Source organism: Phragmites australis, chromosome 8 (assembly GCF_958298935.1).
Source record: "Phragmites australis chromosome 8, lpPhrAust1.1, whole genome shotgun sequence".
Classification (NCBI taxonomy): domain Eukaryota; kingdom Viridiplantae; phylum Streptophyta; class Magnoliopsida; order Poales; family Poaceae; genus Phragmites; species Phragmites australis.
In genome coordinates this window covers 11,199,338-11,343,516 of record NC_084928.1, presented here as the reverse complement: position 1 = coordinate 11,343,516, position 144,179 = coordinate 11,199,338, and the positions used below count along the sequence as shown (strand labels likewise).

The 144,179-nt window shown below is 45.5% G+C and overlaps 4 protein-coding genes across 5 annotated transcripts; 3 read left to right on the top strand and 1 right to left on the bottom strand.

Annotated features, from left to right (window-relative positions):
• Positions 1 to 226: 226 nt before the first annotated feature.
• Positions 227 to 637, bottom strand: LOC133927593 (uncharacterized). The gene has a single exon (XM_062374053.1). The coding sequence runs from the start codon at positions 635 to 637 to the stop codon at positions 227 to 229; it is 411 nt and encodes a 136-aa protein (XP_062230037.1).
• A 31,958-nt stretch (positions 638 to 32,595) lies between these two features.
• Positions 32,596 to 35,789, top strand: LOC133926622 (1-aminocyclopropane-1-carboxylate oxidase homolog 4-like). Its single transcript, XM_062372637.1, has 2 exons — positions 32,596 to 33,678; positions 35,421 to 35,789. The coding sequence occupies exons 1-2, from the start codon at positions 32,596 to 32,598 to the stop codon at positions 35,673 to 35,675; spliced, it is 1,338 nt and encodes a 445-aa protein (XP_062228621.1). The 3' UTR covers positions 35,676 to 35,789.
• Positions 35,790 to 82,226: 46,437 nt separating this feature from the next.
• On the top strand, positions 82,227 to 94,405 carry LOC133926621 (probable peroxygenase 4). The gene is made up of 6 exons (XM_062372635.1): positions 82,227 to 82,491; positions 82,646 to 82,777; positions 83,059 to 83,144; positions 91,254 to 91,354; positions 93,881 to 94,006; positions 94,090 to 94,405. The coding sequence occupies exons 1-6, from the start codon at positions 82,467 to 82,469 to the stop codon at positions 94,247 to 94,249; spliced, it is 630 nt and encodes a 209-aa protein (XP_062228619.1). The 5' UTR covers positions 82,227 to 82,466; the 3' UTR covers positions 94,250 to 94,405.
• A 5,803-nt stretch (positions 94,406 to 100,208) lies between these two features.
• On the top strand, positions 100,209 to 122,022 carry LOC133926620 (probable peroxygenase 4). 2 transcript variants are annotated; one of them, XM_062372633.1, is made up of 6 exons: positions 100,209 to 100,495; positions 101,024 to 101,137; positions 101,803 to 101,888; positions 101,998 to 102,092; positions 103,937 to 104,062; positions 121,851 to 122,022. In XM_062372633.1, exons 1-6 carry the CDS (start codon positions 100,411 to 100,413, stop codon positions 122,005 to 122,007), a joined length of 663 nt encoding a protein of 220 aa, XP_062228617.1. In that variant the 5' UTR covers positions 100,209 to 100,410; the 3' UTR covers positions 122,008 to 122,022. The 2 variants fall into 2 exon arrangements, with proteins under 2 accessions (XP_062228617.1, XP_062228618.1); XM_062372634.1 differs by lacking the exon at positions 121,851 to 122,022 and adding an exon at positions 120,759 to 121,217 and having other exon boundaries at positions 100,213 to 100,495.
• The last annotated feature ends 22,157 nt before the right edge of the window (positions 122,023 to 144,179 follow it).

The following is a 144,179-nucleotide window of genomic DNA, read 5'->3' as shown; positions in this document are numbered from 1 at the left end:
TTGGAGCACCAATGCCAACTCCCGAGCCGCACGCCTCACAACCTTGGATCTAGAAAGTCTAACCTTCCGAGGGACGGGGGGACGAGTCGTGGAACCATATCCCTAGGTTGTCGAGTTTGCTTTTCGGATGCTTTGGTCATGGTTACGATGAAAGCTTCTCATTCACCTTGGTCCTTGAGATATTGATCTCCTTATCGGGTTGGTGCTGAACCACCATGTTGAGACTCTACTTGTCGCAGCAGAGGACCACCTTGGGGCAACCCCGGATGGTGATGACTCCCACAGGTCTTGGGATCTTCACATACTGGTAGGCGTAGTGCACGACATCCATGAACTTGGCTAGGATTGGTCGTCCTAAGATGGCATTGTACACAATCTCGGAATTGACCAAATTGAGCAGAATCTTCTTTGTCCAGAAGTTATCATGCCTCGCAAAGGTGATGGGAAGCAATATATGGCCGATAGGCATGGACGAAGATCCGAGCACTATGTCGTAGAAGGTTTGAGTAACCAGCTTGATGGCAGATTGGGAGATCTGCATTGCATCAAGTGCACCTGAGAAGAGGATGTTCAGAGAACTTCCTCCACTAATGAGCACTCGAAAAATCATGCAGTTGTTGATCGTAGGCTTTACCATTATCGAGAAGTGGCCTGGCCGTACGAAGTTCTTTGGCCAGTTGTCTTGGCCGAAAGAGATTTTGAAATTCGACCACTTGACGGGTTGGCTACTCTTGGGGATGACTGGTAAGACTTCCTGGACCACCATCTTGTACTGTCATTTGGACTCAAAGGATATGAAGTTGTCGAACATGTGGGCCGTCGGTCAGGTAAAAGTCGCACCAGGACTTGCCAGAGTGATCTGAGTCAATTTTTTTGTTAAATAACAATCGCTTGACATGTTGGTTAAGCATAACTCAAAAATCAATATTATGGGAAATGACTATCAATATAGTTGTAGCGTATATCATTACAGGTGCAAAGGTTAGATATAATTGCTCGTATGATGATATTTCAGAGGTAATTGCTCGTGTCACTAGGTTTTCTTAGTACCCTAGATATCTTCACACATCCTTTATATGTTATCAAAATCGCAACATCATTTTCTTTGAACTAAAAAATATCAACATCATGAGATAGAGATTTTGGTATCAATTGAGGGTTGTGTTGTAAATGCTTTGATTGTATGCCTTTTGGGGCCACCGCATGCTCCATATGCACACATAATTCATTATGATTATTGTAAAGTTTATTGTTGGAAAACCCAGACACTCCAAACAAATACATCATAGAAAATAAGTTCTTTCATGCACGTGCATTTGTTTGTACAAAAACCAAGTAAGGTGTACCATGTTCTCCTCTCACCCTACTTTCCCCCCTCAAACAAGTCACTTTATCATATTGCACCCTGTCAACTTGCACCATCCACTATTATTATGATCTTCCAAATTACCATCACCATTAGCTAGCAAACATGTTATCTCATTGCTAGTGGTTTCCTCACCACCTCCCATGTTGCCGTGGGTTGTCACCCACAGATGTTCATTCTATTTCCAAGAGCATTGATGAACCTCGCCAATTTGTCTAGAATAATATATTTTTTTATCCTATCCTTGTAAACTTTAATAAAGATGTTTGATGATAACGCAGGGCTGCAGGGATAGGTCCGTAAGGAATAATGAAGGTCATTGCTTGGAACTGTCGGGGGCTGAACAACCGTTCAACAGTTTGGGGGCTTCTGGAGCTCCAGAAATTCGAGAAGGCTGGCATTCTCTTCTTCTCTGAAACAAAGATGGATAAGAGGAGAATGCAGATGTTCAGGTGGAAGTTCGGCCTCACAAACATGGTGGGGTGGGATTGTAATGGAAAAAAGTGGGGGTTGCGGTGTTATGGAGGAGGTGGATTGATGTGTCGCTTTGGAATTATTCCAAGTATCACATTGATATGGATGTAAAGAAACATGATGGTTTCTGTTGACGATTTACTGGATTTTATGGAGAGTCACATAATGATTTGAAATATAAAACATGGCAAATGATGACGATTTGCATGATCAAGAATCATTACCATGGTTGTGTGTCGGAGATTTTAATGAGGTGTTATTTGTGCATGATATGGAAGGAGGGCAATCACGTGCTCAAAGTTGTATGGATTGGTCCAAAGAGGCTCTTGAGTATTGTGATCTTATAATACCAAATATTAAAAAAAAGAGTGTGTTGACTAAGTGGAAAAAATAGTTGACTTTTAAATCTGTTGCTCAAATGAACAATCGGAGACCACAGTTATGGAGATCTCATCGAGACAAATCCATTTTGCTATTTAAACATCTGTTTTGGAGTCCCTGGTACTTGTCGTGAGCCTAATAAACCTAGACCGTTGATTTATTAAAAAATTGAAATGAATGGATAAAGCCGAGGATGGATTAGTCACCACTCCGATCCATCCAAACTCCTCTTGACCGACCGAGTTAGCTCGTCTCGACTCCTCACCACCGCCTCCCTCCCGATCACCGCCGCCCCAAGTCGTATGTCGTAGGCCCGTTGCCACTGATGACCACGCCACCACGCCACGCATCCATATCACGCAACCTCTCCCCACCTCACCATCTCCTCCCCTGCCGCACCGCCGCTGCCACCCAACTACCGCGTTGCCCCTCCCTACTAGCCACCGCCCCTTCCCGTTGTGTTGCCATAGCTAGCTGTGCAAAACCGTTGCCGTTGCTGCGCTGCTGCTACCCTAGTAGCACCTGCCGCTCAGTAGCCGTGCCAGCCATCTGCTGCATTACTGTCGATCATCGTACCACCTCCTCACTGAAGGTCCATCTAACCCCTAAGTGTAGTTTTGGTAATTAATGATAATAACTAAGGTCTAACAATTGTATTAAAAATTATTTGTAGTATGTTCCATAGGTGATGCATGAAAGATTGAGCATGGATTCATTAAGAAATGTCATGTGATCAAAATATATGCATCAACAAAAATGAGCTCTAGGTGATGCTCATGAGATGAAAGAGAAGCTCAAAAAGATTGAGGATAAGCATGAAGGCTAAGTCACTTATGGATATTAAGTGATTAAAGGTATGAGATTGTCAATTGAGCTTTTAGGAGCTAACCAAATTGCTATGTGCTTAAGTGAATGGGGTTAGCTTCCATATAAAAGTATGAGTTAAATTGAAATATTCAATATGACATGTTAGAAGAGCAAGATACAAATAAGCTTATTGGACAACATATATGCTTGATACTTAAGGTTCATACCTTAGTGGTGAATCAAATGAAGATGACGCGAAGAGTGAAGTATCCTATGCTTGGTGCATGGGAAGCTACCAAGAGAGCTTCATTAAGCTTTCAGAGATCGAGTGAAGATCAAGATGAAAGCGAGAATGATCATCGTGATCAAGAGAAGAAGAGTTGATGATGAGCCTTGAAGAGCTATGAGAAGCGTCGGGGCTTGGATATTGTTTTCATTAAGTCTGATGGAATTGCTCAAGGCAAAGGTATAACTACAATAGGTTTTCTAATTTTACTGGTCTCAAGGAGTTTGGTGGGAGACCGGGTTATAGAATCGATAGCCGTACTATCAAGAGGAGTTATCAAAAGTGCTGCTCGATTGTTATGTTGAGTGCTCAAAGTATGTGTTTAGTATGGGATGGGTTTGTGTGGAGAGTTCATTTTAGGAGTCTGGTGTATCTAAAAGGTGTTTTAGATTTAACCGTTTGCTGTTGTTCGCTTTAGTGGTAAAAAGTGGTTATGGCCAAGCTTTAGTGGTGTTTGACATGTTCCATATGGTACCTAGTTTAATCTTGAGGGATTAAACTTTGCACAATAAGTGAAAGTGTCAAAATCGGTTTTTGGAGTGTTTCTATTTTTGATCTAATGTGGGTTAGATCATAAAATCAGTTGTGATGTATAGTCCTTTGAGTAAGTTTTCTATAGAGTTCGAGATCACCGAAATCGGAAATCGGGTTCAAAAGTTATCGCTATTTTTCTGAGTGTCAGTTGTGCTGATCGAAAGTTCTGATCCTAATTTCGGATGTTCCAATCCATCAGAACATCCGAGATAGTCAAGCATGGGGGTTCTTGGATCATGATGGATTTTGAATCAGAAGTTCTAATCCTAGCATTAGAAGTTCTGATCCTAGCATCAGAAGTTTCGATGTGTGGTCTTTAGTAGATCTAGGAGTGAAGTTTGCCTAGATTCGACTGTTGGGATTCATAGGATCGGACGTTTCGATCTAGGGATATAAAGTTTCAATCTGTGTAGTTTGTATCCAACGACTAGTTTTTAGAGTGGGATATAAATACCTCTTGACCTCTTTGTGTGGGGTTGGTTGCTTGGCTGCCTTTGTGTTGCTTGTGAGAGGTGTTAGAACTGGTGTTCCACCTTTGAGTGCTCACCTCCTCTCTCTATTAAGAATTTGTGAGAATCATGCCTTTGTGGCTTATTGAGGATATAATGAGGTGTGTGAGGTGTGTGGAGCTTAGGTTGCTCATGCGTGTCGTATTAGTTGCGTGTGTTTGAGCACTTGGTGTTGATCGTGTGCGAGTTCAAAATTTTGTTACTCTTGGAGACCATCGTCTCCTATATATTTTGGTGGTGGATTGTCGGCGATCTTCTCAAGTGAAGATTGTGAGGAGGTCCGAAAGTGGTAGTGGAACTCACCATCTTTGGATTGGAGAAAGAGTTGGCCATAGTGGAGACGAGGAATGCATTGTGCAACCTCGTGAGGAAAAGGGTTAAAAGAAATCCAGCTCAACTGTGATCAAACTTTCATAACGAAGATGTAGCATATCGGTAGGTATCTGAACAACGGTAACAAATCATTTGTCTCTATATCTCTTTACTCTTGTGCGTTATTTTGATATTCCTGCTTGTATGCTTATATGTATGTATATATTGAGTTAAATTCGTGATAATTTATCTAGCTATTTTATCTACATCGGAACATCCTTTTGCCATATATCGGAGCATCTGATTGGCTTTAATCGAAATATCCGATCAATAGGATTGGAACTTTTGATTGAGGTTTCTTATATATCATGCTAGTAATAATATTTGTCACCCTAGTATTGTAACATTCATATTTATTTAGGTGATTGTGAACTAGTTAAGTGTAGCATATTTAGTTTTTTCACTTAGAAAAAATCCGTTAGTTTATTTCCGCTGCAAGTTTAGGCTAACTATTGAACAAGGGGATGAAGTTTTCAAAAACTCCTATCACCCACTCTAGGCGATATCATTGTCCTTTCAATTAGTATCAGAGCCAACTATCTCTTTTAGGGCTTTAATGTCTAGAGAGTAAAGATATCGACTTGTGGATTAGTGTATATAGAACCACTCGTATTAGATGGATCAAGTTACTTTGAGTGGAGTACTCATATGCTTAATACTTTTAGGACTATGGGTTCTCAAATAGAGCGAGTTATAGATGTGAGTATTTCTCATCCTAATGATAAACACATATCATTCGATAAAAAAGAGAAATACATATATCTTAATGCTCAAGGTACTAATACTTTATTTAATACTTTGAGTGAAGATGTATTTGATACCATCATGCCGCTTGAGGACGCTCATCTTATTTTGACAACGCTTGAAGAAATAAATGACAAACCCTAATGGGATGAAGAGGTTTCTCTTTCGGAGACGTTATTTGAAGAACGCTCTACTTCATTGTCTTATCATGAAGAGCACAAAATAACTTTCTCTTTTGTCCAAGAGGATTTCACTTTGTTATCCTTCTCACCAACATACAAATCCGAGCAAGATAAATATAGGGTGAGTGGGATAAGTAAGTGTTTAATCTTTTCTTTGGACTTTAATAACACTAGAAAGAAAATTTCTATATTTACTAGTGTTATTAACCCTGGCATGTCATCTTATATTAAAATATTTATTTATCATGGTGATATGGTTCTTTGTCCTCATAGTGATGCATATATTTTTACTAGTACTTATGAGACTAATATTTTAAAGAAAATAGAAGCTTATGAGAGACAAAGCTTAAGTGAAGAGGTCACAAAGAAAAACAAGAAGAATGCTTCACTTAGGAGAAGATCAAAGACAAACAAGATGCACTATACATGTCGCCAATATGGATATTATAGCATCGATTGTCCTTAATTGGAAGTGAAACATCCACTTCCTCAAGATGCTCATCCCCCACTCCGATGTACCAATATGCCTTATGGCAAAAGATAAAAAGAAAGCGATAAGTGAGGTTGATAGTGCTAATGTTATAAGTGATGCTAGTGATAGTGATGAGCTTGAGTTTGATCTTTTGGGTAAAAAAGTTATACTAAAAATGATCAAACTCACGAGTGTAATAGAAGGCCAAGAGAGAAACCTTGAGAGATAAGAGGAATTCCTCATTGAAAAATAGAAGAACTTAAGGCCTTAAATAAGAAATGTGAAAAACTTAAAAAATCACGTAGTTCTTTATGTAATCTTTATAGGGATCTCAATTAAGTATATTTCTTGAATTGATAAATTAGATGTTATGCCTCTAGTGGATTTATAAATTATGTCCTAATTGCAATGCTTTACCTAAGGACAAATTGACTATTTCTCCTATTGATTATGTTTATGCTTCTAATTATATTTCTCATGTAGCATCTGTGCAGAAAGAAAATATTGAGCTAAGGGCTCAATTTAAAAATCTTACTAACAAGTATGTGAAATTATAAGAAGATTATGATGAGCTTTCATACTCACATAAAAGTCTTGTAGCTTCTTATATTGAGCTAGAGATAGCTCATGAGGTTATTTTCACAAAGGTAAATTCCTATGAGCCTCACGTGGATATTAGCACATTTTCTTTGCTTAACCAAAATTTGACATGTGTTAGTCCTAGAAATGTATCTAATAAAAATTATATATCCAATGATGAATTATCTATTCCTTGTTGCTCTAACAAAATTGTCTCCTCTAGTTTTTTTTAAACTAACCTTATAAAGGAAATAAAGGATCTAAAAAATCAAGCCAATTCTTTGAATAACGATTTGACTATGTGATTTAAAGGGAATACCACTCTAGATGATTTGCTTAAAGACCAAATGTATCCAAATGACAAAAATGGACATGGATTCAATTCCATCAAGAGCAAGTCCAACAATACCAAGAAGAAGGGTCAATGTCAAATGAGAGTTAGTGGGACTTAGGGCAACCCAACTTGTGTTTTGAAACTCTGTTTTTGGTAGTACATTGTTTGTGCTGTAATAAGTTTCGTTTGAAAGAGAGTTAATCTTGTAAATGTTATAGAGAGACGTATGATATGGTTGCACCGTGAGGATCTTTATATACTATTTATATCTTATTGTCCTACCTGTGATTATGTTGTCAGTTTTATCGCAATTACAAAGAAGATGCTGCCAAAAAAATTGATTTTTGAGCTGATATATGCTTAGTCGTGAAGTAGGGCGCTACAGATCTCCATGACTTGGGGTTTGCTGGTGATATGTTTACATGAAGAAATCACAATCATAGGTGTGATAATTATATAAGGAGCAGTTTGACTAGGTGGTGGCAAATAATGCATGGCGGGCTTATTTTCATGCAATCCATGTTTACAATGGTGGTCCAAGCCACTCTGTCCATATGTTGGTTCTTAGCACCACAGACTGACCGAAGTATAGATTTAACGGTAAGGGAGAAAGACTATTTCATTTCGAAGCAAGCTAGGTGTAGGGGGATTGTGCTCGGGTTGTGTAGGAAGCATGTGATTTGGCGAGAATGGAAGGAATGTATAATATTCATGATGGCTTAGGGGTGGCGGCAGCTGGGTTGCAAGATTGGAATGTTAATATGTTGGAGATCTAGAAAAGAGAGTTAAAAGGCAAAAAAGGAGCGGGAGGCATATAGGACAGGCCCTATTTCACATGTTCATGTAGCAAAGGAGATGATTCTTAGATTTAAGTTATAAAGGTTGGAGGAACAAGTAGATATGTATTGGAAACAAAGGGACCATACAAACTAGTTAGAAAAGGGAGATCGTAATACATCGTTTTTCCATGCTGCTTGTTTGGAGAAGGGCGAATAGGATAGGTAGAATTCAAAAAGGTGATGGGAGTTGGGTGGAGGGAGAACTAGAGAAGCATGAGTTTATTACTAATCACTTTGTGTAGCTTTTTAGGTCCATGGTGAATGATAATGTCCAGCAGCTTATTGATGTTCTAACTTCTCGAGTTACACAAAAATATGAACGAGCAATAGAAGAGGGAATTCACAATCGAGGAAGTTAAAGCCGGATTAGATGCTATTGGAGATTTGAAAGCGCCAAGATCATTTGGGATGCCTTCAATGTTCTACAAATATTTTTGGGAGGTGATTGGTGATCAAGTGGTTAGTGAACTTCTAAACATATTCAATAGTGGTGCAATGCCTGAGGCTTGGAATGAAACGATCAAAACATTAATCCCAAAAGTATCTTCTCTGGAAAAGGTTACTAATCTCTGAAAGGATCGAATAACCCAAGAGGCGGGGGAGGGGGTGAATTGGGCAATTTAAAACTTGTACCATAATCTAGAATCAATACCAACCTTAGTCTAAAAGAAAGGAAATGTGACTACACGATTAAACTAGGAGAAGGCAACAAACAAGCAAGCAAAGACACTAAGAAAATGCAGAATTGAAAGCTTGCAAGAAAGTAGATGCTCAAATTAAATTGTGAAATAGTAAAGAGATGGACAAGAGAACATGTATCGCGGAGTTGGCACTCTCTCCTAATCCTTGTTGGAGCATCCACCAAGGATATCGCTCCCCCTTGAGTCACCAAGACTTAAGTGCTCCCTCATGATTGCCACTTCTCCATCTTCGAATTGGCGGGTATCAAACTAAATACATAGCTCATCCGGGGGCTACTACAAAAACTCCAAGAGTTCACTGAGACACCTCTAATCACCAAAGACCGGCTAGGTGTTGTCAATCACTAAGAATAATAAGCCAATAGCTTCACTTAACCAAGATCGAGTCTAGACTATAACTAGATGCACACTTGCTACTCTCCAAGCACTAATGATGTCCTTAGTCTTCAATTAGGAACTTCAAAATCAACTCAAGTGCTCTTACTTACTACTTGATGACACAGAGTGTATGAACTCCTTTAGATTGTGAGAGAGCCAAATGGAACCAATTGGAGGGGTATTTATAGGCTAGAGATCCAAAGTTTAGCCGTTGCCTAACACCCACTTTTTCTGTAAACACCGGATGATCCAGTGAGTATCTCCTTACTCATACCAGATAATTCGGTGAGTACAAATTTAATCCCCACTTTGCCAGCTATCCTTAGTCGTTACCGCTAAGAAAAATATTTCGGTGTTATCATCCAGTGAGCACACACTTAGCACCGGACCATCCTTTGAGTACAACATAGGAAAACTATCATTTTGCAACATTCTCTGAAAAATATGATCTGGTAATGATTTCATTGCCATAACTAGACTATCCGGTGAGTTGAACTTCTTCTGCCCTCAAAAACTTCTCTGTAGGAAATGCTCCAGTGTATATATTTATCTATCACTAGACTATCCGGTGAGTAGAACTCCTTCACACCATCCGAAGCAACCCTCTCTGGAAGTATTTCTCCGGTGATGAGAGTCTGGTGCACACATCATGATCACCAGACCATCCGGTGAACTTCATCACTTGGAATTGCCTCAGGAATAAATAGTCCAATGATTTCATTGCATCATTGGATAATCCGATGAGTTGAACTTAATTTTTTTAAGACAATTCCACTTCTACTGAAATTAGTCCGGTGCTTTGAGCAAAACTAACACCAAACCATCTGGTGTAACACTTCTAATATTTTTGGACACGTGTCACCAAGAAAAAGCATTCAGTTATTCCACAACTTTAATCATCGGACCATCCTGTGTATGAAATGTGTTTTTTTGTCTTGATAACCAAACATGATCCGGTGAGAACAGGCTTCACAAGACCGGATCATCTGATGAACTAAAAAAACTCTGAGCTTGTCCAATTCAAACTTTCTTGAGCTCCAACTTCTCGATATTTCAACCATGAGCTTCTCTGAGCTACCTAGTGCTAGAATTTCATAAGTGTGCATCAAACAAAGTCTAAACTCACTATGTCAAACTATTACTCTTAGCCCCTCTTTATAGTATAGTCAAAAGACTAAGGAAATAGACCTATACTACTCTAAGTGTCCTATATCTCCTTTGTGACACTAAGAACTAGGAAATCCTTAATCTTGACAATAGACCTATACTACTTTAAGTGTCCTTCATCTCCTTTGACACTAAGAATTAGGATATCCTTAATTTTGACACACGTCCTTTGATCGTTCATATAATCACTTTAGGGACCAAGCATATCGAATTATCATTGTGAACTAAATTTTGGTTTTCTTCAAAACATATTGTTAGTTACAATGGTACGATTGTCATTAATTACCGAAATACTTACCACTTACCTAGGGGCTTAGATACTACAATCTCCCCCTTTTTGATGATTGATGACAACACAAATGGGATAGAGATATGAAATGAAGTGCACGCTATCATACTACACCATTGACAACATATAACAATAAAACAAGAGAAAGCCTAGCACTAGAACAACATAAATTGCTAGAACAAATACAATCGAGCACGCATGAAATGAAACACAATGTGATGACAAGCTAAACACATCGATTAAGAATCAAATGGCTTGTCATTACATCAAAAACCATAAGATCCAACAAGTCGAATCTAGCTACCCAAATGCTAAACTAGATTACCCTTGAAATTAGCAAGCTCTCCAGACACTCAAGACTAGTTATCTCTCTCCAAAACTCCGTCTAACACTAGACTCTCTCCCCCTTTGGCATCTAAGCACCAAAAAGAGAATACATCTACATATCTGGGGCTAGAGGAGACGAGGGAGCTGACACTACCGAAGAAGGCTACACCACAAACTGAGAAGCATCAGTCCTGGAGTTGGATGCAGATGAGATAATCTCAATGTCAACATCGTCAACAGGTGAGGACGCTCCTGCTGCAGTCTGACTCTACACTGTGTCTAGACAGGGGTCAGAGCTGGAGGTGTCGAGACCCTGAGCGGCTATCTTCTGGTCAACCTGACTTAGCACCTCCTGAAGAGTAGGATCGACCACATCGAGCATAGGTTGCGAGATAGCTGGAGGCTCCTGAACACAGACTATCGGTTGCAGCAAGTCCTTGAAACTAAGAGGTCCAGTAGGCAGAGGTGATGACAATGAAGTAAGCACTGGTCCAGTAGGCAGAGGTGATGACAACGAAGCAAGCATTGTTCTCTCTGCCCGACTGAAGTGCTGAGAACATGGCCTGCTGCCGCTGCTGCTGAAGAGACTGCGAAAAGACCATCTGTTGCTCCTTCTGGCGAATCATATCAGCCTGAAGCTTCGCATGCATCTTAGCATATGTTGCAAGCTGCTGCTGAACTACTTCCTGCTAATGCATCTGTTGAAGAATCAGTGCAAGCTCTGAAGTCTGTCCAGAATGGGGCATTGGAGGAGTTATCTCAGGTGCTGAAGAAGTAAGAACTGAGGTCTGGGGGCAGCATGAGAAGAACCTCCTGCCTCGGCATCGTGTGACTTAGCGACCGGAGGAATATACTCACTCTTGTCTGAGTCCAAATCATTGTCCACGTCAAAGTTATACTGAGGCAGCTCTGCCTTAGCCTCTGCTAGGGCCTGGTCCTTAGCTGTTGCTCTCTCTCGCTCATCAACAGGGATCAGCTCCTGAACATGAACCATGGCTCATTGACCATGGTGTCTGTCTGTGAGAGTAGAAGGAGAATACTCTTTGTAGCGAGTAGCGGACTCTTCATAGGACTCAAGGAACTTAGGATACCTGAAAGCGTGAGCAAGAAAATGAGAGATGAAATGGGCGAATGGCTGCTGTCTAGCCAGGGACATTCCCTCCACTATAGCATCCTCAATCTCACATAGGATTAGATCCATGATATCAAAACATCGGTGAGTAAGGATAGAAAAATCAACCACTACTGCAAGCTGGTGATAGCCTCTCCGTAGCCGATCCTCGACAGCAAACTACGTCTCAAGGCCAAGTGGATGGCCTTCGCCATAGGTGTCAAAATGTCTGGCAGTCACGACGAACCTAGAGTGAAGGACAGGGTTTGTCTAAGAAGCGGCCTGATCTCCTCATCAGTTGGGAAAATACCACCAACCAGAGCACAACGAGGGGGTTCGACGTTTGGATGAACGACCTTGTGCAGATACCTAAAACTCACCTGAACCCCTAGAGCCTCAAGTAGACTGTTCCTGAATAATCTGGAAGTGTTGCCCTGGAACATGAACTGAATAAAGTTTCTCTCTGGTGCAATCCATACTGTGGCATAAAACACTCTGACCCAGTCCTCTACATATCTGTCCACGTCAGTGAGCAGAGCTGAAAGCCCAGAGAAGGTGTCAAAGTGCTGCCTCATGCCCACTTCCCTTGTAGCTGACTGCATAAAGCACCAGTTGAGCATATTATGCTAGTTCAAACTGACCTTCTTCCTAATTTAAGAGTAGAAGAAGTTCTCCTGCAGAACTATCCAGAACCTGGGATCAACCCCCTCATCTCTGACCTCAGGAAACCACTCATCAACTGGCACAAAACGCAGCTTCTTAATCCTCAATGACTTGTAAGAAGTCACATCAATCGGCCTGAGCTCTACCTGTGCCTGTGGCTACTCTGACTACTGCTTCTTCGACTGCTTCTTCCCCTCCTCATCTGGCTCTAGCTCCTGATGAACCCTCTTCTAGCTGCCTAATTGGCCGAAAGGCATCGAGCCCAAACTCCCAACAGGACGGGTGCGGGTGGACCGACGCGAAGTAGTGGAGTCAACTCGGATCTAAAAACCTCACCGAGTATCTGCTGCATTAGCTGCTGCCAAGGCTCTATCCCACTCCTTCTAAGCCTTTGACTTCTTCTTTAGCTACCCAATGGCATTGCCCTTTCCCTTGTCAGTGCTCACGACCCATCACGATGAAATGGAGAGAGAAGCTGGTAATGAAGCAGGAGCTTGGCGGTCGAAGACGGTGGCGGAGGTGCTAGGGCATGAGATGGCACTTAGCGGATGTGGTGGAGTGGTGGCAACGACGATGGAGTAGAGGCAGCGGTGGTGAGTGATGGTGGTGCAATGACGTAGTAGGGGCTAGTCGGCGGTGCAGAACAGTCGGGAGCACGGTGACGACTCGACGAGAGCTGGTACGGGTGGCGGAGAACGAAAGCAGAGAGAGGGGAGGAGCCGGCTAAAATTGTATATGATAGGTGGGTCCCACAGAAATCATGAACAGCGGAAGGTCCGATGAATGGCATACAAAATTTTCCAAAGAGGATCTCAAAACGGAGCCGAGACCACTTTCAAACACTGGATGCTTTGGTGATATTTAACTAAACACCGGAGCTTCTCTCTGAAGAATTTCAATTCTGAACACCTGATACTCCGATGAAGCTCCACTGATCATCGGACACTATCACCATACCAATTTTCAGTCGTTCTGATTTTGGTTGCCACTGATTGAACACCGGAAGGTCCAGTCTGGGACACTTTGCAGACACTGCACCTTTTCTGAATGGAAAACCATTTTACAAACACCATATTATCCTCTGCTTCTAAACTAATCATCGGATACTGGACTTTATCAGGGGAATTGAGCTGGCACAAAGAGCACCAGATGATCCACTGAGGCAAAAAAAGGAGCATTGGTCATCCGGTGAGAAGAGAAAGTTACAGCTGAACTAAAATCTCTTACTAAGTCCAAACTTCAAATCAACACACAACAAAAAACAAATGTTTTGACTAGCTTGAGTGAAGCCTTATTCTCTCAGACACTCATTTTTAAATATTTGCCAAAACAGCTATAGCATACATAATTTTGCCATAGGCAATAAGAACCAAAGAAAGAAGGAGAAAAACTCCAAGGAAATGAATGAACCATACTGCCTTATGAACTTAAAGATTAAGACTCTAAATTCGCCAGAACATGACTCAATAGGCATTAAGCACTTACATCTTTACAAACACACTCATATAGGTGTTTGTTCACATAGAAAGCGAACAACAATATCAAAGAGTGATATCCTCCTTTGTGATCTCTTTACAGCCAATGCATATGCAATGCATAACAACTTTATAAATTTAAACATGAGTACAAGTTATATGGCATATGAGTGCATAGCATAAAATAAATTTATCTTGTCATATTACTTCCCTTCTCAAGCTTCTTCATGGTGAACCCATCAACATGCCTTGAGAGAAACTAGGGGATCACAATCTCAAGCATAACCCATGATCATCACTATCTTGAGAAGGTTAGATAAGCACTTATCATGAATACATCTATATGACAACATGGCATCACATGACGTTGGAAACATCTATCATATTCAACACTCTTCGCAATCTACAAAAGGTTACTTCATCTAGAGGTTTTGTGAAGATATCTGCCAATTGATCTTCCGACCTTACACCACTAAGAGAGATATCATTATTAGAAATATGGTCTCTAAGGAAGTGATGGCGAAAATCAATGTGTTTTGTGTGAGAGTGTTGAATGGGATTATTTGTAATTTTTACAACACTCTCATTGTCACACAGGAGTGGAACCTTCTCTAGACGAACACCAAAGTCTAACAAGGTTTGCTTCATATAAAGGATTTGAGCATAACATGCTCTAAAGGCAATGTATTCCGCTTCCGCGGTGGACAAGGCTACCGAGTTTTGATTTTTAGATGACAAAAAACTAAGGATCGCCCTAGCAAGTGGCACCCACCCGAAGTACTCTTATGATCCACATGACATTTGGCAAAGTCCGAATTCAAGTAACCCAAGAGTAGAAACTAGGTGTATGCTTTAAGTATATAAGAATTCTTTTAACCGCGCTAAGATGCGATTCCTTAGGATTAGCCTGAAAGCGAGCGAATATGCATACACTAAATATAATATCAGGCCTAGATATGGTAAGGTAAAGAAGTGACCTAATTATAGAATGATAAAACTTTTGGTCAACTGGTTTACCTGTTTCATCTAAGTCGAGATGTCCATTTGTAGGTATAAGAGTCTTGATTGGCTTCCAATCATCCATCTTGAACTTCTTGAGGATGTCCCTCATGTACTTCTCTTGATGGATGAAAGTCCCTTCCTTCAATTGCTTGATTTGGAATTCAAGCAAGTAGTTGAGCTCACCATCATTGACATCTCAAACTCCTAGATATCTTGTTACCAAATTCCTTACAAAACTCTTTGTTAGTTGAACCAAATATTATATCATCAACATAAATTTGACACAAGAAAAGCTCTTTGTCAATGACTATTGTGAACAATATGGTGTCCACCCTCCTGATCATGAATCCTTAGCTGATAAGGAAGTAATGTAGGCATTCATACCAAGCTCTTGGGGCTTTCTTGAGTCCATAAAACGTCTTATGCAACCTATAGACATGATTAAGATATCTAGGATCTACGAAACCGAGGGGTTGTTCAACATAAACAAGTTTATTGATGAAGCCATTTAAGAATGCACTCTTCACATCCATTTGATAAAGCTTAATGTTATTATGTGAAGAAAATACATGAAGGATATGAATTGCCTCAATTCTTGCCACGGGAGCGAATGTATCACTAAAATCTAAACCTTTAACTTTATGCAAATCCTTGCACGACGAGTCTTGCTTTCTTGCGTACCACCATACCATATTCATCTTACTTTTTGCAGAAGATCCAATTGTTTCCAATTAAATTCTTGTCTTGAGGCCTCTCTTCAAGAATCCATACTTCATTGCGGGTAAAGTTGTTGAGTTCTTCTTGCATTACCATCACCCAATCCGGATCCTTAACAGCCTCATCTACATGTGTGGGTTCTAAACAAGAGACAAACGAGTAATATTCACAAAATGAAGCATATTGACGAGAGTGAGTTCATACTCCCCTAGGTGGACTTTCAATGATCAAGTTAATAGGATGATCCTTGAAAATATGTGTATGCTTCACTTGTGCTTCTTGAGGTGGTGCAATATTTTGAGCTTGAGCTTGAGCTTCCTCTTGAGAGATATGAACATCATGTGATGGAAGTGATTGATCATTTTTGTCCTCATCTTCATCAACTTGAGGCACCATGGAGGTGTGTGGAATGGAAGTGAAAGGTACATCTTCATCATCCTTCTTAGACTTGATATCCCCAATTGTCATATTCTTCATTGCATCTCTCAAGGGTTCGTTACCTACATCCTCACAAGAAACACCTTCTCCTTGAAAGCCATTAGATTCATCAAACTTCTCATCACATATTTCGACAACAAGACCGATGACATTGTTGAATACTCGATATGCTTTGGAGTTAGATGCATAACCAACAAAAAAAAACTAATATCTCAATGTTTTTCAAACTTTCTTAGGCGTTCTCTTTTCTTAAAGATAACACACTTATAGCCGAACACATGAAAGTATGAGATATTGGATTTCCTCTCAATGGGAAGCTCATATGGCGTATTCTTCAATAGTTGATGAAGGTAAACTCGATTGAATGCATGACACGCCGTGTTGATTGCTTCGGCCCAAAACTTCTCCGGTGTACTATACTCATCCAACATTGCTCTTGCAAGAGTGATCAAGATCTTCTTCTTCCTCTCCGTCACGCCATTTTGTTGAGGAGTGTAGGTTAATGAGAACTCATGCTTGATGGCTCTATCATCACAAAATTCTTCAATGTATGTGTTTTTGAACTCCGTGCCATTGTCACTCTGAATCTTCACAAGTGTGGCCTCAAATTCATTTTGAGCCATCTTTGTGAACTTCTTGAAGATCCCAATGTGGTTGCTCTTGTCATCTAGAAAGAAAGTCCAAGTGTATGGTGTATAATTATCAACAATGACAAGGCAATAGAGATTACCACCAAGATTTTTGTAGATAGTTAGTCTAAAGAGGTTCATGTGTAGTAGCTCCAAGGGTCTTGATGTAGATCATGGACTTGTATGGATGTGAACTTGCAACTTACTTCCTCGCTTGGCAAGCGCTACACTACTTATCCTTTTTTAATACAACATCTTTCAAACCAAGTACTATTCTATTCTTGAACGCTTTCTTAAGTTGGCTCATTCCAATATGTGTAAGTCAACGATGCCAAAGCCAACCCATAGATGTCTTGGTGAAGAGGCATGTAGTCAAGCTAGCTTCATTAGATGAGAAATTCACAAGATATATATGTCCATGTATAAAGCCTTTAAGATTAGATCATTATGCTTCTTGCTAGTTATGATAACGTCAGCATCACTAAATAAGCATGTGAAGCATAAATCACATAGTTGAGTTATGGAAAGCAAATTAAAACTAAGAGACTCAACTAAAAGAACATTAGAGATATAACGATCATTGAAGATTGCTATCTTACCCAAACCTACAACATTTTTCTTAGAGTTATCACCAAAGTGACTTTGTCATGATATCTCACATCATCTTCTAGTGAGGTAAACATCTTTACATTACCGGTCATATGTTGTGTACATTTACTATCAAGCACCCAATACTTGGCACCGGCTTTGTAGTTTACCAACACACATGAAATCAAGCTTTTTGTTTATGTACCCAACCAAATTTGGTACCTTTGAAGTGAGACACAAGAGCCTTAGGCACCCAAATTTGCCTAAGAAACTTGCCCTTAGCTTGAGTTCCAATGATTTTAGCCATGAGTTTTCTACTCTTAAGCTTATGCAATAGGAAATGATGATTATTGAAAGTGGACTTGTATTTAGAAGGCAAAATAGGGAGGGGTTTAGTAGAAATTGAACACTCTCTTGTGTGGTGACCGGTGATTTGATAATGTTGACAATATAAACCAACTTCCTTGATGAAGTAATTCTTGATCTCCGGTGTCTTAATGACCTTTTCCACCGGGTTGGGGAAGCATCCAAGGCCTCTCTTGTTGAGTACAATGCATTCTTTATGAGAATTTACAATCTCATTCTCAAGCTCTTGCTCTCTTGCATGGCTAAGATGATATATTATCACATGAAGAGGAGTATGGTATATCAAGAAGATCATCACAAGAAGTAGATGCATTGACCTTAACAACATCAATAGTAGGCAATTTATTCATGCTAAGATCAATGACATCATAAGCTAACTCAAGTTCTTGATATTTGTATTTCAAGTCAATATGCTCAAATTTTAGCTTCTTGTTACTAGCCTCAAGAGACGTGCTAGATGCAACTACTTCATCATATTTCTTAAGTACAGCATTGTATTTAGCAAACAACTCATCATGACTAGAATTAAGCATAGCAATTAGCATTTTCAAGAGACTTGATTTTAGCTTTTTGTTTCTTGATAATAGTAGCATAGTCATTCATAAACTTAGATAGATCATTAGGAGAAAGATCATAATTATCACTACTATCATCTTTCTCACTACTCACCTTGTTGTTACCTTTCGCCATGAGGTACATAGGTGGTGGAGGTAGAGGTGGATCATCATTGGTGATGGTGAGGCTCGCAAAGTTGTTGTCTTCAGCATTGTTTGAATCATCACTTGAGCTTTCATCAGAGACCCATTCACCAACAATGTAGACCTTATGGCCTTCACCCTTCTTATTGAAGAGCTTCTTCTTCCTCTTATCTTGATCCTTCTTGTTGTGCTTGTCCTTATCCTCAATTGCATCAATTTTCTTGGACTTGTTCTTGTTTCTCTTGTCTGGATGAGGGTATCATATGATATGTGGCCAATGTTACCACAATTGTAGCACTTCTTTTTATCTCCACCACCGAATTTATCAAATTTCTTTGGATAAAATTTGTTCTTCTTGGGATCATAGTTGTAGCACTTCTTTTGAAACTTGGAGATCATCCTTGTGGTTCTTCTCATGAGAAGACCAAGCTTGGTGTTGGAGTCATCATCATCATCATCGCTTTCACTTGATGGTGGGAGCTTTATCTTCTTCTTCTTCTTTTCAATCGTATTTGCCTTGAGAGCAAGATTTTTCTTAGATGAAGACTCATGATCTCCAAACAAGAACATCTCATGAGTATATATTTTTCCAACGGCGTCAGTGATAGTCATATCATTGATGTCTCTTTCATAAAGAAGAGAGATGACAATATTGTATTGCGGCTTAGGAAGCACAATTAAGATCCTATGAATAACTTCTCCTTGAGAAATGGAGTGAGTTCGAGAGAATTGATGTTTTCCACAAGCATATTCATACGAGAATACATATCATCGCATAAATCATTAAGAAGCATCTTGAATTGATTAAGAGCATTCATAAACACATGATATTTTTCCTCATGAATTTTTCTAGAATCCTCATGAATTTCACAAAGAGCGGTCCAAATCTCATTAGTGAATTCCTTGCACCTAACTCTAGAGAAAATCTCTTCACTAATTCCCTCAAATATAGTATTCTTTGTCTTAGCATTCCATATAACTTGTTGGTCGATAAAAAAGTTGATTAAATTCAATGGAGGCAACTAGCCAAACTTCAGAGGAAATAACCTTAAGATAGCTCGCCATACGAACTTTCCAATAGGTAAAATTCTTTCCCTCGAACTTCGGTACGCTACTTCCAATCCCTAGGGCCATTGCTCTAGGATTTTAAGCCTATCAAGAGCACGAGGCTCTGATACCAATTGAAAGGATCGAATAACCCAAGAGGGGGAGGTAAATTGGACAATTTAAAACTTCTACTGTAATCTAGAATAAATAGCAATCTTAGCCTAGATGAAAGAAAATATGACTACATGATCAAGCTAGAAAAAGACAACAAACAAGCAAGCAAAGACACTAAGAAAATATGAAATTAAAAGCTTGCAAGAAAATAGTTGCTCAAATTAAATTATGGAATAGTAAATAGATAGACAAGAGAACATCGAATTTTTTTTTAAGGTATCGAGGAGTTGGCACTCTGCCCTAGTCCTTATTGGAGCATCCACCAAGGATATCGCTCCCTCTTGAGTCACCAAAATATAAGTGCTCCCTCATGATTGTCACTTCTTTATCTCCGGATTGGTGGATATCAAATCAAGTACATAGCTCGTTCTGGGGCTCTCACAAGAACTGCAAGAGCTCATCGAGACACCTTCAATCACCAAAGATCGGCTAGGTATTGCCAACCACTAAGAATAACAAGCCAATAGCTTCACTTGACCAATATCGAGCCTAGACTATAGCTAGATGCACACTTGCTACTCTCCACGCACTAATGATGTTCTTAGTCTTCAATTAGGGATCTCTCTTACTTCTTGATGACACACACAATGTATGAACTCTTCTAGGTCACGAGAGAGTCAAATGAAACCAAGTAGAGGGACATTTATAGGCTAGAGATCCAAAGTTTAGCCGTTGTCTAACCACCCACTTTTTTTGTTAACACCGGATGATCCCGTGAGTACAAATTTTAATCCCCACTGTGCTAGCTGTCATTAGCCGTTACTGCTGAGAAATAGTCAGGTACATGTTATCATCTGGTGAGCACACACTTAGCACCGAACCATCCTGTGAGTACAACATAGCAAAACTGCCATTTTGCAACTTTCTCTGAAAAATATGATCTGGTGATGATTTCATTGCTATCACCGGACTATTCGGTGAGTTGAACTTCTTCTGCTCTCAAAAACTTCTCTGCAGGAAATGCTCCAGTGTATATATTCGTCCATCACCAGACTATCCGGTGAGTAGAACTGCTTCACACTATCCGAAGCAACCCTCTCTAAAAATATTTCTCCGGTGATGAGAGTCTGATGCACACATCATGATCACACACCATCCGGTGAACTTCATCACTTGAAATCACCTCTAGAATAAATAGTCTAGTGATTTCATCATTGCATCAATGGATAATCCATTGAGTTGAACTTAATTTTTTTTTGGGACAATTCCACTTATGCTGAAATTGGTCTGATGCTTTGAGTAAACTAACACTGGACTATCCGGTGTAACACTTCTAATATTTTTAGACACGTGTCACCCAGAAAAAGCATCCGATGATTCTATAGCTTTAATTATTGGACCATCCTATGTATAAAATGTATTTTCTGTCTTGATAACCAAACATGATCCAGTGAGAATAGGCTTCACAAGACCGGATAATTCGATGACCAAAAAACCTCAGAGCTCATCCAATTCAAACTTTCTTGAGCTCTAACTTCTTGACATCTCAAACATGGGCTTCTCTGAGCTACCTAGTGCTAGAATTTTATAAGTGTACATCAAACCAAGTCTAGACTCACTATATCAAGCTACTACTCTTAGCCTCTCTTTATAGTATGATCAAAAGACTAAAGAAATAGACCTATACTACTCTCTGTGTCTTTTATCTCCCTTGTGACACTTAGAACTAGAAGATCCTTCTTAACACACATGTCCTTTGATCATCCATATAATCGCTTTAGGGACCAAATATACCAAATTGTCATTGTGAACTAAATTTTTTATTCCTTTCAAAACAAATTGTTAGTCACAATGATACAATTATCATTAATTACTGAAATACTTACTACTTACTTAAGGACCTAAATGCTACAATCTCCGACCAATAAGTCTATGCAATGTTATTATAAGATTATATCCAACGTGCTAGCAAATAGCTTGAAGGGCATTCTTGATGATATTATCCCTCCATCCCAAAGTGCCTTTTGTTCCTGGTAGGCTCATATCGGACAATATTTTGATAGCTTGTGAGATGACTCACTTTATGCGCAATAAAAGAAAGGGAGGAGTTGGTTATGCTGTATAAAATTGGACATTAAGTAAGATGTATGACAAGGTGGAGTGGCCTTTTTGAGAGATGTGATTATGCAAATGGGTTTTCATACACAATGGATCGATCTTATTTCGAAGTGTGTGACAACGGTATCATATAAAATTAAAGTGAATGGTGTTCTCTCACAAAGGTTTTATCTGGAAAGAGGACTTCGTCAAGGCGACCAGTTGTCACCGTACTTGTTTCTCTTGTGTGCAGAGGTTTTTTTGCCTTTGTTAAATAAAGTGGAGGGTGAAGGAAGAATTGCAGGAATTAAAATCTGTCTGAGTGGTCCTAGTATCTCTCACCTTCTTTTTGCCGATGATTCATTGATTTTGATTCGTGCAAATCGAGAGGATGCTACACAGCTACAGAGTATTCTTGATATGTATGAGATGTACTCGGGTCAGGAGATAAACAAAAGAAAATTCAGCCATGTTTCTAGTGCAAATACAAGGTAGGATCAGAGAAGCGATGTATGTCAAGTGCTACAAATAAATAGCGAAATCAAAATGAAATATACTTAAGGCTACCCTGTTTTGTGGGTAAATCAAGGACAAAGACATTTGCATATCTTAAAGATAGAATTTGGAATATAATATAGGGGTGGCAGGAAAAATTATTGTCATATGCAGGAAAGGAGATCATGATCAAGGCTGTGGCTCAAGCCATCCTGACCTTTGCTATGGGTTATTTTGATATCACAAATATAATTAATATACGATCAAATAATTACGATGATTTACAGATATTGGTAGAGCCAACAAGACAAACAAAATAAGATGCACTGGTTGAGTTGGGAAATTTTAATTAAACCAAAGCATTTGGGTGGTTTGGGCTTCCGAGATATCCATGGTTTTAACATGGCAATGTTGGCTAAGCAGGATTGGCGGTTACTAACAAACCCAGACTCGTTATGTGCTTGTATCCTCAAAGCAAAATATTTTCGGGACACAAGTATTTTAGAAGCAAGGCCAAAATAATAAGATGTCTTAGACATGGCGTAGCATTTTGAATGGGGTTGATCTGTTAAAGGAATTGTTTGGCGTGTTGGAAACTAGAAGGCCTGTCACTCCTCGGGGCATAAATATTTTGACGCGAGTGTCAGAGTTAATTAATCCAGCCACTGGAAGTTGGGATCATGAGCTACTGCATGACATTTTTTTGGGAGGAGGATGCTAAACTTATTTTGGCATTGCCCGTACATGAAGACATGGATGATATTCCTGCATGGCACTTTGAGAAAAGTGGTGCGTTTACTGTAAAATATGCGTATAAAGTACTTTATGAGAATGACAGAAGAGAGAGGATAAGAGGCACAGTTATGACTTCGGTAGGAAATCAGGAAATGGAGAGTTTGTGGTCATCTGTGTGGAAATTGGGCATACCAAATAAGATTGAGCATTTCATGTGGCTTTTTGTTCATAATAGTCATGCGTTGAGGGTTAATCTGCAATGTCGAGGTATGGGCTTAAACACGAACTTCATTTGTCAGCACACTGTTGAAGATGGAGCACATTTATTCTTCAAGTGTAAGGAGGTCAAAGAAATATGGCGTAGACTCTCTCTGGAGCAGCATCGCATTCAGGGCCGTATATTAGCACAGGGCCGTATATATATTAGCAGGTTCAGGCTGGACGATCGAACAGGACCTAAAAAATAGAGGCCCCAAATTTTGCTTAAGTACATATTAAGCAGCAGCTAATTACCATATTAGATGAGAGGAAACAGTACAGCAGGTAACAACCTTCATTCGTTTCCTTTCTCAGACAGCAAAGCACCTTCCCTGTCCCACCTCTTAGACTCTCTCTAGTTTCCTCACGTCTCTCCGTTCCTCTTTCTCTCTCTACTCAAGATTAATCCAGATTATCTTTGGGTCTGCAACTCGACAGCGGATCAAGGTTCGAGCAAAAGCATATCTTTTCATTTGTTGCAGAATATGAACTTCTATGTGCCGATGTCTGAATCTTTATTTTTGTTCTATTTTTAAAGCAGGGAGGCATTAAAAAGTACCTTTACTCTTTTAGCATGGATGTATAATGTAACTCTAATGTAATTTTTGGAGATAACTAGTTATCTCTGTCTTTAATTTTTTTAGCTAGAGCAGTGGAAAATCGAGGGTATTTGGTTTATGCATCTTGTTTTTAATTTGGATTGAAAATAGATATTTAAATTAATTTATTTATCCTATACATTTTAAATCCTGCATGAATCTCGAAGTGAGAGGTCTACCAAATAGGTTTTAGTATTTAAAGAAAAACATGTTGAAGTTATATAATAAAATAGAAATATATTTTGGTTATCAGTATTTCTCAAATGTAAGGCCTCATTTTGCGATTAACACCTGGCCTCAAATTCTTAGGTACGGCCTGATCTCATTACACTGGCTAGTTTGCAATCGGCAAGAGATGTGGTTGCAGCCATCTTAACCATGCAAAAGGATGCACAAGTAAAGATTATTGTTCTTCTATGGATGCGGTGGACAGTGAAAGTGAAGCTAATCATACATAATTGTGTTGATTAATTTAGAGTTGCAACAATTACATTATATAGACATATATGAGAGAAAGAAGCCGGATGGCCATGTATGCGCAGGAGCTGAAAGGGCAAGAGTTGAACGGCCATGCATGGGTAGGAGCTGGACGGGCAGGAGTTGGATGGCCATGCATGCGAAGGAGTCGGACGGTCACAAGAGCCGGACGGCCAGCTGTAGAAGGCAAGGAGACTGATTATCTGTCTAACACGCCCTCACAATCATAGCGTCGCTGGTGTGGACGTTTAGACTGGACCTGAACTCAGTGAATACCGACGTCGGAAGCCCCTTGGTGAAGATGTCGGCGTACTGGGACGAAGTCGGGACGTGAAGGGTACCAACGTCACCGAGGGCGACACGCTCCCGACAAAGTGGAGATCAATCTCTACGTGTTTGGTGCGCTGATGCTCCACCAGGTTCGTAGAGAGGTAGACTGCACTAATGTTATCGCAGTAGACAAGGGTCGCACGACGAAGTAGACTGTGAAGCTCTTGAAGTAACTGTCACAACCAGCATGCCTCGACAATGGCATTGGCCACAGCCTGATACTCTGGATCCGCACTGGAGCGGGACACTGTGTTCTAACGCTTGGAGGACCAGAAAATAACATTCTCACCTAGGAATACTGCATAGCCAGAAGTGGACTTGCGAGTATCCTGGCAACCTACCCAATCAACATCAGATTAAATAACTAGCTCCGTCGAACGTGACCGGTGGATAAACAAGCCGTGATCTAGAGTGACTTGGATGTACCAGAGGATGTGCTTCGGTGCAATATAGTGAGGCTCCCGGGGATCATGCATGTGAAGACAGACTTGTTGAACTGCATAAGCAATATCTGGCAGAGTGAATGTGAGGTACTGAAGAGCATCAGCCAGACTGTGGTAGTGGGTAGGATCACTCATAGGAGGACCAGCAAATGAGAGCTTTGAGTGAGTGTCCACAGGTGTACTGCAGGGCTTACAATCTGTCATACCCGCACGATCCAGAATGTGCAGCATATATTGGCACTGAGAGAGAAACATATCACCATTGCTTCGTTCCACTGAGACGCCAAGAAAATGATGGAGAAGGCCTAGATCCTTCTTAGAAAACTCTTGCTGGAGCGCAGAAATAATTCGGCGAAGAAGAGCATCCGAGGAGGCAGTCAGCACAATATCGTCCAGATAAAGCAGCAAATAGGCCATGCCGGCACCACGATGGTAAATAAATAGGGAAGTATTTGACTTTGCCTCAACAAACCCCAGAGATAAAATGTGAGAGGCAAAATGGTTGTACCATGCACGATGTGCTTGTTTGAGGCTGTAGAGGGACTTGTTCAGACGACATACATAGTCCAGATGCGAGGAATCCACGAAACTAGTGGGCAGAGAGCAGTATACTATCTCAGTAAAGGTACCATGCATGAATGCGTTCTTCACATCTAACTGATGAAAAAGCCAATCCCAAGACAAGGCCAAAGACAGAATAGTGCAAACGGTGGTAGGCTTGATGACAGGGCTGAAGGTCTCATCAAAATCAACACCAGGCCGCTGCATAAAGCCATGAAGAACCCATCATGCTATTTATTGGTCAAGGGAGCCATCAGATTTGAACTTATGATGAAAGATCCACTTGCCGGTAACGATGTTGCCATGAGTCAGTCGTGGCACAAGATCCCAAGTATTATTGGCCAGCAAAGTTGCGTACTTCTTCCTCCATGGCGTGGCGCCACTGCAGATCGGCTAAGGTAGATTGATATGTCTTGGGAATCGGCGATAGGGCGCTCACGTTCAAGTTGAGGTGTTGAACCGACTGGCTGAAACCGTGTTTGACTTGTGTCACCATTGAGTGCTCGTTGATGACTGGTGTGACCGGCACGACACCGGTCGAAAGCTATGAGGCAGAGGCTGTGGTAGGCATGACCATAGAAGGCACGTCAGCTGAAGCTACGGTAGCCGCGGGCAAAGAGGGCACCTCAACCAGAGGCATTGAGGGTGGCGTCCTTGATTGAGAGACCGAGGCTATGGGTGATGCACACGGAGGCACACTAAACCCAGGTGGAGGGTCGCAGGCGTGCACCAAGCTGGGGGTGCGCATGAGGGGGTCGAGTAGTGGGGCCGCACTGACCGAGTCGCGATGGGGCTGGGAGTTACTGCGCAGCTAGGTGCGGGCGGACCACTAGGGAGACCTGTAGTGAGAGAGGACCATGACGGACCAACGAGCGGCATCACAGTCGTGTCAGGAGACAAAAAAATCAAATACACCATGAGGTAGCTGGCTGTTCAACTTTGCAAAAGGGAACGATTTCTCATTGAATGTGACATGTCGGGATATGATAATCCGATTGGACGAGAGATCAAGACACCAATAACCTTTATGATCGGAGGAATAGCCTAGAAACAAACACATGGTGGAACGTGGAGACAACTTGTTGGGCGCAGTGGTGGACAAGTTGGGATAGCACTTTGAGCCAAAGAAACGGAGATGGGAGTATGTTGGTGGCATGTTGTAAAGCACGAAGTGCGAAGTGGAGAAGGAGAGGGTTTTTGTGGGGAGGCGATTAAAAAGATATATGGCGGCATGAAGGGCCTCAACCTAGTAGGAAGGCGAAAGGCTTGCTTGGAAAAGGAGAGAGTGCACTATGTTGTTGGTGGAACAAATAATGCGTTCGTCTTTGCCATTCTATTCGGAAGTGTAGGGGCAAGACATGTGAAGAGAGACACCATTGGTTAGGAAGAAGGTGCTGGCAGTGGAGTTGTCAAACTCACGGCCATTATCGCATTGGACACTCTTAATCTTGCAGCCAAACTGCGTAGCCACAAAGGAAGAAAAAAATAGAAATAGTGAAGAAAGTGTCAGATTTAAGACATAAAGGAAACGTCCAAAGAAAATGAGAGCAATCGTCAAGAAAATGAGAGTAACCGGAGACACTGGCAATGGGAGAGGTCCAAAGGTCACAATGTACTTAGTCAAAATTATCAAGAGCTCTAGAGTTTGATGTGGCAAATGAAAGGCGTATATGGCGGCCAAGCTGACAAGCATGACATAGAGTATCGTTGGTACCCTTATTGCATGAAATAGCAGAAGAACTAACAAGCCGTGAAAGGGCATCGCCACCGGGGTGACCAAGATGACGATGCAAAAGCGAAGCGGGGGTGCCGGCGAGGAGGGCACAAGATGAAGCGATGGGTGCTAACACATGAAGAGGATAAAGGGGACCGGAGCTATTGCACCTAGCAATCACGTTCCTGGAATGAAGATCCTTCACAAAAAGGTCGATAGGTCAAACTCAACAGAACAATTATTATCAATGGTGAACTGACGAACAGAAATGAGATTCTTAATAATGTTTGGAGTGACTAGAACATTATTAAGACGAAGATGACCATGAAGGTTAGTGGAGCCAGTGGAGGTAACGGGCAGCAATGACCCATTACCAAAAACGATTGATGAAGGAGTAAATGACATAGGCGGGAAGGAGGATGACAAGTTACCGGTGTCGGAAGTCATGTGCGAGGAGGCCTCGGAGTCCATGCACTAGTCCGTGTTCAGCGGTGGCGTTAGCGTCATAGTGTTGAACGTGTTTGCCAGAGACGACTGGTCCTAGGTCTCATGCCCGGACATGGGAGTCCAGGCGGGAGGAGCGGGCACCAGTGGAGGAACTTGAGGCTGCTGCGAGTAGTAGGGGGCGCCGTCATTGGCAGCGGCGGGTATTCCACCATGGCGTGGGGCATGGGCGCACCGCCACACGACTGTGGTGCACTTGCTCCCGGGGGGCGGGCACCGGCGCCCTGCTGTGGTCCGGGCCACATTTGGATGGTGCCCGTCCACGGATTGCAGAAGGAAGGCCACCCGAATGAAGCGCCAGTGGTGCTAGATTTGCCGCTCTTGTTGCTGTTGCCGCCCCCGTTGTTGCGGCATCGTCAACAATTGGCTCTACTTGACCTGTCGGAGGAGTCAGTGCCATCATGCGTCACAGCAGGAGGCACTGTGGAGCGGTTGCCCGAGGCGGTAGCCTGACCGCGAGTGGGCTGGGTGCCCCCCTTTGCGCCAGATGGGGTGGTGGCGAGGAGGACAATTGTTGATTACTGAGAAGGGTGCAACACCATCTCAAGTTCCTCCAGAAGGAGGTCAGAACGAACCTCGAGGAACATCGGGAACGGCCATTGCTGCTTGAGGAGAGACGACATGTATGCGAACTTCTCGTTCAACCCGCGCAAGACAGTGAGGACAAGAGTGCGGTCAAGGACATGCTCATCAAGGGCACCTAGAGCAATGCTCTTCAGGCAGCAACAGTAGTCCGAGATGGTGAGGTCACCCCTGGACGAAGGCGCGGAACTCGTTGTTAAGGTGCAGCGCGCGCGTCCCCTAGTTGCCTATGAATTGCCCCTCGAGTGCTTGCCAGACAATGTGCGCGGTGATGCCGTTCTTCATGACAATCTTGTCGTATAGCCACTCGAGGATGACACAATCCATGCGACACCAGCGGTGGAGTCGCAGCAGATGATGTCGGAGAGGACATGGGAAGTCAGCGAGTACTTGCCCAATGTGATGAGGAACTGGCCGCGCCTTTTGCTGTAGTGAGCCGAGGTCAAGGACGACGGGCACTAGTGCATGGATATTCTGGACAGCGACCGCCTGGGTGTGAAGATTGGCTATGGCAGCGATTTCATGGAGGACCAGCGCCCGAGCGACATCATCATCATGGGTGATAGCCTCCTTGTGGGCGTGGGCGTCAGCCTCGTCACGGACACGGGCGACAGCCTCCTCATGGTCGCGGGTGGCGGCGGCCTTGCGTTCGCGGGCTGCGGCGACCTTGCGTTCGCGGGCTGCGGCAGCCTCGCGTTCGCGAGCGGCGGTGGCACGGGTGGCGTCATCGTTGGCCATGACATGGCGGAGGTGAGATGTTGGCTAGGAATGAAGAGGAAGCGCGTGGTCGCAGGATGCGAACACGGATCATGATACTATGTAAGTGAAGCTAATCACACATAGTTGTGTTGATTAATTCAGAGTTGCAACATTTACATTATATAGGCACATACGAGAGAAAGATGCCGGATGGCCATGTATGCACAGGAGCCGGAAGGGCAAGAGTCGGACGGCCATACATGGGTAGGAGCCGGACGGGCAAGAGTTGGATGGCCATGCATGTGAAGGAGTCGGATGGTCACAGGAGCCAGACGGCCAGCCACAGAAGGCAAGGAGATAGATTCTTTGTCTAACAGACAGAAAAGAAATAAGATACATGATGGAGATAAGAAAAGACAAGAAGCTGAGTTGGCTCAGAGTAGTGAGATGCTTAGAGTGGAGATTAATGGAGTTTATGTTCGAGAAACCCATACAGAATTCAGGAGGAAGAAAAGACGAGAGAAACCAACACTCAAATTAAACTATGATGCTTCTTTCAATAAAGAGACGAGTTCTGGTGGGTGAGGATTTGTTATCAGAGATAGCGTGGCGATATTTAAGGGTGAAAACGGGACAGATATTTTCCGTCCATTCGACAACCGAAGGCTTGCGAAGTAAACATGGAATGACCGGTATCCGTGTTCGATATTGTTCGACACTATTCGTGTCCAACTCCGAATCCGAGAAAAAATATAGTATATAATACAGAATAACTGGTATCCATCCGAAGTATTCAAATTGTTAGATATTATGAGACAATCTATTGTGATTTCACTTAAAAATATGATAATATATAGGTAGATTATTACACATCCGTAGATAGATAATACTGAGTGCTCTTGTTTTCACATCTCACCAATCACTTTCTCTGTGCTCAATTTGATTGCATCCCTATATTGTTTATGTGTTGTATGAGGATGCAAATAAAGTGATAACTTTCCATCTATCTGACTAACCGATATCTATCTAACTATCCGTTCCGACTTCTACTCTGAAAAAATAATTATCTGGTGCTATTTATGTTCGACTCTGAATACGAAAAAAATATAAGATAGGGTACATAATGAATTATATCCATCCGTATATGATCTGTTTTCACCCCCAGTGATGTTTAATGTACAGATCATGGATGCATCACCTACTTGATCCGTTCAAGGGGAGGTAATTGCATTATTGCATGGCCTTAAAAATGCAATCACGATGGGCATTGGTAACATTATTGTTGTTGAGGTGGATGTAATGATGCTAAAACATGCGGTGCTTTCTTCAGCTATTGATCGATCATCAGCTGGAGGTCTCGTAGTTGAAGTCAGGAGTTTGTTGAATATGCATTTTATTAGTGCTTGTGTTCAGTATAATTCTCAAGAATGTAATAGTGCGTGGTGCATGCTCTACAAACGCTAGGTAGCATGTGTCATGTGGAAGTTGAACTCATGTTGGCCGGTATGTAGAACTGTATTTAGGTTTTGGTTGCTAACGATTTAGTGACCCCTTTGGTTTAGTCAAATAACTATTCGATTAAAAAAGAAACCAACACAAGGAATAAAGCAGAAGCAGAAGACACATGGCAAAATATCGGCTGCACAATTTAACAAAACAACATACTAGTCTTGAAAAAGTAAAATGAAATGAGTGACAATAATTGAAAAATGAGATTCAAAACTTCCATAGAATCCTCAAACTACCATGCGGAAGTGTCATCAATCGTAATTCGCTCGTAGGATTATCACGTAACATATTGCTTACACCAATTTCTACGTCAATGAAGTATTTCGGAGGATGTTACTCCAATGTCGGTGTTTATGATGCTCCAATTTGATGCTCTGATGAATGAACTTAGAACCGTTTGGTTGCCAAAATCAGTTCTAATTCTTGACCAATTCCACCGATTCGGTTTCAAACGGTCCTCTCCCCCCCCCCCCCCCCGATTCGCCTAGAAAATGGGTATAATCGTTTCACCCTTCTGTATCGCGTGGCTGAATCGAACCATGAGCAGTTTCGCACGTGAAACGACAACTGGTTTCTTATAGGCCCGCGGTCACTGCTTCTCCTTCCACCCGTCACCCCATGCAACCGCTGCAGTGTGTCCCCTCTCCCCCGAGCCCACATCGTCTCCACCGAACTAGCCATGGGAGGAGTCACTGCCAGGATCCACCACCCCTAACGCCCACTGCTGCTGTCACCTCCATCTCGGTTGCACCGCCCGTCGGTATTCAGTTTATTCCATAAAAACAAATAAGATCATTGTTATACTATTAAAATCGGCTGTGACACTTTAAAGTGCAAAGTAAAAAGAATATAACTCCAAACATTATAAAAGCAACTTTGTTGATTCTTTGTTGGTTCTGTATGGACATGCTCTATTTGTTAAAATTACTAGTAACTATGAGATACTCATTGAAAAAAATAACAGATATGAGCAATGGTAAATTAGTCAATTGCACCACTATCCTCTCTTTCAAGAAATCGATTTTAGCTAGCTAACTAAATGATTTTTAGAAATGATTAAAATTCACCAGAGAAACGTGTTTAGGAGAATCCAAAACATTGCTTGTTCATCTTCTCCCAAACAGCCTAACCCAAGGGATTTTTGTTTTTTTTTTCTACACGGGAAACCCATTTCCATTACATAATAACGGAATTGATCGGGTGTTTTCTTGTTTACCCGTGAAAATATTTTAGAACTTCCGAATAGTCCTAACTCTACAGTAAATCCACACAGCCTGCTAGTCTGACGTCCCTACTCTCTACAGTCTGCATCGCCGTCGAAGTCGAGCGCCATCGCCAGTTCACGATGCGGTCAACCATCACAACCTTGTTCCTTCTCCGCACTGTAGGCCCTCATCCTATATAGCCGAGGGTCTGTTTGTTTCAGCTTCGGATTGTGGCTTTCAGCTTTTACAATCCGAAGCTGAAACAAACAGACAACTTTTGGTTATAGTTTTTTAAAATCTGCTGGTTGGATTGTGAGAATCTGAGAAGCTGATTTTTCTCAGCTTTTGATAGATTGTGAAAGTCAATTTTACTAAACTGTCTATCAATTTTTTTTTAGAATCTACAATCTAAAACCTTTTCACAATCCAGCTTTTTACAATTCACCTTTTCACAAAACTACTTTTCAGAATCTCTAGCTAAAACAAACAGGCTCTGACTCCATCAGCATCGATATCTGCTGCTATAGTCCACCTTTTCCAAGTACTTCAATAGAAATGCAGTAAATGACCGTTTCTTGTGCTACAGTATTATAGTAGGGTTCATACTCTAAATTTGGAGTAATTTCCTCCTTTATTTCCGTCACAGAAGATGAATATTAGTTTGAAGGGAGAAAAAATAATAGAAAATAAAATAGTTATTAGAGATAGAGAATAGAAAATACTATAATAATATTAAATGATATTATAATAATAATAATACTAGCAACAAATTTTTAAAGTGTGTTAGAGATGACCGCGATGACGCGTCTACCGCCTTCTTCCCCCGTCACGTGCCGTCGCATCACGGTCGCCGAACAAACCGCGCCCCATCGCCGTCAGGAGGGGCGTTGGTTGCGTGCTCGGGTGCGGGGGGAGGCCGAAACGGACGATGGCGACCGGATAAGAAGTCGAGGCCCATCGCCCCCATCCCTCTCTGCTAATTTATCGACATCCCTTCCACGCAACTCCAAGGCCTCGAACAACCCGGCAGCCATGGCGTCCCCCTCTCCTCCGGCGCCCCAGTCCGATCGTGCCGCGCTCCTCAAGGCCTTCGACGAGTCCCGCACCGGCGTGCGCGGCCTCGTCGAGTCGGGCGTCTCCTCCGTCCCGGCGCTCTTTCTCCACCCGGACCCATACGCCTCCGTCCCGCTCGCTCCCCCCGGCGTTTCCATCCCCGTCGTCGACCTCTCCCTCCCCGCGCCACTCGCCGCGGCGGCCGCGGCGGAGGCCGCCCGCGACTGGGGCTTCTTCCACCTCGTCAACCACCACCAGGCCCTCGGCGTCCCCGCGGACTACCCATCGCGGGCGCTCGCCGCCGTGCACGCCTTCAACGAGCTCCCGGCCCCCGAGCGCGCCTCACACTACAGCCGCGCCGTGGCCGGCGGGGTTAACTACTCCTCCAACGTCGACCTGTTCAGCTCCCGCGCGGTGAGCTGGCGCGACACCATCCAGATCTTGTTTGGGCCCCAGCGGGCCGACCCGGCGCGCATCCCAGCCGTCTGCCGAGAAGAGATCCTCGAGTGGGACGCGCACACCACCGCCGTGGGGCGAGCTTTGCTGGGGCTCCTCTCCGAGGGGCTCGGGCTTGGGGCCGCGGCGCTGGAGGAGGCCTCCTGCCTCGAGGGGAAGCTGATGGCCTGCCACTACTACCCGGTGTGCCCCGAGCCCGAGCGCACCATGGGCATCGTCGCGCACACAGACCCTGGTGTGCTCACCGTCCTTGCGCAGGACGCTGTCGGTGGTCTGCAGGTGAAGCAGATTGACGAGGAAGGGAGGAGCCACTGGGTGGATGCGAAGCCCGTGCCCGGCGCGCTAGTCATCAATGTCGGGGACCTCTTGCAGGTATAATCAGATTATTTATTACTTCAAGTTCGCCAAGTTGGCCAATTGCATCCTGTGTGATCAATCTCAAGTTATTATATTTGAAGTATCTGAGTTCAGTGTTCTGCCAATTCAGATATATATCTTCACGATTGATAAACTCTTTATGTGTTCTAAATACTTTTAGTTTAAGTTCACTTCACATAACTTAGAAACTCTATTGTTCTAAATACTTCACTTTGTGTATTCATTGGCTTAAAGCCTTTGAGTGGCAAAAGTACACCATATCTGGTAAAGCATATGTCTTGATCAATTTCTGAGAGTAAAATAGTTGTTACAAGTTGGACTGTTGGAATATAGTGCTCCAATGTGTCTAGCCCCAATATTACTATGCCTGTTTGAATATGTAGTCTCTTTTGTATTTTCGTGGAAAGTTATGGTTATGATTTCTGACCAAAACAATGGTATAGAAATGCTTGTTAGCTTTCAAGCATGTAGAATCAGAATATATGTTTAGCTTCATCAGAGTGTTTTTTATTTGACTAGAAGCCCTGCGTAGGCAACTCAATGTGTGGCATGAGCTGTACCATAGCATGGTCCGTAGTGGTTAGACTTAGACCTACTACTTACAGAAATAGTCATTAATGTCGGTTCAAAAACGCCATTAGTGACAGTTTTTAAACCGGCATTGATAATGAGTATTAGTACTGGCTCTTTGTTATAAGTCGGCACTGATAATCAGTATCAGTACCGGTTATTTGTTATATAACCGGTACTGATAATCAGTATCAGTGTTGGTTCTTTGTTATGAACCGTGACTGGTACCAATTATCAGCGTTTGGTTCACTTCCCATTCATCCAAGAAACAATATAGATAACAAGCACATATACATATATTTCACTCATAATTCAATCACATATAACAAGCACATATACAGATTTTTACTCATAAACAGATATTTCAATCACGATAAACACTTATACATTAATTCAAACTACAAGAATTTCTAAAATTAGATCAAAGACCATTAAGTGCATAGTTCACATTTAAAATTTCAACTCCAAATATTACATCAAAATGGTTTAGTGAATAAATGAGCACACTAGTCGTTTCAAACGGAAGTTTCATTGGACTTCCGTAGATAACAAAACCATTGCTATCACACTGAAACTCAAGGTGTGATTAGTACTTTCCTTCACGAACCTTCCTGCATTGCGGGCCAAGTACTATGTACCCCAGCGTTGTGCAAGAAGACGCAAGATTAAAGCCAAGCTACGACTCGTCCGCATCCAGGTATTCTAGTAAAAATCATACAAGCAAAGAGCAGCAACATAGAGGAAAAACTCAATATTATTGACATAATCCTAGCTACAAGCTATATGTACTAACCGTTTTAGCTACATGTAACTGTGAGAGCCTATGAGTCATTACAAGCGTATCCTCATTTTCTTCAAGTGCTTTCAATTTGAAATAGCTGTAATCTGGAAACATGTATCCAAGTTGCAGGTCAATCGAGATGTTACGAACCGGCACTGATACTTTATCAGTACCGGTTATAGCCTAACCAACACTTATGATCCGACTCGGATGACTAGTTCTATTGTAGTGACCTACACACAATTGTTGTCCTTCTGCTAGGATATCTTTCATCCACCATTAAGTGTCAGAAATATGACTTTAGAAATATGACTTTAAGAAGCTTTCTTGAGCTGTTTGCTATCATCCCATCTAATGTATTTTTTGTGTCCTACCCTTTCATCAGATAATGTCTAATGATAAGTACAAGAGTGTTGAGCATCGGGTGATAATGAATACACGTGAAGAAGCCAGAGTCTCAATCGCCATCTTTTTCAATCCTGGGAAGAGAGGGGACTCAGTTTTTTATGGACCATTGGCAGAACTGGTTTCTTCGGAAAACCCACCAAAGTACAGGAATTTTACCATGTCTGAGTTTTTGGGGTCCTTCTTTAAACGAGACCTTGCGAGCAAGGCTCTAATTGATCACTTCAAATTGTAAGATTAATCAAGTGCTTGCCCCAAGAAAGTTCAGGCTTCTGTAACCGTGTGCGATGCTGATAATATAAAACAAAATGTTCTACCTCATAAAAATCATGCTTCTCTGTTTTCTGTATGATTTGTACCAAATGCATAATTAAATAGATGCTAGATTTGTTTTCGTGATTCATCATACTGTTAATGCGTGGACAGGCTACGCACATGCAGCAACTTCGTTGAACTGGGCAACTGGTATTTGTCCTCACTTCACCGTAAGGAGTAATATGGAGTTACTATCCTATGTACAAACTAGTCCAGACTCCTAACATGGACACATGCATCGTTGGCTCCTTGTGTCAAACGGTTCCTATATTTTAACCGCCTATTTTTGACTTTTTTTTTCAGCCGACGGCTATGAGCCGTTGGATGTTCACCGTAAGGAATGATATAAGTTACTATCCTGTGTACAAACTAGTCCGTGATATGGATAGTCCAGACTCCTAATATGGACAGAAACATGAACACATGCATCATTGGCTACTTGCGTCAGGCGGTTCCTATTTTTCAACGGTCTATTTTTTGATTTTTTTTTCAGACAACGGCTGTGAGCCGTCTTCAACCTCCTGACAAGTCCCTCGCGTTTACCTGTTGTGCCAAGTTCATGTTTACCCCCATCTCTGGCGACATCCTTGTCGTCGGATCTGCTCCTACAACCCCCGCCGCATTTACCGGTTGTGCCAAGTTGCCTCCGCCCCACCTTGGCCCACTGGCTGTCCTTTGCGGCCCATGGCCGGTGGCGCCTCCACTGCCTCACCACCTTGTCCTGCACCCGCCTCCTCTGTTGGGTCGATCTATCTTCTCGGGCACCCCTCTAAACCCGGAAAGCACACCGGTGATCAAAACCCCCCTCCTCAAATCCTAAACCTCATTGACCGTTGTCGCCTAATTCACTTTCCTGATGTTGACATGTGGAGCTGAGCACTGAAGGCTTGTAATTCTGCCTGCAACATCTCTTCCCTTATCAGACTGCCTAGTTTGTTCATGGTTTTAGGTATTCAATTCTCAATAGGGTGCAAAATGTACACTATAGATTCCAATCCCATGAAGGAGCGAAAGGTAACTTTCTATGCATGTTTTGGTTATATTTGCTTACTCCATTTGAATGCAGCGAACTTCATTTCGCAAGGGATTCTTTTTTCCACGCTAGTTCAAATGGGTAAAATTGTTGATATGAAAGCCGAATTGCCAATGCTTTGGTCTTCAAGCCACAGCAACAGAGTTCACACATCCAGAATGTTCTGCTCTCTGTGAGAAGTACATAAGCTCATGAAATGCTGAAAGATGAATTTATCTTATGTCAATTTCAGATGCTTCGGACGTGCTTATCTTCGAAATTGGAATATCGTATCTAAGTCAACAAATATCCTCTATCCCATATTGAAGATCTGTTTGATCAGTTGAAAGGAGCAGGTGTGTTCTCCAAGATCAATCTTCGGACTGGGTATCACCAACTGAAAATTTGCGACTCGGATATTCCAAAGATAGGATTTGTTACTCGGTATGGTCTATACGAGTACACGATAATGTCGTTCGGTTTGACCAATGCCCCAACTTATTTCATGTATCTGATGGACAAAGTCTTTATGGAGTACTTGGACAAGTTTGTCATAGTATTTATTGACGACATCCTGGTGTACTCCAAAGACGAAGAAGAATACGAGGTACATTTAAGGATGGTATTGCAGAAGCTCAGAGAAAACCAGTTGTATACTAAGCTAAGCAAATGTGAGTTTTGGTTAAAGAAAGTTTCCTTCCTTGATTACATCATATCAGCAGGAGGTGTGTCTGTAGATTCGTCTAAGGTGAGAGATGTTCTGAACTGGAAACCACCGTAGAATGTTTCGGCGATCCACAGTTTCCTGGATTTAGCAGGTTACTACCGCCAGTCTATAGAAGGTTTCTCCAAGATAGCGAAACCAATTACAGAACTATTAGAAAAAAGAGCAGAATTCAAGTGGACAGCCGCTCGAGAAGCCAATTTCAATGAATTGAAGAAAAAGGTTGACCTCACACTAGTTTTGATCGTGCCAGATACTCAAAAGCTATTTTTGGTGTATTGCGATGTGTCCCGACAAGGTTTGGGATGTGTGCTCATGCAAAAAGGTCATGTCATAGCATATGCATCCCGACAGTTAAGGAAGTATGAAGAGAACTATCCGACACATGACTTGGAGTTAGCCGCAGTGATTCATGCACTCAAGATCTGGAGGCATTATTTGATAGGTCAAAGATGTGAGATCTATTCAGATCATAAGAGCTTGAAGTATATTTTCACTCAACCAGATCTTAATCTCAGACAACGTAGATGGTTAGAGTTCATTAAGGATTACAACTTGGGAATCAACTATCACTCAGGAAAGACAAACGTAGTGGCTGATGCCTTGAGCAGTAAATCTCAGGTCAACGCTATAACTCCTCAAGAGATGAGTTCCGAGCTATGCAAGGAATTCGAGAAGTTGAATCTGAGTATGGTGTGTAACATCGAGATGGTTGCGATGGAAATCGATTCGACGCTTGAACAAGATATAAGAAAGGGTCAGCTTAAGGATGAAAAGATTTTAGAAATCAAGCAGCTTATCAAAGTTGGCAGCCCCAGATTTCACTGAAGATGAACAAGGTACAGTGTGGTATATGCACAAGATATTTGTTCCAGATGTGGAAGCTATTCGGAATACAATTTTAAGAGAAGCTCATGATTCAGCATATTCCATTCACCCAGGGAGTACCAAGATGTACCAAGATCTTAGAGATCAGTATTGGTGGTACGGAATGAAATGTGCAGTAGCAGAACACGTAGCTTTGTGTGATATCTGTCAGTGAGTCAAAGCCGAGCATCAAAGACCAGCAGGACTACTACAGCCTTTGAAAATACCTGAATGGAAGTGGGAAGAAATCAGCATGAATTTCATAGTGGGTCTACCTCGAACCCAATCAGGATATGATTCTATATGGGTCGTAGTTGATCAGCTGACAAAAGTAGCTCATTTCATTCCAGTCAAGGAAACCTATAAAGGTTCGAATCTAGCTAAATTGTATATGTCCAGAATTGTGTTTCTACATGGGGTACCTAAGATAATTGTATCTGATCATGGCAGTCAGTTTACCTCATGGTTCTGGCAATATCTACATGAGTCTATGGACACAAGGTTGAATTTCAGCTTAGCATATCACCCGCAGACAGATGACAAACAGAAAAGGTAAATCAAATCCTTGAAGATATGTTAAGAGCATGTGCTTTGAAGAACGATAATAGTTGGGACAAGAATCTGCTGTATGCGGAGTTCTCGTACAACAACAGTTATCAAGCTAGCCTCAAGATGTCCCCTTTTGAAGCTTTGTACGGAAGGAAGTGCAGAACCTCTTTGTTCTGGAACCAGATCGGAGAAAGCCAAGTTTTCAGTCCAGAAGTTCTGAGAGAAGCAGAAAGACAAGTGCAATAGATCAGAGATAATATGAAAATAGCACAATCAAAGCAGAAGAGTTATGCAGATCATCGACGCCAGGAACTGACTTTTGAAGTAGGAGATTTCGTGTATCTCAAAGTATCACCAATCAGAGGTCCACGCAGATTCAAGGTTAAAGGCAAGCTTTCACCTCGGTTTATTGGTCCGTACAAGATATTGGACAGACGAGGAGAAGTAGCTTACCAGCTTGAGTTACCTCCTCAACTCTCGGGAGTACACGATGTTTTCCATGTGTCACAGTTAAAGAAGTGCTTAAGAGTTCCCGAAGAACAGTTGCCAGTAGAAGAACTTGATGTGCGAGAAGATCTCTTATATTCTGAATATCCGGTCAAGATTCTTGATATGTCAGAACGGGTGACCAGAAACAGGCGAGTCCGTATGTGCAAGGTGTAGTGGAAATATCATTAAGAAGAAGAAGCAACCTGGGAAAGAGAAGATGATCTGAAGACCGAGTTTTCCCATCTCTTCTCTGATCCTTCCGAATCTCGAGGGTGAGATTCAGTCTAAGGGGGGTAGGTTTGTAACACCCTAAATTTCAAATTTTTGAATAGTTTAAAATTTTGCTAGAATTTAAATAGGAGTTGCAATTTTGTTCTATAGAGAGAATTAATTTCCAAATTTAATTTGGCCATAGGTTATATTTGTGTTGATGCATTCATGACATCCTAGTTGCAATAGGTTTTTATGCATGGAAAAAGTTTGCAAAATCTTGCTAGATGGCGCTCATTTAAAACCCTCTGCAAAAATCGATATAAAATTAAAAGAAAAGGCATTTTCAAATTGGAAAAGAGTTCTGGGCCGATTCTTCCTTTCTGGCCCAACCCATTCCCCCTCCCCCTCTTTTTTTCTCCTTCGCGTGGGCCTCTCTGTTTTTCCCCACGTCAGCCTGTTGCGCCGAGCCGGCTTGATCCCTTGCACCGAACCGCCCTCCCGCTCTCTTCCGCCGCCAGGTGGGCCCGGCCCGAGCCGAGCCACTCCGCCTGAGCCACCCGACCCGAGCCGGCTCCCTATCTTCCACCTCTAGCCGCTGGATGAACCGCCCCCAAAATCACGTGCCCACTTCCAAATTCTGCCTCCCTGAGCCTTTACTCGCTAATAAAACCGCACCACCGTGATCCCCTCCCTTCCTTCCCCCCTTCTCGGCCGTTTCCCACTTCATTTGCCCTCATTATTTTGGAAATCGAAGCTTTAATTAGAAATCATGGTGCTGGCCGAATCCCTTCCAATCCGCCCTATCCTCTTCCTCTCTCAGGTATTTAAGCCCCTCATCGTCTCCTTTGCGCCGTTCCCTGCCCAAAACACCCATTTTCCCTTTGTTTTGCACACGGATTTGAGCTCGCCGCCGTCTCCGCCATTGCCGATGGTAAGAGCTCGCTGCCACCCAAAATTCTCCATGATCGGACCTTCTTTGACCTTGGTCTTCCTCCCTTCGGCTTCGCATGACCTTGTGCTTCATTTCCGGATGCCTTTTGGAGCCTCATCCGCAGTCGGACGCCGTCCCCGCCATGACCAAAGGCCGCCGCCTGTTCTTCCCCGTCGCCGGCCGTCTCCAGAGCTCCTTCGCCGCTGCCGAGCCCACAGTGATGAATCCCGTCCCCCCTCTCCCTTTTGTGCCTAATCCCGATGAGAATGATGGCCGGAGATGCCTTTTCGCGTTGCGCCGGCGAGCTCCCGACCGCCCGCCGCCATCGGCCACCGTCTCTCTCATCCCGTGCCGCCCGTGTTTGATCTCGGCTGCCCGATCCAAATCCGACGGCTTGGATTAGACCGGGCATACCCTTTTGAGACCCGGTTCACTATGGACCGTGGACCGGCCATAAGGCTGTGGTCCACGGGTCCCGTGAACCTTTTCCATAAGTTTTTCCTATAGAAAAATAATTCAGAAATTGTTTATGACATCATAAATCCACCTTTTTAGTATAAGAACAATTCGCTTTATTCTCGGAATTCAACTAAAATTTGCAGATTAGTCCCTGAAACTTCTAAAGCTCAATACTTTTTGCTCGTAGCTCCGATTTAAGCGATTTTCATGCCCTAATGTTCGTAGCGACGTGTAGAATCTTTTTATAGGGGTTTTTGCCTAGTTTCAGTACTGTTTGGTATACTGTCCTTAGAGTTTTGTTTTGTGTGCATTTCTAGTTTGTCGAGTAGGAGCTGAGCTACCCTAAAATCTCCAAGACCAAGCGTTCGAGGATTTTGCGCAACACTCCATCGAAGGCAAGTGTCCTTGAGAATCTTGCACCTATTCTTAGGATATTTATGTAGATGTTTTACCTTCGATGCATACTTGTCTAAATATGAAATCCCATGTTAGGGTTTATTAGTTTTGAATAAATATTCCTTGTCGTCGTTGTGTTATCATGTTGTAAAATGGATAGATATACTAGTGCAGTCAGGGTTGGGAGAAATGTTAACATTGACTAATGAACTATACAACAATATTTGGGAAATGGTAATTTTGTAGCAATATGGTATAGGGATCTCAACAGAATGGTTGGTTTGAGGTAGTGTTGAATAGCAGACTTGTGTTTGTTTCTGTGTGGGGTCCTAAGGACCGGTTCTTGAAGCATGTAACCAAGTTAAACCGTACAACCACATGGCCTATATGGGTACGGCCTGACCAACTAATTAGCCACCCCTCTGGCTCTGTGGGCACCGTTGGACGGTTAAGTGGCACAAGAGGGGGCTTCTGTAGCGATGTAATTGTCTGTTAGCGGTGAAACCTCAATGGGTGCCTGTAGGTTAGAAGGAGCTTTGTAAAGGCCTTGTAGTGAGACCCCGACTCCACACCCTAAAAGTGTGAAGCAACACGGGAATCATGACTCGTGGGGAAAGCTATGCAAACTCTACAGATTAACCAACTGGTCAATCAGCCATGCTCACGGACAAGAGCGGCTTGGACTTCTTTAGGATTAGTTGGGTTCTGGGTTCTGGGTTTGGTATGGTTGATCGGGTAGCCGGGTGATGGAATTACCTGGTGAGTCTTGGTAATCGGATGGAATCCGATGAGTCATTCTTTTTGTTATAGTTGAGTCTTCACCTAGTAAGTCATAGTTGCTTAGTGCAGTTAACCTGTGTCTATCCTTTCCTTGACTAGAGCCCCATAGCATATTTTTTCCCTACACTTGTAGAGTACATTTTGTACTCACTCCCGTTATCCCTCTTCTTGCATGCTACCGCTATTCAGAAGCCGTCTTTAATGCTGCAAACTTCGACGAGGACGACTTCGACCCGAAGTTGTTGTTCTAGGCTAGTGTGCCCCCGGTCGACTTCTATGGAAGATGGTGGCCATGTTGGTACTGAAGACCTCTTTTTAGTTTCACTGTGTTTTCTTTTAGACCCTCAGGTCCCTTTGTAATAGGTAATATAACGTTGTAATTTTGGCACTGTGATGATACACTGATGATGTAGCACATGTATGAAAATTTGATCCTGGCATACATGTGTTGTGTCCGATTTTGTTCCTTTAAAACTGGGTGTTACATATCAAAGGAGTGAGAAGAAAGCTATATTCTTTGACTCGACAACAGTTCCTGCACAGGATACTCCACAGTCCATATGCTGCACGAGCTATATTAAAACATTAAAAATATATAACCAATAATATATATTAAAGCTCCAAGAATTGGAGTGATTCTCAGGGTTCAATGCACTGTAGCTACTGTTTATATAGGTCCTATATATGTGTGTATATATGGATACGTATATGTATACATATATATGCATATACGTGTCCATATATTTAAATGAATGTAGGTCCTACATATGTATATATGTATATATACGGATATGTATATGTATGTATATACATATCCGTATATTTACATGTATAATATAATTTTTTAGAAAATTTTAGAAAAATAGCGAAAGGTATAATAGTTATATTGATAAATCGGTTGAAATAATCTAAAATGCACAGAAAACTATCTAAAACACAAAATAATATGAAGCAAATTTTGTTAGGTTCGTATTACCGTCGTCTACATACTAAAATTATGTGCATGCATAACAACAATACTATTTTCCCCATAATTAAATGAATGTATTAAATATTAATAAACTCATAAATAAATATTGAGATGCCAAAATTGGTGAATCTAATTTTTTAGTTTTCTTTTGTCATGTTTTGTGAAAAAAAAGGGGCGCGGCACGCCAATCCGCCTAGTTTTATTGGTTTCTGCATAAATCAATAGAATAGAGCTATGTCGCAAAAACCTGTGGTTTCTTCGTTCACAGATTTGACAAACTTTATACAGGAACTTTGTAATGGCATTGTAGCTTTTTCCACTCCTGAGAAGAGAAAGGACTCAAGTTTCTTAAGGACAATTGCCCGAACTGGTTTCTTTGGAAAAGCCAGCGAAGTACAGGAATATTACCATGGCTGAGTTCTTGGGGACCTTCTTTGGACGAGAATTTGCCAGTAATGCGCTGATTGGAGCACTTCAAATAATCAAAGTACAGGCTTGTTTGAGTGTTAACACATCGTAAACTTATACGCATGTTACCATGTCAGTGGCAGTGCTGTATTACTCTCCAAGGCAATTGTTTTATCCGATAAAAGTCATGCTTCTTTATTTTGTTTGATTTGGTATCGAACGGTGGATGTTAGCTGCAGACACTTCTGACATAATTATTTCAGTCTCGACCAATTGATAAAATGAGATAGTCCATGGAAGTGTACCACGTTTTCAAACCGGATATGTACCGATTAATACCATGTTTGTATGTTCAGATTGTAGGTTCAGTATTATGTGCCCAGTGTCCTCGCAAGCTGCAATCACCGTGGCTCTTTGCCATCAATATATATAGTTATTACGGTAGTGTAGCGAGGCACAATAATCCATCACATTCACATATTTATATCATTTATGATGCAGGCATGATGACATCATACATACATAATAGTTTAGAATATTAAAACATTATATTGGCAATGTAATTGTAACACAAAAGTAATAGTCTAGGATATTAGAAAATTAAATTAGCAATGCAAATGTATAGCACAAAGGTCATACAACTCTCCTATCTCTCGAAATTTCAAATATGTCGTCTCTTAAAAGTCATCTGATGTAAACTCGTCAAGATCATTAGATGCTATAGCGTTCTCTACATCATCTTCAATAGCAACCATTGGTTGTTCACCATAATCATCTACATCATTATCATCCAAAATGATGTCTTCTTCCTCTTCCACTTCTTTATTTTCCTAGTGTGGCTCATCTTCTTCAACCACTCTTGGTGTAGGTCTTGCACGATAAGCATAGGTCCTAGGAAGGTTACGACCTCGAAACGTGGTTGAAATTCACGTGATCAATGGCTTCATCAATGTTGAGACATGATCAAACAAAACAGTCCAATATCTTCTATGTGTAAAGGCAGAAATGAATTTCATACATATAGTGATATTACAGATAAATAAAATATCAATATCCTTCAAAGTTTTCACCAACTGAGCATGATTTAGGTATAGCAAGTGTGAGCATATATCATACTCTGTAAGTTATGGTAAAGTATGCAAACGTACGATAATTCAAGAATAAGTCTTAATAGGGTTTATTAGTAGAAAAGCACAATTTATTTGTAAACAACAAGTAAAAGTGAGTAATTAATTAAATGAACTCATGTCGAGACCGGACCAAGCAAACATTCTAATCTCTTCTATGTGTAGAGCTAGGAATGTAACTCATACACATAGTGACATCATACATGAATAACATAGCAATAACAAAGCAAGTCCTTGCATGACTCCCGGATGGACTCTGCCACTGCAGCATCAAGCAGCCGGAGCCCAGCCATGGCCATGAGCTGCACCTCGATGTCAACCCAGATCCCCCGCAACACTCGATGTTGGGCGAACTCCACAAGCGGTGCCAGCGACAGCCTTGCGCCGCAGGGGTCAGTCATGAAGGACAACAACCCAGGGATCACCTTCAGTGAGGTCGTGCGCACCTAGTCCAATAGCGGCATCATTTCCGATTAATGCACAAGCAAAAGGAAAGGAGAAGAGAAGTGGTTACTTGAACTGTTCTTCGAGAGGAGGCAGTGGCTCAGTGGTGCAGACAACATCGATGGCCACCGTAGCTTCAAGCGGCACTGGATCTGGGGTGATTTGGAGGGGCTCGAATCTGGCCAATGGGGCAGCGGCGTTGTGCAGCGAGGCGGCGGCGGGAGGGATGGTGCACACACCACTTCCGCAGGAGGCTCCAGATGGTGGCAATTGCGGTCATTACGAGAGTCCAAGTTCCTTATTGTCCGACAAAAATGGAGGGGGGTGAGAACGTGATGGTGAGCCGAGAAAATGGCGAGGGGCAATGGGGAGCTGGCTGGAGCCGATTTTTTGGGCCGAATCGCTATATCTAGTGATGGGGAGCGGGATACAGATTCAACTTGAAATGCTCTAAGCTTGGATATGGAAGGAAATTTCTTCCAGTTATGCGTGTCCATGGATTTATGTAACCATGTCATCAACCCAATTTTTCTATATTTGAATTCGGAATCAAATTCAAGCTAGTTCCTACCACCATAAGCTAAATACAATAACTTAGCAGCCCTAGCATCCAGTGAGAGGCACCAGCGTCCCGTACAAAGAAATGTCTTTCTTTTGGTCTTAACAAAAGCAAGAACCTTCTGAAGACTTCAACACAATTGCACACTTTCCAACATGCAATTTTATCGAATTATCTAACTATAAGGTATATACGTATAAGGAGTACATCGTATATGAATATGATATTTTGCTTATATCTTTGACGACTCCATATATATGTGGACCCAAATTTGCGGGACCTAGTATACTCGGAGATCACGAAAGCCCATACTAGGAAGGTCTCGATCGGGTTAACCGACTCGAGTACGACTAGTATCCAGGATGGATTTGGCTGCCTTGCCTTGATCAACAAGATGGACGAGTTCTCATCGATTATGGAAGGATTCATGGTAGTTCTAGGGCCTATATAAGGCAGGGACTCAGACCCTTGAAATGGGAACTTCAACTTCTACAAACCCTATAGCTTTGACAAACTAGAGTAGTTCAACACAACTCAACTCGATGCAAGCACTAAGATCATAGGAGATACTCGACGACTTCAAATCTAGTCTAGTTTAGATCCGATCTAATCCTTATAATAGGTTTAGCCACCTTATTTGCATTTGAGAGAATACAAATATATCAACCTTCATACGTGATATAGGGTATTACTTTAACAGGAGGTCTGAACCTGTCAATATCACATGTCTTGTTTTGTGCTTGATCCTTGATCTCGAAAGTATCCAAACCTAAATCTGGACACATTGTCAGAAACAAATATTTGAGAAGTTTAGAGTGTGGTGCAATCTGGGGGATTTGTCAAGCATGCGAGGCTTGCAAGGCCAAAAAAAAAAAACTCAAGAAGTATGCAAATTAAACGCTTGCACGCCTCCATGTTGGAAAGAAAGGCCTCCGGAGCATGTATAGTCTGGCGTGAAGGAAAGCCTTTCGATTGCCAGATTTAGAAGCTCTCCCAAACCATACGAAACGTGAATGAATAACCTGGAAAGATGCATGACAGCGCCACAGCCTTGTCGTACTCGTATGAGCGCTTGGGTAGGGTAGGGTACTAGGGCAGGCTAACTGCTCTCTTTTCGATCCGTCGCCTAACTGATGAGCCAACGTTCCAAGATAATGCGTCCCGTGGAGGATGAAAATTTATCTGGTGGTGATAACTGATCAGTTGTTTTACAGACATACAACCAGTTTCTCATCCGATTTTGATCGATAGCATTCCCAATGGGAGAAACCGAGCAAGTAAAATACTACCAGTAAACAAAATTTACCTAATGTTATCGGGAAACACAGTTTATTTAAAATATCGGATATACAAGAAAAAATCTAATAAAATTTAATAAAATTTAAATAAAATACGAGTAAATATGATACATTTTCTACCAAGGCTCACTAGTAAACCCGGCAAATCGGGTTTATCACCGATAATGTTTTCCCTGAAACTGAGTGCCTCCTCGCACGAAAGGCAGAGCGCTTCCCGACCGCCAGGATCTACTCCTTGTAATAGGTCTAGGCACCTTACTTGTATTCGAGAGAATACAAATATATCAACCTCCATATATGATGTAGGTATTACTTTAGCTGGGGGCTCGAACATGTCTGCATTGCGTGTCGTGTTTTGTGCTCAATCTCTGATCTCGAAGGTACCCTAGTCTAATTCTGGACACATTGTTAGGAACAAGTCTTCGACAATTGGTGCACCAGATTGGGGCCTTCTTTTGTTTTTAGGATCGATCATGTCTGTAGTGTGCATCCGCGTCGGATTCTTCGATACCGGTTTCTATAACCACTTTGAGTCAGCAGCAGTCATCTTCGAATCACCTCCCATCGGCACCAAGATCACCTTCGAAACTATAGTAGCACAATCTAGGTGGACACCGGTTCTACGACCAGTTTGAGTTAGCGGCAATCATCTTTGAATCACCTCCAATCGATACTGGGATCACCTTTGGAACTATGGTCTACCACTAGGACAATCAGGGTGGACTGATCCACATCAGTATTCTTGAGTCCAGCTCATTGGACGCATACTGCGAGGTGGGGGCACCTCGATTGGGATCCCAAGGAGCCTAACATTCTCTAGTTCATGAACACTGATAGCAACAGTGAAAGTCAGGAAAGTGACAACGGTGGTTCCATCGACGGTCAAAGAAGTTGAACAGATCAATTCATGTTTATGGTCGGAGCCATTGAAACACCTGTCGAGAAGAATGCTGGAGATCAGGATACTATGATGAACGATGATGTGGAAATTCCTGAGGACTCAGCGGCGACTGTCCCTGATACAACTCTTCATCAAGAGACCGCATGAGGTCAAGTTCATCCTGGTCTTCAAAGATGACTTGTTGTGGATATGCCTCTACCAGTAGCGCCCTTGAGATGAAGGAATGAACTCCCTCAGAATAGCAATCACAAGGCGACATCGTCCAGACTGTAAATAAGCCTAGGCAGCAGCATTTTCAATACCATGGGGGCCAATGTCCAGGGCACCCATATGATTCTAAGATCTTTTCTCGAGTTGGATCCGACGAATCCGCTGACCTCGATGGTCAACCAAATTAAGACCCTACTCGATGCGGCTCAAGTCCAAGTGGTTCGAGGAAATAACCCCAGTGGCTCTAGGCACCCCAATCGGCAAGGTGCCAGTTCGAGGAGCAACGGACGCAGATATCCCCAAGTTGAGGGATCGGAGACAAGAGGCTCAGGTGGTCTAACTTGAGCAGAACTCTATGGGTCGAATTGTAACTGTCCTATCCATAGGCACGAAAATCAGGAAGACTTAAGGCATGATCTACAAAAAGTGATAGAAAATCGTCACGAGGAACACCATGAGGATGATCGATGGTACAACGACCACAGATCTCTGAGATGGGATGGTCGACATGGCTCCCTTGGTCGAAGGAACAAGAATGATAGTCCTCCACCATCTCCTCTCAAGGAATTCGACGAAGGCTGTGAAGCTTTTGTACATAAGCTTCAGTCGATACGATGGCCCCAAAAGTTAAAAGTGGGTCTGTCGGAGGATGAGCTCCACAAGCGGGGATCCGGAGGGACCCCCTTTGAGATTCGGTCGGGGGGATGATTCTGAATCTACTTCGTACGTGAAATAAATGGGAGTAAATGAGATGCAGGTGGAATGGATGATCGGATGCAGGAGGGAATAAATGCTCTGGGGGTTTTAGACAGGTTCGGGCCGGACGGAGCGTAATACCCTACTCCTGTGTGTATGCTATAAATGCTCAGGGAATGCCTCTCTGAGGATCTCTTGTGTTACAAGGGTGTTTGTCTAAGTCTAGAGCCTCGTGCTTCTTGTTCTTCATCGACTTGTCTTCTGTGTGTCTTGATCTTCTCCGAGTTCCAGAGTTCTTGTTCTGCTCTTCAATCCGATCCCCCTTCACCGGGGAGCCCGCCCCTCTTTTATACCCTGTCGGGGCGGGTAGCGTGCCCAGAAAGAATGACGCGACCTCCAAGGCACCATAAATGGAAATCAACCATCATGGGCTGCAATCTGATGTGACGGGGGGTTGAAACGCGCCCCCATCCGGTCCTGTCGTCATCATCCCGCTTTTCAGCGGGTGCCGCAGGGAGGGCCCACCGGGCAGCCACCGAGCACCCCACGTGCCCGCCCGGTCAGAGCGAATCTGACACAACAGAGCGGCAGACGATACGCCTCGAGCCCTGCGACGTTATCCCGAGGCGCGCCGGATGACGTGCGATGGGACCCACCGCATTAAATGACCCCACGCCTCCCTGCTAGGGAGTTGCAGGGGCTAACAGCAAGCGTGTGGGAGTGGTTGGAAGTGACAGGCCACGCGCTCTCTTAAATGCAGCATCGGGCTTATCACCAAATGACACCTCACCGCCAAGCCCTTGTGGGGACCACCGGTGAAGGACTTCTCAGATCCTCGGGGTACTGTGACTGCTCGGGGACTACTGTTCATAGCCCCGAGCACTCCCTCGCGGATATTCCTTTTCTTGGTATTCAGGGAACTCGGGTGCTCGGGGACCACTATTCATGGCCCTGAGCACCCTCTCCCGGAACTTGGCCTTCTCGGGTCATCAGGAAACTCGGGTACTCGGGGACCATTGTTCATGGCCCCGATCACCCTCTCCCGGAACTTGGTCTTCTCGGACCTCGGGGAGATAATCCCCAAGGGAGGGTGCCACGTGGCACTCTGCTGTCCTAGCCTCGGGACTCGAGGACCCCTGGTTCCCATGTCACCGACAGGGTCCAACTTAGAAGTACGACAGGAAGCTCAACCCTAATGAGTGGTTGCAGATATATACCACTATTATTTGAGTAGTCAGCGATGACAACAGAGTGATGGCCAATTATCTATTAACTGCCCTTGATAGAGTTGCTAGGTCCAGGTTGGTAACTTACCATGTAACTCAATTCGATCATGAGCTGAGCTGAAGGCTCAAATCATCGTAAACTTCCAGGGTACGTTCGAGTGCCAGGGACAGAAGATGATCTTTATCAGCTGAATCAGGGTAAGGAAGAATCCCTTGGAGATTTCATTCGCAGGTACAGTGATAGGCGTAGTACAATCCCAAACATCTCCGACGAGTCAGTCGTCATTGCCTTCAAGCAAGGCATCAAGGACATGAATCTGGTCGGGAAGTTGGCTACCCAAAAGATTCATAAGGTTAAGGAGCTTTTCGAGTTTATTGACAAGTATGCAAAGTGTGCCGAAGCCCAGGTACACGCCAAGAATCCCCAGTGTGGCAAGGACAAGTTCGAGTCCTCGAAGAATGAGGAGAAGAAGAATAAACCTAGTGACAAGCGTAAGGGTCCAGACACGACTGTAGCCACAATCGATAAGAAGAAGTTGCACAACACTGGAGATAAAAAATGTCTGAGCCAAGGTGGCAGGAAGTGGTGTCATGTGCATCGAACCAACTAGCACGACTTAGAAGAATGCCATGTCATTAAAAAGAAGGTCAATGATAAGCTCAAGGCTATCGTTGCTGAGTATCATAGCAAACAGGCAAAGCCAGATGCCAAAGATGACTAGTTCGAATTCCATGGGGCTGATCATAGCTTGGCGCACATCTTCAGAGGATCCACCTCATATGAGTCCAAAATACAGTACAAGGCAGTTGAAAGCGAGTCCAATCTAGCATTGACTAGGCCTCCTTGGTATCTCAAGTGACCATAAGTCAAGATTACTTTCGATCAAGCTGACCATCCAGCTGCAGTTCCACACCCGGGTCAGTATCTGGTTGTGGTCCACCCGACTATCCTCAACATCAATGTTTCTTGAACCTTTGTCAACGGGGGTAGTTCGCTTAACCTCATCTTTGCCAAGACCTTAGACAAAATGGGGATTGAAAGGTCGGAGCTCAATAAAGGAGCTGAACCCTTCCACAGTATAACTCCAAACTCATCGACCATGTTGCTTGGCCAGATCAAGCTGTTGGTCACTTTTTGCGAGCCTGACAACTTCCGCACCAAAAAGTTAACTTTTGATGTCATAGACTTTGAGATGGCTTACAATGTGATCCTATGATGTCTAATGCTTGGAAAGTTCATGGCTACAGTACACTACGCATACCAGACACTCAAGATCCAAGGCCCCCAAGGGCTCATAATTGTCAAGGAAGATCAATGTGCAGCAATCAAATGAGACAAGTAGAGCCTGGATACAGTCGGACATTTCTGCTGAACAACAACCACTTCGAAAGGCACGGAGTCCAAGCGCCAGAAGCATCAAGCTGACACCAAGACCAAGGACTCTAAACTCATGAGCCTCAACAAGGCCTCCCAGTCCGCTGGTGTCAAGGTAGTTCCCCTCAACCCGTCTAAACCAGCCAAGACAGTCAAGATAAGGGTCGACCTTGATCCCAAATAGGAACTCGAGCTCATCACTTTCCTATGGACAAACCAAGATGTGTTTGTGTGTCAACCATCTGATATGCTTGGAGTCCCTAGGCAGGTGATCGAGCATCGACTAGCTGTGAAATCCGATGCCAAACCTATGGTGTAGAAGCAGCAAAGATTTGCAGAAGACAGAAAGCAAGCCATCCAAGAGGAGGTCAGAAAACTCCTAAAAGCGGGTTTCATTTGAGAAGTTTGTCATCCTACATGGCTAGCGAACCCTGTCATTGTAAAGAAAGCCAACAACAAGTGGAGAATATACATCGATTTCACCAACCTCAACAAAGCTTGTCCTAAGAATCTTTTCCCTCTTCCTCGCATCGACCAGATTGTTGACTCTACGACGGGTTGTGAATTGGTGTGTTTTCTAGATGCCTATTCGGGGTATCACCAAATTAGTGAAGGGTTGCGGGTAGGCTACGCTAGCACAAAATAAATTTTCTCTACCGCATTCAACCAGGAAGCCATGCGAGTAGGGGATCATGAATCGTTACCACTTGACGAGCAGTGCAGCGGAAGAAGAGTTGGAGCAGACCAATCCAACGTCGTGCGCGTCAAGTAGTCGATCGTCAACCTCGTCCCGAGCACCTTCCGAGTACTCGCGGGTACGTCCCGAGTACTCCCGAGCAGATCAGCACCGCAATAGTAGCAACGCCTCTACGATATCCACACGTACAAGGATGGAATCGCCGTTCGCCGGTGTGCTAGCACCGCGCGCCCGGCTAGGGTTTCGAAGGGAGTTCGGGAATAGGAGGCGGCCAGGGTTTCTGAAAAAACTCTATGCGCCTTGGCCCCTGCCTATTCTTATATAGAGCACGCTAATGGGCCTTTAATCAACATTAAAGCCCATTATGACTCTAAACCCTAATGGTCCTTTAATCAACATTAAAGCCCATTAGCAGATCCAATCCGCAAACTCGATCGCCTCTAGGGCATATTACCAACAATCTCCCACTTGCACTAGAGTCAGCACAAGTTTTATATTCCATCCCCTTAAGTGTGTGACCCGTTAGGTTCATGTGTAAACGGCCGCTATCCGGAAACCCTTTTCCGAATTGCAAGTCAATAGCGGTACCTAGCAGGACATATTGACTCCCGAATGCACACAAAGATCATATCGGCTGAACCTTGATATACTCATGCACCAATCCCTTTACCACATGATACCAGTCAAGCTCAAGGCGAGATTCGTGCCACCCTTGTGATAGCTCGACCATTCACTTGATCAAGTAGTGGATTCACCATGATTAACTCTTTAATCACATTGGCATGGCCATGCACTTTCCAATCCAACTACCTCGAGGGGCCCAGAGATATCTCTCCCGTTATTTAGGAGGGGTAAATTCCATCTTGATCACTCACATCCCACGACATGTTTCATAACATACCGAAAGCAACCTTTATAACTACCCAGTTACGGAATAGCGTTTGGAAGCCCCTAAGTGTGTTACTACACATTCTGGAATCAATGATGATCTCAGGTCAAAGGATTCTGTAGGTACACCATTTGAGATAACAACTGATGGCACATTAAAAATAACAATCCCAGCAGTATCTCAGGGTGGGTCTATCCAACATCATGTTCTCTAACATGTGTCCACATTACTGATTTGATATCTCCATATCTATGATCCGTGAAACATGATCATCATTCAGTCAAATGTGCTAATCTATAAATCATTATTGTCCCACACAATGATATGAGATTAGGGACTATTTAGAATAACATCATAAAAACAAAGAGTTTCACAAACAAGTCACATACTTGCTGATCAATGTAAATGATAATTATTCATGGAACCAGATAATAATTATCCAAAAGTACATTAGCATAGACAGAACACATTCTCTCACATGCACTAGAGTCTATCCCGCAAGTATCTAATACCCATAGAGCTCAAGTGTGCCTCATGCTTGGGCTGTGAGAGAGGCTTCGTCAACGGATCAGCAATATTCGAATCCGTGTGCACCTTGCATATTTTTACATCACCTCTATCAATAATTTCTCGAATGAGGTGATAGCGCCGAAGTATGTGCTTGGACTTCTGGTGCGACCTAGGCTCCTTGGCTTGTGCAATGGCACCACTATTGTCACAATAGAGGTCCATTGGACTGGACGCACTAGGGACCACACCCAACTCAGAAACAAATTTTCTGATCCAAACAACCTCTTTTGCAGCTTCCGAAGCTACGATATACTCGGCCTCCGTCGTGGAATCAGCAACCGTTTCTTGCTTGGAACTCTTCCAACTCACCGCACCTCCATTAAGGCAAAACACAAAACCAGACTGCGATCTCAAGTCGTCCTTGTCGGTTTGGAAGCTAGCATCGGTGTAACCATTTACAACGAGCTCCTCCTCACCTCCATAGACTAGGAACATATCCTTAGTTCTTCTCATGTACTTGAGGATACTCTTTACTATAGCCCAGTGACATTCACCTGGGTTCGATTGATATCTGCTCGTAACACTTAGAGCATAGGAGACATCTGGGCGTGTACAAAACATAGCATACATGATGGACCCAATAGCAGAAGCATACGGGATCGCACTCATCCTCTCGAGCTCATCAGATGTCATAGGACATTGATTCTTGCTGAGAGTGATGCCATGTGACATTGGCAAGAAACCTTTCTTGGAATCCTGCATATTGAACCGATTCAATACCTTGTCAATGTACGTGCTCTGGCTTAATCCGATTAGTCTTTTCGACCTATCTCTATAGATCTTTATGCCCAATATGTATGCTGCCTCTCCTAAATCTTTCATTGAAAAACTCTTTTGCAATGAAGATTTGATAGCATCGAGCATTGGAATATTATTTCCGATCAATAATATGTCATCCACATATAAGACCAGAAACACAAGTGCGCTCCCACTAGTCCTTTTGTAAACACAAGGCTCTTCTTCATTCTTGATGAAACCAAACCCTTTGATCACTTCATCAAAACGAAGATTCCAACTCCGAGAAGCTTGCTTTAGTCCATAGATGGACTTTTGCAGCTTGCAAATCTTCCCAGCATTTTTCGGATTGACAAAACCTTCAGGTTGTGTCATGTACACATCCTCACTTAGGTTTCCATTAAGGAAAGCCGTTTTGACATCCATTTGCCATATCTCGTAGTCGAAATATGCAGCAATTGCTAGGAGAATCCGAATAGACTTTAGCATTGCGACGGGCGAAAACGTTTCATCATAATCAACACCTTGAATTTGCCTGAAACCTTTCGCCACCAATCGTGCCTTATAGATGTGAACATTTCCATCAACGTCTATCTTTTTCTTAAAAACCCATTTACACTCGATAGTTTTCACACCATCAGGTGGATCGACCAAGTTCCAAACTTGGTTTTCTTGCATGGATTCTAACTCGGATCTCATGGCTCCAAGCCATTTTTCGGAGTCTGGTCCCACCATTGCTTCCGAGTAAGTCTTAGGTTCATCATTGTCCAACAATAATATGTCGCGCTGTCCCGTGGTTAGGAACATAAACCGCTCGGGTGCACGACTGAACCTTTCCGACCGACGTGTGGCTGGTGTCTCGACAACAGGTTCTGCAACATCTTGCATACCGAGTTGTGGTTCAATAGGAGCTGAAACACTTTCAAGTGGTTCCCGAATTTCTTCGAGTTGCACCGTGCTCCCACTAACTCTCTTCGCGAGAAACTCTTTCTCAAGAAAGACACCATTCCGGGCGACAAACACTTTGCCTTCTTCCCGGTTATAGAAATAATATCCTTTGGTTTCCCTAGGATACCCCACAAAGAAGCATTTATCAGATTTGGGAGTGAGCTTATCAGACGACAAACGTTTTACATAAGCCTCACAACCCCATATCTTAAGGAAAGACAATCCGAGACGCTTCCCGGTCCATATCTCATATGGTGTCCTCTCTACAGCCTTAGATGGAACCCTGTTTAACGTGAAAGCAGCAGTTTCTAGAGCGTATCCCCAAAAGGACAATGGAAGATCAGATTGGCTCATCATCGACCGGACCATGTCTAACAAAGTTCGGTTCCTCCGCTCGGACACCCCATTCCATTGTGGCGTACCCGGTGGAGTCAATTGTGGAACGATTCCACATTGCCTTAGATGATCACCAAATTCATGGCTCAAATATTCACCTCCACGATCTGATCGCAGAAATTTAATTGTCTTGCCTATATGATTTTGTACTTCATTCTGGAACTCCTTGAACTTTTCAAAGGATTCAGACTTGTGCCTCATTAGGTAGATGTAACCATATCTACTAAAGTCATCGGTGAAAGTAATAAAATACTGAAAACCACCTCTAGCTGTAGAACTCATCGGTCCACATACATCTGTATGTACTAGGGCCAATAATTCATTTGTCCTCTCACTTCGACCAGTGAAAGGCGTCTTAGTCATCTTGCCAAGTAAACAAGACTCGCATGTATCAAATGATTCGAAATCAAATGAATGTAGAAGACCATCTTTATGGAGCTTCTGCATACGCTTCTCATTTATATGACCTAATCGACAATGCCAAACAAAAGTGGGATTCAAATCATTAAGCCGAGGCTTCTTTGTATCAATGTTATAGATAGTTATATCCTCAAGATCCAATATATATAATCCATTTACTAATGGACAATTACCATAGAGCATACCATTCAAAAATATCGAACAACACTTGTTCTTTATTATGAATTCATAACCATCTTCTTCCAAACATGAAGAAGAGATAATGTTTTTGCCCAAGGCAGGAATATAATAACAATTATTTAATTCCAAAACTAATCCTGAGGGTAGCGATAAGGAGTAAACGCCAATGGCCAACGCAGCAACTTTTGCACCATTACCGACGCGAGCATCCAATTCGCCTCTTGCACACTTCCTAGTCCTTTTTAGTCCCTGCAACGATTTGCAAGTATGAATCATTGATCCGGTATCAAATACCCATGAATCATCAGGACGAGTAGCAAGATTAATTTTAATAACATTTATACCTGAAGAGGAAGTCTTACTTCCCTTCTTCTTTTTGAGTTCTTCCAAGTACAATTTGCAGTTCCTCCGCCAATGACCAGTCTTATGGCAGTGGTGGCAAGTGTCAGAAGCGGCAGGGCTAGCCTTGGGCTTTCCAACAGGTTTAGGCTTAGAACTCGAGATCTCATCCGAAGTTTTAGCCTTGCCCTTGCGCTTTCTCTTCTTGCTATCCTTTTGAACCATCATCACATGACTAGAGCTCTTCTTAATGCTTTCCTCAGCAGTTTTTAGCATCCCATGCAATTCAGCCATGCTTTTCTCCATGTTGTTCATATGAAAGTTCAAAATGAACGGCTCGAAGCTCGCAGGGAGCGACTGGAGAATTACATCCGTAGCCAACTCAGGGCTAAGGGGAAAACCAAGTTTTTCCAAGCTCTCAATGTAACCAATCATTTTGATCACATGAGGACTGACTGGACTGCCTTCTGTTAACCTACACGCAAACAAGGACTTTGAGGTGTTGTACCTCTCGGCCCGAGCTTGGTTCTCAAACATGCCTCGGAGTCCCACAATCATATCATGGGCATCCCTGTTCTCATATTGCTTCTGAAGCTCAGAGGACATACAGGCAAGCATGAGGCAGCTAACATCCAGTGAATCGTTGGTGTGCTTCTCATAAGCCCTCCGATCCATGGCAGGAGCATTATCAGCTGGTTCATCAGGATAGGGGACCTCTAGAACATATTCCTTTTTCTCTTGTTTGAGAACAATTCTCAGATTTCTATACCAATCAATAAAGTTTGTTCCAGAAAGCTTCTCTTTTTCAAGAATCGATCGCAAATTAAAACTGGAAGTGTTACTAGCGGCCGGTGCCATAATCTACAACAGAAAATGCAGGTTCAGCACTATGCCTATGTGAATCTTCTATTAAACAATTTAACAAAAAATACTCCACTATATGTGTTTTCCCTCTAACAACATATAGAGGATCAAGATCCATATTCAACTAAGTTCTAGTGAGCTTTGGCATCACTGCTAGAAACTTAGTGACATAGGTAAGCAACGCCTTGCTAATCACATCCCTATGTGACTCTTGTTTGCTGGGTGGCATCGAATGCCCCGGCGCCCAACACCATGCCCCAAAGCCCAAAACCGTTTTGATAGCTTTATCAAGTAAACCAATACTATGCGTGTGGATGTCCGACATCCACTCTAACTGGTTAAGATAAATGATGGCACCCTGCTTTGGCAGACCTACCACACAATGATCAAAACCTTTGTAGGTGCAGCTATTGGAAGGGCATCAATTACTCTTGATTTTTTTGAGGGAAACTACTCTATCATGAAAATCATATCCACCACATATAAAACATGAAAGAATAGTATGACAGGAACATAAAAACATCACAGGCAATCATATTAACTGTGACATAGTATGGCCCCTTCACATGGTGATCTTCATCGCCACAGTTCCTGTCCTCCGGGTCATCATGCTTCAAATCTCCATGATCTTGTTCTAGTCTATTACACCTAATAGCACTAGATAAATTACATGAGAAGAAGCATCACAAGTCGACACGCAGGCCGTTATACAATAACATGACAGCCTTGGGCTGCAATTAACCATGACACGCAGGCCATGAAAAATTACACACATGCATCACATATCACAAGGCCATACCAGTCACAACATTCTCTGCAAAAACGAGTTAAGCGTAGAATCGAATTCTAATGTCGTGATGGGATCATGTTATTACAACCTCTCGAAAATACATAGATCGCATCTATGAAATCGCTATGAAAATCTCATCGGATCGATCGTATCGAGCCAATTCCGAGTCATTCATAATGCCTCAATTTTCATTAGATCAATCCCATTGATCATCGCGTGAGGTTTTTCCAGAAACGATGACAGCACACACGACCTCGATCTGCTGTTCTCCCGACCATGTCGCGATGCACGCAGTTAGCCCCGATGGTGATTCCAGCCGGTAGGGGCAAGTCGCACGCAAAACCAGGTGGGAGATCGAGCTAATCTTTTTGGCTATGTGGTTTCATCGACTGGCATCTCATCCGATCTCTAATTCACCAAACCAACCGTGCATTGATCAATCCATCATATGAACTGATCAAAAACAATAGATCTAATCTATTTCTATCACATATCTTCTATATGTGACTGATCCAGATCGAAAACTACGCAGGATGGCTCTGATACCACTGAAGGGTTGCGGGTAGGCTACGCTAGCACAAAATAAATTTTCTCTACCGCATTCAACCAGGAAGCCATGCGAGTAGGGGATCATGAATCGTTACCACTTGACGAGCAGTGCAGCGGAAGAAGAGTTGGAGCAGACCAATCCAACGTCGTGCGCGTCAAGTAGTCGATCGTCAACCTCGTCCCGAGCACCTTCCGAGTACTCGCAGGTACGTCCCGAGTACTCCCGAGCAGATCAGCACCGCAATAGTAGCAGCGCCTCTACGGTATCCACACGTACAAGGATGGAATCACCGTGCGCCGATGTGCTAGCACCGCGTGCCCGGCTAGGGTTTCGAAGGGAGTTCGGGAATAGGAGGCGGCCAGGTTTTCTGAAAAAAAACTCTATGCGCCTTGGCCCCTGCCTATTCTTATATAGAGCACGCTAATGGGCCTTTAATCAACATTAAAGCCCATTATGACTCTAAACCCTAATGGTCCTTTAATCAACATTAAAGCCCATTAGCAGATCCAATCCGCAAACTCGATCGCCTCTAGGGCATATTACCAACAATTAGCATAAGGATAGAGGATGAAGAGAAAAATACTTTTATTACTCCTTTTGATGTATTTTGCTATGTAAAGATGCACTTTGGTTTAAAGAGTGATGGTGCTACTTATCAACGGTGGATCGAGAATTGTTTACATCCCCAAATTGGGTGCAACATTAAAGCTTATGTCGATGATATTGTAGTCAAGTCTAGAACCAAAGATGCATTGATTGTAGACCTCAAGGAAATGTTTTTCAACTTCAGGAAATACCACAATGATGCTTAGCCCTAAGAAGTGCATGTTTGGCATTCTGTCCAGCAAGCTTCTCAGCTTTCTAGTGTCAAGTCGTGGCATTGAGGCCAATCCAACAAAATAGTGACTCTTGACCAGATACGGTCACCTCAAACACTAAAGAAAATTCAAAAATTGATAGGATGCATAGAAGCCCTTAGTCGATTCATCTCCAGCATGGACGAGTGAAGGATGCCTTTCTTCAAGCTTCTGAAGAAGAACAACCGTTTCGAGTGGACGAAAGAAGCGGAAAAGGCCTTTTAGGACTTAAAAAATATTTATTGTCTCTGTTGATTCTAACCCCACCTAACAAAAAAGAGGAGTTCTTTTTGTACATTGCAGCTACACCACAAGTTGTAAGCATGGTCCAGGTGGTCGAACGAGAATGCCCCGAGAAGAAGGCTAAGATTTAGAAGGCGGCTTACTACGTGAGTGAAGTCCTATATGATGCTAAATTGCGATTCCCGCAAGTGCAGAAGTTGCTATATGACGTCTTAATGACTTCCCAAAAGCTATGATACTATTTCCAAGCGCACAAGATCACCATCGTGATGACGTATCTGCTAAAAGATGTTATGCACAATAGGGATATTACTAGACGAATCGCGCAATAGGCGGTTGAGCTCAATAAGTTTAAGGTAAACTATGCACCGCGTACGAGCATCAAGTCGGGAGTATTAGTAGAATTCATCTCCAAATGGATGAATATTGAGGAAATAAAGCCAAACATGGTCAAGGACCATTAGATGCTCTTTTCCGATGGATCACTTACGCTTCAAGGCTCGAGGACTAGTGTTGTACTCAAATCTCCAACGGCGACGAACTTAGGTACATAATACATTTAGAATTTAAAGCTTCCAGCAATGTTGGAGAGTATGAAGAACTGGTAAATAGGCTCTGCATAGCTATATCACTTGGAATCAGACGATTACTCGTGAAAGAGGACTCACAGCTAGTCGTAAACCAAGTACAACAGGAGTACCGTGCTTAGACAAAAACATGGTGGCTTATCTGAACAAAGTATGAAAACTCGAATAACAGTTCAAAGGGATGGAAGTCACACACATCCGAAGAAGTGACAATTCCACTACTGATGAACTCGCTAGGCCCGCTTCATCATGTTCTCCAACACCTATAGGAGTCTTCATTGAGAAACTCCTTAAACCATCTGTCTCGATAGTTTTGAGCTTAGATGCTGCCTAACTAGGTAGCAGCCTAGTTAGGTCAGCGAGGTAGATTCCACATACACGGTAGTTGCACTACCCGAACGCGAACCTACTTGAATTACTCCATTCTTAGCCTATCTCGAAGGTCGAGAGATCCATGCCGATGATGCGTATGTAGAGAAAATTGCTCGTAAATCCAAGCTATATGCTTTGGTAGATGACAAGCTCTACCAAAAGGGGAATAGCATAATTTTGATGAAGTGCAACACTCAGGAAGAGGGCAATAAGATATTGCTTGACAGCCATGGAGGCATGTGTGGTAATAATGTGTCTTATCGCACCTTGGTCGAAAAGGTTTTTCGCCAAGGATTCTTTTGGTCGATTGCCCTCCAAGATGCTTCCGAGCTAGTCAAAAAGTGCGAAAGCTGCCAATTTTTTGAAAGGCAGATCACTCAACCAGCCCAAGCTGTGCAAACAATTCCTCTTTCTTGGCCTTTATTTGTTTGGAGCTTGGATATCCTGGGACCATTCCCAAGGGCCTAAGGTGGTTTCAAATTCCTATGCGTGGCTATCGACATGTTCACTAAATGGATTGAGGTCGAACTCATGGGAAAGTAACCGCAGAAGCAGCAAAGAACTTCATGAGGAGCATAATTACTCGATACAGTATTCCACATCAGATAATTATAGACAATGGTAGCTAGTTCAGAAGCGGGACCTTTACTGCATTCTTGGAAGAATTTGGCATAAAAACTTATTTTGGTTCAGTAGTCACCCTCAAAGTAACGGTCAGGTTGAGCACGTCAATGGTATAGTCTTGCAGGGGGAAAGATCTTATTCAAAACGCTAGGTCAAAGAGCTTTCCTTAGTGCTATGGGCCGTTCATACGTCGACTAACGGGGTCACCAGTGAAACTCCGTATTTTTAGTCTACAGAGCAGAGGCAGTGCTTCCGACTGAATTGCACTTTGGATCATCATGAGTGGAAAGTTATTCAGAAGAAGGGCAAGAACAGTTACAAGCAGATGATATCAATCTACTCGAGCAATACCGTGATCGAGCATCCATTTGTGTGGCCAAGTATCAAGAAGCATTGCGTAGATATCATAGTCAGAAAATCCAGCCCAGAAAACTCACTGCTGCAGACCTTGTTCTATGAAAGGTGCAGAAATAGACTAGGCGCCATGAGTTATCACCTAAGTGGGAAAGACCATACATAGTAGTCAAAGTTACTCGACCTAGATCAGTACAATTATCTACTACAAACGGTGAGATACTCAAACACTAGTGGAACATCGGCCAACTCTAACAGTTTCATACATAGTTAAGGTAACTCGAAGGTAGGTCGATTATATTTTGATTAGATTGACTATCCTATTACATATTTTCTCTTTCTAATTTGTGTGGCTAGCACAAAGTTGACAGAAATGATCCACCTAGCTCTTGCAAATAGTGAAGATCCACCACTTTCAAGAGTTTAGAAGTATGTGGACCCCTACTTACCCTTGATCGAGTTGAGGAACCTTCTCTGCTCCTCTTTGGGGTGGCAGCTGATCACCCCGGGGACCGGCTGCTGGCTAGCATAAGGGCTAGAGAGAGTGGCCGAGGCGAAGGCCCTGCTAGAGTTGCTGACCGGCACCGGTAATGCTGAGTGGTCCTCTACGGGGCACGAAGATGATCTAACGTTTTTTGATAGAGAAGACGACCACACTTGGTTCACCATCAGAGGCTCGGGAGCACCATCACCGAAGACCTCATTGGTGACCCAGTCAATGATCTCATCAAGATCACCACCATCGTCATCTCCCTCTTGTGTGGCCCGCATTGGCATCAAGGAAACACAAGAGGTGGTGGGTGAAAGGTCGATGACCTCCAATGGACATTCTATTCCCTCTCCTCCTAGGCCTACTCGATTCCTCCTCATCAGAAGAAATGATGATGACGCTGGGTGGAACCATGGTGAGAGGCCTTATGGTAAGAGGTCATACTCCTCTGATTTCTTGACATGGCTTGGGAGACAATGGTGGAGTGGAGGCCATGGTCTCAAGCTCTACAAGTTTCTACTAGGTTGTTTGCAAGGGGAAGGAAGGAAACGGGGTGAGATCATACAGCTTTGGTTTTTTCTTTATTTATAGCTGTGAAAATGGTTCATACTGTGGAAATGGCACCGTCAAGATCCGATAGCACCAGGCGTGATGACGAGGTCGCCCCAGTCACGTGGCGCATCTAGCGGATGTCGAGGCATCACTGAGACGTTATGACTTGTCTAAACTCTGCAAAGAGGGGTGCGGTGTCATTATGACGCGTCAAATCAAAGGTTGCGGTAAAAAATAAGCATAAGTGAGAGTGGTTTTTTAATACTCACCTACTTGATTGATCGGATTCATTCAATGACGGTGACAAAATTGCAACCATATGCTCGGGGTTGATGCATTTGAGCTTGTGGTCGATAAGGAGTCGATGCTTATGCTCTACTCTCCACTCGATTCAATCATTGAGTGGAGAGTCAGGGGCTACGTCATATATTTATGCTTATACTTCACTCTCTATTTAACTATCATGTTAACCAGAGAGCACAGAGTGACATTGTTTAATGCCGGTGCTATGCTCTAATTACTACTCGAACTTAGCTATTGAGCGAAGACTCAGGGGCCATGTTGGGTATTTTTTGATTCTACAACTCTACTCTTTGTCTTGATTATCACATCAAATAGGGAGTCAAGGGCTACATTGCATACTTACGTTGCTACAGCTTTACTCTCTACTCAATTTAGTCATCAAGCAGAGAGTCGGGGGCTACACCATATGGTTTTATGGTACAAGCATCAACATATACTCAGGCAGCAAATCTCGAGGATGGACATGGCATGTGCTAATCAGTTTTTGCACCTATTCGTGTTAACTTTATTCCATCGATAAGGAAATAAGGGTAAAAGCATGGTGGACAAGCAAAGTAACATCCAAGTTTTCATCACAACCATCAAACAAAAACCTACTAGAAAATTTATCGCATTTCTATGGGGAAAGCTTGGGCGGCAACCATCTATAAGAATGTCATTTAAAATTCCCCACGGGGGATTTGATTGTTCTGGAGGCCCCTCAATGGTATGGAGTTTCAAGCCCGTTCGAGGCACCAATGATCTCCCAACTGTCACCGGCCAAACCCTGAAGACAAAGATCGAAAACTGCATCGCTTCCTAGGTGTTGTATCTCTAACACGTTGTCCCCGTGCACGAAAGGACCTTTTAAGATCCAGGGCACAAATTCCACCACTCTATGCACTTCACGCTAGGTGGTGCAGACACAACGGAAGAAGATGAAGTCTTCCAAATGTAGTAACTTGTTGGAGAAGGCATCCAGCACCCCCAATGGCAAGGCTGCCTAGTTGGAGGTCCCCTCCATTGGATTCAGGCTAAAGGACGAGTTTCTAAGTAAAAGCGGTGGTGCTGGAGAAAGAGATGATGGCGAAAAAATTATAAGGCAATCTTACTATAGAAGTTGAAAAGGTTAGATGGCAAAACTCTCATCGAAAGAATAAATAGGCCTCATCCCATGATGAATTTCGGAAAACATCCCCTTCTTGGAGGTGGATTCTAGAAATCGTTTCTGTCACGGTAATATTTTGAGGCACCACTGTAGTGCCTCGTTTGGTGTGAAAGACGGGCTGATAGCGTCGTGCGAATCTATGCACGCCCATCTGGATGCATTAAATGTGTCTATACCCAATATTTCAAATTTCGAAGATGTTCTTTTTAACTCTACTCAGAGATGTATGTTGTGAAGTCGAGTTTTTTAAGCCTTTCTCAAGTCTCGAGTACGGACAAGGGTAGGGCGCTTGACCCAATAGCGTTTCCACTCAATACTCAGAACAGAGCTTTTCCTTGCTTGATTCTTTCGACTGCATGCTTGATCCACCTTACTCGACTGGGTTCGGATTTGGCAGTACTCGAGTAGACGCTTGTAGAAATCCTCCTTGCTGAGCAGAGTTAGATTGCTACTGTTGAATACCTAACTATAGGTATACACGTATAAGGAGTACATCATATATGAATATGATAATTTGTTCATATCTTTAACGACTTTGGATATTATGGACCCAAATCTACTGGACCCGGTATACTCAAAGATCACAAAAGCCTATACTAGGAAGATCTCGATCGGGTTAACCGACTCGAGTACGACTAGTATCAAGCTGGATTAAGCTACATTGCCTTAATAAGACGGAAGACTCCTCATCGATTACGACAGGATTCAGATCAGTGCTAAGGCCTATAAAAGGTAGTTACCCAGACCCTTGAAAGGGGAACTTCAACTTCTACAAACCCTATAGCTTCGATGAACTAGAGCAGTTCAACATAACTCAACTCAACGTAAGTACTAAGACCATAGGAGATACTCGATGACTTCAATTCTAATATAGTTTAGATCCGATCTAATCCTTATAATAGGTCTAACCACCTTGTTTGCATTCGAGAGAATACAAATATATCAACCTTCATACACGATGTAGGGTATTACTTCAACAAGGGGTCCGAACCTGTCAATATCAAGAGTCTTGTTTTATGCTCGATCCTTAATCTCGAAAGTACCCTAGCCTAAATATGGATATATTTTCATAAACAAATCTTTGATAAGTTCAAGAGTGTGGTGCAATCTGGGGATTTGTCGAGCTTGCGAGGCTTGCAAGGCCAAAAAAATGCTCGAGAAGTATACAAATTAAACGCTTGCACGCCTCCATGTTGGAAAGAAAGGCCTCCGGAGCGTGCGTAGTCTGGCGTGAAGGAAAGCCTTTCGATCGCCAGATTTAGAAGCCCTCCCAAACCATACGAAACGTGAATGAATAACATGGAAAAATGCATGACAGCGCAACAGCCTTGTCGTATGGGCGCTTGGGTAGGGTAGGGTACTAGGGCAGGCTAACTGCTCTCTTTTTGATCCGCCGCCTAACTGATGAGCCAACGTTCCAAGATAATGCAACCCGTGGAGGATGATAACTAATCTGGTGGTGATAACTGATCAGTTGTTTTATAGACATAAAACCAGTTTCTTATCCGATTTTGATCGACAGCATTCCCAATGGGAGAAACCGAGCAAGTAAAACACTACCAGTAAATAAAATTTACCTAATGTTACCGGGAAACACGTTTCATTTGAAATATCGAATATACAAGAAAAAATCTAATAAATTTTAGTAAAACTCAAATAAATTCAAATAAAATACTAGTAAATATGATACATTTTTCTACCAAGGTTCACTAGTAAACCCGGTAAATCGGGTTTATCACCGATAATGTTTTCCCTGAAACCGAGTGCCTCCTGGCACGAAAGGCAAAGCGCTTCCCGGCCGCCGGGATCGTGGTGACGGTAGAAGGCGGCGGCGACGACGCTTGACAACAGCGTCCTTCCAACATAATACATCGTGCCAGGGTCTTCTAGCTTTTCAAGTTCGTGCGTCACCACTCGGAGACCGAAACCTCCTCCATATCCCTTTTCAGCTTTCTGAAGATAATTAGGTGGGAGGGACGAGTGATTGACGCACGCACGCGCACATGGACCACACATTGACGTACAGCACCCGGCTGCACTCCGACTTCAAGTCAGTTAGTTGCACGCATCGCCAACACACCGTCACCTTCAGGTTCCTTGTGAGCGGGCGCACCGCATCGGCGACGACAGGGATGGTAGTGTGTATCCACCTTCCAATTCTTTGTCCGTGGGCGCACCATAGTGGTGGTGGCGGTGGCGACGGCGTAGGCGCACCACAGCTACGACGCCTTACGTCTAAGGGTGCAAGTGGGGCGGGCTATGCGGCCATCCCGCTAGGCCAGCCCATGCCGCAAGCCCACATAGCGCCTGAATTTTACCCGCTTAGCTGAAGCGGCTCTACGCGGGTAGCCCACATCATCCCAGTGGCGCTGCAAGCCTACCACAACAGCGAGAAGGGCAGTAACGCAAGGGCAGGCAGACCCGCCGTCGGACACTCCTGACTTCACCGCCCCCTCCACCGTCGGCCCCCGTCGCCTGTGCAAACCCCGCCGCCACCCCTTGTCGTCAGGATCTGCCGCCGACCTCGTTGTCTGCACGTGCTCCGCCGCCACCAATGGTCGTCGGCTCCACCTATTTCTCCATAGCGCATGCCTCCATCGCCCCCGCTCTTCCATCTGCTTCTACTGCCGCCAATTCGCAAGTACATTCTTGATTTCCGTTAGATGGGGAATGGACGGAGTAACTGGAGGAGGCCGCTTGTTTGCTTGCTCTGTTTCCTGCTATGATTCTGGGTGCTTCGCCATGCCATGACGTCAGAGCAATGAAGGGGTGCTTGTGTTCGTGCTATACTAGCTAGCTTGTTTGTGCTGCTGCAAGAAGCAAGATGATGAAAATTGGCACATGATTTGTGGAGTATTATTTACTTAAGATTTCAGTTTAGCTTGCCAGATGATGACATCCTAGAGACATTTGATTTCAGCATGCTCTGTTTTGCCCCTGTATGATTTTGTTTTGCTTGTCACCTTAATGGTCTGTCAGACTGCAAGAAATGTGAGGAATCGCAGAATCATTGCTGAATCACAGAATAAGAATGAGGAGAAAGAAAGTGATGAAGCCACTTTTTCTGCACGGCTAATAGAGAAAAGATGCTCATATTAGAGATACTGTAGTCTAAATAATGGTCTTCTTGTTTTGGAATGGAAGTTATGTATACTTTGTTTCTGAACAGTCATCAATTGTTCAGCAAAGGGTTGCAAATAATACTTGTAGCATGTGAATCTTAATTTCCTTTTTATGTTGTTTCCCTTTTTGTAGTTTCAGACCTTGAATGGAGCTTAGGCGTGAAAAATTAAGTTAGAGTGCAGGCTGAAGACTGTTTTATTTTTCTTTTAGGAAGCAAATCTTTAAGTCAAATGATGTAATGATTTGACATAATTTATGCTAGTTGTTAGCAAATAAGGAATTCAAAATATACATTTGTGGCTAATCATTCCTTTTTCATGTTTCTTTTGAATTTTAAGACTTTTATATATTTCTTGGATTTTTTAAAACCTATGATATAAACAAATATTGCTATGCTTTGTAGCCATTTTGTACTCCGTGCACCAAGAATTAAGCGGGCCGGGCAGAATCCGCATCTTGCCGCGTGCACTCTGCAGTCGTGACGGGCTCACCGCATGTGCCTGCATACGCCCTTGCGGCTGGTGCAGACGTGGGGCGGGCAGCCACAACCCGCCGCCCACTTGCATCCTGACTCACGTCCGCGTCGTGGCCGCCGCTGTCGGCGCGTCGCGCGCACGCGCGCGGGAAGTCCAATATGAAGGAAGTAAAGAACGAACTCCATATACCTGCAAGTCCTTTTGAACTCCCTCTCGTGTAGTACGTTTCAGAAATCATCTAGATGCAGAAAATTATCGTGTGCTCGTTAGGTCTGGACGTCTGGTTGCCTGCATCATGCGGTTCGTCAAACACGGCACAGATTAAAATTACAACTGGGCTCAACTGCACTTGCCAATTATTTTGTTCGGGAGGCTGTCTACTCGTGCAGGGGCGGATCCAGCCTAGATTTGAGCGGCCTGCTAGTTATTAGGGTTCTGTAGCTACAATAAAATAGTTCATTAAACGACTAAAAATGAGTAAGAGATATGCCCCGCTCGGTATATACTGATCCACCCCTGTACTCGTGCTCGTGCCTCTGTAATCGTGGATCGAGCGCTTGCTCGGTTGGGAAGGCCATGCCGTCTAACATGGAGGGCTGCCTACTTCTTAAGTGCAAACTAGAGCTCATGGCATAATTTTAAAACGAAAAAAATAAAAGAGGCTGCCTGTTTGATTTGAGAACATGCTTGCATCTCTTTGTTACCGAGGGCTTTTTTAGTTGCGGCTGATCGAGTGAGTGTTCACGCTACTGATTCGTCGCTTTCACCACGCCTGTGCAACCAACATGTGATATCATTGCTAAGGCACGGCATTCACACACTTTTGTGCCGAAGTCACTGAATCGAGGCCTCATTCGTCGCTTGCAAGTGACAAAGTCGCCTGTCTGCGCTAAGAAATGGCACCCAATACAACATTATGCCGCCTCACCTTTGTTGTGTCATACTGACACGCTCGCGTGTGGCATATGTGTAGTGGTCTTGTGTCGTTCTTGCTTGTAATAAAAAAAATGTATCCTCGGGGTACAGAAATGAGTTCAACTTTTGGTCATGAACCCGCACGGGCTACCAAGTACCACACGAATGGATCTATTAGAAAATCAGTAGAATAGTAACCCGAGAGTGAAATCTCATTTTTCTTTTATTGATATAGTGTGAATATAAACAAGTTGAATGGACGTTCATTAGAAAGACATTTTTTTTCTAATGGATGTCAGTAACATTGACCATATAACTGTGATACTCTCTCTGGATCAATCTATATGTATCGCAATGAAAATCGTCTCCAAAAATCCTATGAGAAAAAAATATGAGAAGATATATACTCTTGATATACCATCAAAAATATTTTAAAAACCCAGCGGAAAAAGTTAGAAGAAAAATGATATGACATATCTACTTGTATTAATATTGCCTCATTAAAACCTTATATGAGAAACCCTGATACGAAAAACTAATAAAGGAAAAGAGTACAATATTTATGATTTGAGAATCATGATAGGTTTATATATTAGGAATTTACTCCCCTTGAGCTTTGCAACTCTTGAGTTCGTCTTATATCAATTCCATAAATAGAATAAATATGTTGGTAAAGACTTTGGAAATAAATTTGTAAGATTATCATATGATACTGTTTACAAAGTATATATCTCCTCATATTTGTAATATTATCATATGATACTGTTTACAAAGTATATATCTCCTCATTTTTGTAATTCATGAGGATAAAATAATTTTGAGGCCATATACTTTGTGATTTTGCTCTTTATATAATATGTACGTATTTCAGCAATACCAGCAATATTATCTTCATAGATAATAGTAGATGATTCTAATGAACCAATACCACATGATTCTTGCATGTGGTTAATCACTCTGTGAAGTCATACACATTCATGTGGTGTTTCATATAATTATTTTAGAATGATTAGTGCAAGTAGCCATGAGAGTCTAATTTTAATGATTTCTATTAGAAGGTTGTTCCACAAAGTCTATTTGTGATTTGACATTGTTGAAGATTAGTACCCGATAATATATCCGTAATTGAACAGGGGTACCTTTGAGATCAAGGATCGAACAAGAAACAAGACACATGATGTATACAGGTTCGGGCCCCCCGATTGGAGTAATGTCCTAAGTCCTGTGTGGATGCTATCGTATATTGATTATCTTGTTTACAAGCAATATGGCTAGACCTATTACAATAGACAGAATTGGATCTAGGCTAATCTAGGGTTGAAGTCACCGAATATCTCCCATTGCTAGGGTCTTGGTGTCGCTTGCCTCGAGTTGTGTATGCGTGAATCTTTCGTTCCCTTCCCTCTAGGGGTCAAGGCCCTGCCTTATATAGAGGGTCGATGTACCATCTCGGATCCATCCGTAGTTAATAGGGAGTTCTTTGTCTTGTCGGCCAAGGCAAGTCAGATGAATCCGACCTGGATACTAGTCGTACTCGAGTCAGTTAACTCGATCGAGACCTTCCTAGTATATGTCTTCATAATCTCTGAGTATACTGGGTCCCATGAATCTGAGTTCACAATATCTAGAGTTATTATACTGTACTCCTTATGCATATATACCCTATAGTTTGATATTCGACGGTAGTTCCCTAACCGCCCAGTAGCCTCCCTATTGCGTATAATATCCTTCAGCGAATACATTATCACGATGGTGACCTTGTGTGCTTCAAAATAATGTCACAGCTTCCGGGAAGTCATCAGGTTTGCGTAAAGCAACTTCTGCACTTGCGGGTATTGTAGCTTGGCATCATGTAGAACTTCACTCACATAGTAAACTAGCTTCTGGATCTTGGCCTTTTTCTTGGGACATTTTTGTTCGACTACCAGGACTTTGCTTACAACTTACGGGGTAGCTGAAATGTACAAAAAGTGTTTCTCTTTGTCATTAGGTGGGATTAGAATTAACAGAGACGGTAAATACCTTTTCAAGTCTTTAAAATCCTTCTCTGCCTCTTCCATCAACTCGAACTGGTCGTGTTTCTTCGGTAATTTGAAAAAAGGCATCCCTCGCTCGCCCATCTTAGAGATGAATCGACTAAGGGCTACTGTGCATCCTGTCAATTTTTGAACCTCCTTCAGTGTTCGAGGTGACCGCATCCGGTCGAGAGCCTCGATTTTGCGCAAATTGGCCTTAATGCCTCGACTTGACACTAGGAAACTGAGAAGCTTGCCAGGCGGAATGCCAAACGTGTACTTCTCAGGGTTAAGCATCATACAATACTTCATGTGGTTGTCGAATGTTTCTTGAAGTTGTCAATCAATGCATATTTGGTTGTAGATTTGACTACAATATCATCGACATAAGCTTCGATACTGCGCTCGATCTGGAGCTATAAACAATTTTGAATACACTGTTGATAAGTAGCACCATCACTCTTCAAACCAAAAGGTATCTTTGCATAGCAAAATATACTAAAAGGAGTAATAAAAGAGGTTTTTTCTTTATCTTCTATTCCCATGCTAATTTGGTGATATCCTAAATAGACATCTAGAAAACATAGCAATGCACAACATGTCATAGAGTCGATGATCTGGTCGATGCAAGTAAGAGGAAAAGGATATTTGGAACAAGCTATGTTGAGGTCGGTGAAGTCGACACACATCCTCAACTTGTCGTTGGCCTTCTTCACAAGGACATGATTCGCGAGCCATGTGGGATGACGAACCTCTCGAATGAAGCTCACCTTTAGGAGTTTGCCGACCTCCTCCTGGATGGCTTGCTTTCTATCCTCCATGAATCTTCGCTGTTTCTATATCACAGATTTGGCACCAGGTTCCACAACTAGTCGGTGCTCAATCACTTCCCTAAGGACTCCAGGCATATCAGATGGTTGCCATGCAAACACATCTTAGTTTACCTGGAGGAAAGTGATGAACTCTAGTTCCTAGTTGGGGTTAATGTCAGCCCCTATTCTGATAGTTTTGGCCAGCTCAGACGGGTCAATGGGCATTGCCTTCAAACCACCATCAGCCTCCTTGTCCTTGGCACCGTTGTTAGTTTCACCCTTGGCGGAGTCATCGGGCTTGGAAGTATCAACGAGACTCACGAGCTTGGAGTCCTTGGCACTATCCTTGCTCTTGCCGGTAGCTTAACGTCTCTGACATTTAGACGCTATGTCTCTTGAGGTAGTCGCTATTCGGCAGAAGTGCTCGACCATCTCCAGGCTATGCTTGTCTCACTTGACCACTGCATGTTGATCTCCCTTGACGGTTATCACCCCCTTGGGACCATGGATTTTGAGCACCTAGTACACATAATGCACCACGTCTATGAACTTGCCCAGTATTGGGTGACCTAGAATCACATTGTACGCTGTTTAGAAGTCCACAACATCGAAGGCCAGGTTCTCTGCATGGAAGTTTTCGGGTGCATCGAACATGATCGGTAACTCGATTTGACCAAGATACATGATCGATGAGTTTGGAGTTATACCATGGTAAGGATCAACTCCTGTCTTGAGCTCCAACCTTTGGATTTCCATCTTGTTTAATGTCTTAGAGAAGATGAGATTGAGCGAGCTACACTCGTCGACCAATGTTCAAAAAACCTTGATGCTAAGGATAGTAGGCTGAACCACAACCGAGTACCAACCCGGGTGTGGAACCGCGGCTGGGTGGCCAGCTTGCTCGAAGGTAATTGGAACCTCTAATCACTTGAGGTACCTTGGAGGTCCAGTCAGCGCCAAGTTAACCTCCCTTTTGACCGCCTTGTACTACCTTTTGAACTCATACGTGGCAGATCCTCCGATGATGTGTGCCAAGTTCTGATCGGCCCCATAGAATTTGGGCTCATCATTGACAATACCTGGCTTGGCATGTTTGCTATGGTAGTCAGCAATAGCAATCTTAAGCTTCTCTTCAAGCTGATAACTTGACACTTGTCAAAGTCACTCTTTGACTATTTGGATTTTTCAAGTGGCCAGCTTCCTGACCATATCTCTATAATTGACGCTTCTCTTGAAGGCGATGATGACTGACCCATCGAAGATATCTGGGATCATATTACTGTTGGTGATATGATCTAGAGGCGATCGCGTATGTCGATTGGATCTGCGAATGAGATTTAATATGATTGAATGTCCATTAGGGTTTAGAGTCATGATAGGCTTTGAGATTAAAGGCCCATTAGCGTACTCTATATAAGAGTAGGCAGGAGCTGTGGGCGCATGAGTTGATTTCGCCATCAAAACCATGGTCATTGTGTCTTCGCAAACTCATTGCAAAACGCTAGTCGAGCGCACGGTACTAGCATAACGACGCACGATGTTCCATCCCTATATGTGTGGATATCGTGGAGGCACTGCTGCGATTGCTGCGGTGCTGATCGGTGAAAAGGACACTAGTACAGGTTTAACTACTTCCTTACCGTGATCGAGGAGGTGGTCAAGGCTCCCTGTTTATGGTCGATGAGGTGGTAGATGTGATCGACTACTTCCTCTACGTGGTCACGAAGCTAGTCGAGGACGTGGTGCTCATGGTCGCGAAGCTGGTCGAGGACACGATGCTCGTGGTCGGAGCTGGTCGAAGACACGGTGCATATGGTCAAGGCTGGTCGAGGACTCGCACGAAGTTGGATCGGTCTACTCTAACTCTTCTTCTGATGCGTTGCACGTCTAGTGGTAACGATCTATGGTCCCCTACTCGCATGATTTTATGGTTAAATGCGGTAGAGAAATTTTGATTTTTGCTAGTGTAACCTACCCGTTCGACAACAATTACGCCTATTGTTGAACCTCTGGATGAAGTCCCAAAGATATTTGTCCTTCCCTTGGTTTAGCTGATGAAGTTGGCGATGAACTGAGCCTTCAACTCAGCCAATGATCAGATCGAGTTGGATGGCAGGTTCAACAACTAGGACCTTGCAGGTCCATCAAGGGCAGTTAGCAGGTAATTGGTCATTAACTTGTTGTCACCGCCAGTTGCTTGAATAATGGTGGAGTACATCTGTTGGAGGATGAACTCCACAAGCGGGGATCTGGAGGGACCCCCTTTGAGATTCGGCTGGGGGGATGATTCTGAATCTACCTTGTACGTGAATTAAATGGGAGTAAATGAGATGCAGGCGGAGTGGATGATCGGATGCTAGAGAAAATAAATGCTCAGGGTATTTTAGACAGGTTCGGACCGCACAGAGTGTAATACCCTACTCCTGTGTATATGCTATAAATGCTCTGGGAATGCTTCTCTAAAGATCAGTTGTGTTACAAGGATTTCTGTCTAAGTCTAGAATTGTGTGTCTCTTGTTCTTCACTAGCTTGTCTCGGTGTTCTTCAACGCGTGAGACTTTAGCGAGCTCTTCTGCTTCACCTTCTCCCCTCTCCTCTCTGGGGAGCCCGCCCCTTCTTATACCCCGTTGGGGCGGCCTGGCGTGCCCAAAAAGGATAGCGCGAGTTTCAATGCGCCATAAATGGAAAGCAACCATCATGGGCTGTAGCTTGATGTTACGGGGAGGGTTGAAAATGCGCCCCCGTCTGGTCCTGTCGTCATCATCTCGCTTTTTAGCAGGTGCAGCGGGGAGAGCCCGCCGGGCAGCCACCGAGCAACCCCGCATGCCCGTCCAGTCAGAGCAAGCCTGACACAGCAGGGCGACAAGCGATATGCCTCGAGCCCTACGACGTTATCCCGAGGTGCGCTGGATGACGCATGATGGGATCCGCCGCATTAAATGTCCCCACGCCTTCCTGTCAGGGAGTGGCAGGGGCTGACAGCAGGCGTGGGGGGAGTGGTTGGAAGTGACAGGCCACACGCCCTCTTAAATGCAGCATCGGGCCTCTCACCAATTGACACCTAACTGTTGAGCCCTTGTGGGGTCCACCGGCAAGGGGCTTCTCAAGTCCTCGGGGAACTCTGGGTGCTCGGGGACTACTATTCATAACCCCAAGCACTCTCTCCCGGGTATGCCCTTTCTCGGTCCTCAGGGAACTCGGGTACTCGGGGACCACTGTTCATGGCCTCGAGCGCCCTCTCCCAGAACTTGTCTGCTCGGGTCCTCGGGGAACTCGGGTACTCGGGGACCACTGTTCATGGCCCTGAGCGCCCTCTCCTGGAACTTGTTCTTCTCAGATCCTCGGGGAACTCGGGTACTCGGGGACCACTGTTCATGGCCTCGAGCACCATCTCCCGAAACTTGGACTTCTCAGACCTCGGGGAGATAATCCCCGAGGGAGGGCGCCACGTGGCACTCTGTTGTCCTGGCCTCGGGACTCGGGGACCCCCGGTTCCCATGTCACCGACAGCAGCCCCCAAGCCCATTGGCAGGCGATGGCTCAGAGACTGCGGATGGGGCCCTTATTTCTTCGAGGCCGATCCCAGCATCGATGCCACGTGGCCTGTTCTCAGGCGCTAGAGTTTTGCTGTCTTCGTAGTCTTTCCGGCCCAGGCTTTTGGTACGGTCCAAGCGGGAAACCGAAAGGACGCGTGTCCTTCCGACTTCTGAGGAGAGTGATAGCGAGGCGGGAGGCGCGCGTGGCAACCACGCGGATCGAGGGTAGTGCGGCTGGCAACCGCACGGATCGAGGGAGATTCGCCTGGCAACCGCGCTGATCGAGGGGAATGTGCTTCACAGAATGCACTGTGAAAAGTGCCGTTTGAAATCCCCAGGATATAAAAAGGAGAGGGGGAGCGAACCGTTGCCTCTCATGCCTTTCTTGCGATCGCCATCTCCTACCTTAATCCTCCTTGCGCACTGGGAGCTCTCGCCCTCTTCAGCCCACAGCGCACCCTTCTCCTCAACCCCTCCAGCACGCTCCCGACCCCCAAAAAATGCTAAGGGCAGGAAGCAGCCATCGGGACACGTCGAGCTCCGACAGCGTTTTGCCGAAGTCCCACATTGTGAACGAGGAGGGGGCGGAGAAAGTCCGCAAGCTGATGGTGCCCGCCGGCCAGCGGGAGGCGTCGGTGGTGACGCTGGCGAACTTTCCGCCCTCCATGCGCCAGCCGGAGTGGATCGTCATCTTCGTGTCCTTCGTCGCTGCCAGACTGGTGCCGCCGTTTTCGACGTAATTCCTCCACGTGCTAGACACATTCGGCATCCAGCTGGCGATCTTTGCGCACTTCTGCAAGATGTTCGTGGGAGTGCCTCCGTCGGTCGCTCTGTTCCGGTATTTCTTCATCCTCCGAGAGGCCGGGAAGAGGAAAGGATCCAACGAGGTGGAGGTGGTCCGCTACTGCAACTTTCGCCTACGGGAGGGGCTCAGTGAACTCTACATCCCGCAAGTGCTGCGCAGCAAATGGGAGGACTAGCACCGAGACTGGGTCTACGTCGATGTCAGCCCCCATGACCGCCTCACGCTGCCCCAAGCGCTGGCGGAACCCCACAGGCCGACCTGGGAGGCGGCCCCCACGAAGGATGAGCGCTTGCGCCCGGTGCTGAACCGCATCGACGACCTACGCTGGGCGGGGCTGACTTCACTGATGGTGATCGCCGACTACCTGTGCCACCGTCTGGCCCCTTTGTGGGAGCGGGCCCGCTTCGCCTGGATGTACACCGGCTCGGGTGACCTGACGAGGACCCACATCGGCCCTGACGGAGACCTCGATGAGGGGACGCTGGCGACTCTGCTGAAGGTGGTGACTGGCGTCGATGACCTCGTCCGGGCGGTCCTGCCCCGAGAGGAGCTGGCGCTCTACGCGTATCCAGGCCGGATGGCACTGCAAGCGTCCATGCTGGAGTTCGACGCCCAAGGCCTGGTGGATCGTCTGGGGCGCCGGAACCCTGGAACCATACAAATTCCTGGGGTGGATGACAACGGAGGGCGTGGCGTCGCCACTGAAGGCAGCAGGCCGACGGCCCGAGGAGACAAGGGGAAGCGCCCCCCGGCATACGTCCCTCAGCCTTCTTCGGCCGGCGGTGGGCGGCGCGATGGAGGGTGGCTGAGGCGACCAATTTTTGGGAGCAGAGTCTGGTACAGAGGCCAGATCTAGGGCGCGGTAGCCTGAGGGCCCGGGCCTTGCTGGCGGTGCACCGGCTGGCAGCCGGACCGACCAGCCATCGGAGAAATGCTCTGGGGCATCCGCTGGGGCTGGCCCACAACGGCCCGAGGGCCAGAGCCCTCCCCCGAAGAGGAGGAAGGCAGAGCCCGGACCGAAGCCGCAGAGCCCCGACTTCCGGATTCTGGAGTCTCGGTAGCGGTACCGCGGGCCGAAGACCATGTAAGCTCCCTTTCTGTCTCGAGTATGTCTGCCCAGATTTTGGCTTGCTACTAACCTTTTTTGTTTTCAGGCCGCCCAAGGATCCTGCAGGAGGCCAGAGGCAACCGGAGGAGCCGAGGCCAGCCCCTGTTCCGAGGCCGGGCGCGCCTGTTCCAGAGCCGAGCGCGCCAGTGGACCCGGAGCCGAGGGCACCGGTCGGTCCCGAGCAGCAGGCGCCGACCGAGCCTACCTCGAGCCCTCCGAGGAAGGAGCGAGTGGCCGCAGGGGAGGTGGTCGCGACGAGGGCGGTGCCAGCGTAGCAGCCGTCGGGGACCCCGAGTGTCTCTGTAGGAAGGGCTCGTAGGGGACCCAGCCTCCGGCCACCGTCTAGCCAGGCGCCGGAACCCCACCCGGAGGTGCTGGGAAGCGCCCGGGAGGTCATCGGGCATCTCAAAGTGGCCATGGTGGCAGAGCGAGCCAAGCTTCACAAAGAGCACGCCGCCCTGGTTGAAGAGAGGGGCCGGTTGGAAGAGGTCGGGAAACTTTTGGAGACCCGTATCGCCTCGGCCTGTGCGTCTTACGAGAAGTCTATGCGCGAGGTGGCTGAGGAGCGGGAAGCACTGGAGGAGACCCGTGATGAAGCCGTCGCTGCGCAGGAGAAGGCCAGCCGCATGGAGCGGCTCGCGACCGAGAGCGACCAGGCATCCCAGAGGCGCGCCTTCGAGCTGCTTGCTCGGGAGCGGCAGCTGGCGTCCTGGGAGGAGGCAGCCAAGATAAGGGAGGAGGCCGCGCAGGCTGCCCAGGCAGACTTGGCCCGTCAGAACAACGAGCTCGAGCGTGGCCACACCGAAGTCCTCCATTGGGAGGAGGAGGTCGCGATACGTGAGACCGACATCGAAATAACGGCAGTGGCCCTTGATGCCCGGGAGGAGCAGATCGCGCGGCGCGAGGCGGATGCAGCCTTGGTATCATCGTCCCTCACCACCCGGGAGGAGCTGGTCGCCAAGCAGGAGGCCGAACTAGCTGCCCGAGAGTAGGCCGTCGAGGCTCGAGCCGAGCAGCTCAAGCGAGCTCAGACCGAGGCGGCTGCCCAACGCCGGGAGATCCCGACCGCGAGGGGTGTCCCTGCCAGCCCCGCCGGTGGCACCAGCCTCAAGGACTATCTGAAGAACGCAGAGGACGAGTTCCAGACCGTCATCACCGAGCGGACTAACGTGAAGCTGATGATGCGGGACATCCTTCAGCAGGCACGAAACTCCGTGAAGGCAGCCGGGCTAGGGCACGTGCATGTGGGCGAGCAGTCGCTGGACAAGGAGACGACTGGCCACATCGCCCTCATCTAGGGAGTGGGATCCGCCACATTAAATGTCCCCACACCTTCATACTAGGGAGTGGCAGGGGCTGACAGCAGGCATGGGGGGAGTGGTTGGAAGTGACAGGCCACGCGCCCCTCTTAAATGTAGCATCGGGCCTCTCACCAATTGACACCTCACCGTTGAGCCCTTGTGGGGTCCACCGGCAAGGGGCTTCTCAAGTCCTCAGGGAACTCTAGGTGCTCGGGGACTACTGTTCATAGCATCGAGAACTCTCTAAGGGATATGCCCTTTCTCGGTCCTCGGGGAACTCGGGGACCACTGTTCATGGCCCCGAGCGCCCTCTCCTGAAACTTGGTCTTCTCGGATCCTCGGGGAACTCGGGTACTCGGGGACCACTGTTCATGGCCCTGAGCACCATCTCCCGGAACTTGGACTTCTCGGACCTCGAGGAGATAATCCCCGAGGGAGGGCGCCACATGGCACTCCGCTGTCCTGGCCTCGGAACTCGGGGACCTCCGGTTCCCATGTCACCGACAACATCTGTAACCTCTTGTTTGGGTTGAGCTTCTCATTGTACTTTTGGATCGGACCTACTTTGAACTTCTTGGGCTATTGTATCGACCAGAGCTCAAGCGTGAAGGCTTTGTAACCTCCATCGAATTCTTTCGGAGGAGATGGAAGAGGACTATCATGCTTGTTCCTTCGGACAAGGGAATCACATCGACCGTCTCATCCTGGATATCTGCGATCATTATGACAATGATCGTCTTCATGGTGCTCCTCACGATGATTATGGATCATCATCCGTAAGTTGCGCCTATCATGAGGGATGCAGGTCCTCGTGGTTCTTGCACTAATGGATGGAGCAGCCGCAGTTCGGCCTGCAGGGTTGTGCTCAAGCTCGACCACACGAGCTTCCTATTTGCGACTTCGCTACTCGAGAATGTCCACATTCGTAGCTCCTCGAACCAGCGCCTTGCCAGGTGGGGTAACTAAGTCGCTAGGGTTGTTCACTCGAGCAGCATGGATCGGAGCCGCATCAAGCAGAGTCTGCAGCTTGTTGACCATTAGGGTTAAGGGATTCAGCAGATCAAACTTGGGGATGATATTAGGATCAGATGGGCACCCTGGATGTTGGCCTCCAGAATGCTGAAGGCATCACTGCCAAGGCTTGGCTATGGTCTAGTCGACATCGCCCTGTGGTTGTTGTTCTGAGGGGGTTCGTTCCTCAATCTCAGAGCCGTTGTTGGTGGAAGCATCACCTGACCAACAGGCATCTCTGTAACAAGTCGACGTCGAATATCGAGGTTCACCTGACCCTTCACAGTCCGTTGATGATGGGTAGTGTCAGGGACCTGCAACACTCCAGCTGCAGACGTCCTTAGCGGTAATTCTCTGGCGGTACCAGTACCTTAGGCTTCGGCCACTGTTGCTAGATCCTCAGGGATTCTTGCATCATTGTTTACTATGGTGTTCGGATCTCCCGCGTTCTAGTCAGCGGGTAAGCCATCGACTCCTCCAGCCATAAATACGAATTGATCTATTCAGCTGCTCTGGGTGTTGATGGAGTTGTCGTCGCTACTCTCATGACCGTCACTATTGCTGTCGGTGTCTATGAACCAAAGAACACTAGGCTCCTCAGGATCCCAGTCGAGATGTCCTACCTCGCGGTGGGCTAAGCCGCCGCCTTGGCCGGGATGGCTGCTGCCCAAAACTATGGCTGGCGCCGCTGCCTGATGTCGACTACCTCCGCCGTTGCTACGGATTGGTGGCCGTTGTCACCGCTCGGTCAGGATGGGGTGCGGCCAAGCTCCGCCATTCAGGCTGATCACCAAATCAAGGCAGGGCGGTCGTTCATCGCCAGGGAGGGTGAGGCGTCGTCTTTCGGGTGGTACACCAAGGGGCGCAGGCTGTGCAGCTGATCGCCACCTTGAATTCAAGTGTCACCGAAGATCGGGTGCGGCATTGTCGAAGGGGCCGCCGTCGACCAACTTCGAAGCTCGACTGCATGGCACCAACTCTTTGGGCAACATCGCGCCAAAAATTGGAAGAATGTATGTGCCTGCATCCCTTGGTACATTGCCGATCGTCTGCTGAATTGGAAGAATCCACGGTTGCCAAAGTTCTATCCCTTTGGTGATGTTCTTCTGTTTGTCGGCCTACCAGGGCTTTGTTTCCAGCTGAGCAGCGGAGTCTCTAGCATCCTGAAGAAGATGGCCAGTTAGCAATTGTAGGACAAAGTGCTGATAACGAATTAGAAAATCAATAGAATAGTAGGCTCGAGAGTGAAATCTTTGTTATTCTTTTATTGATTGTGTGTGAATATGTGCAAGTTAAATAGACGTCCATTGGTTTACAATGAACGTTAGTTACATTGATCATATAATTCGTAACAGGATCCAGCTTTTCTACTTAGTGAACCTCAAGTGTGGATAATTGACACTATCTAATCATAAATACTTATCATTTTGATCAAAATCTAATTAGACTTTTAAAACTTTATCGTCAATAGTTTTCAAAATATTTAGTTTGAAAACATAAAAATCACACGTGTATATTTGTCTGGAAAAATACTTGCATAATATTATATTTTTATTAGATATTATAATTATATTTTAATAAAAAAATAATGGTCAAAATTGTACATTAAAAATTATAAAAAATTAAAAATAATAAATATTTATAATTGGAGGGAGCAATTCATTTCAATTAATTAAAGAGGCCCGCCGGCATGCGACTCCGAGCGCGCATGCATACGTTCGTGAGGGATTTTAATGGACCGCACCTCGTGCCATGCACGTACCAACGTGTCACTTGTTGCCGCTAGCTCCGCTGTCTCGTACTCCGGGCAGATATCTTATGCGGTGAAGCTTCACCAGATCTCTGACTGATCAAGTTCCCTTTCCGTTCACAATACATCATTTCTTTCTTTTTCTTTTTCTCCTCCTTCTTTATTTTTATAGAAAATATAACTTTACATTTCTTATATACGCACTACTAACTTGACTGTTTATCTCTCACATAATATTTATTTATCCATTAATTTGTTTATATATTTTATAATTTTTTACATCTATATTTTAAAATAAATTTTAATACAAATGAATAGTTCCGATAAAAATTTCGTTTCTCCTCCTTTCCCTTACTCCACGTGTCCCTTCTTTGTTTTCTCCTTCCCTCCTTCCTCTTTCCCTCCGACAGCGGGTCCGTCCACCATGTCCCCGCCTCTGCCCTATTCTCTTCCCCTCCGACTACGGCGCCCGTCCACCACGTCCCGAGCCCCACCCCACAGCCTCTCACCATCTTGCCCAGAGAGACAGAGCACATGCGCGCGCCGGGGTTGAGATCACGCGTCACCCGTGACTCCGTGAGCCCGTGGGCCGCAGGTAGGGGCGAAGTACTCTATTTCGCTTGCGTTGGCCGCGACCAAACCTCCACCGGAGCAGAACGCGACGCGAGACCACGAGAGAAGACGGTCCGGCCCTGCAAAGATATTAAGCAGACGGATCGAAGGGGCAGATATGCAAATCTTGGGTTAGGTTGGTTACTTAGCAAGGCAAACTCCACTCAAAAAAAGTACTCCCTCCGTTTCGCAATGTTTGTCCACGCCCACCATTACGTACAAACCAAGGAATACTGAAATCGAGTGAAAAAATGTATAGAGATGACCATACTATCATTAATCAATGCAAGGATGAGAGTAAGTAACTCATCAGCGTTGGAGTAAATGCATGCATGTATTCAAGGGCATAGCAGGAAAATGATCATAAAGCATCCTTAGTTACCACAATGGACAAACAATTTGAGATAGATACTTTCGAAGCCATGGATAAATATTACGAAACGGAGGGAGTAACTTAACAAGGCAAACACGGCTGGGGACGCATACAAAATTTGTATTACAAATAGCTCCTCACGCAACGCACCCATCCACAAGCCTCTGTCGATCGCAACTGCTCGATTCTTTCCCTTCTGCCGCCCGCCACCACCTTTGGCATCAGCGCACCATCTCCGCGGCATTCTTTTCTCTCCGTAGACTCTAAGTCTCTAACTTCCCCATTCTTTCTCTCCCTCTACAACTTTCTCGCTCCTCGTCGTCGTCGATCTCCATGGCCGCCAAACCTTCAGACACCGGTAAGTCCGCCAAGAAGCACAAGGCACTAGCAAGAGAGGGAAAAGGAGAGTAGAAAGATCGATTTTTTTTGGCCTAAGGCCAATGGCTGGGCATGTTCTTCGCGGCGCACGTTCTGCTCTTGTAGTCACCGTGCTCCTCTGTGTGCTGGGACAGGGAGCAACGACAAGCAGGAGTCCAAGGCGATGGCGGACGTGTACAGCGGCGAGCTCACGCCGCTGCAGAGGCACGTCGCCTTCTTCGACAGGGACAAGGACGGCGTCATCTACCCTGCCGAGACCTACGAAGGTACATACAGTAACCCAGTCCCATCTCCAATATCGTCTCGCCGCCGCCACTTCTCGCCGGCCGGCCTGAAACATATGTACTTGTTCCAGACGGTAGTTCGTTGTACGTAGCTACACACGTACGGGCGTACGGGCGGGCGGCCGGGGAGTTTCTGACTTTCCGTCCGTTTTTGGATTTTTGCCTTTTTGGGAATTGTGTGTCTTAGTTGTCCCGTGAGGAAAAATGTCTACTGCGATGACTCATGACCAAGCGTGGCTGTTCGTTTCGTGGGGTTGCTGAAGGGTTCCGCGCGATCGGGTGCGGCGTCGCGCTGTCCGTCGCCGCCGCCGTCTTCATCAACGGCTTCCTTGGACCCAAGACGATACCGGTATGTAAACACAAACTCTCTCTATCTGCGCCAAAGCATGATTTGCTTTTTTTTTTGTCTAGTGGTTTTCCTGAATTCTGAATCTTCAGAGCATGTTCGTCTCACTTGGGTTTCGCTAGCATTTTCAGTGGATGAACGGAGCACAAAACTATAAATTACGTTAAGATCATCGTTTATCGTTATATAGTCCACTTTCCCAAAGTGATTGGCATTTCAGGAAGAACAGCCTTATAGTGGTAGTGGCTGGTGATCGTCTAGAAGTTACGACTTCTGACCAAACATCTCAATTGTTTTGCACAAAGCGATCGAGGATAGGATTTCAGAAAATGCAGGTTTCTCTCTAGCACAGCTTGTGGTAAAAGATGATGGCTTTCACTCCAAACTTGTTCAAAACAGACCATGTCGTTTAGGACATTGACTATTACCTTTTACAATTATAAGACATTAAGAATTATAAAAATATAATCAACTACGTTTGTGCATACTAGTTGTCAACATTTTAAGAGTTTGACTAAATATAATCAACTACGTTTGTGCATTCTAGTCGTCAATATTTTAAAAGTTTGACTATACAGTTCCTTGAAAAACATCTTGTGCAACCTGCGGTGTACGCACTTAATTGTTTTAACTGTAGGGGAATTCCCGACTGTTAATATATTAAATCGGAAAAGAAACCAAAAGAACTGTACAGGGACAGAAAAAAGAAAGAAAACTGCAGCAGAGGGAGGGGGTGGGGATGGAATTACAGGAGGGAAACTATCCAGGAGAAAACTGCTAGGTTCATCTCATTGTTCATTCTATACAGGTGTAACATGACAGTATTTCTAAAACAAACTTTCCACAAAAGAAACACTGGCGTCATTTGCTGAATTCTTTTTCCCATTTCTTTATTTCCATAGCTCCCATGCTACTATCATGAAAACCTCCATAAAGAAAGAAAGTTAAGATTGGTGCTTGGCTTCCTGGATCATGGGAAAGAACGGCTTGGAATGATCCCAGACCATACTAAGGTGCTGGCCCAGCACCTTGTGGAAAACGGACATTCAAAGAAGAGATGATAAGTCGTCTCTTCAATATTTTGGGAACAAAGGACACAGTTGTAATAATTTCTTTCGATGTGAAAGTTCTTCCTTCTCAAGAGATTTTTGAAGTTGATCCTATCTTTAAAAAGAAGCCATACAAAGACCTTAATCTACTCGGAGCATTACTTCCAAATCTAGTTAAAGGGAGGCAGAGGGGAAGTGAGATTCCTGAAAATGAAGTCGTAGAATCTGCTAGAAGAGTAAGGCTTGGCACCCCAAGCACAAGACCAAGTATCCCTTTGACCTAGAGTGACATGCGTATTATTTATGTGTTCGTGAAGAATGATCAGTTCTGTAGAGGCCTGCTAACTCAAGGGGAGGTGGAAAAGATCATGTTGGCTCCCATAAGAGACAAACTGAGCAAGAGAGATTGATGTGTCCTTTGCATAGGAGAAAAGTCTTGGGAGGCTTGAGGTATTTTCCATCCCAGATATCAAGCCAGAGGAGGATCGTTGAACCATAGCCTGGGGACCCCGAAGCCACTCCTCTGAAGTGATCACAAAACTTCATGGTGTCCTTCCACAAAAATGAGCCTTTGGGAGAAGAGCTATGAGGCAAGGAGCCATCAGCATAATGCGTGTTCCAAATCTGATTGATCCAAGGAACATCAGTCTTTGCCTCATTCTGCACATGTAGGTTAATGACTTTCAACCCCCCTTTATTTTTTGGAGTGCCAACCTACGTCCACGCCACTAGAGGTCTTCCTTTATCATTGATGTTTGAACCTCTCCAAAGACAGTGCTTGCATGCTCTATCCATGTTCTCAATAACCCTCTTGGGCAACCATATGGAGCACATTGCATAGGTTGGTAGAGAGGAAAGAGCTGAGTTTATCAAGGTAAATCTTTCAGCCATTCCCAATAGAGAAGAGGTGGCTAAAAGTCTTTTCTCAAATTTGTTCATGAGGGCGGAGAAGTGCTCCACCTTTGATCTGTTAGTCCCCAAAGGAAGACCCAAATAAGTGAAGGGAAAGGAGCCAATCTTGCAACCAAACGTGCCAGCCAGAAGTTGCATTTTATCGACAGAAAATTGATGGGGACCATACATGATTAGTGGTAGTTCACCTTCAATCCAGTAGATGTGCTGAACATATGAAAGAGTCCTTTGAGACAGTAAATCTGTCTTTGAGAAGATTGCATAATTAAAGTAGTGTCATCAGCATACTATACCACTGCACTACTATAGAAAAGATCACCCGTGCCCCCTTTTCACTGCTGGTTTGAAAATAACCGGTAGGGTATCACTGTCAGTTCTTACCAAAAACTGGCAGTAATAGCCTATCCAGTAAAAATTGGCAGCGATAATCAAGTATCACTGTCGGTTCAATTAAAAAACCAGGGACGAGGTTCGTTCACCGAGTGCAATTTTTTTCGGTCTCAAAACCATGGTTATTCACTACCGGTTCAAAACAGTTAGTGATGTCAATTTTGAATCGGCATAGATGACATTTTCTGTAGTAATATCGAGAAGTCTGAATCATGTTGACGAGCTAAAGGATGATTGATCAATCATCCTCTGCTGGCCTCTTCATTAACAATAATTTGGAGGAGATCAACAGCAAGCACAAAGAGTAGAGGAGAAAGTGGATCACCTTACCTGACCCCTCTTTTGCAATGAAAGGATTTCCCCATGACCTCATTGAGAAGTACATATGAGGTACTTGAGTCCAAGATTGCTCTCACCCATCCTAGCCAACAATCAGAGAAACCGAGGTGTTCCATCAGTTGCATGATCATTTGATGCTCAATGGTGCCAAAGACCTTTTCAAAATCCAACTTAATGATGACTAGCTCTTGCGTTGAGTGGTGACATTGGTGAAGATAGTGAAAAGCCCATTCGAGGCAATCTTGGATGGATATGTTTTTATGAAACCATACTGGTTCTTATGAATAATTTTCAGAATTGTCAACTGAAGCCTTTTAGCCAGCAGCTTGGTTAACAATTTATTAGAGGTGTTGAGCAGAGAAATTGGTTTGTAGTCACTTAGAGTCTACGGAATACAGATCTTCAGCACTAGGGTGATAAAGGAGTTGTTAATTGGCCGCAGATCCAGGCTGCCTACATAGAATTCAGCAAACAGCGAATAGAATTCTCTTTTGATGAAATCCCAACATTTTTTTTTGAAGAAGAGGCCGTTGAACCCATCAGGACCTGGAGCCTTATCCGGCAGCAGCTCCTTGATTATGCCATAAATTTCCTCAGTAGTAAAGGGGCCGATAGCAAATTAAGATCATCCCTTGAGGAAACAAGACCTTCCAAGTAAAAGCTCATGTCTGGATTATCTGAATGACTCATTCTGGACCTAAATGTGTCCCATGCAACTATGATCTTTTCGCTGTGGCTAGTCACTTCTCTACTATTTTGTCAGTAAACTAGTGATAGTGTTGCACATGTACTTTTTCATTGCAGCTGCTTGAAAGAACTTGGTGTTTTCATCTCCTAAACAAACCCATCTGATAGTGTACTGTTTCCTCCAATAATCATTCTTGTACTTCAACATCAGTAGATTGTGCTTTTTAAGAATGCTCCTGAAATTCCATTCTTGAGTATATAAGGGTCGATGTTCTTCCAATGCATCCAGAACCTTAAGGATTTCATTACAATTATAAATGATCTTATTCAGCCGAGATAAATTCTTACTCCACCTCTTCAAGACCCTTCTCATATTTTTGAATTTTTCCATAATCTTAACTGCACTGGAAGCAACCAAAACCTCCAAGTTCCAAGCTGATTATGCAAGGTTAAGGAAACCTGGCTATTCCACCCAGAAATTTTCAAATTTGAAGATTTTGGCTTTAGGACCAATTTGCACTGTATAGGGGTGTGGCATGAAGTCAGTTTAGCCATTGGTATGAGGAGTGTGTTTGAGTAGCTGAGACTCCAGTTGACAGTGTTGAAACATCAATCAAGTAGAATGAGGAAAGGATCATCTTGCATATTGCTCCAGGTAAATTGGCAGCCCTCAAGAGGGATTCCCAACAACCCGAGATCATTGATGAGATCATTGAAGACCATTATATCACTCAAATTTCCACCTGGTCTGTTTCTATCGCTAGTTGATCTGTAGAAGTTAAAATCACCGATGAACATCTAGTCTTCCCCATCCTACAAATCAAGAGACCTGAGCCAATTTTTAAAATTAAGTCTGTGTTCTCCATGACATGTCCCATAAACAGTGGAAAGAGTCCACTTAGCACCATTTAGAGTGGATTGAAAGCAAACTGCAATAGCAAAAGTAGAAATGGAGAGGATATCACCCACAAACATGGCACTAATCCAACCCAAGAGAATCCCACCAGAGGCACCCTCAGAAGTATGCTCCAACAGCCGCTCTTGAGTCACCTCCTCAGGAAGTATGCTGCATGTTGCCATCACCACTTCCATGATCACCTTCGTAGCAATTTCTGGGAAAACTCCAAGATATCAGTCAAGGTTAGCAAGTGAAGGAAACTTAACCATTCCAGGGAAAGGAGAGAGGAGAGTTGTATTACCATCATGGAAGGATGGAGTTGTGACTAGGGCTGTGGGAGCCTTAGTTTTTCCTTTTCCTCTAGAGGATGTTGAGGAGGCGAGCATCAGGCGGCAGCCTCCATGCTTGGCTTCCAACCTTATGCCTCTCCTCAAGCTTCCATCCCTCTAACTTTCGGCCGACACACACTTAAACTGGTTCTCTCCTGAGCTCCATGTCATTCCAATCACCAGGTTTGCTTTGAGAGTGTGGGCTGTCTTCCTCCTCTGGTAGGTGTTCTTGAACACAAATTTGGCCCTAAGGGTAGACCACTTGTCATGGGGTTCCTCAATCACCTATTTGCCCTTGTCCACTACAAGTTCAACAATTTCCTTTATTTCCACAGAAGATGCCCAGGGAGCTCCAGCATTCCATGCCAAGTTGGAGTGCCATTCAAAATGATTAGTAAACCGCAGAGGAAGTCTTTGACCACCAAACATGAAGATGCTATGGATGGCCGGAACTCCATGTCTCCACCACGCAGATTGAGGTGCAACCAGAAAGGTGAAATTGAAGAGGTCCATCAAGGCCTCCGAAATGAAAGGCTTAATCTAATCGGGTTGTACCTCCGGCGCTTCAGGGTGGATGATCGGTAAATTCTGGGACCGGAGGTAGTTGGCATGAGCATGGATGGAGAGCTTACTAGTTGAAGACCCTTCTAAGCTAGAAGAGGAGGAGCTGAGACCTTGAAAAGAACTCTCTGATGATGAAGAGATGATCATCTGCTGTTGAGAGGGCATTTGCTGAGCCTGGTTCTGTCCTTCATTCGGCCAAACAGGCCAACCTTGATTTTGGAATTCCTGCACAGTAATTTCCCAATTGGGGTCACCAGCACCCTGTCCCAGATGCTGTTTATCCAACCCCTTGTCCTGCACTTGCTCCTCCTCCTGTTGCGGCTCCTCAAACGGGTGAGGGTTGCCATTGTGCGGTGGTGGGTCATCTTTGTCAGGGATGAAACAATCTGCAAAACCATGATTCAGAATATAGACTAGCACAATCCAAAAACAACCTGTACCTCCCATCTGAGAGCTCTAGGAGATGACCAAGGTTCTAGGAACCGACTGGGCATCCCGAAACAGACATCTTACCAACACATAAGCTTTGCTATGAGCATTGGAGTGCCAATGCACCAGCTTCCCAAAAGTAGCACAAACTTGATCGAGGTGCACCAGATTCATGTAGTCTAAGGGGTAGCCAAGCAGCATAAACCAACCAATTCTATGAAATGGGGAGTTTCTAAGGTTGAGGGATCTTTCATGCTCCATAACATGCACTAGAACTCCATTAACCAGATGATCATTTCCACTAAGAAGGATCTCCTTCTGAAACACATCTCTCAATTGGTACAAGTCGATACCAAAAGGGTGAGGACAACTATAAAGAACTTGAAGGCACAACTCCTCTTGTAGGTAATGCCTGACCTGGTGACTGAAATTATTGTACTCATCTGGGTGAAGGACCTCTCCTTCATCCTCAGCGATGAAAAACTCCTTTTGGGCGAACAGGGGGTTTCCTGAGAGCGCAACACTCGCCCACGGAATGTGTTGTTGACCCCATCCTCAACTACCATCTCCGGTGGTAAGAAGCGCATCGGATTGATAGCAAAGTTCACCATGAAATCCAAGAGGAAGGATTGATCGGAGGGCTTTTCATTGTTGAAGAGGAGAGCAACAGGAAGACCAAGAGTTGAAAAGGACGGTGGGGTTTTCTCCAGCTGAGGCAACTGTGGAGTGGAACTAATGGTGGCACATTTGCACATCTCAATGAAGGCGATTTTGAGCAAAGGTGGGTTTGGAGGCCTAACAAGTGGAGATGATTTTTTCCTTCCAGCTGAAATGCTTCTTCCTTTTGCGAGAGAGGCAATGAAAACCCTTGTGACCATAGTTGTAACAGCTTTTGCACCTTAACTTGTTCGTGTAAAAACGAACGAGGTGACTTGGGCTTAAGCAACGGAAACAAGAACGGACTTGCTTCGGATTTCCCCTAGTGACAAGACTATCCTCTCAATTTCTGCCCCACTCGAGTGCAATTTTACGTAGGTAGTCCCGGGGCTAACAGAGCTATCATCCGGTCTTTTCCCCCGGACTTTGGACCCTCTAGCATAGGGAAGGAGTGACTGAGCGAAGGAGGGCCTGCAACCAAGGATACCCAAATATTTTGCTTGGGTGGGTGACCAATGAGAACCCTTCTTTTCAAACTCCTGGTTGTTTCCGCAGTGGGTCTCAACCAACTGATGGGAGTAGGAACCAAGGGAAGAGCCATTAGGATCCCTATTAGCACCCCTAGACACAGCTTAGAGCAAGTTGAAGATAAACTTGAAGAACTTAACGGGATTAAGGGGGTAGAGGATGAGAAACGGTCCGGCAAGGGACAAAAGAAACTTCTGATCTTGATAGAAAAGGAATGCGAAAGCACATGCCACGATTTCTTCCAAGGAGAGTGTTGAATCACTCTTGGGGGCAGGGGGGGGGGGGGAGGAAACCCTCTTGGTACCACGAGAATTCTTTCTAGAAACAATGGACCATTGGTTTGCTTCCTCTGATTCCCAGATGGTAGCATCCCTGCGCCAATTGGCCCACCATCTCTCCAAAAGTGAAAATAAACATCAAAGTGCTTTGTTGTGATTCTCTTAAGAGAGCAAATGAAGAAACCCATAGCTTTGGAAGAGACAGAGAAACGAAAATGTCTATCTGACTCTAAGGACATATGGAAACCTTCGGGGGAGCCCCCAAGAACCGCGTGGAGAGCATGATTAACTGTGAACTCCAATAGCCTGAACATGTAGCACCAAAAAATCACGAGCAAGAAGAAGCAACCATCAATAGAGGAAGAAGGATGATGTACCAATGATCCGAAGCGTGCTAGGACCTCCGACTGGAGCTTCCGCCCAGCAGAAATGTCCCAATCCTCCGGTAGCGTGTGGGAGAGGTCACCCATCACCACGGAGGAAGAACCCCCTAAAAGGTTCACTCCTAGGCGTAATGACGACCAACGAGAGTGATGGAGGGGAGAATGAAGGCGGCAGGGCTAGAGTTGGATATGGAGCAAAGGACGGTGGGGACGGAGCGGTGAGAGAGGGAGCTTGTGGGAGCCATCTCTTTCTCTTTCTCTTAGGGCGCCCTTACTTACCAATAGATTATTATCTTTCACCATGTACGCACTTAATTCAGAGTCCTAACCAGTGTTATTATCAAATAAGAATTGAGTGCAGCAAATATTCTTAGCGTGAAGCTACACACATGCCAGCACACATTACAACTAGAAAGATACCCCCTTTCTTTTCAAAAAAGGAAGCCAACAAACAAGCATAAAGCTACGGTCCATGTCTTATGGTATAATACCACTGCATTCTATTCTGAACACTCAACCAAGTAAAGCTACACCTTTCGGTCATCTTTTCAACATATAACTCTGCAATCGTGTCATGCATACATAAGTGCGATTCGATTCAGGTGTCAAGATCACAATATTTGATATTTGTGATGCTGACTCGTTTCCACGTTTGTTTTGATACTGCAGGAGAACGAGAAGACTCCACCTTTCAAATTCCCCATATACGTGAAGAACATTCACAAGGGCAAGCACGGAAGCGATTCAGGAGTGTACGATGCCCATGGAAGGTACGTACCTATCCAATTCCAATTTCCATCTGTCATCATCCATATGAAACTTTCAGTAGGTCCTGTGCTAGCAGCACAAGAGTCCAGTTTTGGTCAGTAGTTGATCACTTCTCATTGTACTTCACTCAATCGAGGCAAGGTAACACATGATCATTAAGCTAGCTAACCATAAAGTACTGTGAAGAGACCAGGATTTTCTTTACCGGTAAATTTAAGGTCACTGGTAAATATGATATATTAAATTTTTCGGAATCAAATCAAAACAAATTAAAAAAAATTGAACATAAAATAATCAAATTTAAACTTTAATATAAAATAAACAAACGCCGTAGGGATATAAGATGTCAGTTAGCCTAGTTATATTCAAAATGCGAGGCCTTGAGTTTTAAATTCGTCTATATGATTTTGTACCATTTAACTATGAGACCCACATGTCAAGATACAAATCCTTGAAAAATTTACCTACTTACACTGCTACAAAACACGTCATCAGTGGCGGTTAAAAATCACCATCAGTGGTAAGTTTTAAACTGCCACTGATTACTCGGCACTGATAGTCAGTGACTATTAGTGCCGGTTTGGAACTAGTACAGAAACTAACCACGAACCGACAGTGATGGATGGACTGGGAGAAAAGAAAAAAGAAATGAGCCAGCTCGAAATTGAGCTAGCTCAGCTGCCGGTACCGCCGCTAGCCACTGCGCTCCACTGCCAGCTGCCGCTGGTGCGCTCCGCCACCGTTGGCCTCCACCACCTCCTCACGCTCGTCGCTCGGCCGCCCCCGCCATGTGAGCTCCGTTGCTGCCACGCTTGGCTGCTCGCCCGCCATCGCGCTCGCCCGAAGCCGCTCGGCCACTCGTCCGTCGTCGTGCTCGCTTGCCACCGCTCGCCCGCACACACACCGTCGCACTAACTCTGTTGCATGCCCGTCGTCGTGCTCTCCTGGAGCCGCTCGGACGTTGAGCTTGCCGACCACCGTGCAAGCTTCGCTGCACGCCCGCATGCATGGGAGAGAGAAGTAGCATGCACGCAGGCGTGGGAGAGAGATGAGGAAGAGATAAGGTATGGAGAGAGAGCGGGAGAGAGAGAGAGAGAGAGAGAGAGAGAGAGAGAGAGAGAGAGAAATGTAGAGAGTAAGTTCTGCAGAGTAAGGAGGAGATCGAGCAAGGTGAAAATATCAGTGCATGGATTAGTGGATGTGACCGAGTATTAGTGACGGTTCTAGCCACGAACCGCCACTGATGATGTGGAACTCAAATTTTAGTTCAATTGGCCTTTGGCTTACCGGTATCAGTGGTGGCTCTAGCTACGAACTGGCACTGATACCGACTATCAGTGCCGGTTTGTGTTACAAATCAGCACTGATATATACATCAGTGCCAGTTTGTAACACAAACCAGCACTAATAGTCGGTATCAGTGTCGGTTCTTAGCGACTCCATTATGGTTGAAGTGTGGGAGTTTAAGAACCGTCAGTGATTCATTTGCACTGCTAGTTCTTGTACAATCGCACCGATGAGCCACTATTTATTGTCGATTCTTTAGTAGTGTTAGCATGATTCAAACACCAAACCTTAGACTATGGGAAAAGGTGTTGTGGGTCATTACACCATAAGGTTGTTTCCTTTTCTTTACCTACTTAGTTCATTTTATATGTTCCTAAATTGAAATTTAACCGAAATATTTTAACCAGTTTAGTATTTTACCGGGACCCATCAGTAATGGCAATAAACCAGATTTACCGGATTTTTTTTCCTGGAAGAGACATGTGAACTGGTAATCAAGAGGAAACAATGCTGTCACTTTCCTGTTGTGAGATTGATGCATTATCACTCCACATTAACAAAAGCGTTAAAGGGAACAGCTGGGGATGAAGGGTTGCTGATGTCGTTTCCTCTGTCTAAAGCAACTCCCATCAACTACTACAGATCAAGATGATTATGTGAGATGGAAAGCATGCAACAAAAATTAGCGACAAGCCGACAAGATGTGGTCGCTGCGTTATTTAACTAAACCTAATTGTCCAAAAAAGTAGAAAACTATTGCCTTGAGGATGGGATGGTGTTAAATCTTCCAGCCTTTTAGGAACAGAATATGGATTGTTTAATGTTTGGAGTGCCTGGAAAGTTGATGTACTGGCTCAAATACTGATAAAAGAAACAATCCCAGACTGTGACAGTCTGAGTTGGATCAGCACCTGTGTGAGTTCTCTAGTGATCTCATGATGTAGGAAAGATGCAATTTTTTTCAGCTATTTACAAATTAATTACAACTCTGACTAGAGAAAAAAGATAGAATAACTCTGACTCAGGAGTTGTATGCCGTTTTTACTGTACATTACCATAGCTGTTTCTGTCAAGACAAGTCTTGATACAAAAAGAATAGCAACATGTCTAGTCTTACATACTTTGCAAAAGAACAAGATTCACTCATAACTATCAAGAATTGGAAAAAAAAAAACTGATTCAATAGACTATCTGTCGAGGCAGTAGAAATATTGCTAATTACACTACCGATCAACTTGCAGGTTCGTTCCTGAAAAGTTTGAGGAGATTTTCGAGAAGCACGCCCACACCAGGCCTGATGCCCTAACAAGCAAAGAGCTGCAGGAGCTGCTCCAAGCAAACAGGGAACCTAAAGATTTCAAAGGATGGTAAGATTTTTTCTGGAGTTAGGAAAATATAGCATGCAAGTAATGCTCTTGCTAATTATTTATCGACAAAAAAACTATCGAAGGCTGGGTGGCTTCACGGAGTGGAAGGTGCTTTACGCCCTCTGCAAAGACAAGGAGGGGTTTCTTCACAAGGATACCGTCAGGGCAGTCTATGATGGCAGCCTGTTTGAAAGCTTGGAGCAAGAGAGGAAGTCTAAGAAGGAGTCTGCTAAAAAGAAATGATAAGGACGTCCGACGTCCTCGACATCATATTGTGATGAATTATTTGTAAATTGTGGTGCGAGTGTGCATGTTGATCTGTAAGTCAACACTGTGAGAAGGTCATCACGTCAGAAATCAGATTTATTTCATTGATTGGTCGATGATCAAGGATTATATATATATCCCAGCCAAGATTCACTCCATGCATGATTTATAGAAATAGTTATCAGGAGGAGGAAATATGGGCGGGCGGATCCTATAGATCAGGAGGTGATCGAGCTAAAAAGGCAAGAGCTGGATAACGACTCGAGTACGTGATACGCGGGCGACCAAGCATGCAGTGGAGCCGATTGAGTCCAGGGTCATCATGTCTGTCTAACACGCCCCCGCAGTCGGAGCGTCAGCAGAGCAAACGTTCAGACTGGATCGAAACTCGGTGAAGACAGAAGACGGAAGACCCTTGGTGAAGATGTTGGTGTACTGGGAAGATGTTGGAACGTGAAGGATGCAGACATCACCCATGGCAACACGTTCCTGAACGAAGTGAAGATCAATTTCCACATGTTTGGTGCACTGATGCTGGACAGGGTTGGCGGAGAGATACACGGCATTCACATTGTCGCAGTAGACAAGAGTGGCCCGACAAGTGGACTGTGGAGCTCCTGAAGAAGTTGGCGCAGCCAGCAAGCCTCGGCCACAGCACGGTACTCAGCCTCAGCACTGGAGCAGGACACGGTCTTCTATCGCTTTGAGGACAAGGAAATGAGATTGTTGCCAAGGAACACAGCATAGCCAGATGTAGACTTGCGTGTGTCAGGGCAACCGGCCCGATCAGCATCAGAGTATACCACTAGATCCTACTGCAAAGAATGATGTAGAGTAAGGCCAAGGTCAAGTGTGCCATGAAGGTACCGCAGAATCTGTTTCACAGTAGCTAGGTGAGGCTCTCGAGGATCGTGCATGTGAAGGCAGACTTGCTGAACTACGTAGGAGATATCCGGGCGAGTAAAGGTGAGGTACTATAATGCTCTAGTAAGGCTCCGGTAATTAGTAGGATCGCTCATAGGGGAGCCAGTGGTGTCAGAGACCTTTGGATTGGGGTCCACAGGTGTGCTGCATGGCTTGCACTCTGACATACCTGCACGGTCTAGAGTATCCAATATGTACTGGCGCTGAGAGAGAAAAAGACCACCCGGATGGCACTGCACAGAAATACCCAAGAAGTGATGAAGTACCCCAAGATCCTTCATGGAAAATTCTCGCTGCAGTGCACTAATAGTCCAGCGGAGTAACTCAGTAGAAGAGGCTATCAGAACAATGTCGTCCACATAAAGAAGCGGATAGATAGTGTCAACTCCACGGCGATACACAAAGAGAGATGTGTCCGACTTGGCCTTGACAAACCCAAGTATCAGCAAGTATGATCGATCCGAACCAACTGTACCAAGCCCGGGGCGCCTACTTGAGTCCATAAAGGGACTTGTTGAGGCGGCAGACAAAATCTGGATGCGATGAATCCACAAAACCCGTTGGCTGTGAGCAGTAGACTGTCTCAGAGAGGGTACCATGAAGGAAAGCATTCTTGATATCAAGTTGATGGATGGGCCAGTCCCAAGAGAGAGCCAAGGACAAAACACAACGCACAATGGCAGGCTTCACGACGGGACTAAAAGTCTCATCAAAGTCGACACCCGGACGTTGTGTGAAACCCCGAAGAACCCAACGAGCCTTGTACCTGTCGAGAGTGCCGTCAGAATTGAGCTTGTGCTTGAAAATCCATTTACTCGTGACCACATTCGCCCTAGGCGATCAAGGAACGAGGTCCCAAGTATTGTTGGATAGCAACACCGCATATTCGTCCTCCATGGTAGCTCGCCAATGTGGATAGGCTAAGGCGGACCGATATGTCTTGGGCAGCGGGGAGACAGCCACAACATTTAAGTTGAGCCTCTCGACGGGCTGCCGGAAACCGCTCTTGCCATGGGTGACCATTGCATGGGAGTTGACGGTGGGTGGAACGGACAACCCACCGGGTGGTAGAGTAGTCTTGGGCACGTCAGGAGCCACGAGAGGCGATGTGGCGAGCGCTGGAGAGGCCGCAATGGCCATGCATGGCACGGACGCGTTGGGTGACTGAGGCGCCACGCGTGGCAGACACGCATCGAACGACGAAGGCATCGCACCGGCTGCGCGTGGCACAAACGCGGCAGGAAACGGAGAGGCCACACATGGAAGACACGCACTGGGCGATGGAGACGCCGAATAGGCCGCGCGTGGCACGGGCGCGGTGGGTGGTGGAGGGACCGCGTGTGGGCACACGGGTGTAGACACTGTGGGCGCGTTTCCAAGGGCAGCTCTGGAGCTGGGCGCGGTGAGTTCATCACCGTGCGTACGGGAGTGTGCACTAGCAGAGGAGATCGACCGTGGTGGCCCGATGGGGATGGCAGCGGTCTCATTGTCCAGTAAAAAATGAAAGTAGTTAGTGGTAGATGGCTTATTCAACTCGGCAAAGGGGAACGATGCCTCGTCCAAAATGACATGCCGGGAAATAATGATCCGGTTGGAATTGAGATCAACACACTGGTAACCTTTGTGGTTGGAGGAATAACCCAGGAACACAAGGTGGATCGGGGGGAAGTTTATGAGGTGCGGTGGCTGAAAGGTTGGGATAACACTTGGAGCCAAACATGCGAAGATGAGTGTAGCTGGGGTGGCGGCCATGAAGAGCGAAGAAAGGAGTGGAGGAATTAAGTGTCTTTCTGGGAAGACAGTTAAGGAGGTATGTGGTGGTGTGTAGGGCCTCAACCTAATAGGACGGGGGGAGGCTGGCCTGGAACAGCAGGGAGCGCACAATGTTGTTGGTGGAACGAATAATGCGCTCGGCCTTGCCATTCTGGGTTGGGGGGGGGGTGTAAGGGCATGACATGCGAAGGTGGACGCCATGAGTGAGGAAGAAAGTGCAAGTGCTGAAGTTGTCAAACTCGTGGCCATTGTCACATTGGACGTTCTTGATCGTGGTGCCGAACTGGGTAGCCACATAAGAGAAAAAAAGAGAAATAGTGGAAAAGGTATCGGACTTAAGGAGAAGAGGAAACATCCAAAGAAAATGCAAGCAATCATCAAGAATGACCAAGTAATATTTATAACCAGACACACTGACGACAGGTGATGTCCAAAGGTCACAATGAACTAAATCAAAATTCTTGAGAGCTCGAGACTGAGAAGCGACAAAAGGTAAGTGAACATGAAGACTAAGTTGACAAGCATGAAAATTGGCGTAAATGGCATTTTTATTACATGAGATGGTGGACATATTAGCTAGTGTGGAGAGAGCGTCGTGACCGAGATGGTCGAGACGACGATGCCATAGGAAGCTGGAGCTCCAACGACAAGGGAGCAGGGTGTGGGGAGGGACGCCGGTAAATGTAAGGATAGAGCAGCCCGGAGCTATTGCACCTGACGATCTTGTTCTTGGACCGAAGATCCTTCACAAAAAAACCAGCAGGGTCAAACTCGATGGAACAATTGTTATTGGTAGTGAACTGGTGAACAGAAATGAGATTTTTGATAATGTGTGGGGCAATTAACACATTATGAAGATGAAAAGGACCGGGAAAACTGTAGAGCCAGTAGAGCTAATGGGCAGCAAAGACCCATTACCGACAACAATCGACGAATGAGTAAATGACCGTGGATGGTGAGTCAAGGAGAGATTACCGGCGTCCGAGGTCATGTGTGATGAAGCACCAGAGTCCATGTACCACTCATTGGTGGCGGGAAGAGTCAGCGCCATGGTACTAAAAGCGTTGGCCAATGCCTGCTGATCCCAAGAGGCAAGGCCCGACATTGGCGACCACCCTGGTGATGGAGCCACCTTTGGGCCAGGAGCCAGTATGGGAGCAATGTGGGGCTGCGGGAGGTGCCTCGGCGCTGAGCCGTAGGGTGCAGGCACGTTATATGGTGTGGTGGGCAGGGGCATGCCATGCATGCCATAGGGCACGACTGCCAGCATAGCTTGTTGGGAAGGCACACTGCTGTTGCCCGCCTGGGACGCAAGGTTGACCACAAGGAACACAGTTCCCGGGCTCGGCCACATCTAAATAGTGCTGGTCCAGGGATTGTAAAATGAGGGCTAGGGCGCGGTGTTGGCGTTGGAGGAACCCACACTACCGGAGGCCTTTCCATCGCCATTGTCGCAACGTTGACGGTTGTTGGAGTTGCCGGAACCGCCGGACGAGTGGCCCTGTGGAGCGCCGCCGTGGGGAGGACCGGGAGTGTGATTCCCGGATGCGCCACCGATGGGTCTGAACGACGCGCCCTGCTGCGCACCCCTGGTTTGAGCGCCCCCACGAGGCGCAGACGGGTTGGTGGCAATGAATGCGGTGGCGGAGGAAGGCCGGTTGGCCATCGTTAGTTCCTCGAGGAGGAGGTCGGAGCAAACCTCGAGGAATGACAGGAATGGGCGTTGGCACTTGAGCAAGGCGGCCATGTAGGCGAACTTGTGGTTCGATCCGCGAAGGACGGCGAGAACTAGAGTTCGATCTTGCATGGGCTCGCTGAGGGCTCCAAGAGCGTCGGCCATACTCTTCAGCTTCCGGCAATAGTCTGACACGGGGAGGTCACCTTGGGCGAACTAGCGGAACTCGGCGTCAAGGAATAAGGCGCGAGTTTCCCGGTTGCCAAGGAATTGTTCTTCAAGGCCGAGCCAGATGAGCCGAGCGGTGGTGTCGGGTGACATGAGAATCTCCACGAGCTCGGTGGAGATCGTGCCATACAGTCATGATCGGATGATACAATCCATCCGATACCAATTAGGGAGCTCGGGGTGGGCTTCGTCGGCGAGGACGTGGTCTGTGAGGGAGTATTTGCCGAGCGTGAGGAGGAGGTGCTCGCGCCATTTGCTGTAATGAGGTGAGGAGAGGTCTAGAACGATGGGCATGAGGGCCTTGATGTTCTGAACTGCTACGGCTTGAGCGTGGAGGTTGGAGAGGGCGGCCGCCTTGTGGAGAATCATCGTCTGCTGGACTTGGCTAGCGTGGGCAGCCTGGCGCTCCCGAGTGGCAGCCGCGTCATGCTCCCGAGCGGTGGTGGCGGCGTCGCACTCACGAGCAACGGTGGCTTCGCGCTCAGCAGCTGTGGCGGCAGCACGCTCGGACGCGGTGGTGTCATCTGCCATGGCGTGGCGTTAAGGTTGGGCGGAAGCGTGCGGTCGTGGGAACGACCGGCCTGATACCATGTGAGAAGGTTATCACGTCAGAAATCAGATTTATTTCATTGATTGGTCGATGATCAAGGATTATATATACATATATATATATGTATATATATATATGTATGTATATATATATATATGTATATATCCAGCCAAGATTCACTCCATGTATAATTTATAGAAATAGTTATCAGGAGGAGGAAATATCGGCGGGTGGATCCTATAGATCAGGAGGTGATCAAGCTAAACAGGCAAGAGCTGGATAACAACTCAAGTACATGATACGCGGGCGACCAAGCATGCAGTGGAGCCGATTGAGTCAGGATCATCACGTCTGTCTAACAAACACCGTAGTTTGATTCCGCGTGTTTGGTTCATTCATATTTTCTGTAACAAGACCCTTCTTCTAAATATATTGCAAGTATTTGTGAATTATGTTGAGTGAGAGGATTAGTAGTACAGTTAGCATGGCCATGCAAGGTCATTCTGATCCCTTCAACCCCCTCGTGTTTTCCTTACCCAGTTTCACCAGTTCTTCTGCTCCAAGTTTTGTTTAGCGGCCAGTAGAATTACACATAGGATCCTAAAAAAGAAGAAGAATCGTATATAAATTGTCCTCCAGTTTCGTTTCAATCCTGGCTGGTCTGGCTGAATGCCTGTACGGTTCTAGTTTCTGCCAAGCACACACAACGACCACCACATATCCGCCAGTCCACATGTGGCTTCAACTTGTTCCATATTTACTTGCAACTCTTTTCAGAATAATTGCAAATATGACAGATTTGTATCAAAATGGTTAATATCGATGCTCGTATATAGCACATCAATCATAAATGTGCCAAGGACTGGTACCTACAACAGAGATGAGCTCTTCTTCTTTGTTAGTTCTTTCCCGAGCTATTTAAGCAGGGCTTCGAGACGCTACTTGTGAGGAGGAGGACATCTGCAGAAGAAAGTATCTCCGGTGGTGATGGCGGGTCGGGGACGACAGCCGGCAGCGGCTTCTTTTCAGCTGCCGCCGGTGACTGCACTTCTGTTTCTGTGGGTCTTTAGCTGTAAGTGCTAGATAGATGCAGTTTTTTTGTATATCTTTAATTTTCTAGTTTTTTTTAAGAAGAATCAGGTGAAAAATCATAGTGTAGTATTTTTTTAAGGGCACAACGAGGATGTACACGACACAAACACTCTATACTCATATCACACACACATGTGAATACTAAGAAATTGAGAGGCACGAAACCTCCAGTAAGTAAAAATACATGATACCATTAAACACACACGTATGTTTACCTGATCTAACTCGAGCTAATCCCGAGCGCTACTCACAAAATACCCCCATGCGACACCTGAGTATCGATCCTTAGGATCGAACTCGGACGAGTAGGGTGGGCACTCCCAGCGCTACCTCGGAGCCATCAGCTCGTTCGCACAGTGTAGTATTGGCATAACCCATGCAATTAGAAAAAAAAGGGCATGCTATCTCTCAGTCGTCGTTCTTATCGGTCGACGTATATATACCGTCGGATCATCATCCGACGCAGCTAATCTCGTCTTCAACCTCTGGTTGGTTTCTGTAATATTAGGGGGGCACGTGGAGGCCAGTATTGATGTTGCTAACATGACTGCACTCCAAAAACATGTCGCTTTCTTCGACCGGAACATGGATGGCATCATTACTGCTTCAGAGATATTTGAAGGTGACTGATTACAATATTGGTTATTTGGTTATATATGGAACAATTGATGAAAAAGTGTGTGCTAGTTTAATTTGAAAAACAATAGAGCTCCCTTGGTGCTTAAATCATAAGCACAGAATATATATATATATTGAGAACATCTGTAGTATAAACCTAAAAAATCAGCATACATATTTTTTCTAGCGTAACGCCTATAGCTTCTGTGTCTTTTGTTTACTATGTTGGATTTTTCTTTTCGTAATCACTTGGCACAAAATTGCTATATATTAACTAAACATGATTTGCCACTATTTTCTCATGATTTTGGTTTTACATATATAAATGCCTAAATGTTCATGCATATTCCTTCAAAAAAAATGTTCATGCATATATGTTACTCCCTCCAATTGGAATCACAAGGCATATAGCTTTCTCTGTCAAGGCTCTCATGTGAATTTTTTTGATGTTTTACTTTGTGCTAGCTAAATATATACATATAAACTATAATTTGAAATGGATGGAGTACATTCTGGTTATCCACATCAGGTCCTTTTCATGGAAAATTTTTCGATCGCAATAAGTGTGTATAGTGACACGATCGAAATCAGAAAAACCACTATATTTTAGCATTTTAAGCACTGTATAAAATTTTCTATCATACGTTGAGCTCACACTTGGGGTTTTAGGATATGTTGCAATTGGATGTGATATTGCATTTGCCAGAGCTACAGCCTCCTCTATTAGTGCTGGTGTTGGTCCTAAAACAAGTCCGGTAAAGGCTCTCTCTGTCTCTCTCTCGCATGGTCTCTCTCTTGCATGGTCTCTCTCTTGATATGTTGATTGACACATAGGACATGTTCTTCTATCTTTATTCACTGCAGGTTGATGCACCACTGCCTCACTTATCAATATACATAGAGTATATCCATAAAGCGATGCATGGAAGTGACACAGGCGCATACGATGCTAAAGGAAGGTAACTCAGACCAACGTTATATATATACGAATGATACAGTGCATCATGACGTGGTACCAAACATGGCGCGTGACTATATGCCACCTGTACATATATATACTGTTGTCACCACTTGTTATAAAATGGAAACATGAATTCTACAATAGGAAATTTTACTTTTTTGGTATTTCATTCTATTGATATTTTTTTTTATCATAGGCTAGATTAAGACTCTATTTGTATTTTATTTTGATTATAGATTCTAGCCTAAAAAACAAAAGCAAAAACAAACAGTCACAATATAAAAGTTGATTATCATAATACACAAGCTATAAGTTGTACTATAAAAACACACAATCCACAATCCAGTGGGAAGGAGTTTCTACAGACTGGATTGGATTCTCATAATCTAAAGTTAAAACAAATAATCCCTAACTCATAGCAATATTGTTAGTATGGATTATTTACTTAACCTATATGCACCCAAATGTTCAGAACAAAACCCGTAGCTATTTTTCAACATTTGGTTGATACACTTAATTATATTGATTATCGTATTTTACTTTCATAATACCTTAATTATATTGATTATCGTATTTTACTTTCATAATACCTACCGTCATTGTTCGCAAGCATCCTAAAATATGCTTTTGTTGTGTAGATATGGGCGACCTACTTTGGGTACAAATCAGCTATGTTTAATAACAAATGAAATTGGTCGCTTTCACTTGTTTCTTTTTCATATAGTGCGTGGATTATTAGGTTAACAACAAGAAGTATCAAGATTAGAAAATAACCCCAAAGAAAAATATCTACTAAATAGCATCGCAAAGGCAGAAAAAGTTCAGAAAATGAAATTGTCGTGGAACATTCCATCCTAAATACTAATTACTTGGAGATGACACCCATACCCCTTTCCCTCCAAGGCTCTAACTCCGTCCAATGGAATTGAACATATGCCACCAATCAAATGAACAATCGTAAACCCTAGCCACTAAAACGATCCCACTGCAACATTGCAATGGACACCAGGGTTTAGAATAACACATTGCCTACAGTTCAGGCGCCTGATTTTGTGTTATTCTTTAGGCGACTATGTGAACACAATGACAAAGGTGGGGTTAGGGCTCCGAGGTTGGCGGTGTCGGCTTCCTGGCGGAGATTTGTTTGTTGCTGATCTTAGAGGGAGGTCGGTGAGCGACAGTTGGCCCGGCGGAGGAGTCGGGCATGGGGTGGGGTGGCAGGGACATCGTCGGAGAAAAGAGGAGGTAGACGGGATAGTGGAGCACTGCATTGTCGATGTGAAGGAGAGGAATAGTTATGTGAGTAGGAGAAAAGAGATAAAAAGAGAGTCGTCCGATCGTGAATGGATGACCGAGCTTGGTCGACTGAGTGAAGCGGCGTTATCAGGCGCACAACCAGTAGCGCAGCTAGCCACTCCTCGGTCACTGTTCCAATATGAGCCCATTTGAGTCAGTGTTCAGACCGCCGCTGATGTTGGTTGGCACCTGTTTTCTGCGCACAGGTTGAGTCGCCAAAGGCCCCCAACTAACTTGCCACACCCATCCTAGTTGCATGACGACAGCGCCCCTTCTAGCTAGCTATGGCGGTTCAGGCTACACCTGGTGCCATTATCTTCTTTGCCAACATTTGAGTCACCTATGTCAAGAAGATAATATGTCGCAATAGGAATTATCTTCCAAATTTCCAATCTTTTTTATGTTACTTTGAAGTTAATCGCGATGGTATTTTGAGTCTTAATAGATTAGTTATCCCTTTATTGTACATTATTTGAGGTTACATAATCTTGAGTTTTGTTATTTTTCCTTCGTATTTACTTGCATACTAAACATGTCAATTTATAGGTTTGTTCCCGAGAAGTTTGAAGAAATATTCACGAAGCATGCAAAGATTAGACCAGATGCGCTAACATCCACAGAGATTGAGGAGATGATTCTAGCAAATCGAGATCCCTTTGACCCTCAATCATGGTAAATTTTAGTATACATCAATTATAGTTACTATTGAGTTACAATACATTATTTGGACATCTTTACTTCAATAAAAATAAACAAGAGAGAATTCTCTATATGCTATTAGAAAAGTTCAATTTTCCTCTCGTCTGCCACGAGAAAAGTGAACTCCCTCCTATGCCACTCCGAAATTTTGCTCCTATGCCACTCCGAAATTTTGCTTCCCTACGTGCCACTCCCCTCAACTGTAGCTGAAACGGCTGTTAGTATTTGTAGGTGGAAAAATCAGTTTTTTCTAATTCATTTTCCCATATAATCACTTTTTTCATATAGTTTACCTTAATAAAATTATTTTTAGCCATATAATTATTTTCCGAGAGAATTATATCCTTATAGAATTTCACAAGGGAGCTGAAAAAAAGGCCCCAAAACTAGCCACAGCCCACACGCCGTTGTGACCACATCTGAAACGGCTTGGCCAGTGCGGCGGCAGCGCGTCAGCGGCTCTTGAAGTCGTTGCCGGTTCGCCTGGCCGCCTGGGTCGCCCCGGCACTGAACGTCGTAGTGAGCGGTGAGACCCACACGCACGAGTTTGGGGACGAGCGTGACGGATCATTATTCGGCACCATCTTCGAGCGGGACCAGCAGGCTGGCGTTCTGGAGGCACGCTGCTGAGCGCACCGACCATCCGTCGCGACGTCGAGGACGAGCTTCGCCGGCTCGCTTGCAACAGCTTCCGCGGCTCGCCCGCGTGGTGCAGGTGCTGCGCCGGCCATCTACCGGTTCTGATCCGAGAGCGTGTGCATCTGCGACCACTCCCTGGGCTCTGGCTTTACGTGGCAGGTCGACAGGGGAGCGAGCCTGGTGTCAGTGGACCACGAAATGGAGAACCGGTGGACGAACTCGGCTGTGGCAGACCTCGAAATCGCTTGCCGACAGACAAATTAGGCGGCGGCGACCTCGAAATCGAGTGCCCGTGGACGAGGTTGGCAACGGCGGACTTCGGAATCGACCACCACACCGCCGAATCGAGCTCCTTGTTGGAGTTCACCGCGATCTCGCCGCCGGTGAGCTCTCGAAAGACACACGCGAACACGAAGGTGGAGAGGTGGATTTGTGCTGCTAAAACTTGGCAGTGTTTTCTATTTTTATTCCTTGGTATATATGGACAATCGAGAGGAAATTATGGCCGGCCGGATGGGCCGTCATGCGCGGTATGCGCCAACTAACAATGGAAATTGCAGCTAATTTAGGAAAGAAACTAATCATAGCAAATCAACAGATGAAAGCGCGATGGAATATTCAACATTTCTCCCCCTAATCCTGAGCGCGATCACCTGCAACCTTGACGCCGATCTTAGCACGCAGCTCCTGGAGGCGCGCACGCCCGAGTGCCTTTGTGAGGACGTCCGCTAGCTGATGCTCAGTGGCAACATAGGTGAGGATGTCTCTGTTCCCTTCGACACACTCCCGGATGAAATGATAACGAACCTCAATGTGCTTGCTCCGGTCATGGAAGACAGGGTTCTTACTCAGTGCGATAGCAGACTGATTGTCCACCTTGATCTCTGGCGCTCCAGACTCAACCCCGGTCATGTCGGTTAAGAGCCGAGCTAGCCAGATGCCTTGACACGCCGCTGTGATAGCCGCGATGTACTATGCCTCGCACGACAACAGAGCCACTACCTTCTGCTTGGACGACTGCCAGGTGATGGGGTTGCCGCCGAGGAAGAAGATGACGCCACTGGTGCTCTTTCGAGTATCGATGTCGCCGGCCATATCAGCATCACTGTAGCCGACTAGCTTTGGCTGTTCCTTCCTCGCGCCTAGCGTAGTGTAGCCCATGTCCTCGCGTTCCAGCCACGTACCTTAGCACGCGCTTCATTGCCGCGAGGTGATCTTCACGAGGTTCCTCCATGAACCGGCTCAGGTACCCGACCGAGAAGGCGAGTTCTGGCCGGGTGTGCAGCAGATAACAGAGCGCGCCAATGACGCTCTTGTACTCCGTGGCGTTCACTGCCTCTGCGATGCTGTGCTTGCTCAGCTTGAGGCGGCTCTCCATTGGCGCCAGGCTCGGATTGCACGAGCCCATGCCGCAGCGCTCCAGTAGCTTGTTGGCGTAGGCGGACTGGCACAGGGAGATGCCGCCGGGCCCTTGGCTGACCTCGATGCCGAGAAAGTACGGCAGCAAGCCCAAGTCACTCATATGAAATCTGCTCTTCATCTCCTCCTTGAACGCCTTGATGGCGTCGCTGCTGGTGCCAGTGATGATCAAATCGTCGATGTAGACCCCGACCACCAGCCGCGCACCGCCTCTGTTGCGCGTGTAGATGCCGTGCTCGGAGCCGCTCCTCTGGAAACCAAGTGACGCCATGGTGGCATCAAGCTTGGCATTCCAGGCCCTCGGTGCTTGACGAAGTCCATACAACGCCTTGCGCAGGCGCAGCACCTTGTGCTCGCTGCCGGCGATGATGAAGCCTGGCGGCTGCGCGACGTAGACTTCCTCCTTGAGCTCGCCGTTGAGGAACGCGCTCTTCACATCCATGTGATGGACCTCCCAGCGCTCATGCGCCGCCAACGCCAGTATCAGGCGCACCAACTCCAGGCGGGCCACCGTCGCAAAGACCTCGTCGAAGTCAATGCCGGCGCGCTGGACATACCCTTTCGCCACCAGGCGCGCCTTGTGCCGCACAACGTCGCCGTTCTCGTCGCGCTTCACCTTGAAGACCCATTTGAGCCCGATCGCATGGTGCCCAGTGGGGAGCGACACCAGCTCCCATGTCTTGTTGTCCTCGATGGCTTTCATCTCGTCGCGCATCGCCTGCCGCCAGCTAGCTTCCTTCTCAGCCTCGACAAATGTAGCCAGCTCGTCCACCGTGGTGAAGTGGAGCGCCTCGTCGAACACCCTGCGGGCAAGGCCGGGTGGTGAAGAGGGACCGATGACGTTGTCGATGGCACGGAACCGAAGTGGGACGTCATCGTGGTCGACGTCCAGCTCGTCGTCGCTGAGCTCTACTGGCGGCGAGACGAACTGGATGGGCGTCGCCGCGCCCGGTGGCGTCTCGGGCTGCGCAGGACCCGGTGGTGTTCTGCCCTGTGGCGTACGTGGCGAAGCCAAAGCCGAAGAGAGCAATGGAGAGGCTGCTGCCACTACCGGAGTGGTGATGACCTCGGTGGTGTACTCGACGGTGAACGGTGCGTAGACATCCACAGGCTCGTTGTCGTCGTTCTCCCAGCGCCACTGGGCCGCCTCATAGAAGATGATGTCGCACGTGACGATGATGCGCTTGCTGGCGGGGTCGTAGCACCGGTACACCTTGGAGCCACACTCGTAGCCGACGAAGATTGCCAGCGAGCTGCGGTCGTCGAGCTTCTTCAAGTTCGGCCGCGTGTTCTTCACATGCGCGACACAGCCGAAAGTGCGGAAGTAGTGGACCGCCGGTGGTTCACCGTACCATGCCTCATAGGGCGTCTTGCCATCGAGCGCGTGTGTCGGGGCACGGTTCAGGATGTGGACCGCCATGGAGATGGCCTCACCCCAGAAGTAGCTAGGCAAGCTCTTCGCCTTGAGCATGCACCGCGCCATGGCCACCACGCTCTGGTTGCGGCGCTCGACACCCCATTCTGCTGCGGCGAATAAAGGGCAGTGAGGTGCCGCTCGACGCCACGCTCCGCGCAGTACCGCCCGAATTCCACAGACGTGAACTCCCCCCCACGATCGGTGCGGAGAACCTTCAGTTTCCTGCCAGACTGCACCTCGACGGCAGCCTGGAATTCTTTGATCGCCTACGGTGCCTGATCTTTGCTCGAAAGAAGATGCAGCCATATGTAGCGGCTCATGTCATCAACCAGCAAAATAAAGTATTTGTTACCGCTTGGAGTAGCAGGCGTGATTGGGCCGCAGAGGTCGCCGTGGACAAGGTCGAGGATGTGCTCTGCTCGGTGTCGCGCCTAAGCCGGGAACGAGGCGCGCCGCTGCTTGCTGACGAGGCAGCTGTCGCACACCTGATCCACCTGATCAAGTGGCGGCAGCCCACGAACCATCTGCTGTTTCACCATCTTGCGTAGGGAGGCGAAGCTGAGGTGGCCGAACCTAGCGTGCCAGCGCTATGCCGCCTCTGAGCTCCGCGCGGACAAGCACACGGGCCGCCCAATGTTCAGCTCAAGATGGTATAGGCGAGCAGGGGACCAAGTCACCTTGGCGAGGAGACGGCGGCTCGGGTCGTAAATGCGCAGAATGCTGACGTCGATCTCCACGCGGCAGCCTGCCTCGTCGAGCTGTCCGATGCTGATCATGTTTGCCTTTAGCCGGGGGATGAAGTACACCCCAGTCAACGCCCGGTGCTCGCCGTTCTTGCAAGTGAAGACGATGGTGCCGCGCCCCTCGATCTCCACGAAGGAGCCGTCGCCGAACCGAACGTTGCCGCAGATGCCGGCGTCGAGCTCGGAGAAGGCGTTCCTGGAACCGGTCATGTGGTTCATAGCCCCAGTGTCCAGGACCCAGAGGCGATGATCACGCTCCTCCCTGGTCCCCAGATCGGCGAAGACCTTCTGCTCCTCGATCATGACAACGCGGTGCGGCGGTGGAGTCGGGGCAGTCGGTGTTGGCGCCAGGTTGACGACGACCACATGGGCCATCAGCAGGGATTGGTCCTCCTCTTCTCCTTGGGCCAGATGGGCCTGAGCCTGCTCGTCTCTTTGCTTCTTGCGGCATTCTTTGGCCCAGTGCCCTCTCTTTCCGCAATAGTCGCATATGTCATCTGGGCTGGCTTCACTCGACGGCGCCTTGCCGCCTTTGCCGCTGCTTCTGTGACCACATCCGCGGGACGGCTTGCCGCCGCCATGACGCCCACGGTTCCCAGAGCTGGAGCCGGAGCCGCCGCCGTCGCGGATCTTTAGACGCGCGAGCCACTCCTCCTCGGTGAGAAGAAGGCGGCCGCTGCTGTCCTTGATCGAGGCGGAGGCAGTCTTCTTGCGCCGTTCTACTGCCCGCAGATGACCAGTTGCCTCTTCGATCGAGAGGGTGTTGAGGTCGAGCAGGGTCTCGATGGAGATCTCCACCTGCTCCAGATGCTCAGGGACAGAGTGAAGCAGTTTCTTGACTACCTCTTTGTCGGTGATGTCGTTGCCGAGGACGCGTAGTTGATTGGCCAGAGTGGTGATGCGCAGCGCGAAATCTTCAACCGTCTCGCCGGACTTGAACGCAATGCTTGCGAACTCCTGGCGTAGCTGCTTCGCATTCGCCTCCTTCACGCGGTCGACGCCGACCCGCACGGATCTGATCGCTTGCCACACCTCCGTTGCGGACTCTTTCACCGCCAGCTCCGCCTGCATCTCCTGCGGTACAGCGTGAAGCAGGGCGATGAGCGCATTCCGGTCATCGCGGTAGTCGTCGGTGCCGGGGTCGATGGCGCTCCAGAGGCCCTGCGCCTGCAGGTTCACTCGCATGACAAGCGACCACTCGGTGTAGTTGGTGCGTGTGAGCACGGGGTAGACGACGGACGCCGAGCTCCTCTCGATGACGTGTTCGACGATCACGTCGCGGCCACCATCGCGGTGGCGCGCTCGGCGCGGCGGAGGAGAGGGCGATCGACACCACCGGCCGTTAGGTGGGGTGAGTCCCTGACCTTCGAAATGTGCCGCTGCCGACATGGCTGCCTTGGATCTCACACAGGCTCTGGTACCAAATGTTGGAGTTCACCACGATGTCGCCGCCGGTGAGCTCTCGAAAGACACACGCGAACACGAAGGTGGAGAGGTGGATTTGTGCTGCTAAAACTTGGCAGCATTTTTTGTTTTTATTCCTTGGTATATATGGACAATCGAGAGGAAATCATGGCCAGCCGGATCGGCCCTCATGCGCGGCATGCGCCAACTAACAATGGAAATTGCAGCTAATTTAGGAAAGAAACTAATCATAGCAAATCAACAGATGAAAGCGCGATGGAATATTCAACACTCCTACCCACATTGAATCGAGCTCCACGGTACTGAATCTTGTTCATTTTCGCTCGGATCGAACTCTTTCCCGCTAGCTCTAGTTGTCCATGGAACGAACTCGTGCTTTAGGAGAAGTAGGGTGGAGCGGCATGGAAAGGAACCAAACAAATGAATGTGGGCTTGAATGCGCACTTATGCGAGCTCGGCCAGTGCCCGACCAGGCGACCATGGCGGACGAGGACCGGCGAACGGTTGGAGGCTGAAGAAGGTGCCAACAGGTAGGACCCGGCGACAGTGACACAAGAAGAGGAAAGAGAAAATTTGACAGGTGGATTTGTGAGGGCAAGAATGGTATTTGTCAAAAATCTGACAAGGTTAGTGGGGTTAACTGGGGTTGGATCTAACGAAGCTGATGGGAGAGGCACTTAGGGATAGCAGAATTTCAAGCAGCTTCGAGGCATGTGTACTTTCCAGTGGCAGACCAGAGAAATCGAACTTTTCGATGGCATACTTGACCATAGGTAATATAAAATTATTGTATATTAATATCTTGTATGTATTTAGATCATCTAGGGTTTGCTGTATTCTCAAAATATACATTTGTGTCTAGAAAAGAAATCTCTAGATGCATGAAAAATATCCGTAGATGTCATGGTATCTCATAAATATGGAAGTTTATTTTTAAAGGATAGTAGAATTCTATTTGGAAAGGAGTTCAATAGCCACACGGTAGCATATATATATATATATACAAAAGCCAAGCCCTCGAGCCTTCTGTACTCACAATCTACATCAACATCTCGCTAAGACTACACGCAGGGAGACCTTTACTAGATTTAGATCCATCTAGACTAGCTAAGACTCATCATGTAATGTGTCTCGAGAATCAATACAATACCACATAACGTAGAGTTATTATCCTTCGTGGGGCATAAACCTGTATAAATATCTGTGTTTTCATGTACAATTCAGCTACAAGGAATATCCCCTACATCATTCACGTATTTGTAAGATCAGCGGTTCACAAATCATTGGCAGCTGGCGCTGTCCAAGGAGAATATGACCAAAGACATCGAATCCTCATCACACAACATGTCGCTAACTCCATTCAAGTTTGCACTAAGAACCGGTTTCTCGGATAAGGGGTTCTACGACAACTTACTAGTGACGACTCCAACGATGTGCTAAGTCATTTTATGGATGAATGCGCTAGAGAATACGGCATCAGGCTATCGCTCGGTAAACAAGACATTTACCACAAGTCGAGATCTTCCCCTTGGCTTTCGACAATATAGATTGTCAAAGTACCTACCCAGAGGTCTCCTCGAATAGCAAATCCATGATGGATCTGGACTCCTCCTCTACCGAAGATTACCTTCGAGAAGTCTTCGCCATCGAAGACGAGGGTGCAGCTCCATTCAATCATGATGACCATCCCACGAATCTGCGAAATCCCGGTGATTCGGCTGCGGGGAATAACATTCAGCCCCCACCAACGACAACTCTGATCCAAAATCCCAATGGGATCCCTGACCCCATGCCACCCAATCACCAACAAGGAACCCAGCGTTTCATGTCTGCAGCGGCTCGGAGGCTCCTACTTCTACACGAAACTCTTCGATAGCTTCCACTATAGATCTGACTACCCTTGAAGGCAAGGGCTGGCTGAACTTGATGATCGACATGTCTAAGGAAGATGTGTGATGATGAATAATGGATAGTTACCATATTCGGGCACCTCAAGGTTTCCTGCAATTCTCGAGACATATCTTTATCTCTAGGAAGGGGATCCCTGAATGAAAGGAAACTACGCCCACGCACCCAAGACGTTCTGTAACCGTGAAGGTTAATCTCCAAGAATAGGAAGGATGATTCCAGAGGACATACGACACCCCTATATATATACAGAGTTAGGGGGCCCTACGGAGGGAGGAAAGAAAAAACCAAACAAGTCAGAACACGCCAAACCAGACAAGTGATTAGAAGCCGAGTAAGGAAATCACCGACTAGGTTTAGATCCATCTAGGCTAGCTACACACATCCTTGTAATCATCTTAGATCAATATAAGGCAAACATGACATATGATTATTATCCTCTTGGAGGCTCGAACCTATATAAAACCCCTGTGTATTCTCCTACGATCAGTCTACTCAAAGCATCCCTTATTTCTTCAACAAGTTTGTTAGATCGAAGGTTCACAAAACGTCAACACTATGCTTCATGCCGAGAACTCTCATCAAGAAATAGCCACGAGTAGCTCTAACCAGGGGAAGTCCCGCGCTGATCCTTCTTGTGACGATTCAGATCCGGAGAGGTGCAATCCCTGGAACAAGACTAGTCTGGAACATAACCGAACTCTTCGCCACCACAAGACCTCGCTAATCATAAACCATCCCATCACTGATCTGCGTGAAGTCAATGAGGAAGGAAGATATTTGAGGACCCCGAGGAGCAGTCGACTTCTCCTCAGCGACATAACTGGAGGTCATCCTGCCGTCGTTCAAGTAGAAGTCGCGACCGATCTCTGATCCCAGTGGGTAGAGCTCTCGTGGCTACCTAAATTTACCAGGGTGCCATCAACAAGTGTCAAGCTTTTTCTCCAGATCTATGAAAGGCTGGCTAGCTGGCTTCATTCCGACCAGGGTCAACTAAGAAGTACAATAGGACCACCATTCCTATTAAGTTTCTCTAAATCTACACGACAATCATCCAAGTGGCTGATGGGGATGAAAAGGTTATGGCTAACTACTTCCCCACAACCCCTGATGGGGTGGCTAGGACCTGACTGACCAATCTACCGCCAAGGATGATCTACTCGTGGGAACAACTCTACGATCAATTCGGAGCCAATTTCCAAGGCATCTATGTTTGCCGCGACAAGAAGAATGACCTTTTTTGTGTTATGCAGATGGCAAAGGAAACCTTGCGCGACTTCATCCGATGCTTCAGCAACACCTAGAACACCATCCCAAAGGTAAATGACTATGACTTAATCCAAGCATTTACTCAAGGGGTCAGGAGCCAATGATGCATTGAAGATGGTTAAAGAACTTATGAACATCGTCGACAAGGCAGCCAATGCTGAGGAGGTGCTCTTGTTCATCAAGGAAAGGGACCAGAACATCGAGTGCCCCCAACCCAGACTAGATGACGACTTGACGAAGAGCAAGCGCAAGAAGAACTCCACCGGAGGTAAGGGTAAGAAAGTAAAACTAACGAGGTTTTGGTAGATCTTCCTGACAAGTGTGTCAGAACATCTAGGGGAAAGAGCTATCAGCCGAGCACTGGCGAACGCTCTAGCAAGCTCTGGTGCGACTTCCACCAGACCGATGGCCACAACCTATAGCAGTGTCGCATCTACTAGAAGCTAATCAAGGCTAAGGTCGACAAGGCTAAGGGGAAGAAGACACATGTCATGACCTAGAGAAGGGACTATATCTCCAGCGATAATGACTCGAACCTGATGTCCTACCAAGAAGGGGACTCAACTGTTGACCACATGTTCAATGGCTCCACGTCCTGTACAAGATGGTGGCCCAAGAAATTCTTGTAGCCGTCCCCAAGAGTCTCCAGACCATCAAGTGGTCAAATGTTGAAATCTCTTTCAGCCAAGACGATTACCCAAAGAACTTTGCACGCCTAGACTACTTTCCAATAGTGGTTGAGCATACGATCAATAACTAGGTTACCCGAGTGCCAATTGACAGAGGAAGTTCTCCAAACATTCCCTTCACAGGTGCACTCAATCTTCCATCAAGCCGGTTACTCAGGCCTTCTATGGCATAGTATCCGGATCTATGGCCATGCATATCGGCCAGATATCACTTCCCGTCACCTCTGGGAAGCCTAACAACTTCCAAATAGAGAAAATTCTATTCGACGTAGTTGATTTTGAGACGATATACAACTTCATATTAGGATGACCAACCCTATCCAGATCCATAGCTGCCACAGACTACGCTTACCGGTATGTAAATATTATAGGACCTGAAGGAGTCATCACCATCCGAGGGTGCCCCAAGATAGGTCTTCGCTGTGCAAGTGAAGTCTCAATATGGCAGCTCATCATCAGCCCGACAAGGAGACGAAGAACTCGATGCCTAATGTGGCCATGAAGTCTCACGGAGAAGTCAAAACCATTCCTCTGGACCTAGCGGAGACATCAAAGACCATACGGGTTGACTCCAACCTGTTAGGTAATCTAGTTTGTTTATTTCGTTTGGTTACTTAGCTGTAGATTTGTTTCTATCCATTCAAGTAGGAGCCGCTCATTCTGTTAGGAGCTGGCCGAGTCTCTCACGAGCACCCACACTGCGTCGTGGCCGTGCGCATAGGGCGCGTCGTGCGCGGTGTGTGCGGACCCCCGCTGGCATGGCGGAATGGCCGGACACACGAACTAAAACGAACAATAAAAGGAGAAGAAATACACACGAAAACGCTGCTGGTTTTTGCAGCACCAAATCGACCTTGCGTTCGTGAAGTTGAGTGCGTGAGTTCCAGCCATCACAACCTAGACTAGAAATAGGAACTCAAGCTTGCCACCTTCCTCCAGGCAAACGCGGACATGTTTGCATTGCAACCGTCTGATATGCCTAATATCCCTAGGGAGGTGATCAAGCATAAGCTAGCTATCAGGCCTGATGCCAAGCTGATTAAAGAGAAGCTACGGCGGTTCAAAACCATTCCTCTGGACCCAATGGAGCCATCCAAGACCATACGGGTCGGTTCCAACCTAGACCAAAAATAGGAACTCGAGCTTGTCACCTTCCTCCAGGAAAACACGGACATGTTTGCATGGCAACCGTCTGATATGCCTAATATCCCTAGGGAGGTGATCGAGCATAAGCTAGCTATTGGGCCTGATGCCAAGCCAGTTAAACAGAAGCTCCGACGGTTTGCACCTGACCGGAAAGAAGCAATCAAAGAGGAAATCGAAAGCCTCTCAAAGGTAGGATTCATCAGAGATGTGGATCACTCTGAGTGGCTTACTAACCCCATCATGGTTAAAAAGTCAAACAGTAAGTGGCGTATGTGCGTGGATTTCATCGACCTCAACAAAACCTGCTCGAAGGATGCCTTCCCTCTACCGTGAATAGATCATATAGTCGACTCTACCTCTGGGTGTGACTATCTAATCCTTCCCGATGCCTACCCTAGCTATCACCAGATAAGTATGCATCCCAAGGATGAGAAGAAGACCTGCTTTATAACTCCTTTCGGAGTTTTCTTGTATGTAAATATGCCATTCGGATTGAAGAACACAGGCACGACATATCAGCACGGCATGCAAATAACCCTTCAAACAAATTGGCTGAAATGTCAAAGCATATGTTGATGATCTTTTCATCAAGACCAAAAAAAAAGGAAGATGTTATATCTGACCTACAGGAAAGCTTCAACCTTCAACCCAGAGAAGTGTGTGTTTAGAGTCGATGTAGAAAAGTTACTCTGCTACCTGGTATCTTACCAGGGAATCAAGGTTAATCCTGACAAGATCACATCCATCGAGGAAATGCAGTCCCCCATGTCAGTACGTGAAGTTCAAAAAACTAACCGGGTGCATGGAATCCCTTACTCATTACATATCCTGACTCAGAGACCAGGGGTTTCCTTTCTTCAAGTTACTCCGCCAACACAACAAGTTTGAATGGTCTGAAGAGGCTGATGAGATGTTTAAAAATCTCAAGAGGTATATTTCTTCCCCCTGTGCTAGTCGCTTGTGGGGAACCGTCCAAATAGTATTCTAATTAATCATTAAGTCGATCATTTACATAATCACGACTACAACGATTAACCAGAATACCATCCTGGTAGTCCTGACATGTGTTTTGTGCCCAAGATTGGAACACACGCCTTTCCAACATAGGTCATCACAACAAAGTTTAAGAAAGAGAGAGTAATTAAAAATATATTACAAGCATTTGAGTTATTACAATTTACAACAAAAAGGAACTAGGAGGATAAGAACAATTCATCTCCTAACCAAAACTAGAAACTATACAGCGGAAGAATTAACATCTATGAACAACAAAAGATAGGTAGCACTATTTGCCCTGAGGCGCCACCCCAAAACACCGCCACTCGAGTAGTTTGCACTACTCATTCCCGCCACCTACATTGGCGGGCGTGAAGTAGCCAAACACTATCTCCTTCTCGTCCGTAGAACCTAAAAGAGCAGCGTGAGTACGAAGGTACTTGCTAGACTTAATCCATAATGGGTACATATAAATAACCCGACTCCAAGGATTTTGCATTTGGATATTAGCAAGGATCGACCATAAGGTTAAGTGAATTCATATGTGAAAGCAACTTTGACATAATATGTGAGCATCTACACTTAATCAAATATACCCTTCTATCCTGTATCCATAAACATGAACATATGTGTAATTGGAACCAATAATAATTCATCACCGAACATCTCTATCCATTTCACACATACCATACCACATCATCCCACATTCGTGCCTCTACGACCGATGCGGATGGACAGAAGCATGCTAATAACCGAGAGTGCGTTATTCAAATTGATTTTACACCCTACAAGGGGTACAAGTTTACCCACATGACTCGAGGAACATTCGTCTTGAGTGATCACACAGGCTCACACAAGGGGTACTCATGTCAACCTTTCTCATACCCGGAACTACCCACTTGCACATGCTCCTATGGAACCGGGGTTACCGCGAGCGTGTCCCGGACACCTCTGGCTCCCCACCATCTCCTTTTCTTTTTCTCTTACACGTCATAGGGCCACAAGGCAAGCGTCAGCACGGCTTATGATAATCGGCTTATTTTACCATTAGATCGACATGTGGTTAGTACGGAAAGTGCTAAAGCCAATGGCACGGACGGACGGTGCTTAAACGATGTAAGTAGTCTATAGCATCCGGGTTCCTCTCCCAACCTACCCCTAGTACCGTCCACATCTCGTCTCATCCTCACAACTCATCCATCCCAATATCATTATTATTATTATTGTGAACAATAATTAAACCTATAGCTCGCAAATGATGGAACATTCCACCGCGCGACTTCTACCAAAGACTTATGCATTGCTAAGCATCTCGTATAAATTTTAAGTAAGACATTCTCATGATTATACCCAGGCTACAAGTATAGAGAGCATCAACAATTCAAGGTAGAAGTAATGCAATCAACATAGGTTCTACCCATATAAGCCCGACATCGACTCGCTAATCATGCAAACATACATAAAGCATAATTTATCAAATTAGACATCATATGATCCAAACTAGTAGGTTGAGTGTGCTTAGATGCTTGCCTTGCTACTCCGGCACTTGCCTGACGCTACCTGCGCAGCATTCACAGAACTTCGGAAGTTCGGCGTCACCTTCGGTCACTTGAACCGCCGACGCGACACTCTCTAAATAAACCAACAATGCATCGCATAAATAAATAAATGACAGAAAAGTGTGCACATGATGCATGCTCATATAATAATAGGGCGCCGTGTTTCAAAAATATTTGCAAAAGATCGCCAAATGATTAAGGTTTCGAAGGTTTGAAACTCGGATAAGCTAACCTAAGTTCAGAAAGCTTTCAGCAGCTGGCGGTCAGACTAAAGTTATAGTGGTGATTAGACCGATGGTGTACAGAGAGTTTGGGGCCTTGCCAGCTAGACCACAGGCACGGTGGCAATTAGACCGGTGGATGGTGGTCAGACCGCTGGAACCCTGCCGGTGGTGCATTTCTAAGGTCGCCGGCGAAGGCTCCAGTGAGGCTTTCTATCGTGAAGGGTACCAAAATACTCTAGGAGACTAGTGGGGTGATTCTAGGGTGATTTGGACGACATTCACCGAACCAAACTTACGAAGCTCCATGAATGGGGTCTAAGCTAGGGTTGAGTTTGGGCCTAAACGACATGAGGATCAATTAGAGCTCAGGAACGATAGGAAAATGGTAGGAGGCGTCTCACCTTAGTGTCGGGAAACTTCCTAGTGGATTGGATAGCTCCAGGGAAGCTCCGAATTGTGGATCAGGCTTCGGAATGGTGCGCGAGTTTGAGGTGGAAGAATCCGCTTGGGAACGTCTCCGACGAGGGAGAAGAAGGGGAAGAGCTCAGGGAAGCCTTCGGGAAGCTTGAAGGAGTTCCTTCCTTCGATCTCCGACAACCACGGACGTCAAGGTGGGTTCTCCCCTTCTCTCTTTGTATGGGTGGAAGAATGAGTGTGAGAGAGAGATCGAGAGAGAGTTGGTCGATCCCTTTGATTGGGAGCTCTACGCACTAGCGGTCAGACTGCGAGAAGTACCAGCCGGACCACGAGCAACCCACGTCGCAAGCCTACATGTTTGCCAGTGGTGGTCAGACCATAGTGAGACTCGATCATACCGCGGGAGGGATCTTTCGCTGAATTTTCCTAATTTTCTCCTTTCTCCTTTCTTCTTCTTCCCGAGGTATTTAGGGTTTTCCTAAAGAGATCTAGACCATCTCCAAAATACTTTTGACACATGTTTAGCTAGACTTAATAAACAAATATGTAGAAACATAACGCCATGATGATTATGCATGCTTAATTATGTAATTAACATTTTGGGACGTGACATCGCTCCCGACCCAAATGAAGAACTCTTGCTATATGTAGCGGTCGGACCACGTGCTATAAGTGGAGTATTGGTGGTGGAATGAAAAGTGCCTGACAAGCGAGAAAAGATCTAGTGACCGGTATATTGTGTCAACGAAGTATTCCATGGTCCCAAGGAATTCTACCCGCAAGTGCAAAAGCTGCTATATAAGGTACTAATGGTATCTCGCAAGCTAAGGCACTATTTTTAGGCTTAGAAGATCACTATACCATCAATATTTCCACTCAGAGAGATCCTCCACAATAGAGACGCCATTGGATGAATTCGTTGTTCTGTTCATACCTCGAACTGCGATCAAATCGCAAGTACTCACTGACTTCGTTGCAGAATGGAAGCAACTTGATAAACCCAAGGACAACCGCAACGGCATGTCTGACGTATGGAATCTCTTCTTCGATGGGTCGCTTACGCTTCATGGCTCGGGGGCTGGGATTATACTCATCTCTCCCACAGGAGAAAGGCTGCAATATGCTTTGCAGCTCGACTTTCCGGCCACAAACAATGTAACCGAGTATGAGGGTCTGCTCACTGGTCTTCAAGTAGCTTCTGGGCTTGGTATCTACTGCCTTCTCTTGAAAGGGGATTCACAGTTGGTGGCGAAGCAAGTTAGCAAGGAGTATCAAACCTTCAACAAGGCCATGACATATTATGTTGCGGAGGTGAGAAACCTCGAAAATAAATTCATCAGACTCGAGGTCAGATACATCCTGAGAAAGGATAACTGTCTCACTGATAGTTTGGGTTGACTAGACTCCTCATGATCTCCAAGACAAACCGAGATCTTCACAAAAAGACTCTCGAAGCTATCCGTGAAATTAGCAGATGACACGGCCGAAGGAGTGGTGGTCTATGAGACCTATAACCAACTCGGAGGCTCGCAAGAAAATGACACTAAAAAAGGAGTCATGGGGGAACTCGTAGCTCTGCTTGAGTACAAAGATGTGTGGATGGATCCAATCCATAAATTTCTTCAAAATCGTGTTGTGCCTGAAGATAATGTACTGTTCGAGAAAATATCCCGTCGATTCAGGATGTATACCCTTTTGGACGGCGTCCTCTATCGAAGAGGCACCCACTGAGTACTCTTGAAGTCTATCTCTCAGAAACACAGTAGGTATCCATGTCATCCTCACAATGGATGCCATATTATGGATTAGGTAGTTATTTGGTGGCATATCGTGAATTTATCCACATTTCTTGCACGACTTGGAATACCTACTATGAGGGAATTCTTACTCGGGGACTCACATGGGTACCCGGAGGTATTCGAAATCTCGACTAGGTGACCCAAGAACTCTCAGATACCGGCTAGATGTACCATCCTATCCGGGGACCTGAGTTACCACTCAAAGATGCAGTCTATCAAAATGTATCTCTTTGCTAGACTAAGTTCTTGATCCGCCAAAGCATCATTTCACATAGTAATGGGGGCTTGATTATGGGTAGTATAAAACTACCATATATTAGTATCTTGTACGTATCCATATCTCCTAGAGTTTCCTGTATTCTCGGAGCATACGTTTGTGTCTGGGAAAGGAATCCCTAAACGTATGGAAACTACACGCAGGTGCCACGATATCTCATAAATATGGAAGTTTATCTCTAACGATAACATAATCCTACTCGGAAAGGAGTTTAGGAGCCACACGGTAACCCCCGTATATATACGAAGCTAGGGACCATGGAGAGGACAAGTCCAATAAACAAGCCCCAAACCTATAGGAGCCTCAAGCTCTCGAGCCTTCTGTACTCGCGATCTACATTCACATCTCGCCGAGACTATACGCAAGGAGCCCTCGACTAGGTTTAGATCCATCTAGTCTAGTCTAGCAAGACCCCCTTGTAATCTGTCTCGAAGATCAATACAAGGTCACATGACGTAGGGCTATTATCCTTTGGAAGCTTGAACCTGTATAAATCTTTGTGTTTTGATGTGCGATTTGGTTACAAGAAGTATCCCCTACATCCCTCACGTATTCGTAAGATCGGCGGTACACAAATCGTTGACGATACCGGAAATTCTCTCAATAAACAATATGGACTTATAATACAATTCTCCTACATAAGATGGTGCTATACACCTGATAGTTGTTCCCTTTGAAATAAAATGTAAGGCACTCAACATAAAGGAAATGACACCTAAACCTTCTTTCCCTATTAATACAGGGCAGCACCTGAAAAAGAATGGGGTCTAATATACAAGCTTGCAAGTGACACACATGGATTTCTTCACAAGGACAGTGTGAGAGGTATATACGATGGAAGTGTATTTTTCAAGTTGGAGGAACATAGGACTTCTTCTCGGAGTGACATGTGATGGAGTTCAACATTCAGATGCCATGCAATGTATAACATTATATGAAAGCAGTTGGGAAATATCACCACAAAATATATACTATGCGATCATTGGAGTGTGCTTGACTAGAAACAGTAGATTGTTGTAATGTTATTTATGAAAAACTTTCCGCTTCCAACTTCACATTGCACACGCAATGGCTATTGTACCACATAATAACAATGAAACTTATTTTGGAAGCGCCAGCTATTAGCTCTAGTATTCACTACAGAAAGATATGGGCGCCTAAATCAGTCCCAGGACTCACCTGGGCACGGATATTAAACATTCTCCCCACCCGTATATCGGCCTGTCCCCGATAATGACGAAATTTAAATTTCCCTATTACATATATAAATCATGGCAATATATTCATCTATGAAAACAAAACCAAAAAATGTGTATGGTTGTCCTGTTTTAAACAAGCCATCTTATTGTTTTGCTCTTGTAAGATGTACTTTCTCTACATATTTTTTTGAAGGACCAATCCAAATTACCCTTGAGAATTGACATGAGTAGATTCTGAGGAGCCATGCGGGGCCACCTAGAAGTAGCCTATTCCACCAACACCCATGAGTCGCGAGTCATGCCCATTCACACCATAACATCCACACAGGCTCAGCTTCCTTTTCTTCTCGAGCGGCTTTGGCTTTGGCTGCCGCTCTGTTTGTTCTCTAGCCGGCAGGCGTGCCACACGCCTCTGAGTTCTGTTCAGTTCTGCACCAAAACTGCCATTTCTGGCCAGAAAATGCGGTTTCCAGCCTTCCAGGTACTACTTCTTCCATTTGGTTTTCCAGCCTTCCAGGCGCTTCCATTCGATTTGTATTTGCCGTATCGTCAGTTTGCCACGGCCTCGCACCTGCCAGCAACGGGCCACAGCATTCACTGACTGACTGACAGCCTCGCGTCTCCAATCCCTGCAGCTATTTAAGCAGGGACACACATGCCAATGCTAGCTACCTGTGCTCACATCCAACCATCTCGGAGATCGCCGGTGGCGACGACAATGGCCAGTCGATGGCGGTGGCCGGCGGTTTCTTCCCTGCCGTGTGTGCTACTCGTATGGATTGCTTGCTGTAAGCACTCCCTGGTACATGCATGCGGTGAAATTCAGTTGTGAAGAAGGCTTGGTTCTTTAAAGTCGATACAGTTGCTTAAATTCCTCGCGTTGCGTTTTTCAGGGGAGGGGGGGGGGGGCAAGCGAGTGCGACGGCGCTTGCTGATGACACTAGCGCCAATATGACGGAACTCCAGAAGCATGTGTCGTTCTTCGACAGGAACAAGGACGGCATTATTACCCCTCTAGAGACTTTTCAAGGTGATATATTTTCCCCAATTGTACAAGACCTTGCTAGAGTTCCATATGCGTTGCATGTGGTTGTGGTCATCTGTCATCACCACCCTATTTCTAACTTGAATAGCGAACTGTTTGTGCAATATGTGGCTAGATATCACGATTAATCCATGATACCATTGCATTTGGTATAGACTTTTCATACTTATTAATGGTTTCTATAGATAATCTGCTCTAATTTTGCCATGAGAAAATTCCTCTATAGAAACCGCTAGAATTCTCTCATTAACCGACAGAAAGGAGAAAAATCCACACTACCTATTTTGGTAAGCCTTGATTATAATTGTGCTGAAAAATTATTGAATTTTAGAATGTTTATATATAAGACTTTTCGACTTTTATCCATGTCTTTAAATAGTTTGGAATGACTATGTTATATTTGTATATTAAATATGTTTTTCCTAGTCGCACGCATTAAAGTTTGTAAAAATGCATGCATTCTCGTTGTATGTGTCATAGTTGCATATTGTCGACAATCTGTAAACGGCTCCAAAATATTTAAGGTAAAGTAGGATACCTGTAGATAACAGAAGAATATCGCAAAGGAGACACAGATTTATACAGTCTCATAAGAATAACAATCCTATGTCTTGTCTTGCATTAATTATCTAATGAACTTGTGTTACAAATATGGGGTTGTGTGTATCTAGTCCTAAGAATCTAGGCAAATTACTTCGTGTTCTTGCTTCTAAAGCCCTAGTCGGATGATGACGGTTTCTGCCATGGATCTTCGATGAGTGTATGGTTTATACCCGACTAGGCTTGATATAGGGTTTCGCGACTTCGTAGATCTTGAAGGTGCGAGTTCCTCTTCTCTTAAAAGGCTTGTAGGCTTGAATTGACATATCCTGGACTTACCCCCTCCCCTCCTTTTATAGTCAGAGCAAGGTGGGCATAACCTACTCGGACTCCTTCGAGTGTATCTTCCGTGTATCGTAGATCCTTTGGGTATCCAGGAGAACCCTACCAAATATGAAAGTGGCTTCCTTATAGGGTACGATTACCTACCAGATGTTTATCCACATGCCTTAGATACTCTATGGCGGTTACGAACCATACCGGAATGAGTAAAAGATATGTGAGGCATGGGTATCCCTTTAGATACGTCATATTTATAGAATATATAATAATAATTATATATCCTCATCAGCTAGCCTCTAAACTCTGCTAAGAAGTCAGTACCAGAATAAATGTAGTAAAAAATCTAACTCCCGATAGCCTAGCCCAATCAGGAGGTACCTGCGACTACAAATAGTGTTCCTCCTACTCGGGGAGATCTTTCGAGTGCATAGAACCTTTTCTAGTTGTGATCCTCCGCTAATCGGATGGAGTTCCATTCGCCATGTCTTAGCTAGTTGGACAATATCTCCAACAGCCGAAAACCAAATAATCGTGCTCCCTTTTTCTGTGCCCTTAGCACGTATTTAATGTGCACGGCTTCTGAGTGGAGTTGATTTGATTAGACGTCTATCAACCTGCCTAGCCATCATGATTACACATCGTGGCGCTCGCCAGACCATATCGGAAGTTGAAAGGTTGCAAACGCCGTTAACCCAAGCGTGGACACATTGTTTAGCCGTACAGGCATTCGCGACTCGCGAGGCATTGTTGAACCCCCTATAATAGGATACCAGACATTTTTCACCTCATCTTGCCTTCACACTCTAAGACTTCTTGCCTTTCTGCAAGAAAACCTCTCCTTCTTCCTTGCCTCTGGCAAAATCCCAAGCTCAAAAACCATGTCATTGTCCTCTTCTTCCTCAGTCGTGGTCATAATAGCTCAACCTCAATAAATCATCATGATCTCCTCCTCGGAGGAGATGATCGAAGAGGCGGATCCCTTGGAACACACGATGACTAGCGACCAGTTCTCTGAAGAACTATTCGAATGTCTTGAGTACGAAGAGGGGTCAGAGGATTATGCCATGGATCACCATGATTGGGAACCATGGCAGGTTGAAGCAGACATTTTAGAACAACAAGAAGAAGAATCCAAAGAGTTGGAGGAGGTCCAAGGAGATCTGAGCGATTGGACTGAGGCGCCACCCTCCTATTCTTCCTCCTCCTGCAGTGATGATGACAATGGTGATGCGGCACGACGAGCGGCCCAATGGCAATCAGCCATGACACTGCTCTTGGAGGAAGGAACAAAAGGCGTAGGCTAGTTTAGAGTAGTTAGGCCCTTTTCAGTCCTCGTATCGACTCGGGGTATTTTGTAACAAGCCAAATGCATCCTTTTGTTGTAAATATAAAGGTCTCAACAACGAGCGAACTTATCTGAAATTATGACTCGCTAATGTGTTCCTTGTCGAGATTTTGTTCCTCTAATCAAGAACAAAATTCGATCGAATAGAACTTTGATCTCGTCAACGTTGTTAACAACTCTAGAATCACCCTAATCAAAGAACAAACTTTGTAGACAAACTCTGTTCCTCCTAGTTTGATAATATCTCCAACCGAACAGAACGATGGCTTAACAAAGAAGACATTCTGATCAAATAGAATACCAAGAGTTATCACCTTCTCCATTCCTACGCTCGACAGATGTCACTTTGACTGTGAACATCTGACCAAAGAATTAAGGAGGAAATACATTATTCACAGCAGGTCTTTTGAAATTCGAACCGCTAGGAATCTCTCCATACTGAGTAGGTTTCGTTACGCCGGATTGACATTGTTGAACATTGGGAGGAAAATGCATCAACTACGGGAGATCCATTAGGCACTAAAGAAAAAAAGGCTGCGAACGTCACGCAGCCGTTGGCCCATGCTTTCCATAAGAGGATAGAAGCCCCCAACAATTTCCACTTTTGTGAACCCTTGGTTCTAGAGCCCCTAGACGTTTGAACTCATCTCCCTCCTTCAACCTCCAGCCATCCAAAAACCTCTCTCAGATCTCCACCTGGCCTACTCGGGGAAACCAGCTTGGGAGATCTTGGAGATGTCGGAGGGGTGTGTGTCTAGGATGGAGAAGGACGAGTTTATCCCTGTGCAGGACTTCATCCCATGGAAGACATCCCAATCCCTAACAGCCATGAGATAGTGGCCTTCATAAAATATGGCTTACGCCTTCCTGCCTCAACTTTCCTCCTGCAGGTGCTTTCCTTCTATGGTCTTGGGTTGGTTAATCTCAACCCAAATTCCATCAACACGCTTTGCATCTTTGTTCATCTTTGCGAAGCTTTTGTGGTTGTTATTCCCCCTCTGGCTTTATTTTTTTACTATTACCCGTTGAAACAAATCTCGTCCAATGAATTACTAGGACGCACCGATTTTCGCCTTCGCGAGCAAGTACCTTGATATTTCGACCAAATCCTCAAGGGGCAATGGCGCTGTGAGTGTATCAACTCAAGACTACTTGAGTATAGGCATGCTAGAGTGGAGACAAGGCTTTGATGGCAAGAACCTGTGGAGGTAGACCTCTAGATTGAGATTCTGATCCAGTGGATCGACCAGCTGAAGTCTAGCGGCCTGACAGCCTGGGATGTGGTGATGGATTTTATTCATCGCTGATAGAGTCCGTTGAAGGATTGAGCTCACCTAGCCTTCCTGTACTCGGGTCCATCATATCCAACAAGGGATTATTCTGACGGTAAATCTAATCAGACTTTCTCCCCTTTCATGGATTTCTTACTCGTAAACTCCAGTGAAGATATTCTCTTTCGTAGATTTGACGCCAGAGGTCATTAAGGAAAGAGTAAGGACCATCCTCGATAAGCCCCCAACAGAAGGCCGACAAGGGATCCCAGTGTCGCTTTGCGACATCACCTCTAATGACGGGGCGAGTATGCTCCAAGTAAGGATCTTCTGTTGCCCCCTTTGAGATTTCACCTATTTGTTGGTGATTCATAGCTGACAGATGGAATTTCAACCTCAATATACCTTCTCCCACATGGGTTGAGCCTTACGAGCCCCTCGACTGAGTTTGCTTGTCTTGGCACCAGTTGTCGAGTGAGAGCACGTTCACCTTCAAACGCCGTCAAGACCCCCGCCCCACCCGGAAGGAGATGAAGAAACAAAATTTCTCTGCTCAAGACGGAACCCCACCCCCCCCCCCCCCCGCCCCACCCGGAAGGAGATGAAGAAACAAAATTTTTCTACTCAAGACAGTAATTTGTGTTAGCAAACTTTGTAAGCCTGTGTTCCCCGCTCAAACTTTCTTCAGTTAGACGTAGTGTTGAGCTCGGCTTTGGATTCTTATCCATCCCGGACGCGTCTTGTATCGTGTCCACGGCGTCTCTGCGTCGTGGCGAGTAGTGCGCGGCATGATCTGCATGTGGGATGGTGCATGCGTTCAGGATCGTGACGGGCATGGCGGAGGGCGCGAGCTCAGCTCGGCCGCTCCTTTTGTTTTCTATTTTGGTTAGCACTTGTGTATAAGTAGGCAATCAATATATTCAAAAAAGTTGATGCAGTTTTGCACAGCGCCAAAATTCTCTCACGTTCATTCTCTGTTCATCAAGTTCATCGTGTTCGTGAGGTTGAGTTGCTCTTGGCCGGAGTGATCCCGCTGACATTTGGTATCAGAGCTAATTCGGTCCAAGGAGATGCAGTGGCATTCGGTCCCGCCAGGCGGGTGCTCGTGGATGCCACCGCGACGCCACCATCCTCTATCGCCATCGCCCGCGCCACGCAGAGGTCGCCGCGGAGCTGATGTTGTCATCCACCGCACCGTGCGGGAGCCGAGCGGCTCCGCGCAGTTCCCCATGCTCACACGCACCAACTATCAGGAGTGGGCGATGTTGATGCAGGTGAACCTCGAGGCTGCAAGGTGGTGGTACGCCGTCGAGCCAGAGGAAAGCGAGGAGATCCACTACCGCGACGATCGGCTGGCGCTCGCCGCGATCCTTCGGTCTGTGCCGCTAGAGATGCTGGGCCCGCTCCGCGGTAAGGGATCGGCGGCGGCCACCTGGGAAGCTGTGAAGACTATCCGCGTCGGGGTCCAGCGCGTGCGCGAGGCGAACGCACAGTAGCTGCGCCGGGAGTTCGGCGCCTTGGCGTGGAAGGATGGTGAGTCCGCGGAGGACTTTGCGAACCGCATCACCGGCCTCGCCAACAATATGTGGAGTCTTGGCGACGACATCACCGACGTCGAGATCGTGCGCAAGATGTTGCAGGTCATGCCCGAGCACGTCGCTCAGGTGGCGATCTCCATCGAGACGCTGCTCGACATCAGCACCATCTCCATAGAGGAGGTGACGGGACGTCTGCGTGCTGTCAAGCAGTGCCGCAAGCCCGCGCCGTCGTCGACAACCAGGGCCGGCTGCTTCTCTGTGAAGAGGAGTGGCTCGCCAGGCTCAAGCTCCGCGAGTCCGAGGAGAAGGGCGGCGGGAGCAGCTCGAGTGGCGCCGGCGGCAAGAAGCGCGGTGGCCGTTCACGGGGCCGTGGGCGTGGCAAGGGTGAGAGCTCCGGCTCTGGGCCACGTGACGGCAAAGTCCAGTCCGGTGGTGGACAGGGCCAGAACAAGGACCAGTGCAAGCGCTGCGGCAAGTACGGCCATTGGGCCAAGGATTGTCGCAGCAAGCCCAAGGGCGAGGCCCACGTCGCGCAGGCAGAAGAAGACACGGAGCCCACTCTGCTGATGGCCCGCGCCTCTATCTTCCCCAACGCGCCGCCGCCACCACTCGCCGCTGCAACCCCAAATCCGCCCGAGCGCCGTCCCCTCCGTGTCGTTGAGGGGAAGGTCCTCGCGCAGCTCGATGGAGAGGCGGTGGTACCTCGACAGCGGGGCCACAAATCACATGTCCGGCTGCAGGAGCGCCTTCATCGACCTCGACATGGCGATCTGTAGCACCGTCAAGTTTGGAGACGGCTCGGAGGTGGCGATCGAGGGATCCGGCACCGTGCTATTCGAGGGGAAGACCGGAGAACACCTGCCTCTCACGGGGGTGTATTTCATCCCGAGGCTTACCACCAACATCGTCAGCCTCGGTCAACTCGATGAGGGCGGCTGCAATGTCCACGCTAAGCACGGCGTTCTTTGGATCTGCGATGAGAAGGGTCGCCTGATCGCTTGGGTGAAGCGATCAGCAAACCGACTGTACCTCCTGCGTGTCAAGATCGCCCGGCCGCTCTGTTTGGCCGTGCGCGCCACCGAAAGCGCGTGGCTGTGGCACGAGCGCTACGGCCATCTCCAGTTCGATGCCCTGCACAAGCTTGAGCAGCGGGGGATGGTGCACGGCCTGCCCCACGTCGAACACGTGCACCAGCTCTGCGCCGACTGCGTCACCACCAAGCTGAAGCGGAGCCCGTTCCCGTCGCAGGCGAGGCGGCGGGCGGAGGGCTCTTGGATTTGGTGCACGGCGACCTGTGTGGTCCAATCACGCCAGAGACGCCCGACGGTAAGCGCTATTTCTGCTGCTTGTTGATGATCGGAGCCAGTATATGTGGCTAGCGTTGCTCGCCGCCAAGAGCGACACGCTCACCGCCATCCACAAGTTTCAGGCGAAGGTGGAGGTAGAGACCGGCCAGCGTCTGCGTGTGCTGCACACTGACAACGGGGGTGAGTTCACCTCGGTGGAGTTCGAGGAGTACTGCACCGATCACAGTGTCCGACGACAGCACTCGGCGCCCTACACCCCTTAACAGAACGGGGTCGTCGAGCGCCGGAACCAAACCGTGGTGACCATGGCAAGGAGCCTGCTGAAGAGCAGGAACGTGCCGGCGACGCTCTGGGGCGAGGCGGTTGCGACCGCCGTGTTCCTATTGAATAGGGTGCCCACCAAGGCTATCGACGGGATGACGCCGTTCGAGGCCTGGCACGGGCGCAAGCCGGACATGCACTACCTGCGCATGTTCGGGTGCGTGGCGTATGTGAGGGCGACGAAGCTGCACCTGAAGAAGTTGGACGATCGTGGCACTCCGGCGGTCTTCATCGGCTACGAACTAGGCACCAAGGCGTGACGCTTCTACGACCCGGCGGCACGTCGGGCCATCGTCTCCAGGGATGCGGTCTTCGACGAGCTGGCATTCTGGAACTGGAGTGAGGAGGATGAGATCATGGTGAGCGGCTCCGACTTCGTTGTGGAGTACCGCACCGTGGAGCTGGGTGCTGATCACTTCAATGCCAACGCCCACGGAGCCACACCTGAGGCTCCGGCGAGTTCAGCGTCGGTGGCGAGCCCTGGTGCTCCAACGGTGAGCACACCTGCGCCGATTGCTGCTGCCTCACCTGCCTCGACTCCAACCCCAGCACCAGCACCACTGCCCCAGCCTGAGTTCGTCTCGCCACCATAAGACGCAGAAGAGTATCTCGACACCGACAACGATGATTTCACGCCAAGGTACCGCGCCATGGATAACATCCTCGGGCCAACAACTCCGCCTGGGCTCGCCGCGCGCCAGGTTGCTGCAGAGCTGCATCTGTAGATTGAGGAAGAGCCGGCGACCTTCGTCGAGGCTGAGAAGCACCAATCGTGGAGGCGTGCCATGATTGAGGAGATGGACTCCATCGAGAGCAACTAGACATGGCGTCTGGTGCCCCTCCCACCCGATCACCGTCCGATTGGGTTGAAGTGGGTCTTCAAGGTGAAGAAGAATAGCGCCGGTGAGGTGATCAAGCACAAGGCCAGGATCATCACGAAGGGCTATGTTCAGCAGCCAGGCATGGACTTCGATGAGGTCTTCGCGCCCATGGCCCGGATCGAGTCCGTGCGGTTGCTGCTGGCGCTTGCTGCCCAGGAGGGGTGGCCGGTGCATCATATGGACGTGAAGTCCGCATTCCTCAACGGGGAGCTGGTCGATGAGGTCTACGTCAGGCAGCCTCCTGGTTTTGCCACCGCCGGTCAAGAGGACAAGGTGCTGCGCCTGGACAAGGCGCTCTACGGACTCCGTCAGGCACCGCGCGCGTGGAACGCCAAGCTCGACGAGACGCTGGTGGCACTCGGCTTCAAGCACAGCGTGTCCGAGCACGTCGTCTACGCTTCTCGGCTATTGGTGGGTGTGTACATCGACGACCTCATCATCACCGGGACCGACGCCAACAAGATCGCCAAGTTCAAGCAGGAGATGAGCTCGAGATTCAAGATGAGTGATCTCGGCTTACTCTATTTTTGCTTGGGCATTGAGGTGGAACAGGGTGGCGACGGCATCAAGTTGTCTCAGGCAGCGTACGCGCGCAAGATCATCAATTGGGCGGGCATGGAAGGATGTAATCCGTGCCACACTCCGATGGAGCCGCGCCTTAAGTTGTCCAAGGCGAGCACCGCTCCGCCGGTGGATGCTACCGAGTATCGGGGCATCGTCGGCTGCCTCAGGTACCTGGTGCACACAAGGCCGGACGTCGCCTTCGCCGTCGGCTACGTCAGCAGGATCATGGAGAACCCCACCACCGAGCACCTCAACGCGGTGAAGCGGATCCTACGCTACATCGCGGGCACGATCGATTATGGCTGCCACTACAAGCGCACCAGGGCAGAGGTCAAGCTACTCGGGTTCAGTGACGTCGACATGGGCGGCGACATTGATACAAGGAAGAGCACCACCGCGCGTGCTGTTCTTCCTCGGCTCCTGCCTGGTGACCTGGCAGTCCCAGAAGCAGAAGGTTGTCGCTCTGTCATCCTGCGAGGCCGAGTACATCGCGGGGATGACGGCGGCCTGTCAAGGCATTTGGCTGGCGCAGCTCTTGGCTGAACTGAAAAGCAAGTAGCAAGCAGCCTTTCTGTTGAAGATGGATAGCCAATCGGCTATTGCTCTCAGTAAGAATCCTGTCTATCATGATCGAAGTAAGCATATAGATGTCAAACTTCATTTCATTCGAGAATGCATTGGAGATGGGAGGATGGACGTTGAGCATGTCCGTACTGAGGAGCAACTCGCTGACATCCTAACGAAGCCGCTGGCGCGAGATCGTTTCTGTGAACTTCGTGTGCAGCTCGGTGTCGTCAAGATCAGCAAGGAAAATCAGTCTTAGGGGGTGAAATGTTAGCAAACTTTGTAAGCCTGTGTTCCCCGCTCAAACTTTCTTCAGTTAAACGTAGTGTTGAGCTCGGCTTTGGATTCTTATCCATCCCAGGCACGTCTTGTATCATGGCCACGGCGTCTCCGCATCGTGGCTAGTAGTGCGCTGCATGATCTACATTTGGATGGCGCATGCGTTCAGGATCGTGGCGGGCATGGCGGAGGGCGCGAGCTCAGCTCGGCCGCCCCTTTTGTTTTCTGTTTTGGTTAGCACTTGTGTATAAGTAGGCAATCAATATATTCAGAAAAGCTGATGCAGTTTTGCACAGCGCCAAAATTCTCTCGCGTTCATTCTCTGTTCATCGAGTTCATCATGTTCGTGAGGTTGAGTTGCTCTTGGCTGGAGTGATCCGGCTAACAATTTGCATGTTAGTCTGCCGCATCCGGAAGTACTCCTACTTCCTCGTCTGACCCTCAAGTGTGGACTTTAGTCGAACCAGGGAAAATTGTAGCTCACCCTCCAACAGCTCCATCACAGGATGAAGCGTTGGGGACAAAGACCGGGATCCTCTGAGGTAATTCTTAAAAACCTCTCAAAAAAATTCTTTTTTGTTGTTGTTTTTCTCACCTTATCCTTCAAATGTGATCCAATATAGTTGTTTTGAAACCTCAAGGTGTTTGCTGTACTCAGTCGTGTGATACTTTGTTTGGATAAGAGTCAACTTGAGGATAAAAAAATGAAAGAAATGTGCCCAAATGATCGATTTTGTTTCAATCACTTGATCTAATTAAATCATGGTTTCATATGTGAGCGTTTGCAAAACATACTGTCATGAATGCTTGTTTGGCTAGTTTGAGATTGAAGTTGGCTACTTCTTATTGCTTGTATTGCCTCCGCACGAGTGGATGCTTATGTGGTGGTCACCTTGCACATGATTCAGCTTTGTGAAATTAAATGCGTCAACCAATTCTTCGGGTTTAGCTTTTCAAGCTTCAAATTATTGTGTCACTGTCTCTTTTTAAGCCTCTATGCAATTGTGAGCTCCATCCTCTCCTTTCTGGAGCCCTTTTGACATTTCTAGTACTTGCAAATGCTTTGTGGTATACTTATGAGATCTCACTAGGATTGTACGTTCATGCATTGCATAATGTTTTGTCTTTAATGTTTGCATTGGCAAAGGGGGAGAGCATGTGCACAAAGAAGAGAATATGCTATAAAGGAGGAGAAATTAGAAAATTGGCAATAAATCTCAAAGAAAAATGAAAAGTGTGCATTCATCAAGGGAGCATTTGTTTCTGAGTTTTTCTTGCTCTTATGAGGTTTTGACTTGTCTTTGCCTATCTTTGGTCTTGTGCAATCTGTCTTATACAAAGTGGTTTATGTTTACTCTTTCTCGAGTTTTTTTGTCACTTGGATGTGCTTCATTTCTTCTATCCTAAATATTTATGCTTTGAGGGTTGTTAATGCACTCATCAAGAGGGAGATTGAGAAACTAAGTGGATAAGTGCCTTAGTTTGTATGTAATGAGGAATTGACAACAATTGATGTGTCTTGAACTTGGTTAGCATGTGTTTGTGGATATTTTTTCTTGTTTATGTCTAACTCGAGTTAGCGGTGTTTGGCATCAGCGTATTCTTCTATGTACGCAGAAAAATTACACACATCGGAAGTTCCAGTAAGAACATCGGATGTTCCAGTGTATATCGAAAGTTCCGGTTTGGGCAGTGTGTACTCGTCGGACTATTTCTTGTAGAGAGCAATTTTTCAGGCGAAATTGGAGCAATGCACTGGAAGGTTCGGTGAATGTGGTGGCTACACCGGAGAGTATCACAAGAGCGTTGTCAATGCTGAAGAAGAAATGAAAGCAAACAGCGGATGGTCAAGTGATGGACTTTAAGAGCGTCAAAGTATTTTCTGCACAGAGGATATTTTTGGCGTCAAGTTTGATTATGTACGCCGGATAGTCCGATGCTGAGATTCTGAACATCGGAGAATGCACTGAATTTTTTGTTGTAGAGAGGTTGCAGAAGGGTAAATTGGTGGATTGGCTCACATCGGATTATCCGGTGATGGGCATGAGATCACCGGAAGCTTTCACCGGAATTTTTCTTTAAGAGAGCAAAATTTTGTAGAACAGATAGTGTTACATTCACTGGATGGTCTGGTGTTAATGTTTTCTGCAGGATGTGCTCTGAGCTGAAGTTTTGAATTTGTGCTAACTTTGACGGAGGTGAAACCTAGAGGGCATTCACATACTGGATGAAACTTTGTAATGGCTTTGAAGTGACTTTTCAGACGACACACCACTGGCGTGTGTTAAGTGTCTAGCTAACACGGCAACATGGAAATCATGACTCGTGGGGAAAGCTGGACAACCTCTGCAGAGTGTAAAAACTATTATAACAGCCGTGCTCATAGTTATAAGAGACTTCGATCCTCACATGATTAGTGGGTTGTGATTATGGGTTGTGGTTATGAATTTGGTTGTGGTTTTGGTTATAGTATAGGGAGTACTAGACGGTTATTGTATGCAAGGTGGGGAGCCTTGTATGCTGGGTGTTAGACTATATGGGTTACATTCACTTAATAAATATTTAATGCTTTTTAAGTCCAAATATGTTTTCATTACTCGCATTTACGCAAATATATCATGTGTTAGCCTATTCTTGATATAAGCCTGCATATCATTATCTTTCCCACACTTACTGAGCGCGTCATGTGCTCACACTTGCTATTTTCCCTATGCCACGCGACATGTGTACTGCTGCTCAGTGAGTGAAGATGTTGAAGACTATCAAGACGAGGTTGTGACGTTCTAGGCGCGTGTCTCCCGGTCGGTTGCATGCGGTGCTTTTGGGCACCAGTGCTTCTGTTCCGCTGTAGATGTCTTCATAGAATATAATATATGTCAATTGCTGTAAGAGTTTAACGTTTATTCTATAAAAGTATTGCTATTTTCCCTATGCTTATGTGTGTTGAACATTCTGAGCATACATAAGCTGCATCTAGTTTTGGCCGTTAAAATCGGGTATGACAGAGGTGGTATTAGAGCCATACTAACTGTAGGACGCAAGCCTAAATAGAATGGTCGTGCCACAAGGCCATATTTTAAAAGCCTATTTTCAAAACGCATCCCCGTGCTTTTCTGACCTCTCAGTCTCTCTACTTACCTACTCCAATCTATTGAGAAAAATGAATTTTCAACACTCCCCTTTTCAAACTATTAGTTGTTGAACCATCCCAGTTACTCTGTTCGAGGAGGATGCACTTGAAGATCTCTCTTGGCGCTCCTACCTTGCGTGAAGATTTAAATGATAAAGATGAAATCCATCACGACAAGGAAGAATCATCTACCACAACACTGAAGACATGAAGATCTACCTTCGCGCCTCTGCCAGTTTTAGTTCTTCGAGTTATATGATGATTTTCCCCTGTTCTTTGGAAACGTTAGAGCGCTGTTAGTAGTGTGTGTTTGTGTTGTGTGACTTGTGTGATTTGGTTTTTCTTTTTGAGTGCTGGAGTGCGTTGTGGGATCATTTAGCATCTGGTAACAGCGGTATTTCTTATATATCTCTATAGTTAATAGTATAACTAGGTTTTCTCCTTCTAGTCCCTTCTTTTCTTACCCTAACCTCTTGCCTCAATCCCGATTAGATGGTGAACACAAAGAAAGATTAGCTTAGTAAAGGTACCAACAACAATAACAACAACATCCAGTAGATGCCACCTGAATTCAACAAGGAACAATTTTTGGAGACGCAGACTCAGATATTTCAAAATATGGCTCAAAATATGGAAAGTCTGCTATAGATTGTTGAAGCTCTAGGTGCAGAAGACGAGTGTAGAAAGCAAGGAAACAACAAGAAGAGGAAGAAAGCCTTTGAAGACCATCAAGCAAACAATAGTTCTTGGTTACGTTCCACTCCTGAACAAGCACTTTATTCTGTCAACCAGGAAGTTTCATAGGTCGAGAGAAAATTTGCAGAGTACCCCTACAAGGAAGGTGTGTTTTTACTGTGAAGAAGAAAGACACTATGCCAATGGGTGTCCCCTAAGGATCCTTGTCCCCTGACGATAAGAAGGTATGTGTCCACTCTGGAGAACCTACATGCTGGGTCAATTAGTGTCTCATGAAGCACCCCGCACGGAACTGGATCAACCCCAAACCCCTTGTGAAGATCTCAGTTCAACATTCGGACTATCACGACTTTCAAGTTGTAACTCAAGATAGCCAAGATCGACGAGATCTCATCAAGCTCACAGAAGCTCAGTAGGCACACAAAAAAGAGTGATATATTCCATGTCAAAGGCTACATGTATGTCTACTTCTCATGAACTGGAAATGTAAGTCAGAGAACTTCACTCCTTTTTAAGGGGGTAGTCTTCCTAGCTAATCTCTTAGTTTTGGAACCTAAAGACAGATATTGGAAACGCCTAGTCAGCAAAGGTAATGCGGTAATAAAGTGTGCTAAAGGAAGGACAGTACCCAGAAGCTGCACTCTGACCACATAAGTGATTGTTAAGAATAAGTACTCTTTCCTCGGAATTAGGATTTGCCTTACTAAATCTTCAAGAATAAGAAGGTCCACGAGGGTCAATCAATAGATGAGAAGATCATAAAAAAATAATAGAGGAAACTTATCAAGAGCGCTAAAGCTACGGAATTCTCAGGAATCAGAAAGAACTAAGATGTATCATGATCTCAAGTATTGTTATCGGTAGTATGGAAACAAGAGTGGTGTAGCAAAGTATATGACCCTGTGTGACACATGTCAAAAAAGTTAGAATAGTACATCTGAGACAACGACAACCGTTGAAGATAACAGGAATGGAATATCCGAGAAAATCCAACATACTCAGGGTAATCAATCAAGATTTGTCGAGACAGTTGTAAAAGCTGTCAAAAGCAAAGTGAGTAGATTATGTCAGGGTAATGAGGTTAACACTTAGAAGAAAAAGCAATTTGGAAAGCGAGAAGAAAACCTAAAGATCAAGATCCCTTATCTCATTTTCAATCTGCCCGAATCTCGTGGGCGAGATTCGTTTAAGGAGGGTAGATTTGTAACACCCTGATTTTCAGAATTTACAACTTTTTAAAATTTTCTAAGATTATTGTATATCTTCACCAGTAGAATAGGTTTAAAACCTATTTTCTTAATCAATCAATCAATATAGGTTATTATTTTGTGTGCATTACATGCTGAGTTTTTTTAGGAGCAAGGTAAATGTATTAGAGATCTTTTTTCTTTTCTTTCTCTTTGGTGTTTTGAGTGAAAAATATTTTAAAAAGGTTTTTACAAAACTCTATAGTGAATAAGTTAAGAATCTTAATGGTTGAAATTCAAAGTCTTTGAATTCATCATCTATTCAATTCTTGATCATACCTGATCCTTCTCTAGTTCAATTCAAATCTTATCCAAATCCTTGTTTAAAGTCAATCTCTCATCTTTCTCAAATTCTACCCAAATTCAAATTCCTTATCTACTCCTATTCTCGTTCAACCTCATTTTTCGTTTCTCTTAAATTCACTCTAAACTCAATTCAAATTCAAACTCTATTCAAATTTCTCTGCAAAAGTTTTTTTTTCTAAACCCTAGATATACCTAAAGTGTCTTTGGGCTCAACCTTGCTCAAGTCCAAACTCTTAGCCAAGTCTTCTAGATGGCCCAACAAAGGATCCACGAAATCTGCAAATTTTCACGGAGTCCTAGACAGCCTCATCTTCTCATGAAGTTTCGGAGTTCAAAACGACCTCAAATGCAAATCTTGACAATACCAAAGTAGCAGGTCTCGTTGAGAGCTTCAATTTGAACCTATGGAAGTTCCCTTTTGGATAATGGAGCTAGGCGTTATGGCCCCCGAAATCAGTGTTGCGCAAATAAGTTCGAGTGCAAACAGTTTATCTTGTGGTGCATTTTTGGAAATCAAGATGGCGTTTTCAGGAGTTCCAATGAATACTAAAGTTGTATATCTTTTCGAGTACTATAATTTAGAGTCAAGAAACGTCCAATTTGGAGTCCGAACAATGGAGATATCATCATCGGAATAGAGAGCTACGAAAAAGGAAACCATAACCGACTCGAACTCGAATCCGATTCGTGTTTGGCTTGGACTTCACCTCAACCAGCCGCCCCTTGCCCTATAAATATGAGTTGCAGCCCTCTTATACCCCTATTCCACACAACCACACCCTAGAAGTCATTGTTGCCCTGTCTGTGCGCCGCCGTTCGCCAAAGTCACAGTCGCTGCCGCCCGTGATGCGCTACCTCGTCGTCTTCTCCGCGAATCTTCCTTCCACGACCATCAAAGCAAAGTAGGACCCCTTATTCTCCTCCCTTAATAATGTTTTAGCATCATAATAAGTCCCTTACCAAGCCCTAGCCTTGGCCAAAGCCCGATCTACACCGCCATGATCATCGCCATCGCGGATAGCTACGCTGTAGCCGATTGGCATCGACGTTCCCGACCGGCCAGAGGTCAAATCACTAAGCCCATTCACCGGTGCATGTCTTATGATGTTCCCCATGCCATCACCAACTGGTTCGTCCAGTAGAGCAGCCAAACCATCGTAATCAAGGTCAACATACCCGTTGTCCAGTTTCTAGAAATGTTCTGTGCGCGCACCAAATTTGTATTCGCGTTCCCCATCAATCCAAAAGCTGTATGGATGCACCAACCACGTCACGACGTGTCCTATTGAGTCTTCTACGTGACCCTAGGAGCCCATCCCCGTTTGTGCAACGACACGACCAGGACGTCATTGCCAACCACAGCACATCGCAGCCATCACCCATCTCATCTTCGTTGATCGTTCTTCCTCTCAGTAGATGATCTACTCAAAACTATGCCATAACATTGTGTTCTCGGGATATATGAACATATTTGTTCAAATGGGTTTCTCAACATAGCCAATCTCTAGGAACGTAAGTGTCTTTATTCCTGCCTTTGTTCGCGGTCACCACCAAACCTAGAAGGAGTCATCGTTGTTTTGCCACTACCTCGGATGACCCTTTCCAAAACCAACCATACTGCTGAGTTAGTTATTCCGCATTCTACACCATGCTTCCCTTGTTTCACTGAAACACCACTGAAACCCGACATTGATGTCTGTGGCCACGTGTTCGATCGCCATCTCCGACAAAACCCGAACCACCACTGCAACATAGAGTCACTAGTAGTATCTTAACCTAGAAGTGCAACCTTCAGCCTTTTTGATCCATCATTGGTGGTCGAGACTAGATCTCCGTGTATCCCTTCTTTAATCCAAGATGGTACTTGCATAGCATGCTAAATCAGCGCCACATCATTCTCCTTAGCCTAGTCAGCGAAGTCTAGTCTACCCTAGACTTCTTGAATCCCGTGCAATGATGTTGTACCTCATGCAGTGATTATGCAATAAAGCCTTTCCCATATGAAGATAGTTCTGGAAAATCAGTATTTTATTTTCAGTCTAATCCATCTCTCGAAAGCTGTTCTCTTATCATCTTAACTCCAATTTAGGTAATTCTTGCGTCTAAATGTTTCTAAAATCATACATATCTAGCCATAGTGTTTTTAAATGTTTTAATGATGTTTGGTATGTTGTTCTTAGTATTTTTCTTTTTGTTGTTTGTCGGTAGTTCTCGCGATTAGTCAATAACGTTCCGGAGCAGTTCGAGGGACTTCAAGACCAAGATTTTGACAACATTGAGCGGCATTGGGTAAAAGGCAAGTGTCCTTGATCATCTTGAACCTATGTTTTTAAATGTTTGTTTTGCAAAATTGCATGCAGTGTCTATCAATATGATGGTTAGTCACCTATTTTAGGGTTTTCCCTAGATTTTCGCTTATCATCCCTTGGAACCTAGATGGTTTATGGTTAGGTATCTTTGGTGGGTAGATTGCTTAGCCGTGCTTTTGGGATGTTGAGAAGTGTCATATACTTGATTAATGAACTTATGCAACAATGATCGTTAATGGTCTAGCAACATGGAACTTTAGGCCTTGAGCAAAGTAGTGGTTTTGATGATGATGGTTATGTTGTTGGCTTAGTGTTTGCTCAAGTGACTTAAGTAAGGACCAGTTTATGGAGCGACAACCCAAGAAATATCGTACCAACCACGAGACCTGGTATGAGACAGGCCTAGCCTATTAATTAGTGGATTCCAGTTTTTGTGCGTGCCAAACGGAAGAGTGAATGTGTGGGGATGGCAAAGGCTAGAACCATTTGATTAGTGGTATGAGATGTGTAGTGGAAGGGAAGAGTGAAATCTTTCTGGAGCTACAAGGTGCAAAAGGGGGCTTCTGGGTGCTGTAAATGCCACTTTGACGATGGTGAAACCTAGCGGGCATGCACATACTGGATGAAACTTTGTAGCGGCTTGGAAGTGACTTTCCGGGCGACACATACCTGGCGTGTGTTAAGTGCCTAGCTAACACAGGAACATGGAAATCACGACTCGTGAGGAAAGCTGGACAACTGCTGCAGAGTGTAAAAACAGTTATAACAGCCGTGCTCACTATTATGAGAGACTTGGATCCTCACATGATTAGTGGGTTGTGGTTATGAATTTGGTTGTGGTTTTGGTTATAGTACAGGGAGTACTAGACGGTTATGGTATGCAAGGTGGGGAGCCTTGTATGTTGGGTGTTACACTGTATGGGTTACATTCACTTAATAAATATATAATGCTTTTTAAGTCCAAATATGTTTTCATTACTCGCATTTACGCAAATATATCATGTGTTAGCCTATTCTTGATATAAGCCTGCATATCATTATCTTTCCCACACTTGCTGAGTGCGTCATGTGCTCACACTTGCTGAGCGCGTCATGTGCTCACACTTGCTATTTTCCCTATGCCATATGACATGTGTACTGCTGCTTAGTGAGTGAAGATGTTGAAGACTATCAAGACGAGATTGTGACGTTCTAGGCGCGTGTCTCCCGGTCGGTTGCCTGCGGTATTGTTGGGCACCAGTGCTTCTGTTCCGCTGCAGATATCTTCATAGAAGACAATATATGTCAATTGCTGTAAGAGTTTAACGTTTATTCTATAAAAGTATTACTTTTGTTACTTTACATGTGACGTCCTTATGTGTGTTGAACATCTTGGACACACATAAGCCGCATCTGGTTTTGGCCGTTAAAACCGGGCGTGACAGAGGTGGTATCAGATGTTTGCTCGCTTTGATGGGATTGTTAGCAATTTTTGATCAACTAATGTTTTATCCTATTCTGACCACGAGAGAGGGATCAATCTTCTCTATGCTCTTGACTGTAGCATATGGGAAGTGAAAATCTCAAGCATTGAAGAGTCTCCCGTTTACGACACGTTGACTTGTGATGAACTTTTCAGCAAGCTCAAATTCACCGAGATAGCCAAGGCAGCTCGGATCGGTCTCGAAAATCCCCTATCTCAGAACATGGCATTGGTTTCTAGACTTGGTGGTGGCAATTAGTCTGTAGCAAGCTTTTCTTGTGCTAACACTTCATCGAGTGAATTTGCTTTGTCTTCCTTGGTTTCTGTCACATATGAGCAAGTGAACGCACTGGATGATGAGGACCATGCGCTGATCGTGAAGAAGTTCACCTACTTCTACAACAATCGCCGAGGAGGGGTGGCTCTCGTGCGTGGTTTGAATGTGGTGACAATACCCACTTCAAGGCGAACTGTCCCAAGCTCAAGAAGAGGGAGGACAGCGATCACGACTGTAACAAGTACAAGAAGAAGAACAAGAAGCCCTTCATAAAAAAGAACCATGACAAGATGGCCAAGAAGATGGCCAAGGCGGCTTCTAAGGTGTTTGTGGCGGCTCTCAGCGACATCGACACTTCTTCCAATAATGAGGAGAGCTCGGAGGAGGATGAACTACAAGCAAAGAACAAAAAGAAGGCTAAGGACTTCACTGACCTCTGCTTCATGGCGGATGACAACAACAATGATAGCGACCCTGAGCTAGATCCTTCCAAGGTATTTCCTTCCTACGACCAGTTTTCCATCCAAGTTGATACCTTGACTGATGCTCTCATTAGCCAGGATAGGTTACTTAAGAAAGTTGTGCATGAGTTGAAGGATCTTTGGCATAAGTATGAGTCTGTCTCTACTGAACTTGCATTGCTTAGGTCTAGGCCTGATGTTGAGGAGTGTGAGAGTTGCCTGATTGTCATGGCTGAACTTGCCGAGCTTCATAATGTGCATGCTTAAGTCACCAGTCGGCTTGAGAGTGCTGAGAAGAAGCTCCTTGATGAGTCTAAGTCTACTCTCTTAGGTGCTTGTAAGAATTGCTCTTTTCTTGCAAAGGACGTTGAACTGAAAGACAAGCGTCTAAAGGAGCTAGAGTCTAGATTAGAGAGTGCTGGGAGTTCTAAGGATGTGCAGCCAAATTGTTCCATCTGCACCATCTTTCAGGACAAACTCAGCTGGGTTAGAAGGCAAGTTCAAAAGCTTTTGACTAAGAATGAGTACCTCCTTTCTCTGGTGGAGAAGTGCTCAGAGGGCAAAGGAAAAATGAATTTGATCTTGGCTAGGACTAAGATGTGTGCTGACAAGGCGGGTTTGGCTCTTGGGTTGTGTTTTGAGAGGGTGGCTTACAGTGGGGAGAGTAAGACTGTGTTCACCATACCTACTACCCTAGAAGCTGAGAAGTCCAAAATTAATGTCACACCACAACCTATCAAGAAACACATTCCTCAACCCATAAAGAAGAAACCCGCACCAAAATCCAAGAGATCTCCATAGCCTAAGATGAGAGAGCCTGTGAGAGAGCCTCGAGTGGCCGGTAGACGAGTACTCGAGAGACACTACCACTGTACCTACTGCCAAAGAGAGGGTCGCTTGGGTGGGTTTTGCTTTCTCCGTAAGAGAGATGAGTGGCGTGAGTGGGAGTGGAGCACCCGGGACATGTGCTGCCCTTCTGTTGGTGTACATGAGCTTTTTCCTTGCTTCCACTCATGAGTCCCTAGCGCTTTTCAGTCTCTTCCTAGAGGTGTTGCTTGGCGTGGATTTTTCCATGACTTATATGATTTTGATTCACGTGTAAGGGGCTTTAAGTCTCAGCGCTTTGGTGGACCACGTTTTCCTCATCGTGGTACTTGCCCTCAGCGTACTAGACCTGTTTTACCTGCACCTTCTTTCACCAATTCAGGGCGGATGACCGAGTACTGGATTCCTAAGAGGTTTTTGACTAACCTAGTACTGAGCCATCCACCTATTATTCTTCACATATGTAGGTGGTAGGCGGAGGCCTAGAGAACAAGTGGCTCATTGACTCCGGTTATTCGTGCCATATGGCTGGAGATTCATCATGGTTCTCCAGCCTCACCCCCGTGAAGCGACACGTGCACATCACATTCAGGGATGATCGGAAAGGAATGGTGAAAGCCAAAGGAATGGTAAGGATGAATGAGAGTTTTACTCTCAAGGATGTAGCTTTGGTGGAGCATTTGGGATACAACCTTCTCTCTGTATCTCAGTTGTTGGATGAGGACTTGGAAGTGAATTTTAAACGTGATACTTCTCGAGTTCTCAATTCTTCTAGCCCTTTGATTTGCAAGATTTCTCAAGTTGGGACAGTTTTTGGAGCTGATTTTTATGAGTCTCTTGGTTCTTCTTGTTCTTTGATTACTCAATCTTCTTCTGAGCTTTGGATATGACATAGGAGACTAGGGTACATGAACTTTGATTTGCTTACTCGTTTGAGTGCCCTAGGTTTGATTCGAGGATTGCCCAAGCTCAAGTTTGAGAAGAATCTTGTTTGTACTTCTTATTGGCAAGGTAAGATGGTTGCTGCCTCTCACCCACCAGTCAATCTAGTGATGATTGAACGATCGAGAGAACTTCTTCATATGGACACAGTTGGTCCTTCTCAGATTCATTCGGTAGGCGAGAAGTGGTATGTTCTTGTCATTGTTGATGATTTCTCTCGCTACTCTTGGATCTTCTTTCTTGTGAGCAAGGATGAAGTGTTCTCACACTTTTAGAGCTTAGCTTTAAGATTGTTCAAAGATCCTTTCTATCTTGAGCATTAAAAGTAATTCGTAGTGATAATGGCACCAAGTTTAAGAAGTATCACTTTGATCCTTTCTATCTTGAGCATGGCATTGAGCATCAGTTTTCTTCCCCATGCGTTCCTTAGTGAAATGCTGTGGTTGAGAGAAAGAACGGGACTTAGGTTGAGATGGCTAGGACGATGCTCAATGAGCATAGGACTTCAAGAAAGTTTTGGGCTGAGGCCATTAACATAGCATGCTACATCTTGAATCGGATTTTCTTGCGCTTGATCTTGAATTTGACTTTTTATAAGTTACGCTTTGGGAGGAAGCCGAAGGTTTCGCATTTGAGAGCTTTTGGGTGTCGGTGCTTCATCCTAAAGTGTGATTATCTTGACAAGTTCGAGTCGTGATATTTCGATGGCATTTTCTTTGCGTATTCTCTTCATAGTCATGCTTACAGGATTTGCAATCTTGACACTAACATCATCATGAAATCCTATGATGTGACTTTTGATAAGTCAATCCCCTGTGCTAGTTCTATTTTTGAGTGTGCAGGTGATCAGGAGATGAGCGAAAGCATCTTTGTAGATGGCGACCTTCCAACTCTTAGTGATGATGAGAATGATCCACTACTTCCCTCTACCACACTGCTCCAGAGCTGGCTCCTACTTCTTCTACTCTAGCAAAGGGTCTTGTAGCCTCCACTTCTACTTCAGCTGCTTTTGAGATTGCACCATCAGTGTTTGAGAGGGAGATACACTCACAGCGTGAGACCCCTCAACACATTCAGCAGTGACATCCTCCACATACGATGATCAGTGACATCAATGAGAGGGTAACGAGATCCAAATCTGCTTATCATACTCATTTTACTGATTCTGTATTTGTTGCTTCTTTTGAGCCCCATGATATTAGACATGCTTTATCTAATTTGAGTTGGGTCAATGCCACTCATGAAGAGTTTGAAAATTTTGAGAGAAACCAAGTTTGGGTCCTTGTAGAGCCACCCCCTAACGTTCACATTA

Excerpts from the sequence above, each read along its gene's own strand:
- LOC133927593 (XM_062374053.1), bottom strand. The coding sequence starts at position 637 with ATGGTAAAGCCTACGATCAACAACTGCATGATTTTTCGAGTGCTCATT.
- LOC133926620 (XM_062372633.1), top strand. The coding sequence starts at position 100,411 with ATGGCGGGTCGGGGACGACAGCCGGCAGCGGCTTCTTTTCAGCTGCCG. Across the intron at positions 100,496-101,023 it reads GTTTCTGTGGGTCTTTAGCT|GGGGGCACGTGGAGGCCAGT; the intron begins GTAAGTGCTAGA and ends CTGTAATATTAG. Across the intron at positions 102,093-103,936 it reads GCATACGATGCTAAAGGAAG|GTTTGTTCCCGAGAAGTTTG; the intron begins GTAACTCAGACC and ends GTCAATTTATAG.
- LOC133926621 (XM_062372635.1), top strand. The coding sequence starts at position 82,467 with ATGGCCGCCAAACCTTCAGACACCG. Across the intron at positions 82,778-83,058 it reads CCCTGCCGAGACCTACGAAG|GGTTCCGCGCGATCGGGTGC; the intron begins GTACATACAGTA and ends GGGTTGCTGAAG. Across the intron at positions 83,145-91,253 it reads TTGGACCCAAGACGATACCG|GAGAACGAGAAGACTCCACC; the intron begins GTATGTAAACAC and ends TTGATACTGCAG.
- LOC133926622 (XM_062372637.1), top strand. The coding sequence starts at position 32,596 with ATGACGCGTCTACCGCCTTCTTCCCCCGTCACGTGCCGTCGCATCACG. Across the intron at positions 33,679-35,420 it reads ATGTCGGGGACCTCTTGCAG|ATAATGTCTAATGATAAGTA; the intron begins GTATAATCAGAT and ends CCCTTTCATCAG.